Below are 111,660 nucleotides of genomic sequence, written 5' to 3' on the forward strand. Positions count from 1 at the left end.
AGAAAAAATATTAAAAGAAGGGAAGGGAAGGGAAAAGAAAAAAATATTTAAAAAGAAGGGAGAAGGGAAGGGAAGGGAAGGGAAGGGAAGGGAAGGGAAGGGAAGGGAAGGGAAGGGAAGGGAAGGGAAGGGAAGGAAGGAAGGGAAGGGAAGGGAAGGGAAGGAAGGGAAGGGAAGGGAAGGGAAGGGAAGGGAAGGGAAGGGAAGGGAAGGGAAGGGAAGGGAAGGGAAGGGAAGGGAAGGGAAGGGAAGGGAAGGGAAGGGAAGGGAAGGATAACAAGTACCAACAAAGCTTGGGGTACAAAAACAGAACACAACAAAAGGGATCCCAAAATCCCCTCTGTCAAAGAACTATCCTATTTTTCCTTTTCTTCAGATTTTAGTCCCCCGTCTGTGTAACCATCTCTGCTCGTTTTGTCAGGTATTTTTCAGCTGGGTTCAAACACTGAAGATTTGAACTAAGCAGTCAAACTAAATAATGCTTCCAGAGCAGAAATGAAAACTCCTAGAAAGAAGAGAGGCAGATTGCTGAAAATATCCAGATGATAGAGCTGATTCTGTTGAAAGGCATATGTACATACAAGTACACAGACACACACAAGTAAATAGCTCATGATTTCTCAAAGCATTTCTTTGTGTAACTCCACAGTTTGGAAAGACATCTAATCATTTTATGGACACTTGTATACTTTTAAGCTAGAGATTTTTGTATATTTTTATTTAATAAACCAGGTATAATTCATTACTGCTTTTGGGTTTGCAAAGAAATTAGTAGTGTTTCCATTTCTGTAGTCATGTGTGGCAGAGCTTCTTGCCTAGAGCTTACAGGACAAAACCATGGACAAATCACACTTCAGAAATCACTCCAAGACTCAGGAATGGAGAGAAACCCAGGCCCCCAAAGCATGTAACCAGGAAAGAGTAGGATATGCCAGCTCTTTGGGGCTGTACTTTCTTTACCTTAGAAAAGCTTTGTTGAGGAAGTCTCCAGTGGTATAAAGAGGACTGAAAGCTGCCTCAAACAGGCAGCAGAAGGTTTGGTCTTTTTTCCTGTGATGAGGATTGGCATAGTTCTAGGAGAAACAGGTTTATACCATCTGCTTCCCCCTCTGGTTCAGGAGGGAGGCAAAGGACAAGAATGCCATGCACCATTCTTGGCAGTATGATTTACTGGAGACCAATTTAAACTTCTGCCAGTAAAGCATTCACTCTGCTGGATCATCATGTCTTTTATCATGGTGTACATGGCTATGTCTGTAACCACACCAACAGAGCGGGGTAAAGTTATGTATCCAGGGGCTCACATTTTGTGTTCCAGGCCTTTCTAGTTTTTGTGGGAGTTGAATAACACCATTTTATTATTATTATTTTGGAGTTGTTTTGGGTTTGTTCTTTGAACTTCTTGTTAGCTCTCTTTAAATGCTGAAAAATTCCTCAGTTGCACTAACTCCATTGCCAAATATCACAAGTCAGCCACCAATAATCTCAACATCTTCAGCAGGTTCTTCCTTAAAGTTAGCTTCAAAGTTGGTGTGCTCTTTGAACTCCAGGAGGAGAAGTCTGGGTTTGTTTATATGTGCAGTTCTCAATCCTAGGGAGCCAGTGTGGTGTCACTAACTCAAATTCACTCAATCAGAGTTCACATCCTACAAGTCCAGAAGTCAATGGGATGAAAGGAAACAAAAAAAAAAAAAAAAAAAAAAAAAAACCGCTGTAAGTTGGACTTTTTACATCAAGAACAGGAAACCAGCTCTACATTTTGCAATTAGAGTACATCTTGCCCATACAGGTTTTTGTGAAAACTTCCACAGAGGTACTCACTAGCAGGACAAGGCGGGAGGCATTTCCTGCCCTGAGAGGATATGCATCTGCACGACACTGAGGACTGCAGCTGAGAAATGACACCTACCTGACAAAGTCATTTTGGGTGCTACCTGAATCACCTTCTTTAGCAAGCAGAAATGGAGAGGCATTGCTGAAGGGAAGGCCAAAAATCTTGAAGTCCCACTGTATGCCAAGAGGTACTGTCAGGAGAGCACAAAGCTGGTTAGGACAGGAGGCTTTCCAGGGGGGGCGGAGGACACTGTTTGAGATGCATGTTTCCTGGTACAGCAAGACTTGCCAAAGCCATACTCCTGCACCAAAACCTTGACTGTCACCCGCGAGCCAGAGCAAGAATGGACCTTCCCCCCTGGAAATATTATAGCCTTGGCAAGAGAGGACCTTGTCTGGAGGTTGGTATGAGTCAATCATGAGGGTCTTTTGTGTGTGTGCACGTGCATGTGTGTGTGCGCATTTACAGAGTGTGCTGTCAGGGACTGGTTTTCAATGATGCAAGTCTCCTCTAACTGATAACACTCTAAATAACAGGTGAGTGACTCCTGGCAAGGAGGAGATTGTCTGACCTCATTGTTTGCCTTTTTTCCCCCTCTCTTTGTTCTTCACAAATAAAGGTTTTTTAATAAACTGAAAGGTCCTCCGCTCCTGCCTGATGATAAAATGAAAGGAACCAGTGAGGTATGGTACAACGTGGCAGCAAAAAAAGAGAAGCTCATCAGAAAATAACAAAGGTGCAAGTTAAAGATAAGGCAGCTGTCAGAGATTAATCCTGCTGGCCTGATTGTTTTCTTTAATACCAAGGCCTGCAATAGCAAGCGATAAGTTTGCTGAGTAATTTGGTTTTGGGTGAGGAAATAAAATTCAGGTAGGCCTCATAATTGATTTCCTTTTCTTTAGTTTTCTAAACATTAAACAAAACAAAATAAAAAAACCCCAACCTCTCCTTTGACTACACTTTCCTTTTTTCAAATTTGCTCCATGACTGTGAGCTTTCCCCCAATCCTGGTCTGCAGGAAGACAAATGCAGTGAGGGCAAAACACCCTTTCCTTCTCCAGCATCCTCCTGGGAATATTTTTGTTTCATCCTAAGGACTAACTGCATCTCTTGGATGTGAAAAATTCTGCCCATGTTTTAGTTCATTTTACTGTGTGAAAGATGACAAAACAGGAGGTGGTGGGAAAGTGAGGCAGTGGGAAAAGGAAATTGCAAAAGAAGGTAGGTGCTGCTTGTCACCAGTGGGTTACCCGGTACCTGGACATGGTGCTGGTCACCATCTGCAGAGGGAGAAGTGCAGAAGGACTGCGTGGCACCCATTGGGCTGGGGAAAAAATCATTGCTGTCGAGCTGCGGAGGTCATCCAAGGGGCTTACTCTCCGGGGCTCACCACAGCAGCACATGGGGTCTTCTGTCTTCCTCCTCTCTGGCACTGGATGTGGAAGGAAGAAGAGTAGCCAGCAGGAGGGGTTATGTACCATGTTGTGCTGGTGAAAATCCATTCCTCACCCAAACCTTCTTCCTTCAGGGGTGCACACGGCCAGCTGTCAGGAGGCCAGACACTCCACACGCATCAGTTCTGGGAGGAAGCAAGAGAGAAGATAAATTGAGGGAGGGAAATCTCTCCAAATCAGGAGGTTTGCCACAATGAGGCAGAGCTGCTCTCAAGTGAGAAAATGACCCTGAGAGAGAGACAGCGGGAGTGTGTGCATGTGTGTGTGTGTTGGTGCACATGTGTGTGAACAGGAGGCAGCAGAGCCTTAGTTATTGTGACAAAATTAACAACCTCTGGGATGCTCATCCAACAGCTAATTTCTCATCTTATCTATTATGTGAATGAGATGGGAAAACAGTTTCCTGGTTTTCACAGATATCACTAACACGGAAGATACAGAATAAATTCCCTCGAAGGCCGTGCAACCAGATCCAGCCACAGATTCATTTGCTTCGATGGAATGAATAAATGCAGTTATGGGCAGCCAACTGATGGGAGAAAGTCCATAAAGCTTTCTGTAGAAGCAAACGTGCTGCCACCACCTCCAAAACAAACGAAGAGCTTGGCGCACATTTTCTCCTCGTCCATTGACAGCACACATGCAGATGCAGACTTTTGCAACACACAAGCACACACACCTAAACCTTGTCATTTCCCTTGCTGAAAACAGATATCTCTAGTGTTGTAATGCAGCACTGGTGCTACTGAAAAGGGAACCCATAATGAAGGACTTCTTTGCCCCTAGGGAGCTTCTAAGGGTCTTACACCAGGTGTAAGAGCAAGAAGTGATGGGTGTTCTGAGCCACCAGCCCTCAGCACACCAAGTTTAGGGTGAGAATTTTGAAAGAGTTCCTTGTTAGGGTCAATCATTGGGACCAGACCAGCTATAGTAAAGCCAGGTTGTCAGGGAAGAAGGCTGTACATCTCTTTTAAAGAACAGATTCACAGAAAAACCTCTGGGAACAACAAGCACACAAATTTTTGTGTGTGTCCGCAGGCAGTCAGTGGCTACAACTACAGCTACACAGGCCTGTGACAGAATGGAAAGTGTAATATCATACCAGCGCTTTCCAGGGCAATTCTGCCTATGTGGTGTTGATTTTCATCTCTTTACTTTTCCCAGCAGAGGGAGCACCGGGGCAAAGTGCTGAGAGGCGGCGACTTCAAAAGTTTCCTTTGTCTTGCTTTTCCTCCATCAAAGGCACAAATGGGAGTAGGGGGCATCAGGAGGACCCAGCCCCCTTGCAGACTGGGCAGCTTCTCAAAGACCAGTCCCATTCCAGACCCTGGCTGGAGGGAGAGCAGGGCTGGGCAGGAAGAATGGCTTTCGACCACATCAGGGTAGGATATGCACAGCTGCATTGCATCATGCTCAGGTGCAATGGGCCCTGATCTACACTCCCAATGTCCCACCTGCTTCCCTGCTTCTTAAATTTTAACTCCTGTCTCTCCTGCTCTTTTATTCCTGGGAGATTTCTGCATTCCCTCAGCCTCTTACCTGAAGTACATCTTCTGATCTACTGTAGCTGGGGGAAAAGGGATATGTACCTGTCCCCTGCAGTGAGATTGGGTTTTGACCCACAGCCCAAGTGAGTACCAAGCATCAGGCATCCTTGCCTGCTGCTTTTCCATTGCTAGCAGAGGATGAATCCAGATGACGAATTCAGATGGTGCCCAGCAACAGAGGCTGGATGAACAAAGAGGTGGGTAAGTAGCTCACAAAAAGAAGATAGAGAAAGAGAAGTGGGAAGTGGTGGAAGAGAAACCTGAAGAAGGTTAAAATAAATTAGAAGAGACAAGTCTGGTACTTTAGTACACTAAAAAGAGATGCTTCAGTTACACTGCAGCAAGGCATTAGAGTAGGAGAAATGAAAATAAATTCAGCCTACAGTCCTAATGAAGTAAATTCCAGAGTGGGCTGAGACCTTAACGGATATAAATGAGGATCATTATCTTCACTCTGCTATCCTGTTCAACATAGGGCAAGGAGTGCAGAGACAGGAGGGGACAACCAAGTACAGCCCTGCTGCTGTCCTGTAATGAGGAGCCTCACGCAAGGGGCCAAGGGCAGCACTCTCTGTGAACTGTGCAGGCCATCTGCAAGCTTCAGCCATCTTGTGGTTTAACTCCAGCTCTTGGTCCACTCAGGAGAAGGGCTCCTGGATGCCGGGCTGGCAGAAGGAGTGTTGGGTCTCTGGAGGGATGGGTTGTGAGCAGCTCTGTGTTGTTCCCATGTGTGTCCTGACAGGACATTGGCAATATCAGCCACCAGTGAGAGAGGCTTCTCTGGTTTCAGCTGTCTTTCTCTGCCTGGCAATGCCCACTCGGCTGTTGGGGTCAGTCCTGGTGCTCTGGGGACTGGGTTGAGCACTGTGAGATAAGAAACAGCAGGCACAAAACAAAGTGCTTTTGACCTGCCCATGATTACTCTTTGTGCCCAGGGTGAGTGAGGTGGGCACAGTTTTCATGCTTCCTGCTGTTATTTTTAAAAACAAACAAACAAAAAACCCACAACAGCCACAAAAAAACAAAAACAAACAAACAAAAACCCAGCTATACAGTGGTGCGAAGTGCGAAGCAGAGCAGCGCATCTGCTCAGTAAAGCAGGTCCCTGGGAACAAACTTCTGCCCCCATCCTGCTAGTGGGATGCAGATCCTCGGTGCAACCAGAGGTTTCAGCTGCCTGCTGTGGCTCCCAGGCTCACCTGGGAGCCCACCTCTCCCACCAGCCATCCATCTCCTCCTGACAGCAGCACATGGCCGCTCTTCCACAGAGCCGTGATTTATGTGGTGTGGAACTCACCGCCCTCAGAAACTGAAATGACCCCAAGATTTGCCACATCCACCATTAAACCTAGAACCTTGCTGCCCTATCTCCTAACCTTGTCTTCTTCTGACCTCTCCTTCAGCTCTTTCCTCTCAGAAGGAGCAATGAAATCTACACAGAAATACAGCAGAAGCTTTCTCTTGGTACTCTCCATCACCATATTTACATGTTAATATTTCATATCATGTTTAATATTGACCTAATAAATCCCTCTTGGCTTGGCTCAGTCAGGTATGACATGTAAGTAAGCAGTGACTTAGTTTCTGAGTACTTACCCCTAATGAAAAGAGCTACAGCCCAGATAGGTTTGGGAAAATAAATGTACATTAGGATAAATCCATTGTGGCATTAAATCAAACTCTTAACAGGATGTTTCATTTAACATTTCTCTGGGATCCAGGCAAAACCATCTCACCCAGAATCAATGGAAACATTGACCTTACATAACTGTCTTTGCTGCAGGTGTAGGGTAGTGGCAACAGAATGTAAGAGTGAAATCCTAATACAAAACTGAAGCCTTTACCCAATTTAATCTGTAGCAATGATCTCGATAGAAGTCTCATTAAAAAGATATTGGAATTAAATAAAAATTAGTTAGGTGCTTTCAATCCAGAACATGGTGGCATTTTGAAGTCAGGTTTTTGAGTTTTTAAATGATATTTGAGAATCTAATGTCAAAATGTTTTTAGGTGGTTTACTTTGGGGGTTGTACTATTTGTATTTCTTATCAGGATAGTTCTGATAACTGACATCAAGGAACACCATAAAATTGTAATAATTAGCTTCCAAATTAAATAAATGACCAAGTGATCTACTTCTGAAATGCTATGAGGCAAATTTCCAAAAGTGAAATTTCAGAGAAAATATTTAAACAAACATATTTCTGGTTCAAATAGAGTAAGGAAAAACAGACCCAGTGAACTGAAAACTCAGTCTCGGCCATCTGTGTTGGAGGCTTGCATCTGAGCACTGCTCCCAAGCAGGTAGGCAGCGTTCTTGCTTCTTTGAGGATGCAGGCTAGCATGCACTGGGCTAGGAGGTCCTCTGCCTGACCTCTCCCAGCTTGGTATGTGGGGCTGTAGGAGAGGGAAGGGGATGCAGGAAGATAGATAAGAGCTCTACCAATCCCTTTGTTAAAACAATCCCACTTCAGTGTGCAGGACAGCAGCATGCATAGTGTGGCTTTTTGCATGCTAGAAAACCAATCCAGATGCTCATTTTCACCACCATCTTACAGCAAATGAGTCATCTTCAATCTAAGCCAGACCTGGAGACAGGGATTGGACCAGAATTCACATGAGATTTTGTTTATCTTCATTTTTCTCAGGCTGGACCACGGAGGGTTGGAGTTGGGTCGCAGGTTTGATTTTTTACATTGTTACATTTGTGTAGTAGCAATGTGGTTTCCTCGATTGCTTCACAGTTGGGTTAGCGACATTTAGACAAGCACAGCGAAATGTAAACTCAAGCTACTACATCAAACAAATTCATTTTGCCCTGAAAAACCTTTCTTCTTTGTCGTTCTCCAGGGAGAAGCCATTCACAATATCGTGGTGGAGGTGTATGATCCAAAGGGTTATGATAAAGGTGCCAAACCCTTCACAAGCGAAGTACGCCTTATGTCAGGTCCACAAGTGTCACAGGTGAGGTGACATCCCTTCCTTTTCCAAAGCAGTGGCAGCCGACTTCCCTTTCAGCGCACACATGCCTCCTCAGCACGTGCAAACTCCAGGACAGGCTGTATCCAAATCACCTAAAACTACAGCTTTGAGAAAACCCTGTAAGAGCTACGTCTTTGCCTCAACTAGGGAGGAGCTGAGTTATCCACCTCTCCCGCCAAGCACTGATTTCAGCCAGTCTGGCTGCTGTGCCAAGAGCAGGCAAGAGGATGGCCGTGGCTTCCCTGGAGCTCTTTCCTAAGGAACTCATTCTACGCCACAAGCAATCCCAAAATGAGTCTTGTCTGGCAGGTGCCCCTGGAGCAGCTTCAAAGATGCCATGCCCTCAGTTCCCCTCTCCTTCGGGGAAGCAGCTGGATCTATCCTGCCTGAAGGTCTCACTCTTGATACTGAAATTCACTGCTGAGGAATTTAGCATGAACCAGGTGCCTAAACCATAAAGGTCACAGAAACAAAGATACAGACATCCCAAATATGGTCCTCATCTCCTTGAATGTGATTTTGTTCATTTAAATACAATTTTCTTTTGTTTTAAAATCTGGAACAAAGATGATTTCAACACAAAGAGTATGCCTAACCAGCACCAAAAAGAGAAGGAAAGACTGATTTTGGGAATGACTGGTTAAAACCAGAAGGACCCAGCATTGCTATTTTATTTATTACAATCTCCATGGTCTTAGGGGGGACACGGCAATTAACAAACATAAGAAGACCAGAATTCTGCCCTGAGGATCTGGTTTAGCTTAAATTAGTCAGACCAAGCACAAACAAGTTTGGGTAACGAGAACATCTAGAATTTAAATAGTAAATATTAAAAAAAAAAAAAAAAATCAACTAATGCTCGAGGCCATAAGTCATCCTTTAATTGACAGCAGTTCAAAGGAAAGTTTCCCAGGGGTGAGCCATTTCATAACCACCTGCTGTGGGATTCTCCTCTATGCCCTTGAAGGACATGGCTCCAGCAACTGCTGGCCATGGGCTTGGAGCTCAGGGCTCAGCTGAGCCACCTCTCCTGACGTCTGACCTCTCCTCTCAGGTCTGACCACGAAGGACGTGGCTCCCGAAAAGGTCTTGCCAAATGGGAGAGAAGCTGGTGGAAAAGTGCACCCAACTGCAAAATACTGAAGGAGGGGTCAGGGTGGAAAAACCTGAGCCAGTCATGACTCAGGCCCTGGACAAGGACACTGGAAATCTGGATTTCTTCCCAGCCTTGACCTTGGACCCATTCCTCTATCTCCATTTGCCTGCTTCCACTCCCAAATGTCATCTGCCTTCATTGCACTGTTTATAAAACTCTTTGGGGCAGCAACTGGCTCTTGCTATACTCTTGTGCAACACTGCTCACAACTGGATCCTAGTCCTCACTCAAGTCTGCTGTGGATCAAATGAAAAAAAATGTGAGGGGAAAAAAGGTGTAAACACTTCAAAATCTGTAAAAATATTCAAAGACAGGCAACTGCAGGGAGCTCTAATGAACCTCAACTAAAGATCCAATTTCCAGTGTTGCTACTAATTACTACAAATAAAAAAAGCCCCAAACCTGGCTTTGAATGATCAGTGAATAATATCTAGGGCACATTTTTCACCCGGGAACAATGGAGAATTTCACATTGAATACATTTTAGCTGGGGGGAAAAAAAATAAAAAAAATAAAAAAAAAAAACCACCAAGACATTTTTCAGGATTTTCCCTCCTTTTGGCAAAAATTTGCCATCATTTTAACAAAATTAGCACCAAAGTTACTGCTGAGTGGTTTTGCTGTCTGAAAAAAAAAGACTGTTTTCAGTAAATTAAATATCCCAAGAGTTATCCTGCTAACAAATTTCATTAAAGGATGCTGTGGGTTATTTCACAAGAAATAAATAAAAAAAAAAAAAAGAGTCAGTTCTAGTCCCCGCACAATGAAAATAACTTTAGAAGTTCAAAATTTGACGAAGCTGTTTTCCTGAGTTGAGGCCTGCTCTATTTTTCACGCAGTGTTGACAAGAGGAAGATGAGAAAGAAATGCAGTTTCCATCATCTATTCAATCTCTGGCCCCTCTAACGATTAGCAAAAGCGCCTGTTTCACTGGTGTTTTCTTGTTAAATAGAAACTCTTCCCATAGAAACACAACTCGAAACCATCAAATCATTTCACAACTGACAGATGGTAACAGCCATCCATGCAGCCCTCAGCTGGTTTTATCCAGAGAAGTGGAGGTAAGGACTGCTGTATCACGATCAAACCCTGTACACCTCATCCATCTCTTAGGATTTCCTCTCTGAAATAAAGGCACAAAAAAGCTGCAGCCACACAACTCACTGGTAAAGCCAGCTTACACCCATTGCTTTGCTGTGCCTTGAATTAATTTCTTAATTAGGAATTGATTTATTAAAAAAAAAAAAAATAAGGATATAGGATTCTCTCTTTCTGCTTCCCCCTCGCTGAATTACCCAGCACACAGAAAAAGGTGAGCAGCAAGATTAAAATATTCAAGGCTCAGCAAGGTTTTTGAAATCCAGATGAAGCTGTTCCCCACCACAGGAAAGATTTATCAGCATTGTCCTGTTGTTTTGTAAAATGATTTCTCCCAGAGCAAGCAAGCCAGGAAAAAGCCAAAGGGCATAGGGATGAACAAGGCTGTGCGGGAACCTACCGTTCATTGTCTCTGTGCACTGATACACTTTCAGCCTAGCAAGCTACTTACAATCGGTCATGGTCACGCAACAGCCTCTTTGGAAGCAATTCGTGACCTTGGTCTCGTGTCTGAGACAGGTAACTTCAGCTAACACCAACTCTGGCAGGCTCAAAGCTGTGTCCAAGCATCCCAAGGGATGGATCAAATGAAAATCCTGTATGCAAGGCATGAGGTTCTTCCAGAGGGGAGCAGTGCATGTGAGGGAAGCTGCCACTGCTGTTGTGCTGGCTTTGAATACAGAGGGTTTTTCCTTCCTTCCTGGGACTCCCCACCCTGCTGCTGCCCCACTCACTGAATTCACAAGAGACGGAAAAGCAGTGCACTACATACAGGTTAGCTGGCCATGAACCCTCAGCCTCGCCATTCACAGATGTCTGGCTTCCTCGGGAAAATGGCTAGAATGGACTTTGGGTGTCACTTTCAGAGGACCTGAAAGAAAAGCAAACATTTGCAGATGCTCCTCGCTAGCATTTCCAGGTCAGAAATTCAGGCAGCCGTGGAACACACATAACATTACAAAGCGCCCTTCACACCCTGCCACCATCCAGCCCCTTCTGTACCTCACTTGCACTTCCAGAACAGCCTTCACGTATGCATGCAGTGCAAAAGAAATTTGAACTGAGGAAACTCCCATGTAAACTACCCTAAAAAAATTCCTTTGAAAGCTGATGTTTTCTAGTTTCTACTACTACAGCGACTCTCATTGAGCTGTGACATTCACGGAGGATTTGTTTGCAGCATTCAGATATATCATTATCTGGATAATTTTTCTTGCAAGGCTTATTGTTTCCCCTGCATTATTGAAATGCCTGCACAGTATTCCTGCCCTTGCCCTAATTTTTGGGGCACTGACACAAAGTAAGCAAGGAAGAGTCTGTCATGATGTGGAAATAGAGGGCAGGTAGTGATAGGAAAAGGGAGAACGGTTTTAAATTAAATGAGGAAAGATTCAGGTTAGATGTCGGGAAGAAATTCTTTACTCAGAGCATGGTGAGGCACAGGAACAGGTGGATACCCCAACCCTGCAAGTGTTCAAGGTCAGGTTGAATGGGCCTCCAAGCAACCTGGTCTGATGGAAGGTGCCCCTGTCCACAGCAGAGGGGTTGGAATGAGATGATCTTTAAGGTCCCTTCCAAACCTTAAAGTTCAGTGATTCTTTGAAATAAAATATGAAAAAGAAGACATGCAAAAGGAGGGAAAAACTGAACAAAACTCAACCCGAGGTTGTACTAAAAGCTGAATAAATTGTCTTTGTGGCTGAAGGAGAAAGAAATGCATTTGTCTCAGGTGAAGGAGAACTAAATCCATTTATGTGCAAACTGCAGGATTTTAGCCATTTCACTGATACAAAATATTGCAGCATTAGTGGTTGGCAATACGGACAATACCTTCTCATCCCTAACCTACTAGCGAGCCGAAGGTCTGATCTCTTTTAGGAACAGAAAGGAAATCTTCAGGGTTTATTTTAAACGCAGCGGAGAGATAAAGACTTCGGGGGCGGCGGGGGGCGGGGGGGACGGACGGACGGACGGGACAAAACAAAACAAAACCAAAACCAAACACAAACAAACAAACTAACAAGGACAGAAAGGGGAAAGGATCCCCGCGCTCTGCCCTCCTTTTGCTTTGGGTTTGCAGCCGCCCGAGCACAGAGGCCGCCGGCTTTGGGCGTTCAGCACCACGGCCGAATTCTTGGGGAGCACTGCCCCCTGCCGGGCCCCGCGGGCACTGCGGGCGCTGCCCCGCGCGTCCCCGCCGGCCGTGGGCGCTGCCGGCCGTGGGCATCCGCAGCTCCTCTGGGCGCCCTGTGCCCGTGCACCGCCACCCCCGCAGCCGAGAATTGCTTCGTGACAGCTGATCTAGACCGACTTTAAAGCCATTGCCCCTTGCCCTATCACTGCATGCTTTTGTAAAGAGTGCCTTTCCAGCCTTCAAAGTCGCCCTCCAGCTTTCAAAATGGAGCCCAGAGAGGGTCAGCTTTTCATCACATCAGTCCTAGTCACTCACTGATTCCCTTCACCACAATACACACCTGAACACTTAGCAGGATTTGGGTTTATTAACTTAATTTACCTACGGTCAGCTTCCTCACAGTGACCCACGGATGGATGCGTGGTCATTTCCCCTGCTTCCTACTGCGCTGCTGAGACATTTTTCAGCCTAAGTGTGTACAGACAGCTTTGGTGCCTCTGTCTTCGGGCAGCGGGCTGGGAGCAGCGGTACCCCTGGAAGCACAGCCCGCTGCTCGGGACAGGCCGTGGGTGATGTCCTGCAGCAGCTGCCTGACGAGGTGGGCAAAATCCTGCCACCAGCTGTGACCAGCCCAGTCAGGCACAGGAGGCCTGGACTAGGAGCACTAAAGCAAGAGCTCTGAACAAACCGGTTTTCCTCTGAGTGTTTGTGTGTGTGTGTGTGTGTGCAATTTCCATAATAATTGTGTCTGTTGTCTGCAGACATGAATTCATTACAGCAGGAGGTAAGAGAACAGCCAGCCTCAATATACATTTCAAATTCTTTACTATAGCCTTGATTTATACGGCACAACCTGAAACACTGACTAGCTCATTGCCTCTTAGTGACCTGAATTTAGCATGATAACTGAGAGGACTGAAAAACAAATGAACAAATTTTGTTCTTCAAACACTCCACCTCTGTATTTTTCATTTTTAAGAGTTGTTAGCTGTGTCCTGTGTATCCCCCTGCTTCCCCCGCTCCACCCCCTCCTTCCTCCTGTGCATGCTCCATCGGCACTTGCATTAATCCGGCCCGAAAGTACTAAATTGATTCACAGTAACGTCGGCACCCAGGGGCAGAATATTCCAGGAACAAATGAATTAATCATCTCAGAGCCTCTGTGCTAACCCACATAAAAGCTCACTGCCCAGAGTGGTGGTGATGAGGGGCTCAACCTGGCCCCTCAGCTGACCACACAGCACCAGCTCCCACAGCAAGCATCCCCTCTGCTCTGGACTCGCACGTAGAAGCTGCCAGGCACAAGCCCGTGTGAGACAGCGCTCTTAGAAGAACTCCAGCATAGAGGAATTGGTCTAACAGAGAATCCTGCAGAAAGAGAGAGGTCTGCAGTCATTACAAATGGACCTTGATGGCAGCAACAACAGGAAACAGAAAATAATGTTTTGCAATTAGGGTCCACAGCTGTCACAGCGCCAGCGCGCCGGCTATACACAGGTGCAGCTATTACAGCACTGAACAGCACACACTAAATGTGCCATCCACATAGCAAATAACACCAGGGCTGAAAAGGTATTTCCATTTACAGCCTGATGGGAAGGAAAAAAGCAGAATAAGTAGACTGTCTCTCAGCCACCCAGGCCTCAGCCTTATCTGGAGCACCAGGTGGGCAGGTGGGCACTGGCAGAGAAGCTCTTTTCACCATCTGACTGGGAAAACAAAGTAATGTCTGAGTCAAGACCATGAGGCTTCAGCCAATTGAAAAACTGGCAATTTTTTTGCTTTCTTTGTTGTGAATAGGAAGTTTTTAGAAGTTTCTTCCCTTTCTGTTATTTAAAACACCCAAAAGGCTCTTGAGAGTACAAGAAAGTCATGAGTCTCTCTTCGGGTCTTTTTCACACAACCCTCTGGCAGTGCCACTCTGCTGACTTCAGTGGCAGGGTCTTTTAGTGGTGGGAACAAGAGACAACCAGACACAGAAAGAACTCTGTGGGACCCATTCATCAATATTTTGCCCTTTTCCCCCCGCCCCTGTCCCTGTGTCAGCCCCATGAGGAAGCAAGGGGGCCTGAACAACCTGACCTCCAGAGGTTCCCCCCAGCCTCAGCTATGCTGCTTCTGTGGCGTCCCTCTGGTGCAAAGTGGCTTCATCTTGTTTGGCTCCATCATGATCTATTGCAGCTCTCATCCACTCTCCAGTAGCATAGATCTGTGACTCCAGGGGCACAGGATGGTTATTTCTCTGCAGCCTGCTTCGACCCTCTAAATCTCAGAGACAGATCTTAGAAAGGGAGAGGGAATCACAGACTTACCAAGCAAACCAAACGTTTTCCAGACTGTTTTACCACACACGCATCCTTTCTTTCATCAGAAAGGGGAGCTGTTTCAATGACACTTTGCAGAGAGCTAAGAGAAAATCAGAATAGGGGTTATCCAGTGTAATCATGCATCCTGCCCCAGGGTGAGGGGTTTTTTCCTGATCTGTAGGCCACTCAACATTTTTCACTGGTAGTGAAGGCCTCTAAATCACAAATGTAAGGCTAACATCAGGTTTGTCTTTTCCTCATGGAGGTCTTGAAGTCACAGACCCCCGGCTTTGTGTGCAACACGTGCAGCTGTCACAGGTACAAGGGGGTCCTCATCCCCCCTCACCTCTGCCAATTCTGAGCCCATGTCCTGTTGCCACAGAGCCACATAGTTTAAAGCTAAAGTGAGTAAATAAACCCACCATGAACTGCACCCTTTTGACCTGCAGTCCAGACACAGACCTAAGCTTTTTTTTTTTTTTTTTTTAACTTTGCATAGGAAAATCAAATCACTTGTCACTTCAGCCTCACCGCTACCCACCCGCTTCAGCTGGGCTTTTTTGCAATGAGCCTGTTGAGCATGGAGACATGGGTCTGAGGCTTGGGACTGCCCTGCTGGGATTGCCTGACCCAGCTCAGCGTGGGACAAGGCTGTGACATCCAAGGCACAGCTCCATCCTCTGACCCAGGATGGAAGCTGAAGAAGGGGCCGGATGTTTTTGGACTGATAGTGCCAGGAACCCACTGAATGCAGGCAGGGGAGACAGCTACCCCCAGCACCAAAGCAAAAGCATCCTCCAGATTCCTGAACAGGTCCCAGCTCACCAAGGTAAGCAGAACCAAGTTCTTTTTATAGGCCTTAAAACTGAGGAAGGCAGTAAAATTAATTTGAAAACTTTGCAGGAAGCTGGCATAATGAAAACAAAAGTGGATTGATGCACTGGCTGGCATACCCTCGCTCTGGGAAAGAGCTCAGGCAGCCACTTCCAGAAAAGCTGGAGCCTGCTGGAAGAGAGCACAAAACAGGAAACACTGCTCAAAGGAAGCTCACAGACAAAGTGGCAATGTGGAAGAAATTATAATGATTAATACAGCGCCTGAAGTGGGCAGAGGAGCCACAAAAGACTGAGAAAAAAGACCCAGAGATTTGATTTTCCACTGCCCTTCATCAGCAGCAGTCATTTTATACCAGCACAAAGTGGAAGCGCAATCTTCACAGCACAGAACAAGTGCACTTTATGCTGCCTTTCTGTTTTCCTGCTGCAAAGCTCCCAGGGAAAGGGGCAATCAACACCATTTGTCCCTGACCACTGGGGCTTGGAGCCTAAGCTAGGACAGAAACCATAAACAACAGACAAAGGGAGAGAGAATTCACTAAGAAGAGCTACCACATTTATCTCTGGCTAGGATGGAAGAGGCAATAAGAATAAACTGTGGACAACATCCACCGACCAGCTGCAGAAAAAGCAGAGTTACATAAAAGAAAAACTTGTTCCTTCTCTTAATTTGATTGTGCTCCAGAGTTTTGCCATAATCAATCTTTTCTAATACCAAAAGCAAACAAAATTAGAGCCTTAGATAATAACATTTTAAGCCTGTAGTTCAGATTCAGTCACTTCTCTATATCCATCATATCAAGTCAACAGCAATAAATAAATAAGGATTGAAAGTCAGGCATACAAAACAGGTATGTAGTGCCACCAAGGCCAACCAGCAGCTTTTTGCCATAGCACCAGCTTTTAGCATACCAGCAGTCCACTCTTAGGGCATTTGGGGTTTGTCCTGTGAGGTGCCACCACACTTCAGATGCTATGGTTTCTCCAGAGTGAAGAGGGTTAAGATTTCACTTCTTGGTTTCTGCTCTCTGAAAAGCTGTGGCTTGAATTAAGAGGTGTCTTGCTTAGGTTTACTGTGGATGGGAATATGTTTCTGCCAGGTCTGTTTTCAGGTCCTCTCTGCAGATGAGCAGCAAATCAAACTGCTTATGAGATTTTCACTACTAGTACATTAACAAATTTAAACATACCTAGGTGACCTGTAGGTTTACAACAATGGGTAAAGAGGCGTGTTAGGTATAACTTTCCCTCAGTAAATTAAAACCACATATATTCACCAATTATTTATTCACTACATCAAGTCCAGACCATTCACTACATCAAGTCCAGACCAGATGACATTTGCATGATTTGTATTTCCACGACAGGGGAGGTATGTTCGGTCTCTCTACACTCTGGCTTTATAAGGCTTCATAAAGACATTGAGATGCATAGAAGTTGTATCCTAATTTGTACACAAGTTCTGTGATAATGTTTGGATTATGTTTCTAACAGAGAGGGGAAAAAAGAAGGGAGTAATGTTCAAAGGACTAGGTCACTTTCCCTTAAACCAAAAGCAAGCAAGCAAAACCAGAACATTCTTTGTGGCTAGATCTTTTATTTATTTTTTTTTTTTTTTTTAAACAGAGGAGAGATATTTTTTAATCTGGATATCCAGAATATTCTTCCAGCTCAAAAACTATTTATCTCCTGACTTGCACTTCCTTGCAGCAGTCTCTGAATTCCTTTGAACCATTAAAGGATTTTGTCCTCAAGTAATTCCCATGAGGGGAATATTCAGTTTAGAAACTTAGAGCCTCCTGCTCAAGGTTTGCATGTGAAATTCACAGTTAACGCCCCTCCTCACTGAGATTCAGGTCAGTGACCTATCCACTGAAGAGAGAGAGAGAGATTTAACAATTAAACAGTCCTCTAGGCTACATCCGTATGAGGCAGTCCAGGAGTGCCTCCCAGCCTAGGGGTCTACATGCCCTGACTGTTTTCACTCCATGATGGAATGGTATCACTTTGCCTCTCCTCTCACTCCCCATCCCACAGGAAGGAAAATTCTCTCCAAGGGTCAGGAAGGACACACAGTGCCCTCCTGGTCCTCAGGGCAGGCAGCTGGGGTCTCTGGCTACAGAGCCAGCCCTGCAGCTGAGCACTGCTAAACAGCTGGGCAAAAGCCCCAAAATTATCTCGTGGCGTCTAAATACCTTGTGTAAATCTGTCCACTGCTTCAGACACCCAAAAGATGGAGCAACCTGAAAGGCAGGAGGATATAAGGATATATTTTTGCCTGTTCAAAGATGACACAGTTCTGCTTGTAGAAAGTAAGATATTTTTCTATTCTCAGGCTTTTGATAGTAAGAATTAGCTATCCACTTTCCAGAAAACAGGGAATTAGTCTTTCCAGACTATGTGTTTAACAGGGAAGAAATGAATCTTCATGAGCTCAAGACATATTCCCTCTTCTTCTTTTAGCCCCTCACCCCCTGCCTCATATCTCTTCTATGCAGTTTTTCAAATAGTTTAATAATATTCACAGGGACATTAGATTAATTGGATTTTAATTCCAAATGACTGTGAAAGCAGAGAAGTGAGTCACCAGTCCATGCTAATGAGAAGATCTATTAAGGACCCTTCTCTGATAGACACATAGAGTAGGGTTATAAATATTTCATATTCAATTAATTGAATTTTGCCCCCTGTTATATGATGCTGCCCTGGAATGTTAATCAACTGGGACCAGAGAGAGAGGGAGAGAGAGGAAGAAAGAAGAGGGGAAAAAAAATCTAAAAGAGAGTCTTTAAACAACATCAGAGCCATTCGCATCCCCAAATCCTCCCAGTTCACACGGCGCCCTGCACATCAGAGCAGAGGCTTTCATACAGACTGCATCTGGTTACACACAGTGGATAAATTAATGTTAATTAATCAGACAGTCATTTTATGGAGAACTGTGCGCAAAAGGTTATTCGAGCCCTGCTGCAAATAGATTTATAGGCATAATTGCCATGTTGAATGACCCTCTGTACATGGGCTCATTAAACTGGCCATCAGTCAAGAAGTCTAATTGAGGAAGGCCCATATCGTGCCGCCGGGACCACGCGCTGGCTGCAAACAAACCTGCCCGCAGAAGCCAGCTCTCTGAAAGCCGCCAATAACGCCATTTCCCATCCTCTGGGCACTTCTGCCACTGCCACTCCTGCCAGCTGAAACTCTGGGCAGGAAGGAGAGAGGAGAGCTCCTGTGCCCATCATTGTGGCTTTACATCATTTGCAAAACACACTGGGGGACTGGGCGCAACGTGGAAATGGTTTTATTGACAGCTGCGCTTTCCAAATTCTGCTCTGGCCTTGGCAGCTGGGAACAGCTTGGAAGCACAGGCTTCAAAGGCGCAAAGATCAGAAGGCAAATATAAAGACACTAAAGATTCTTGATGACATTTCATATTTCAAGAGCATGTCTTGATTTCGTTGGAGTGGGGGGAACATGGGAGAGTCCAGACCAGGAGCTGAAATGTCCAGGACTGCCAAACAGGCACAGAAGCACAACCCAAAAGCAGGGCAGCTTGTGGAGCTGCAGTCTTTCCTTCCCTCAGTGCCACCCAGGTCCTTTGGCTAGCTGTGGCAGACAATCATTCCATGACAGGGGGGCCGTGTCCAGCCCTGTGGGTGCTGGGTCCAACATGGAGCCCTCCAAAACAGCAGACAAACTTTGCCACACTCCCTGGCAGCAGACACATGAAGCCAGAGGTTGGCACTGTGAAAACTGGCCTTTTGCTCTTTCTTGTGGCATGAGCTGCCTGCTCACAGTCAATTGTTACAACCTCTCTATGCCTCCAGTCCCCACCTGTGCAATTATTTGTTTGAGGATTACCCCATTTTTTTGCACACCCGAGGGGCCCTGCACCCTGGTTTACATGCTGAAGTCTGCAGATGCAAGAATTCTATCTCTCAAGCATGCTGCGGATCACACACATGTTCCCAGAGTGGAGACAAAGAGGAAGTACATGGCACCCCCCACTACTCCAAAGTCTCCTGGGCAGCCACTCACCAGGGCAGCCAGGGGGACCTCTGGGTGTCAGAAATTGAAGGGTTTTGTCCAAACTGGTTCCCAAGACATCTCCAAGGGAAACCGCACCATCTGCTCCACACTGGAAGGTGTCATTTAAGGGTACTTGGAGAAGAAAGAAAAAACACATCTGAGTAACAGGCAGGTAAATCAATTTGAATGTGTTCACATTATCTCTTCCAAATACTCATGTTACCCACTTCTAAGGTTGGTCGTAGTAGTGTATCAGCCTGATCAGGTATAAAATGGCCACAAAATGCCATCTTTCTCAAACACAAATTAAAAATTAAGGCAGAAAAACTAAAGCGTACTAATACAGAAGCCATCAAAGCAGGAATAAGAATGAACAAAGAGAAACCCATTTGTCTTAGAGCAGTGACAATGTCACTGTCTGAAGATGTTTCTGGTGAAGAAGGGTTTCCATCCCTGGACAAGGCAAGGGTTGCATAGCATGTCTGGGCTGTGGCAGCATTTCTCTTCATCCTGTCCCACCATGAGTGGTTTGGCCTCGATGTGTTCCGCACTTTTTTTCAAGTACTGATGGGCACAGTATTTACCTGCACAGCATCTGACAGAAGGATCAAGAAAACTGAGTGTGAGCATGTCGTGCTGCCTGCCATTGATGCCAGGGCTTCAGAGGCCAGCTGCACAGCCCCTCAGCTGGGTGCACAGAGAGCCATGCTTTAGTAGAACAGCTCCAGGCACACCTGAACTCTCACTTCCAGAGCTGTTCTATGGTTGGACAATAAATTGGGTCCCAAGGGCACTCCCCGGGCATTTCTCAGACCTGATATTCCCCCATCCTGTGCACCTCTTCTGAAGACCATATTTGAGTCAGGAGAATGAAAGTGTGCTGCAAGTTCTTAAGGCATACAAACGCCATTTCTCCTATGGACAAAGCAGCATTTCCTCCTGTAATAACAGGGTTTTCCCTCGGTTTCTCTAAGGTCTTCAATTTGTCCCATTCTCCTGCGCAGGACACCTGTGTTACCACAAACTAGAAACCCACCAGCTGCCTGGCAGTTCGGGGGTCTGGGCTGCTGCAAAACCTTTTGCCTTTGCAAAAGGCAGGGAAGAATCTTCTCTCGAGCGCTCACCCACAGAGGGCACCACTCGTAAATGTATCTGAGTAAACGCGCTGCCACTTCGCGTCTCCCCAGCGCAAACCCAATCCCTTCATGCATATCATTACTGTCATCTCCGGGAAGAAAGGGAGCAGTGGGCTGATGGCGCACAAAAGGAGACGTTTTTAAAGCGCACACTGTGCATTCGCGCTCATGCTGAGATGTCAGGCAAGGCTTCCCATTCTGTACCGCTGCGGAACGCCTCTAGCCCCCGAGAGCTGAACTGCATCTGTTCTGTGACATCAGGAAAGAGAACGGTACCTCCAAGGGTAGCTGACATTTCCATATACAACCGTGCATGCCACTTCATCTTGGGCAAGGATGAGGAGACACACATGCTCTTCCTCTGTCCACAGCAGATGGGGATTCTACCCTTAAATGTTCAAGTCAATTTTTTATTTACTTCTGCAGTCTGTAGGTAATTTTTCTGGAGTCCTCAGTCCAGGGATAAGAAGACAAAGGGTTTAAACACGAGTCACTAACCTCACTGATAGGAATTTTGCCCCTAAACTTCCTTGGGTGTTGGGATTTCAACCAGTATTTCTACAAAAAATCCGAGATCAGATTTGCAGAGCCTGCTTTTACATGTGTGGAGAGGTAAGTACAGCTTTATGCAAACACCTACCAATAGAGAAAAAGTCTACAGCTTTCTCACCCACCTACTTAATTTTAAGTGATACAAAAATCCCAGCTATGTGCAATGTATGCACACAAACCACAGCAGCCAAACAGGGAGAAGAAATATCTGCCCACCTTGTATCCCACTTCTGTACTGCCTCCATTGCTTGTCAAGCTCCAAGTGGACATGTAGTAATGTACTTAGGGCGGGGGACAGTTTACAGAACAGTAAAAATGTACACTGTGCATTCATTTCACTGAAGAAATTGCTGGGCTGTTACTTCTTTAAATACCAGACCCATAGTCACGTTGAAATGAAGTTTTACTCTTCATTCAGTTTTCTCTTCCAAGTGCTCATTCTCAACTTCTCAACTTCTCAACTTCTAGTTTAGAAAGACCAAAAAAGGCTGAAAAACAACAATTAGAATATGTCTACAGTCCAAGAGGGTAATGGTGGTGCTGTCTTTTTGGTATTCTAATATTTAAAATCAACCTTTGTCCGTCCAGTACAATCTACCTTTCTCATTTCTCTGTGATAGTCCTGTATTTTTTTTCTTACAAGCCATCAAGATTGTTGTTCTCTTCAGAATCTCTCTAGACGCTCTTGAGTTTTTTGTGGCACTAAGAACCCAGAGGGGGATTAGAAACTAATAACATGTTGGTAATCACCATCACGTATTTTAATCACTGAAGCGTACTCTCAAATTACACTATAATTAGAATTACCAGAATTCAAGTTCCTGACATCATCCTTTTCTAACCTGAATCTCTGCTTTGGCTCTTTGAGTTACACACTCCTGTGCCAAGTAGGTGCACATTACTAGCACAAGTCTCTAAACAGTAGCGGCTGTTTGCAGTCTTTCTAAGAAACAAAATATCATCCCCCTGAAGAGAAGAAAAGGAGAGGAAGGTTCAATACAACAGATTGATCAAGGTAACCTCAAAGCTAAAAGGCTGGGGTTTTTTTCCAAGGAATATTTTACAGCTATTTATATCCACTCTGTTAGCTTTGCAGGACTGCTGCATTTGGCTAGGTATGCTGCCAAATCCTCAGTAACATAGCACAGCAAAGATTTTAGGTAATTTTCTTCTTCCACCCAGCTTTAAGACGAATTAAACCACTAAGTTTCCCTGCAAATGCCATGTTTCAAAAAGCCAGTTTCAATTTTGGCTCACGTAACATAGCACATTAAATACGGTTCTTTTTCATTCCCCGGGTGCCTGTTTTCAGGGAGAGGTTCAGGCTGAGAAGGCAACATGACAGGAGAATAAGAGTTTGCTCACTAGTCCAGACTAATTCATCACTTTATAGGAGCCAAAACTACAACGTAAGTCAATGGCATTACATATAAGCAAGTTTCACTTGGGAAAACACTAGGAGAAAAACCCCACTGATCATACCTGGACTCTCTGGAATGTACACATCTCAGGGAGAACTGCAGAACTGGGCACGAGCTGCGCAGGCAGATCTCAGGGCACAGAACAGCAGGTACAGACACACAGGCCCCTTTGAGAGCACTTATTTTCCAAAGCAGGTGCTAAGGCCAACCTGCTGGGAACATTTACCTTCTGCAGTCTTGCTGAAGCCCAGAGTTGATGTGAATTTTTCTGGCTCTGCCAGAGCTCACACTGATTCTTTCATTTCTGTGAGGCAATTGCAGACTGGCTTCAGCCCACAGGATTCCAGGGCCAGCAGCACCCAGCTCCCCATCCCTTTCTGGGGATATGCCCTGGTTCCCTCCCACAGGAAACAGGAATGGCACAATCAGACCTTAAGGGAAACATTAGATATCCAAGATGCAACTGAGGCTGGTGCCACAAGGAGAACACATGCCTGAGGACAAAAAAAAGACCGGCCAAGTTAAGGGCAAAGCTGCCATGAGAACAGACATGGGTCACCTTGTCTCTTTCATCAGGAGCAGAATGGAAAGCTCAACTGCTGTGCAAAATCCAGCAGAGCTGAACATCTTCCCTCACAAGCGTGATTTCACCCACCCACTCACCCATTTTCACATAAGACATTAGTGATCAATAATACCAGGCAGTGACACAAAGCAAATTGTTTATTCAGATGAATCTTTTAATCCCATCTCGCCCTTTGAAATAAATTAGCAAATAAACTCTTCCATGAACTATGCCCTAAATCATAATGTGGTCACAGGACAAAAAATTCCCATCAGAGAAAAAAAAAAAAAATCACTTTTTTTGGAACTTATGTTGGTTTCACTGATTTGTTTCTTCTCAAAACATTAGGATTCTGCAAGATTTTAATCTGACACAAAAATCAGAATGCAGTAAACAGCAGATTCCTTCCTCAATCACACATTAGTTAAATGTCAATAAAGTAATACCAATATTTAACAAGGGAACTTCTACAAAATCCTGACAAAAACATTTCTGGAAAACACTTTTAAAAAATGTTTCAGTTGGTTTTGATGTGTGGTACCAGTCTATTTTACTGGGTTAAGTGGATTTAGGGGAAAAAAAAAAAAAAAGTAAAAAAACCTGACACAGCATTTTGCAGCAGGTTACCTCAATGCACAACAAGCGCTTAGGAATCAAGCCCCAAAACATCCCTGTAAGTCAAGGACTTTACAAGCAGGGAAACTTGCATCAACAGTTAAGTCAGATGTCAAGATCACACAAGGACTCAGTCTTGACTCTTGTGGTGATCATATCACATCACAATATTTTGTAGAGAATGATCTATTATGACTGTGATAATTACTGTTCAGGTTTTCTATTAGTGTTATCTGCTGGAATGTAACCCCTCCGTAAGATGGGATGGTTTTGAGTAGAACAGTCTGATCCACGACAGAGCTTTTTCAGATTTAACCCATAACTGCAAGTTTTAAAACAATAACCCTGCAAGGCTCCTCACTCATTTTGATACCAAAAAGGAAGTGCTGCATCACTAAGACTACAAAGTAAGGCTGATTTAGCAATGAGCACCAGCTGCATCAACAGAGAAGCACAGCTCTACAGACCACAGGCCGGTTGTCCCTTCTTTTACTCCAGATTTGAGATCCCCCTTCTGCCTTCTGTTTTTCTTTTACTTGGCTGTAAATTTTGGCTTAGCCAGTTATCAGTGCTCCCAGACACCGATTCCCAAGGGACTTGTCTTGCCCTCATCATCAGCAGGTGTCACACTGAAGGATGTGAGTACCTGTGCTGCCCAGCTCAGGCTGCAGTCTCTCCTCCGGGGTTTGCTGGGGAAAGCCCCGCTCCCCCTTCCCCCTGCTGGGGCACAAGGCAGAGCCAGCACCTTGAGCAGCCCCATGCCTGTAGTCTTCGACTTGCACCATCTCTCTCCGCAACCAAGAGATGAAAAGTTTCCTCTGACAGCTGCCCAGAGCGCCAGGCTATCAGGCAGCTGGTCTAACTCTTTACTAGATGCTTTCTGTCCCTCTCTCTAATCACAAGATTATTTGTTGATTAATAGTTGTATATTTCTGTAAAAGAGAAAAAATGCCTCTCTGTGAAAAAGTTTAAATATATAAAAACACTTCATAAAAATATTTATTATAAAAATGAAATGCCCCATGAGCCTGTAAACGTTGTCTGTAAAATCTCCATTAACAGGAATAATTTGAAATACAGTCATTCAGGCTCTTCTCTGCCCTCTCCAGTAAGATTTTAAGATAGCCAACAGAAATGCCACTTGTCTTCTACTTTGATCCTCCAGCAACCCGTTTTGCTTCTTATTTTTTGTTTACAGTACAACAGTTTGATTCCCCAATGCTGGAAGTTTTCTTTGGAGGCATCATTTGTCTTTGCTTTTAGCAGAGTTCAGCTTGGTCTGATTCTGAGCCCTTCTTACAGAGTGGTTTTGAGGTCTGACTGGTAAGAGGAGCAACACCAGGATGCTTAGAATGTGCATGTGAAAATACACAGACCTGGGAACAAAAGCAGAAAGAACATTTTACTTTTGTTGTGAATGACATGAATTCTGCAGCCCCAAAATGCAGAATTTAGTGCTAAGGGATGAATGCGGAATGTATGAACCTGACCTAGAAAACACAAAAATATACCCTTTTTTGTGAATTTCACACAGTCTCGGAATACGGTGTCTGCTGGCATGGATGAAAATGCTGCTTTGGATGATAATGTGGCAAGAAAACCATCAGCAAATCCTAGATTCCAAAGTCTGACAGCTCAGATAAGCCCATGTAATCCAACCCCAGAGTTATTCAGACCATCTCTCTTTTAATGTTAATATACACAAGGCCAAGTTATGAAGAAAAACCGTTCATGCTGCAAAAATTTTTTAAAAAGTGATAGAAAGAAAAAAATTCAAAGTGCTGAGATCTGAAACAAATCAAAAAACTCAGCTTTTAACTAGAGAAGGTCAGGTAATGATATTTAAAGAAGGGTTGTATTTTTGAAGGTAACTGCTCAGAGATTATCTATATTTGGTATGTTTCTAAACATCAAATATTTTTATTTCAAATAATTCAGTATACACAAGGTCGAAGAGAAATAAAAAATACTTAAACCAAATAGATGAGGTTCTGGCAGCTTGGGAAAGATGATGTTTGGGATCAATATTGTCCAGCTGTTAAACATAGCAATGCACATTTCTGTGGTCTCATTTATCCATAGTTCTTAATATCCTTGTAAGGTGCTTAAGACCGCTGCCTGTGGTGTGGTGTGATTTTTGTGCTCCAAAAATTCATGCCCTAGTCCAAAAGCATAACATTTCCTTGCTTATGATTCTCTAAGTTCAAATGTTAACTATAAGTTAACTAGGGCAAAAGTCACCAGGGCAAATTTATTAAGAAATGAAGCTAAGAAAGATTTGGAATAATTTTTGCTCCATGGTAAGTTTCCTGTGTTGAAATCAAACGTTTCAAGAAACAGGAATAGAAAATGTTGAAATTCAACCTCCTGCAAACAGACAGCAGCTATCTTGACTACCAGTTTTAGGTCTTTTATGCTGGAGGAGGGAATCGTCTTTCTTCTGAACCAAAAAATGTTACTCTGTATTGCCAGTAAAATGAAAGAAGAGTAAAGCTATGTAGTCTCATCTCCCTTTTCAAATTATTTTCTCAGTTTCTCTACTTAAACTTGGTTTTATTAGAGCATGTTCAATGTACTCTGCAACAGCAGTGTTTTCTTATTTTTAAGGAACCTGGAGAAGTACTCACTTTGTAAGAAACTAAGCTCACTTTCATAAAAAAAGCATCCTCATTTCAAGGAGCAATGCTCTGCCAGGAGCCCTCCATATCTCCTGTTGATCCATCACACCTCCTCTTATATGCATTCAGCAGCAGGAAGCCTGGTCTTTGCTCAGCACCTCCCTCCTACTGCCAACTCACATTACTCTTAACCTCTTCAGCCTTGTCTGCTGCTAATGGTTGAGACCCAACTGTTTTGAAAATGGAAACTGAGTACATGAAATGTCACACTAAGGACACAGAGTGAGAAGAAAGTGCTCTGCCTTGGCATTTTTATAATCTCATTACATTACAGGAGTGCGAAAGTCACCTCTTATAATTTAGTAAGCATCCTGTCTGAGCTCCTTTCAAATTTGATGAAATGCTAACTGCCTTTCAGCATGGTCTGGGTTATTTAACAAAAGCCTGTGGCACCCTGGAGAATAAAGTCAAGGGGAGAGGACTTACTTGTAAAACTTTATGGTGGGCTCCACAGCCAGCATAACGAACGGTGCGACAGTGTAGCACACAGCCAGCTGAGTGACCGCCCAGGTAACAACGTCGTAGGCTATCTTAAGAGGCACTGATGAGAGGAAGTAATGTCTGCAGTTGTTTCTTATCTGCAGGTCAGGGAAGTGTAAGCAGAAAATTACATCAATCCATTTCTTAGCCAGAGTCACACGGACGCACAGTGCATGGTAAACTCTCTGCTCACCATCGGCATTAGTATCACAGGAAGGTTTATACCCCAGTTACAAAGCACTGGGAGCAGGAATACAGATGTGTACGGACTGGCATATTCAAGATCTCACAGTCAATCAACGGCAAAGAGAGAAGTGGCCTCCAGTTTACTCTGTCATAACCACAGGTGCAGACTCTCATTCTGGGTGTCTGGCACAATACTTTTTGGGAGAGAAGCTGTTCCTCCCTCCTGGTTCTCATTTCTTACTGGTTATCAACAGTAAATCACAGTTACTTTAAATGAACAAGTAAGTGCTTATACCTACAAGTGTGTGCTGTTCCCTAGAGATTTTATGTTAGTTTCACATCCGTGAAATCCTCATAAATGAGAGGCAAAGCACAGCAACCTGCTCTAGCGATAGTGGTTAATATTGGTCACTAGTTTAATTCTCCTTTCAGATTAACCTGGTTATTTATCCATAGTCAAATTCCAAAAAACAACAGTGGTGCATCCCAGCCCTGCAAAAGCGGCTGGTTCAGCCTGAGAGATCAGCAGTGATAAATTTAACAAGAGTGAGACATGAACCCTGTTCTGTCTTTGGTGACTACACAATATAAGGCCCAAAAACACAGAGACTATTTTACTGCATCAATTGCATCCGCTCAAATTGTTCAAGTTTGGGCTAATGCTCAGCTTCTTTTGCAAGACAGGGCCCAGAGTTAATTACAAGCCATTACAAGTTAATTACAAACATACAGGCAACATGACCCAGCAGAAGTCTGGAATCCAGCATGACCTTGAATCCCAAGCTAATGTGACATAGCTGGTGGCACCCCTAACTGTACACTCTCAAGCCACATTTCCTCTGACAGCCAGTGACAGCAGTGCATCACGTCCAGAATTGGTGCCTGGTTATAACTGCTGGGTACTTTGCAATCAGCATCAATACAGAACAGAGTTTCAGCAAACATCAAGCCTCCAAACGCATGAAAGAGGGCTCACAGCAGGGAAAAGCTGCTGGACCATGTGAAGGTGCAGCTGACAGCTGGACAGTGTCTAGCATGGGCCTTAGAAGAGAACAATGAAAGGTACATACTGCTCTGGCTGCGAGTGTGATAAGGATTCCAGTAAGAAACGTAAAATAATATCCAGGATAGATACCATGCCACAGGGCCGACAGGATAAATGTTAAAGCCGTAGGGTACCAGGGAGCTCTGTCATAGCAGACACTGCAAAAATGAAAACATAACAGAAGAGGTTGAACAATGGCCACTGCCCTTGAAATCCTTCTGTTTCTAAAGTCTTACTCTGTTTTCTTAGAGGTCTTATCTTAGTTCAGTCAGAGACTAGGGCATGAGGCACTCTCCCTTCATTTAAATGGAGGTTTAGATGGAATGAGGAAGCATGTTTATACACAAATGAGTTTCCAAAGAGTGCCTGCACAAATATTTCTGGTGCTCAAAGCATTTAAATCAATAATGGAATAAAGGGCGGGCAAGACTTTGTTCCCCTTAACATCTCTATCTGGAATTGTTCATTACCCTTCCAAACTCTGATGACAGATCAAGAGCAAGTTGAAAGATAAAGAGATGTGACCCCACCCTTCACTCTAGTGAAGAGAGGTATTTTTAGGCACAGTTATCTGGCAGATGCTGGGAACAACAGGGAGTGCCGTAAACTATTGCAAAACAGGGGATTCCAGCTAACTTTAGCAGCAAAAATTTTACTCCCAAGATGAAAGGATAACAGTTCCAGAAAACAACACCCAGTCTATTTGGCTATCTGAAGTTTAAATCAAATGCTGTGCTCCACAGAAATGAGTCAAGATAATGCATTTCTTACCAGGAAACACTTGAATAATGAAAAATAGTAGACATTGACTTTTAAGATGTATAGATTTACCATCATTACAGTTACAATTACTGCAACAAATCTGTGCCTGCATTCCAGACATTACGTTGACTGTATACTGAGCTTTAATCACACCAGAAAGGGAAATGAGTAATGAGACACAGTCCAATCTACAGAATTTGGACTTACGCTAGTATTTATAATATGTGCCTTAACAGTCACAGGTTAAAATCCGATCATCTCAGTGCTATAAGTCTCTTCCCCGTATCCTAAACAAGGACTCCCTGGCAAGCATCTTAGGGTTACTCCAAACCAGACTACACTGGGGCTCTGGGCTCTGAAGATTGTGATCTTACTTCTCGCTGAATTTCTGGATCCCAATGGCACAGCAAGATTCACCTCTGTGTGAGAAATGTATCATAGCAAAGCAAAAGAGTATAGGAAAGATAAAGGAGGGAAGGAACAAAATGCTATTGCTTTCCATGATGGAAGTTTTGAACAGTTCGTTTATGACCTTTGCTGCTCATATATAAAATAGGAGCATTTTACACTTGCAGCAATAAAACTTTACAGCACCAAATACCCCTGTATTGCACCAACTATTACAGACGCAGGAAACAAAGGAAGAACAAGAGGCTATACACTTATGACAGCCACCAATCAGAGTTTTTCCAGGCCATGGAGAGCTTTTGGATCTCACAAGCATGTAACTGTCTCATTACTCTTACCGTTTCAGCCAGGCAGCTGTCTGAATATTCCAGTTTTCAATGTACATTTTGAAACTTGTTGCAGTCTAAGAAAGAAGTTCACATGAAATGTTAGCAATGAAACGTAAAAGTACTACTTGTAATTTAAATTAGTGAGGAGGTACATGGAAAATATTAATTCTAGCAGCTAACTTTTATGAAGACTGTGCCACAATCCATCATTATACTAATATGACTTGGGAGGGACATTAACTAGGCTGATGGCTCACTGCTAGTACTTGGCACTTGCTCTAAAATCTCACTTTGTTTCATATAATTAAATACAGTGTTTGGTTACTTTTCAAATAATGGGAAATCTGAGAAACTTTCTTGTTTTATATGCTTGGCCTTCCTTTCAGTTCATAAACAGCTTTATTTCTGGAAGAGATATCTTACCACCCATTATGCAATCTGGACTTCCCTACAGTACTACTAAAACAAAGCGTTATTTAAAAAAATGCATTTTTTATTATTATTATTATTATTACTACTACTATTTGGAGAAGGAAGGGGGAAGACTGAAAAATGTGGGCAGAAAAACTTAGGACTAAATTTAGAAGCCAATTCTCAGCCCACTGCTCATCTTTAGAAACCAGAGTGGACTCCAGTATCCTGAGAGAACCCATACCTCCTCCTCTGAGCTCCCCCAGCTTTAGGGGACTGCTAGACTCCATTGTTCAGCATCTGTTCCCCTACTGCTGAGCAACTTCACATCCCAACTCCACCTTGGTCCTTCGCCTACTAGCAGAAGCCTCCAAGGACACCCTGGCCAAGTACATGATTCAGTGGCACTGCAATATTTTGCCGTAGCAGCTGAAGGCAAGGGCACACTGGAAAAAATGGATTAAGGGCAAATACTTCAAAGGGGAATGGTCAGATATCTTTGCACTTCCAGGCAGAATCCTTAAAGCCAGCATTTCATCCTCTGCATTTAAAGAGTTAAAATGATTAGCAATTCCCAATGCAGCACCATCACATTTTAATTGCATTACTGTACCAAGAGAAGCCAAGAAAAACACAGTTGCTCTTCCAACTAATATTGTCACTCTCTTTTGGCCTCCTTTAAGTTCCCCTGTTACATTACCAAGAGAGGAAGTAGTTGCTGGCTGTCAAAACAAGCACACTGCCAAGGCTTTCAAGTCCCCCAAGTGCGCTTAGCCCCTGTCGTGTTTTAAGGCCCACACAACACCTTTCATGTGCTTATCTTTTCTACAGATCAGGTAGTCACATTTAGCACTCAAGTTCCCAACTCTGAGGTAATTTTACACATGCAGGTGGCTATACCTGCTGAATATATAGACTGTATCTGTATACACTGTACAATCACACTTCAATTCCCAGCATTGCTGTTGGCACACAAAGTGATGGTTTGAGACTTATCCAAAGCTATGGTCTCTGTAGCCTCTCCTTTTCTCATTGCACACATGATCAAATCAGACAGCACCCTATTTTATGCTCTTGGAAACAATTTCTGATCTCTGTTGCCCATGTGACCAGTAAAGGAAGTAAGTTTTGAGAGGCCGTCAGTTCAGTGGGTAGAGAGGAGCAAAGGCTCCTGTTTCCTTTATTTGGCTTGACTGAAGAGTACTGGCTGCATTTTACTTCCCTCCTTCAAACAGAAGTTGTCCCAGCCCATCAAAGTAAGAATCATTTCCTGCCCCAAAACTGAATCAGATAGAGATTCAAGATCTCAGAGTGGTATCTAGGGTGCTGCTGTCATCAAGAAGTGTAAAGTATTTCTGAGCTGTGTATCCTATACTCATCAAGGAGTACTCTGAGGATTAATCATGGTTAAAAAGGAAAAAGAGAAAGAATGTTGAAAAACAGGGAATGTATAATGAGACTTCAAATTTTGGCATCTTCAGTGAAGAATTACAAGGGCTCTTTCATTTTTGAGAAGATCTATTATAGCACGTTAAGTTAGTCACAGATTGTTCAGCAATAAAGCAGTCAACTTATTTTTACCTGTGATTACTTTTAAAATCACAACTAGAGAATTACAGAGGGAGGCTCCTCCTGTTCCTAAAGAAAAAGCCTTTAGAAAGCAGTCCCAAACACATAAATATTTCTACATCTCACTGGCACTCACAACATATTCTTCAGGGCAAACAGATTATATGGGCCATCTTTTGCATTAGAGACACAAACATGAATGGTTTTCAAAAGGCTAATGGATCTTAAAAGTATGCAGCAGTCACAAGGAAGGAGTGACAGATGTTTTGAGAAACAGTGTGGCTCGCAGCATGGTGTTCTAGATCAGCACCCATCTAAGCTCTGTGTGCCCCTGTCAGCTCCCACTCGGGTTTCTTGGTTTGTACCTCTTAGGTCTCCTACCCTTGCTTTTCTCCATGTACCAGAGGCAATTCAGCCCTTGCACGTGTCTGTGACACTTGTGGCAGCCTCTTTCACTACCACCACTCATCTCAACTGGGCTACAAAAGTGAAAGATTGTTAGAAGTAAATAAACAGAACACACCACAGATGGTAAAGAATCTTAGCTGTGAACAATTTCCTGACCCACTGAGCTCAGCCACAATCTACAGTAATTGACTGCTCATTTATTAAATATCTGATATAATTATTTATTAGCCCTCAATTATTAGCCTAAGCTATTTAGAAATACAACCTGAATGCAGAACATGAGGAAGCCTGTGAGACAAATGCATTTTATCTGTCCAACAGATAAAATACAAAACCTTTCAGTGCTAAAGAGGAGCAGTCTAGTAGCATAGATTTACTTTCCTTTCAGTAAAGCCTTTACCCATTCTCATCCTCATTTCTGTATAGTTATGCCAATGCAGCCACTCCTTTATCTCACCTCAATGTTCCAGATATTCAAATTGGACAACAGGTCCCAGCGGAAAGTGCCTCTCTCATCAACTCCACTGAATCCATAACCAGCTGCATTGTTGACTGCATCTGCTGCAATGTCAAAGCAAAACAGGTCAAAATCAGACTGCTGGAAGAGACATGTTTTCTTACAAGTCAGCATGGCACTAAACAAACATTCAAGCCAGCTTTGTAGGATTTAGCACCCTCTCTTTCTAGGAGAAGATTCTTCTCTGCAAAAGGGCATTACTATGAGGCCACACAAGAGTCATTTCCTCAAGAGGAAAGACTAGCTACGCCTCATGCAGAAGAAATAAAATAATGAATATAAAATAATGAATATATATCACTTTTCCTATTATTTGGCCTTCATTACTCATCTGAGACAGATATTGCCATAAAATAAATGAGCTTTCTTCTCAAAAGGGCACGTGGATGTCACAGCATTTTCCAGAATTAAAAAAAAAAACTTAATATCTCAAAGACACGCTTATTATTTCTATTAAGAGTTTCAACATGGCTATGTTAATTAAGACTGTCATTCAGAATTCTGCAGACAAAGCCTTTTGCTAATCCTGTTGCTGAGCGTCTCACTAAGGCGCCCCAACATCTCTGTGAACCAAATATTGGTAACTTCAGTTACATGCTTAGCTACTTTAAAGCAACTAAAAGCTTGGATAACAATAGGCATTACACACGGATGCACTCTTGTCAACTACCTCCCCTCTCAGAGTGCCTGGGAGTCACCTCATCGCTGGTTTCACTGACTCTGATTTTAATGTGCCCCTGCTAGAAATATCTACTTGGAGAACTAAGGAAACAGAAGGGATTATTCATTATTGTCTCTGGATCACTACTTGCTGCCAACACTGAGGATCATTGGAAGAAAAAGGGAAGTGCAAATACAGGTAAGGCTTTTCCTTCTAGGTCATTTATAAAATACGAGCCTGGTTATTCTTTAAAAAGGTCAGCATTTCTTCCCAAAGAATGAAAACTGATTTCACTTTGTAAATGCTGTGAGTACAAGTACAAGCTCGTGGAGAAGCCCTAGTGCACAAAACAAGGGAGGGAACATAACTATAAGCAACAAGACTAACAATAAATAAATAAACAAGCAACCTTCTCTAATCTGAAATTTTCTGTTTTGTTTTCCACTTTCCTAAATGAGATAGATTTTTATAGACGGAAAGAAAGCTCTCCATGTTTTTAATTTTCTCCCTGTTTAAAAAACCCTCAAACAATAAACAACAACCCTGCCTGAAGCTGGCCCACAGGGTCCTGCCCGACCTCAGAGACCAGCGGAGCGCTGGATTCGCTCCGCCTTGCTCCAAGTGTAGCAGGGACCAAATAACTCGTGTTTCTTTGCCGAAACCAAGAAACCAGGAATCGTGGGATCAGCAATAATTATATAGCAGACGGCTTGGCCTTTTGCTTCCCAGGCTGCTGTCTGCAGAGCGGGGTGTGAAGCGCAGAAAGGTCACGGCTGTGCGCCCTCAAGCTGCGCACAAACCCCCATCCCCACGAGCTCCGCACCGCTTCCTTTCCCGGCAGGCTCGAACGGCTCGGGCTGGGCGGCTTTCACAGCTCCTCGGATGGAGGCACTCGGACCCAAGTGGTTTCACTGACAGCTCGGAGCTAGGTTTGCAGCCGTGTTCCCAGGACTATCGCTAATGCAGCGAGAAGCTGATTTATTCCCCCCCCTCCCCCCCCCCCCCCCCATGGATCTGGAGGAATCCGGCGGCGCAGCTCCCACACAATGGCGTGCCTGTCCTGTCCCGAGGGCAGGAAGCATTTATCGGCCCGTTTCAGCAAGGGCTTTTGTAATGCCCTGGGCCATGCCATCGGGAGCAAAAATGGGAAAGGATAAAAAAGGATAAAGTGCCTGCTGTTCTGCTGCCTGGATTTGGGATGTGAATAGAGAAGGCCTCACCCTCCACTATGCAATGCATACTTTTCTGTGAACTTCCTCATTTGGAAGACATTTCTACTGCCTCTACAGCCTGGTCTTGTCACAAATGCGAGTTCAGTTTATCTCTTTAATAACGGACTTCCAGTTAACTCTAATGCCGGAAAAAATGGAGACAACAATTTAATATTGGATCCCACAAAAGTAAGTTTGTGAGCAAGTCATTCTTTATCTCAAAGCCTCTCCCATCCCACGCATGCCAGTCCTGGCTGCCTTCCCTGAATCTGACAGTTTTATTCCCAGCAGTTTAATCACAGCCTCGCAATGAATTTCCCTGGCTATTTCCATCCCATCTCAGTGACGCTCTGTTCAGCTTCAAGGTATATGCATTGCTTGCTGGACACCCAGGATCTCATCTGCACACAGTGTCTTGTAATACCAGCAAAAAAAAAACCCTAGATATTTTCAGCCCAGCCTAAAGGATTTGACTCCTCACACATAGATGGTGAAATGTGACTTGTAAAAGAAGATAAAAGGCAAAAAGATTATTTTGACCAACAGTATAGCTGCTCCTAAAAAAATTGCTTCCCTCTTTAGCCTCTTTACTTCTCCTCTCTCTTTTCCTTGCAGAGATTTTGGTCCTTCCCAACACTTCCTTTGCTCCCCACGGTTCTCCAATCCCTTCTCTGGACTGCTCAAAGCCAAGCTGTATACAGAACCCCACAGTGCTTTAGAGGCAAGGCCCAGCATCAGCCCTCCAACAAGCACAGGGTCCCCTGCCTAAAAAAAACACATCTCCCATGTGAGCTATAGATCTAGGGACAATTTTATTTCCCCCCTTCCCAGGTTTCAGACCTCCTCCCCAATTTAGGAATTTATTTACTCTACACAAAAGTATATAATGTAGCCAGACTTACCCAGTGTCCATGCAAAATAATACTTTGGTTTTGCTGCCTGTGTTACAACATACAGGTAACCAAGTCTTGACAAGAAGGGAGTTTTATCAAGAAATTCGTTATCAATAATATATGCCATAGGAAAGTTCTTGGTCAGCGTCAAGAATAAAATGAGAGATACTAGTGTGATACACAGCTTGTACATCACTGCTCCCTAAAAAGCACAAACAATGAAACATTCATTAGAAACATTTGCTTAAGGGGAAGATCAAGGCAATGCTCATGACATACAAAAGCAATGGGTTTCAAGAACCATTAAAGTTACTAGTGACAAAGTTGATACTAATTAATTTAGAAGAGGTGACCAAGAAAAGGCCAGAGTCACAGCTCTGGTTTAATTTGGTTTACTGAACTACCTATAGATAGGTAGGACAACTGCTAGTCAAAATCAGTGATGAACTCCATGACAGACTCCATGGCACACATCAGTGTGCAGAGACTCTAAAATGGGAAAGGAAACTATTAAACCAAGCCCTACAATGGAAAGCAGAAACCTTCTCTAAATGTACTGTCCTCTCCTGGAACTAAAGGCTGGAAGCCAAAAGCACTGATAACTCAGTGCAGCAGTAGGTCTTACTATCCAGCTACCACCCAGAAGCCTTGCTAAAAACCAGTTGTCCAAGAAGCATCATGTTCTTACAGCACACTTGTAGCCATGATACAGGGTATGTGCTCTGCCACAGCATTTTCTGTTCCAGTTCCCTAGGTTCCTACACACGACTATTGACAATCACAGCAGTAGTTCAAAGCTTGTTTGCAAATACACACCATGAGTAAACCCTTCTTGATCCAGCTGTAATTAAAAGCTAATCTGCCCCTTGGATACCATGTGAAAATTGACTCATGTTATCAAAAGATTAATAAAAATGCAATATATTATTAAAGCAACCAAATAACTATTAAAGCAACATATTTTTGACCCTTTTGATTTTTGGTCTCTTTTTATATATTCTCCAAATTAATGTGGTTTTTTATGCAGATATTAATACTCTCTCCTGACTTGCATCCTCCACAATACAGGCCTTAGTCTGACCTCAGTCAGACTAACGCAAATCAGAAGTATCACCACTAGAGTCAGTAGAAAGACAACTGTGTGCAACAGGAATCATTATACAAAAGCACATTCTCAGCTTCAGAGGAGACATTCTGCACACATTCACAAAGCTACACATTCAGTGTCACCTTAAGATAAGAGAGAGAAATCTCAACCTCATGCTGCACTATCCTGCTTTAAAAAAAATGCTATTTTATGAGAAGGTTTTAATAACATTACAAAATATAAAACAAAATTAGCACTAAAACTATGTGAAAAAATTACCTCTTGAGTCATCTTAAAGTGTGTGAGATACTCTTACAAATCACCTGGACAGGCCACAGTTTCTCATCAGCCGTGATTCATGTACTTTTAACATCTCCTGCGCTATGGGGAAGATTTGACTTTTGGGGGGTTTTTCCTGACATTTCCTCTTCTGTCTGGAGCTGAACTGCAACTTGCCATTGTCAGAACCTGCAGCCCATTCCCAACACTGCACAAAGGTCACCCATTAACAACTGACTCGTTTTGCATGCCAAAACCATTTGGCAAATTCACTAGCCCCTTCACCCCTTACCTTGTGATAAAAAACAGCAGCCACTCACAGAAAAACCTTCACTGGCAAGATAACCCAAAACTGGTTTTACTTCTTAGCTTTTAATTATGAGAATCAGGTACAAAGCTGTTCTTTCCTGCCCCCTGCAATCAATCTTTGTAATTTTAAAACTTACAGTTGGAGAAGGATCAGGAAGTCTGTCATAACCCTTCTGCTTCCAGTTCACTTCTAACAGTTTCATGTGCACATGCCTCCCTTCAATGAAGGCGATATAATCCTTGTAATTGCTGCAAGGCCCTGCTATGATGCTCATAAAATTGAGGAGATAACTTAAATACTCCAGTAAAGAAGGTCTTGACCTGTGAAAAATCAGCCACACACAACAGGATAAACGAAAAGAAAACAAACCAAGGTAAAACAGAGCAAAAGCTTTCACAAAAGTTTTTTTGTTGCACTGTCTGCCTCAGTCCTCGCCTCTCTTCTACCCCTTTCCCCCCAGCTGAAAGCTCTCTAGATCTGTTCTGGAGAAGATAAAACACAGCCTGTCATATTCTGGTGATGCCTGGTAGATGGCAGTCAGAGCAAAGGTAACATGGAAGTGCTTAAAGTACAGGTGAACTAATGCTAATGATTTGAAAAGTTGTAATCTTAGAAACTTTTTAGCTAAAAACAGTAATAAATTTGTCCATTTTGGACAGGTCAGCAGTACCAGGAGTGAGAAGATAGTACTTGGTTTTGGACACCTATCCAGGATGTCGGGGACCATACTGCCTTGTTATACAAACCAGAGGTCAGGGAGTCTGTAAAACCAGGGCTCTCAGTCCTGGGAGAAGCTCTCACCCACCCTTCAGTCCAGCCTTTCAAAAAATGGGAAGAGTCACGTGAGACATACAGGAAGAGAATGAAGAAGCACTCTCTCCTACTGTTCAAATAAAGGAAGTAATTGCCTGTATTGCATCATGAACAGGAAGAGGAGCTTGGGGAAAAAAAACCAAAAACCCAACACATGAATTGAAAGAAGGCTGAAGATGAAAGTCAATGGAAGTCTGTCATATTAATTTTTTTCCATTTTGCATGTGCATATCCCTCCAGTTCTTTCTGGGACTGTACATTTAATGTAAAATGAAGATCCACTGTCCCTGCTACAGATTAGATCAAAGAAAGATGCAAAAGCCTCTCAGCAGTAGTGTAATTTGTAAACTGTTACGCTTGGGGTTATCATGTGGCAGAAAATGCCAACATCCAAACTGTGCACTGTGTTCTGCACTGCATTAGAGTGAGTGCTCTCCACAAATGTCCTAATTGTCACCATTCAAGTAAACATGGAGCCCTCAGATGACAACACAAACTTGGGCACAGTGCTTGAGGACTCTCCTGCCCAAGACACAGATGGACACACATAACAAAAACACACTTAAAATTCTTTAAGACCAAAACAAATTTCTAGCAGAAAAACTAAGCAACAGTTAAACATTTTCTGTTGCCTACTTCTATTCTGAAGTGGAATCAGTTTGAATAAACAGTTAGATTAGCAAGGATTTTCTGCATTCACCCTACTGGTTATTGTAGATGTTAGTGACTGAATGGTATGTTCTCTGGTGAAAACATTTCACAAAAAGATGCAGCAAACAATTTGGGGTAAGGGTCATCTTTCTGTCCTGCAAAATCAGGTTTATGATGTGGGCTTCCTAGCTCAACAGTAAGATTGAAAATAAAGTCATTAGTTTCAGCTTGGATTCTGCACATGGTTGGGTGGGGAGACATGAGTAATGCACGAAGGAATGTACAGAGGATGAGTGAGAAACAAAAACAGACCAAGAACAGGAGGGAAGACAAAAGGCTGTATTACTAAAGGGATTTAAAACTCTTCAGTTATGACTTGTCTGCCACTGACACTTAAGCTATTGGCATCTTCTTTTCTATTATGAACTCATCTACTGTACAAGAAAAAAAACCCAAGCCTGTTTGGTGAGAATTCAACTAGAATTAAGGGCCAAGTGCAGTTAAAAATTATACTGTGAGCTTTAAAAATAGACACTGTGGGGTCATAGCAAAGTTATACAAGGCTACCTGCAAGATTTTTGCTTTTCAAGAAATTACTCCCTTACTTTCTGAAGTTCATAGGCAGGTTTTCTGATGGCTGAATCTGCTGCCTTGGAAATGAAGGAAATTATTTCTTTGGCCTTAAACAAATATATCATGGTGAAAAGTAGCTATGGTTCTAAGAGTAATTCTGTAACACTGGTTCTTCATTAAAAAAAAAGCCAAAACAAAAAAAACACTCCCACAGAAATTCAACTCCATGTTGCACTTGTATCAAGAAACAAGCTAGAAAAACAAGGGTACACAAAGAGGTGCTCTCTCCATATGAAAAATGAGAAGACTAGTTACATAACATGAAGAACTAGGAGTATTAACATTATGGAAGGAGACAAAAAAAAAAAAAAAAAAAAATCAGCATTCAAAAATTATGGCAAAGGAAAGCAGCACTTAATGTGTCAGACTCAAACCAAAATGGATTTTTACTATGCAGTGTATTGTTGACAGGGGAGGAGTATTTACTTGGAAAAATAGCACATCGCAGATCAGATGAAGATAACAGCCAACGAGTCTGTATAGTATAGTCTTGGCCTGAATTTAAAGGAGTTAATTTGGCAAAGACTTGTTCTGTTGCAAGTGGAGTATATATTTAAGTCATTGCCAAGTACTTCAGTGCTCTACTGACCAACACAGGGTGATAAAGGCAGAAGTTCTGAACTGAAGAAATAAGGAACATAAGGGAGAAGGTATGTTTGCGTAAGGAGGACAATGACAGTAGCATTACAAAAACAAAACTGCTCAAGCAAATAGAAAAAGCATGTAGGACTTTTGGCATCTCATGGACTGGAAAGTAAAAGGAAACATTTTCATGGCTAGGCCACTATGTTGACCCTGACGTTGCAATGGAAAAAAACAAAACAAAACAAACAACCTCAACACTCAACTTCTTCAGAAGAAATTAGACACAAATCACTCAAAGAATTACATCCTTACTTTACAGCAAGCCGATTTTGCTCAGCAGTGAGTTCCTCAGCTTGTCGTCCTATTCCTGGAAAGAAAAGTCACATGAGATATTCCCAAAAGACAAACAGTAAAAGCCTTATGCTTGCACCCCACAAATAAATTTCTCAAGTCATAATTTCAAAATTTCTTTGTCACAGGTAATTTTAATACATCTCAATCCCTAACTTCTATGTCAAGTTCCACTCTACCTCTTTACCCAGTTCCTTACCTCATTCCCCTTTCTCACCCTGGCCACACTGTCACTAAGAGCAGCCACAGCATTCCCACACACACAATGGAAGGGGCAATTGCCACCAGCTGGCAGCGACCCCCAGCAGCCTCTACAAACTGTCCCGGGCTGGAAAAAACTCTGTTGCCAGAAGCTGCTGGCTCATTTAAGCACAAGCCTCCCGCTGGCTTCTTGGTGAGAAATGGAGCATTTCACAGCAGGAGGAGTGGGCAGGGGAAGGGAAACAGGCACTCAGGAAACAGAAGCTCCACTGGTGTGAATAAGCAGCCCAGCTGCCTGCTGCTGGAGCAAACCTAAACATACACATCAGTAATAATCTGGAATTGTACAAGGTCCAGATTGGAAGGGTGACCTCCTGTTGAGTGCACAAGACCTTTGGGGCCAGAGGTAGTGCACAGACTCAATGCCCCAGGAAAACGATGGAAAAATCTTGTGTCATGGCCTGTGGTAAACAAATGCTGCTTATAGCACATACCTCAACACCTTCACCTTAAAGCTTTAGGTGCACATACTGCAGAGATTCCCACTGGCTTCAACCAAACTACGCGGGATGAGTCACAGTACTTGATGTGGAGCATGTGCACAGCTCCATGTGCACAGCCCAAAAAGATCGGAGGCTTGGCACCAATTGACACTACTGTTCTAAACATACTGGTCATAATTACCAATACACACACAGGACCCACATCCTACAACCATTGCTGATAAGCTGTTCATTTCCATTCTCTGTCCACTGTTTCAGTTTGTAAATACTGGGAGGGCCTGAATTTCAGAGAAACAATTAGTACTTAATTACTTAAAGGACTGGGTAATCTGTTTCTCTGTTTCCATTTACGGACAGCTCTGTTAAATTTTTACAAATAGAAATTTGTCACGTTAAATTTTTACAAATAGAAATTTGTCACTGATGCTTGAACTGCAAGCTGCCTGCATTTGATTAACTGCTCCATATATGGGTGTTCACAATGTAATGAGCCTTTTCTACCATCATTAATCTGTAGGATTTCTAGTCTGTTTAAAATGCTCCTGCCTCTGCTGTTGTCTTTTTCCTTTCTGTCTGTTCATTTACTTTCAACATCCTAGGTGTGTACCTCGGCTGCACATAGCTGTGGAATTGCAGCAATATCTGAGCTGACTCAAAGAAGCAGAGAAGCTGCAGCAACATGAATGCAAAAAACATGGTCAATAAGCCAAGCTTACAGCTGTACCTATTATACCCAGCTAAAAGCATTAGATTCACTTGTGCAAACCTGTCTTGCAAACAATGCCAGACCTCCGTGTGGCCATCACCTAAATCCTTGCTCACAACTCTATAGCAAGGCACTTAGTCACCCACAGCTGGCAAGGCAGTGGGCCTCAGACCATCAGAAATTTGCACTGCAACATCAGTAGGCACAAGCAATAATGCTACTGACATTTTTAGCCTTTGCACTGTACTAGACACAGGCATTCTACTGCAAAATAATAGTGTTCTTTGTCACAGCACAGCACAAGACTGAAGACAATGTTATTTTGCTTGCAACTGTGCTTGTCTCTGCACTGGGGAAAAGCTACTGAATTCTATCTCTCACAACTCATGGAGTATATTACCACTGAATATATCAATGCTAGCATATTTTTTTGCTAACTTAATGTTAATGACTGAACCTATGTATCAAACACAACCCTTGACTTCTGAGAATCAGTAACAGCTTCAGAGAACTTAATGGAGATGCATTGTACCATCTAAACAGCAGATACTGGTACCAGCTAAAATCCAAATTGGGCTCCAAGGAAATAGAATATCCAAAGAGGAAAACAGTTGTCCCTGATATTGCAAAGATAGTTTGATCCTAAAAACTGATCAAAATTTTAAGTTTTGCATTTTCTTCCACAAAGTGTTTTTCTTCCTCATTTGGAATAACTCATTGAACTACATTCATGCACTCCACAAATCAACCATAGAATGCACTGGAATAAAAAGGCTGTCTTCGGGACTTGGGAAGAGATTCCTTTTCTTACCATCATGTAGCTGGCATGCAAGTGTTGTGATCTTCTGTGTAATTATCATCAGCGGACTATAACAAAGACAGAAACAACAGTTACATGTCTTGTAATACAAATTATTCCCAACTTTCTCACTGTATGTCTTTATGCCTTTAAAAGGCATAACTGTATTAGCAACAAGTGGAAAACATCCAATTAAAGCTGAAGGAGGCACTCAGGCATAAGACAATTGCCTGGGTTCAAAACAACCCCACAGTAACTTGCACTGGAATTTTTAATTGCTAAGTGCACACAAAGCTTTATTTTGTGTCTCCCTATCATGCAGCAGTGCAAATTGTAGTTCAGAAGAAATCACACCACCAGGAAATACCAGCTTCTGCAGCCCACTGAGCTTCCTTTCAGGCAAAGACCAAACTGAAGCCTCATACAATGCAATACGAGAATACAGCAGTGCTGCTGTAAACCCAATTCTGGCTCCTCTTACTGTTACTCTTCTATTGTGTCTCCTCAGTGCCCTAAAAAAATGTTGACTCTGCAGATACAGATGCTTATTTCCCCACATGAATAGCTCTATCAATTAGGACTGTGTGCAAATACCAGAATAGCTGTCAGCACAGCAGTTTCCCACTTGCTTCTTGGCCATGCATCTGCCTTGTGAACAGCCTGTACAAGATATGCCATCCAGCTGGGAGTGTATGGGCATGTGGGATCTGGAGCCCCTGGAAACAGGAGCTGGTTGTACCTGAGCCAGCCAGCTCCTGCTGCAGCCACCCAGCAGCTTTGCTGCCAACTAAACACGCAGCATAGTTATAGCCACTATTCCCACTAGGGTCACCCATACTTCCCGTATCCACCTTTGGAGAGCTTCTTGGCACTGAAAGCAAATGTGAGCTGCTGCAGCTAAGGAATGGGGGAAAACACTAAACTCAGCTTGGTGGCATCAGGACCTGGTTCCCACAAGGAAAAAGGACACAGCCAAGAGCATTTAGAGGAAGGGAAGAGGAAAGATGGGAGGGAAACCATGGGGACAACTCAACTATTTCCTCCATTGGCTGTGGCACTCAAAACATGAAACCTGATGCTGAACATCTGCAAACTGGAAGGACCCATGGCAGGCAAAGCACCCGCTCACACTGCTTCTCCCTATCGCTCTCCCACTGGGGACACCAGCACAGGGTGCTCAGATCTCTCACAACCACAACAGGTACGAGATAGGAATGGGTGATGAGGATACACCACTATTCTAAAAGCATTAGTTGTGATGACTGTATGTAAAACCAGTCCCACAAAAGAGACCTGTCTTCGCTAAGGATTAATACAATGGGTTGTTTCTCCATTTGAGAATAAATTAACAACATTAACCAGATGGAGGTTTCTGTTTGAACATAAATGACGTCTCCAACCTGGAAATGAAAACTCGAGTTTGTGCACATTTATTTAACTATTTACCCAGTTTGACCAGTATATGGAACTTTTTTAAGAGACATAGATGACTATGCCAAATATTACTGTTCATTTTAACTATCGTAATAAATTTTCTGGAACACAATTAAAGAAAAAGGTTGATGGGGTTTATTTTAGTTCAAGCATTGTGTTTGTCCCACAGATTTCTCAAGGTAAAGAAAAAAAATGTCAGACTTGCATTCAGTGATGTCTCTGTCTAAAGTAACAGTCAAATACTTAGGTTCTACAGAGATTTTCAAGATATTCTGGATCATCCTTAACCAAAGTGACCTACTGGTTACAACCAAATGTAAACCCAGTGGCTAAGATAAACTGTTTACAACCTGATTATCCCACTAATGTAAATCGAACAGATAATTTGTAGGCTGAGCATGGTAAACACACAAATAGCGGCAAAAGACATTATTTCATTCTAAGTGATTTTTTTTTTTTTTTTTAACACTTAATATGGTTGATATTTTTCAAGAGTCCACAAGTACTTCTGTGTGGGTAATTTTCATTTTCTACCCAAAACCAGAATATGCAATATCAGCCAATTACTTAATCAGAAACCACTTTTATAATTTCAGAAGTCCCTACTTGAAATGCCAATAAAAAGAAGTTTGTACAAAAAATTCAGAATAGGCTTAAATACACACAGAACTTGAATATAACTGCAACAGAGGGGTTTGTACAGCAGCTCTTCTTGGGTCACCTAGACCACTGATAGTAGCGATGGAATGGACAAATTCAACAATGACTTTTCACCTACCAGCAATACTGTCAGTCACTCTAAACTTTATTCCAATTAATCTTTCAAGAAAAGCAATTTGTAAGCTGTTTTTTACCATTATCTTCAACATCCTGTTTCTCAAAGTAGATTATCCCAGACAAAATTTAGCTTTGCTTTCAAAAATACATAAATCCTAATCCTTTAAGCATATGAAAAGGCAGATTTTTTTAATCCTTAGGAGAGGCAGAGGCTGTCACTTAACCAAGCAGTTTTACTGCAATAAACACAAATTTTTATTTTGACAGTGTTTGACCTTTTCAGCTTTATGGGGGAACATTAACACTTGTTTCAAATTGCTTCAATTTGTTGCATATGTTTCTTATGGCAAGTACTTCACGCCAATATTGAAGTGGGTAACTCTAGACCTCCGGCTCTGAGCCAAAACCGTATGACTTCAAGTGTCTAAATTTAGACACTTGTCTTAGACAAGGCCCCTGTGGTAAACCAGAGAGAACCAAAATGCAAACAATCTGAGGGCAGCAGGAGTAAAGCCCGCACTGAAGTCATGCTACATATAAACACAGAGGAAAGAGGTTCTCCTCATCTATATTAGGAATTCATTGCCTCATTGATGGCACATCGTCAGCCAACAGAGCAAGTCAGCCTTTCCTGCACTTATATCAGAAAAGATGGACAGTCCTCCTCCCTCAAATCCCAGCTCCAGAGGAGATAAGGGAGAACAAAAGTGACGTGTCTGTCAAGGCAAGTGGGAAGGAGAACCACAAAGTTCACTAGATACCTCCTCTTCTCCCTTGTGACATCATCATATTTTATGTCATACATATTTTGCAGAGTGGCTTGAAAAGGACCCATAGGGGTGCTGGTCAACAGCTGGCTGAACACGAGCCAGCGTGTGCCCAGGTGGCCAAGAAGTCCAGTTGAATCCTGGCCTGTGTCAGCAATAGTGTGGCCAGCAGGACCAGGGCAGTGATTGTCCCCCTCTGCTCGGACTGTGGTGAGGCCACACCTCATGTCCTGCATTCAGTTCAATTCAGAAGGCATTGAGGGGCTGGAGCATGTCCAAAGAAGGGCAATGGAGCTGGGGAAGGGTCTTGAGCACAAGTCCAGGGATGAGTGAGTGAGGGAGCTGGGATTGTTTAGCCTGGAGAAAGAGGCTCAGGGGGGACCTTATTGCTCTCTACAACTGCCTGAGGGTGTAGCCAGGTGGGAGTCGGTCTCTTCACTTGAGTTGTACCAGGGGAGGTTTAGGTTAGACAACCAAGGAAATTTTTCACAGAAAGAATGATTAGACATTGGAATGGACTTCCCAGGGAGGTCCCCTGCGTGTCCCCAGAGGTGTTTAAGGAATGACTGGATGTGGCACTCAGTGCCATGGTCTAGTTGATATGGTAGTGATTGGTCATAAGTTGGACTTGACGATCTCAGAGGTCTTTTTCAACCTAAATGATTCTGCCATCTCTTCTCTACCCTACTCAGGAAAATGGAAACCTGCTGTACAGTGGCAATGGCATGACACACACTAAATCTTTCATGTGATCAGTGTCAGGTATCAGTCAACACTTCACTCAAAGGGTAAGCAATGTTTCAGGTGAACAAGGAGCATCTTCCTCCCTCCTCTCCTCCTGCCCCCCCTTCCCCACTGACTTGATCTCAGGGGGACCATGTCTTTGCCGCAGGAAAAGGCAGAGCACAACAAAATAATGACATTACCGAACCCTCCCTTAAGAGCAGGGAGGGGGGAGGGAAGAATCACAAATTCCTAAACATGTGAGTTTTGATTATTAAAGCTTTGAAATACCAGAGTATTGAATTGCTCTTTCTTTTCAGCCATTCAGGCAAGCTCTAACTTTAAACAGCAATAAAACATTGAGTAAATTAATACATTAAATGCAGCACCATATCATATAGAGTCAAGGGTTTCCAACATGATACTATTTTAACCCTTAGATTCTACTGGAAAAAGTCAATAGTGCTAAAAATAAGAAGGGAATTTCACAAAACTATAAAACTCCCCATCCCTTTTCTTACTCTCAAATTTTGTGATGCACAGGTTTTTGGAGGGGAGCAATTAGGTTGAATTTAAAAAGAAACTCTACCAACTACACTTGTACTTACAGATGAAGAACAAAGACTTATCCCTAGAAAGGAAGCATTTGAAATAAAACACATCTAGAAGCCTAAACAACTTGCAATCGATCACATTTGAACACCTACCAATTGCTTTGCAGCCACATGCTGAGTGGTGATTCCACACCGTCTCCACCTGTCCTATTAAGCACTATAGTTACAAACTACCACAGAAATACAGGATCTGATTTATGTGTGGTGTGATTTCCCTTCCCATGTTTTATATATTGGCTATGAGTGTAATCTTATGTTGTAGCTGCGCAGTACTTCCAACACACAAACCATAGTGGCCAACTTTTAATTAAAAAAAAAAAAATCAAGAAATTGACCCAGGAATAATTTATTTCTCAAGGCATCTAACGTAAGGTAAAGACAGCTTTGGGTTTTTGTTTACCTCATGTTAGATGCCTTGAAAATAACACAAGACTAAGATGCAACCCTTTACAGAGAATGCTCAATAGAGGGGTTTACTCCCCTAAATAAACCTTCTGAATGAAAACATATCGGTTTACATAATTTTTAAATACCACTTGCCCCAATGCAATAAATTTGCCAGAAGCACAGGCCAGTGGAAGTAAATGTTTTGTTTGTAGACTGCTGTGAGGGTCCTCATCGCATCACAGGCTGGCTTCTGTGCTGAGCAAGCTTTGATGCTTATGAGAGAAAAGATGTTTTCCAAGCACAGTCTGCTTGACCTTAGGTAATCCTGAGGAGAAGTCTGGCACACGCTTGCTAGAAATAGTTTCCACTGACCTGATTTCACTAAGAGAGGAGGTGGAGTCAAAAGGCTCATAGCAGACAAGACTCCAAAACTGCAAACATTTATTTCAGTGATACCTCTGCAGCACTGAAGCTACGACAAGACATTCACACAGTCACACCCTGCTGTGACAGTAACCATTGCTGACAAGGGGTTGGTCAAGCTGGCAGTGAGCTCATAATTTTGCTTTCAACAGTAAAAGGAAGAAGTACTGAAGTACATCAGAAGAAAAACACTTCACTAAACACACTTGCCACCTCCAAAGCAACTTATAGTTCCCTTCATGTGATGTGCTGCCTTTTTTTTGTGTGAGTGCGAATCAAAGCTCCCAAGCAGTATTTTTTTAAACCTTCATGGTAGGAGCATTTCACTTAACAGAGTGTTTACTTCTGGAGAAGTGTGCAGGGATATACTAGATGGATGGAGTTCTCTAGTAGGGATTGCCTGCTTGAATTCTGCCGAGTTCCCACACTGCAGTTCTTGCAGGGCTCCGTATATCTGATGGTATGTGGTCTCAGGGCTGTTTCCAGCAGACAAGCATCCAGCTGAGCAGCAAAGCGGCGAACAGGCATGGAGAACAGACTGACACCCCCGCCCTTACTCACCCTGCACCTGTGCTGCTGCTCTGCCTCTGGGGGCCAGCTGCACACCAAGGTTACCCAGTGCTGCTGGAACTCGCACTGCAGCAGTGTACTGCATGTCATACATTTAGAAGACAAGAGAATAAAAATAACCAACTGAACTTGCAGGACCAGACAACATTTCTGCTCTGTGTTTTAACACGGTAACGGAGTACATCTATCTTTGCTTTCATCAGCAAATGTGTTTCCTTTGTGAAAAATGGCTGCTGAAGTTTTATTCCTTCCTCTTGTGGTTGAAACTAAAACCTACTGAGAGAGGAAAAAAACAGCAACAAAGCACTAACCACCCAGCAAAAAATTCACTGCCGGAAGTGATACTTGTTACGGAAGCATCTGCTTATATATATGGCTTTTTGAGGGCTGTCTCAACGATCATCCCTTTCTAAGAGGTTTGCTGAGAATGGTGCTGCTGGTCTGCATTTGGGATAGGATGAACACAAAGGGGGTGTCTGGAGAGTGATGTCCACCAAAGCACTTGTGTAAGAGCTACAGGTTTGACACATGTAGGGAGGAAAACTGCTCAAGTCTCCCAGATACTTCAGCTATGGTCTCTCTACGACCAACAGAAGATTGAAAACTGTGCCAGTGTGTGTGGTGATCTTCACAAACTGAGTTTCTCTTCTGTAAGGAATGGCAGCAAGAATCATAGAATCATTAAGACTAGAAAAGGCCTCTAGGATTATTGAGTCCAACTGTTAACCCGGCCCTGCCATGTTCACCATTAAATCATGTCCCCACGTGCCATAACTGCATCTTTTTGGAACACTTCCAGGGATGATGACTCTACCACTTCCCTAGTCAGCCTGTTTGAATGCTTGGAAACGCTTTCCATGAATAAACTTTTCCTAAAATCCAATCAAAACCTCTCCTGGCCTAACATGAGGCCATTTCCTCTTGTCTCTCACTTGTTATGTGGGAGAAGTGATTTACCCCATCCTTGCTACAACCTCCTTTCAAGCAGTTGTAAAGAGTGATAAGGCCCCTCCCGTTCTCCAGGCTTAAACAACCCCAGCTCTCTCAGCCACTAGACATATATGAAAGAAACTCCCACATGCAAAATCATTCTCTGACATTTCACTGAATAACCTGCAGTATTAGGAAATTTTGCTCAGACACTGCAAGAATTCAAAGAGGAAACTAAAAAGTTCTAAGGCCCTAATCAAGCAAAGGATTGAAGCAGATGCGAGTTCCATGCTTTCTGAATTTTATGTGGATGATCATATGGAACTGGCACTTGGTCATGAAGCTTGCTAGACTGAAATCCTATATATTACTACTTTCTAAAAATCAGAATTAAGAGTCCTTATTTTAAACTAACTTTCCTTAAACCTATCATATTGCTATACTCAATCTGAGCCTGTGATACAAAGGGAAAAAACCAAAAACCGTATGATTTTATTACTGTTTTTATGAAGTCATATAGGCAGGCAACTTACCAGCATAATCCTCTTAGCATAAAGAAGAAGAAATAAGAGAAAGAGAGTGTTAGGATATAGTTTTTAGAGGTACAATGTACAAATGTCATGGCAAACCAAGCAAAATAAAACATGCATGTTTCTATGTTTCTCTCTAAGACTGATTTGAATTAAGGGGGAAGCAGAGGATTCAGGATACTGTACAATTAGTGTTCAAAAAAACCCAGGATTTCTGAGGAAGTAGTAAAGAGAAAATTCCTAAATTATATCACCACGTATTTGAGAAATAATATAAGTGAAAGAAATTTGACAAAATATACACACTTTTTTTAAAAAAAAAGTTATTAAAATTGAAGTGCACCAAACTGGAAATTGTTTTTCTTAAAATGTGGCAGTAGTTTAAAAAAAACCATGATTTTTTTCCTTAAGTACTATGCAATACATGAAAAACTCTTAAATCAAGAAAGAGCTGCAAGCAGCTTGACTACAGTTCTGACCATGGGACTGAATGACCAGACCTTCCCTTTGCAAGAGTTAAGAATTACCTAGTCACCAGCAGGTAAGAAGTCCCTTACTTCTTATTTTGTAACCTGGAAACAGCTTGATCTTTCATTTTCCAGTTTGTTTAAGATATGACTCAAAAGTTACCTTGTTCTTCCCATCTCTACCTGCATTTTACAAGCTCTGTTCTCAAAATGGGAGGGCTCCAAACAAATAGCACAACCAACTATTACTCAAAATGCACCAAAAATTTATTTGCAAGCACACTTCAAAAGGGTTTTGTGTGCAAGTTTTTAAGTGCACAAGGCAGGTCAAGAGAGCAAATTAGGGATGCTGGCTTTCAGCACTGCTGCTGGGAAACACTCAATGATCATCTGGCTCATCACTTCAGGGAACTGACGTTGGAAAGCTAATGGCAATAGAACTCGTTATGTGCCTATTTGATGTGGATTAAAACTTCCTCCTTGCAACCAGATATCACCAGACTTATGGGATACTGAAACCTCAAACACAAGTCAGCAGATGACAGGGGGGTTTTGCATCTTAAAGATTCCCCCGAATCCAGTGTCTTGCCTTCCCAGTATATATCCCCAGCCACATTCACCCAAATAGGTGGGAGGCTGGAGGGAGATGAGCACAGCTCCATGGTTTTGTCTCACTCATTTTTGAAACCATGAGGGAGAATTTTAATGCCACCCTCTCAGCCAGGCCCTGTCCTAATGATTCCCTATTACCACATGCAACAGATGAGGAACCATCAAGTATGGGAGAATGAGTAAGAGGAGGTTCAGTTGCTGCTCATACATGGTAAAACTGTGTCCAGGGAGTATATTTTGTCTCTCTGGGTCATCACATCTGTTCAGGTATGTGCAAAAGGCTGCAATGGGCACATATTTACAGCTGGAAGAAAGCAAGTTTTAAGACAGACTTATGAGGGTGATCTGGGTTTCAACACTTTGGATTGCAAGTTTTTAATTGATATTACTACAGCATTTTTATTTATTCTTAGCTTTTAAATTATAACATGAAGATTAAGTTCATATCTATAGTACATTTTCCACTTGTTTACTACTTGGTAGTTTTATTTTTGACTGACGTTTAGGAATTGGTGAGTATCTTGAAGCACAAGTCAAAATCAAACAACAGAGTAAGTTCAAGCATTATTTTTTCACAATCACCTCAAGCTCATCATTAAGTAAGAGCAGTAACTTTTTCATCAAGGGAGCAGAGAATACTACTTAGTCTATAACAAAAAATCACCATTCCTCTTCTTTCACCCCCAGTCTCAGCTGGATCTTTGTTAAATGTATTCAGAGGGAGTGAGCTAATATGCCTCACAGTGCATTTCTGAACACACTATTCAGAAAAGCATGATCTCTCACATTTCTCTCTCTGTCTCTCTTACACACACTGAGCTATAGCATTCTAATCCCATTTATTGGCTCCTTGGTATGTCATGCTCTTTGAGGACATGTTTTTGTGTATTAAAAGAACTGCAGAAAAAATGACAGAACTAAATTTCTTTAAACATATAAGTTCCCATTTCTGCAGCTTCCTTAATAAAAAAACCTCAGGAGCTTGAGAGAAACTTCCCCTCCACCACCTGAAGTTTAATTAAATGCTGAAACCCACCACCTCAAAGAGAGAGACACATGCACAAAGACGACAGTAACCTTCATTCTCCTACTCTGTGCTTGTAAGATGAAAGAGACTTGGAAGAGTCGTGTAAAACTTACTGTGAGTTTACAGAAATTTGTCATGGTATGTTACTAATTAATCTGTCTTCAGACATTCAATTAAACAAGTGGAATACAGATTAGCCCACTGGTAATTTAAATCATGCAAAAGCATACCTTCCTCTCACAAACAAAGCACACAGGGTTAGTTGTCTCTATCTTTGCAAAGCATCCTCTGCTGCTTCTCTGAGTGAAATCAGAGACTGCAGTATGTATGAAAACCATTTCACAAATAACACAGCCTACAAAAAGTTGTGCTATTTAAGCAGCAGCCACAAGCTGGCTGCATGAGAGAACCAATGCTGACAACCCAAGCTGATCTCTTGTCTCTGCCTGCGTTACTCACCCAGCTCCAACAGCAACTCAGACCTGCCCAAAGCCTGGCCTCACACCCTGGAGTGCCTGGGCTGGGAAACACCTTCCCAGCTGGGGCTTCAAGATAAATCAGAATGGGGGAAAGGAGAGACAGAGCTGACAGCTGTGCTTAGGAAGTTGGAAGGAGAGCAGCCCACCCCATCTCTCAGGGCAGACCACCAGGGAGCAGAGCACCAGCCAGGTAAGTCACTCCTACAGCTCCAGGGAGAGACTGCCCAACTTATCCTCCCAGTCTGCCCTGCAGGGAAACCTAGCTAGCTAACTAAGCTCTACCTTCTCAACTACACAGCTTCTAGTAAGAAAACAGTAGAAACAGTGAGTCAGTGAAAAAATCATACAGTGCTTATTCCTTTTTTAAAAAACAAAACCCAACCAAGCAAACAAAAAAACTCCCACCCAAAACAAAACAAACCCCAAAGATTGCAACAAAAGCCTCAGAAAAAGCTTAAGGGAAACAAAATTGCAGGTGCTCCACAGATAAAATAAAAATTATTCTCACTGAAATCAACTAATATTGATTGACACAGGAATCAGTTTTCAGACTCACTCACCCGGAAAAATCTGTAGTGAGGATACCATAATGAAATATGTATATTCGGCTTATGTGGCACAATGTGAGGTATCCCATAGCTACGACAAAGGAGTACCTAAAAACATAACACACAGGACACATAGTTACCAACACAAGTACCAACAAGAACTAGAATCACTCAAATTGAGTTGGGCTTGTTTTGATTTTTTCAAATCAGATTGTTAAAAAGTCTGAAGCTATGCTACAAGACCTGGAAGAAATTCTCAAAGGGAACTAATAGTTCTGTATACCCAGCTGAAACCTTACAGAGGTGTCTCCTCATTCTGGGGGTAGGGAAAAAATGGAAGAAGAAATAGGATCAATTCAAGTTGCACAATTCAATTTTCAAAGCTTCCATCTTCACATATTATTTTGAAATTTCTATCCAACTTAAGTATTTGAAACCAGATAATACTCTATGTCAGTTACTGAAGTTATCCACTGCGTTTTTTGTCTGTAAATGTTCTTTACTTACAACTCTTCCTCAGATCTAGCAAAGACTAAAATATTTCAAGTTTAAAGTATTCTCTCTCTTGTGATTTTATATAAGGCAGATGATGGCACATAGCCTAATTTTTTCAGCCAGAAAAATCATAGATAGATTGGAAATGACCTATGAGATCACTTATCTGACTGAAGGTCTGACTGAAGAAGCGTTCCTTAGGTAGGATGTGACAAATTCACTCCGTGTTTCAACATGATTGCACACTTCTGTTGGGCAGGGCAGCAGCATGATTCTATCTAACAGCTGAATGGTCTGAAGGCTGGAAATGTTGCAGTGCTTGCATGGACAGATGCAGTCTTTCATACAAGTAACTTCTCACTGTATTTACATGAGCAAGAAAGAGGATATTGGGGAGGAGAGAGGCAGATGGATGTTTGGAGACAGACCGATACATGAAGCAAATTACACAGTGCAATAGAGAGCTGGGACACCTGACTGAAAGGCTGTGGCAGCACATGGACAGGCCAGGATCAGGTTTACCGGTGTCCTGCATAGCATAGATTATCCATGTAGGGGAGAAGAGGCTGTCTTAGGTTGCAGTGCAAGATGTAATCAAAAGTGTGTATTCTATTACCATCTGTTAAAACCAGGTGGGGCAGGGTTCTTTATCTCTTCCGTGGCCCATCCTCCCTGCAGGGGGATCTCTTCTGTTAATGGGCCATTGAGTCTCACTACGTGACTGATACAATTACATCATCCCATTGGGAGATGCTCCACACAGGGGGAGAAGCCAAGCATCCCTACCTGGATAAAAATCTGAGAGTCAGAACACCAAGGCACCCTGTTTTCCACTGGATTCCCAGAGGAAGACTGGAGCCATCTCACCACCCATGGACCTTCAGAGGAAAACTACACCCTTCTACAGGATCGTCTCTACTCCAACAGAACCACATCTGTCACTCCAGGAGGACTTGATTGGACTGCTCCCAATACCCTGACCAACAGGGTGTCAGGTTGTATTCTGACTCTGTCAGTGGTTTTTTTTTGTTGTTGTTTGGTTGGGGTTTTTTTTTGTATTACTACCTATTTATTTTAATTTTCCTAGTAAAGAACTGTTATTTCTATTCCCATATCTTTGCCTGAGAGCCCCTTAATTTCAAAATTACAATAATTCAGAGGGAGGAGGTCTACTTTCTCCATTTCAAGGGAGGTTCCTGCCTTCTTTAGAAGACACCTGTCTTTCCAAACCGGGACAGAGGCAAAGACCATCAGACTACAGAAGGAGATGGCATATCCTGGTAGGCCTGAGCCTCGAAAGGCTGGTAAACACACATTGCCAAGAAGGGTTCCCCTCCCAGATTCATGAGAGCATCCACCACAGGAGAGAACTAAAGGTGAAATCAGACAAGAGGATCAGTCAGCAGACAACTGAAAAAGAGCCAGGCCTTTGTCAAATTATGACTGGTTTTAAAAGAAATGAGTTTTTCCTCCCCAGGGGCTAATAAACTGCTGTGTGAGTGACAGTGATGGATCACAAGGCAACCTGCGGGTCATGTGGCCCAAAGCAAACAGCTGGATGAAATGCAGACTGAATGGATGTGATAGATTCTTCAGGAGATTCAGAGTAGAATTTATCATCTTTTATCTGGGTCAGGCATCCAGTCCTGCCTCAGCAAGGTCCTTGGATTTCCCTTTCATCATCAGAGAATGGCAAGCATCCATACAAAGGCAAGTCACCCAGCTCAGACATGTAACAGTGAGAGACAGGATGAAGGATCTAAAATAAGCCTCCATGCTGAGGTATAAAGCACTTAGATTGAAATGGGGGCAAGCAGGGAGAGACACACTGAACTGCTGCTGCAGCTGGGAGCATTTCTGCTGCTGGATTAATTTGTCCATTTATAGGCCTTGAAGGCTAGCGGCTTCACCAGAGAGCAAACTAGCAAAAAATAACCAGGGAAAAGAGTATGAAAGTTAAATTATGCAGTTTATTTAATTTGTTCTCTTCCACTGTGTTTTTCTGGGGGAATAAAGAACCAAGCCTTGAAGCCCCACTCTGAAGGATCTGTTCCCCTCTATGAACAGTTCCAGACCTTAAAGTGGCATTGTTCAAGCTTATCCTCTCAACTTGTTTGAATACATTATTATTTTGCCAAAATTAACAATGTGAATGCACTTTGAGTCACACTGCTGTGGCTAGTAGAATAGGATAGAAAAGTCCTAACCCAATCCTCCCTCAGAACTCCTGAGGTTTTCCAGCACATTGGATTGCCATTTCACATTAACTGAAATCAACATATGACTGTCTTGCAGCAGTGGGTGACATTATATGAACTGGCTTGATTTGTGTTTCAGTATAAAGCTATTTTGCTATTAGCCGCTGTGGCTAATTGGCTAAAGAGGAAGAGTGAGGAGGTTTCCTGTTCATGCTGTGTCCTTTTCCTTGTCACCACCCCAATTTGTCTAGGAAGATGTAAGCAACTATTGGATGATTCCTTTTTAGACTTGGTTCCTCTGATCTACAGTCACTAACTCCTGCATTTCCCACAAGTGACAGGCAGGGACAATGACCAGGAAACCATAATACAGTTCTTTTAACATCTCTTTATTTTGGTCTCTGGATGGCATTTCTTTAACAAACATTGTCCAATTGCCTTTTTTTTTTTTTTTTTTTTTTTTTTTTTTTTTTTTTTTTTTTATGACATTATTAATTACTTCTAGACTTCTGGGCTTTGCACTCTGTGAGAGGGTGGAAAAAATACCTCCTTAATACCCTGTCTTGCTGGTGCAAAATGTTAGTAGCTGCTGTAGACAGGATTTTTTTACAGCTCACACTTCTAAATAATATTAGAAAAATCATAAGAAGTGTTCCCATTTAGATATTAGAGAGGGGTCTCTTCAGGAAAAGAAGGAAAGCAAGAGGATTATCTGACCACCAGATTCTCAGACACCCCTGGGCTTGAAGGCACATGAAAAAACGGTTTCTGTTCCCCAGTCCAGATTTATGTGGATTCTGACCATTCAGCAGCAGCTACAGAAACAACCAGACAGTGCAGAGACAGAAAACACCTGTCACACACCCAAACCATAAGCTTCTACTTTAAGCAATAACAGTTCCAGTATTTTCTACTTCTTCACAAAGCCCAGTACCAAAAGCAAGACCTCATTTTGTGGATCACTAAGCTAAGCTGCCTCAGTGACCTTATTTGAACAACCTAACTCAAGAATAAGTGGAAAACACATAAAGGCCAAACAGCAATGGGAAAACACATTAAAAAGGATTATTAAATGCAATCTGAAAGAGTACAAGACCAAGGAGAACATGACTTCATTATGTTTAAGATGTCAAAGGTTTCTCCATAAATTATTGTGCCTGAAAATGTCAAAGTTTGAGGCCAGGAAATTCACAGGAAAATGCAATACATCAACCGAAAAAAACCTACAAATTGAGATTACAGCTGCTTCTGAAACTCCATGAACAAAGCTCCTGCAAGTAACTGGGAAAGAAAAGGAGGAAAGAAGAGAAAATGGTTCTAAAAATGCTTCATGATTCTCCCTATAAGCAGAGAAGTTATCAGAGGGGCAGCTGCAGACTTGCAGCCACATCAGCTCACCTGTGGATGTTGGGAACACTTGCCATATTCATAATACCATAGTTCATCATCACCAGGACAAAAAGATGAATGGAATACCTTGAAGACAACAAAGTGAGTATTTAGATAATTTCTATGTTACCTGGAAGTGCTGGCAGGTCAGAACAAAAGAATATTTTTCTGTGCAAATGACATGAGTGTGACATCATATCAGGGTACCAGTAAACCTGGATTACCACATGGCATCTTTATAGCCTGACTATCCAACACAGAGTGATACTTATTAAAAAGATATTATCCTTATGTTTAACTGAAAGAGTAACCTGGCTCAAAGTGCATATTCAAGTTGGATACATCTTTTCCAGAAAAGGTAATCTTCACAGCAGACTGGTGTGGCCTTAACTTCCAGAACAAACATCACAAATTAAATTAAAGACTTCACTTAAAAATACTTTCATGAATCATTTCACTTTGAGGGTTTGGAATGGTTAAGACATATATTTTTAAGGTAGCATTAAGAGCCTTCAGATTAAAAATATGTAATCCAGAAAAGCTGATATGAAGTTTAAAATTATTTTTTAACACCAGGCCTTGTCTATATGGTGACTAAATACTCACCACCCAAAGCAGAAGACAGCAAAGTATATTCCAAAGAGGGTGGCAAATGCATGGCGAACAGCGGAGCTGGCATGACTGGGACTCAAGTAAATACGAAACCAAAATGCAGCCAAAAGTGCAAACAGTTGACAGGCTACAAAATTGATCTGTAAAAGACAAGCAAAACAAAAAACTGTTTTGATTCTTGGAGGAGGAGGGGAAGGATTCTCTCTGTTCTCAGAACAATTAAGAGCAGAGGTAGGAAAAGGGGGGAAATAGTGAGTTATTAATCTTTGGCTTCTCAGCATTTTCACTTGTAATCTCATGTGGTAACTTTTCTTGGCCAGTGACAGAAGAGATAAACAAGCACACAGCCACCCTGAGGCAGAGGAGGAAGCTCAGGCTCCAGCTACCCCAGGGTACAGGTGGGGCTCTGGTGGTTCTCACTCTCCTGGAAGGAAGGCTCTGCTTCGCTGCCAGCCTGGCCCAGGTGCAGGGCACATCTTTCCTCTTCTCAGTCCTCTTGGTGAGAGGCAGGGCCCAGGAAGCAGCCTGGGACTCAAATATTATCCCAATACCTGACTTTCCCCCACCCCAATACAAGGGAAAAATCAACAATCCTGATGAGACATTGTTCACTAGCAGTGAGAAGAGGGCAGCCGCCTTAGCTGAATTCCTCCACTCCACAGCATCTTCCACACAGAACTTCCAGCTCCCCTTTTCTTTGTCGTTTGAGTGCAAAGAAAACAACTATGCTCTACCATCAAGCAGGCACCTAAAGGAATATGCTTCTCAAATGTTCCTTGGCTACTGCATGTGAAAATCAGTCTGGCTTTGCTGCAAGGAGGTAGTGATGGCAGTGGGAGCACAAGACACGCAGAGGGCAAACAGTACAGGAACAGAGGCTACTCTCATCAGACACAAGGACAAGCAAAAACTTCAGTGTCCTCCAGAGCAAAATTGACATCATGCTGCCTTCTTCAAGTCACTTTCTCTTTGACAGCCGCAGCAAAAATCCCAGAAGCTGGAGGAAAAACAGATCAAAGTCCAAGCCCAGGTGCTGACTCTAACAGAGCAAATACACCACTGGGATACAACATACTTAGTCCAGCCTAGACCCTAGACAGATGGAGGTAAATTTTATTCAGTCACAGTGTGGCAGTCCATTTTTTTTAATCTCTCTCTCTCTCTTTTTTTTTTTTTTTTTTTTTTTTTTTTTTTTTTTTTTTTTTTTTAGATTCACCTTGAGCTCTCCAGCAGCAAGTCATCCCAGACCAAGCAAAACTGAATGGGCTTCAACATTTAAGCAATCACTTGGATTAGAGGATTATCTGAAGCTATCAGTCTAGGACAGGATAATACATCTCACTTGGAAATGCTCTGACATGCTGGCTGTCCAGGGGTGGTTGAATTCTGCCAGGATTCTTGTCAAAAACATTTACAATGTGTTTAACAAGGTACTATAGCCCCAAAGTGCTTTTATTCTGGTGGACTACATCCAACATGGTGTTAGCTGTTCATGCAAATTCTTTCATTAAATGTTTGTTGGTTTCATTGGTGCAGTTGCTTTATTTCAGCAATGCAGGCAGTAATGCAACAGAATAATTCAATAATTTAAATACTTATGTGTTCTTTGGAGCAGAGACAATATCAATTCATTTCTTGCTCATGCAAGCAACCAGCATTTATAACAAATAGTATCACAGAATTATAACCAACGCAAGTAATCCTCATTTTTAGTACAAGATCTATAGAGTAAAATAACAAAATTGCACTGGTCTCACAGAACCCAGATGCTATAGTAGAAGTCCTCAACTTGTTTGTTACCATAGAGTTACATTCAAAACGCTAACACTTTGTTCCCACCCTTCCAGAGCCAGAGGTGCAGCAGAAACAGCTGAAGCCCCTACAGGGCTGCTCTGGTTGCATCCTTTCCAAGCAAGTTCCCAAGACTGATGGTTGCTAATTCATCAGTGACAATTCAGTGAACTTTAATCCCCCCAGTCCTGCTCCAGCTTAGGGTCGCACTGGCACATGCAGTGCAGCTCGACTCTGTGGCATGCAGAGCTTCTCTGATCTGGTGTAAAGAAGGAAAGGGCAAAGACTCACAGAAACTGTGGTGGCTGATTGTTTGAAAGACAATACCTGCCTCTGTGCAGCACCACTCAAAGAAGCTTCACACCAGTAAAAGCCATCACAACAAGCAGGCATTTGGTTTTTACTTTCATCCGGCTCTTATGTGCCTAGTTCGAGATGTTAGGGATGCTGGAATCCCAGAGGTTCACACACACGACAAAAGGAAAGTGCAAGATCCCAGAGCAGACACACTTGTAACACTATTTAAACAGCTAAGGCAGGGAATGACAGCGGCAGCAGCAGCAAAAAAGCAGCAGTGACTTCATCACAAGCTAACATCCAGCGAAGGACAGCTCAGCAGCCTCGCATATGTACATGTGCTGTTGCCTTTGAGCTACCAACCATGCTATCGCACCTTCATTTTGCTGTGCAAATTAACCAAGACAATTAACCAAGACTCTGCGCTCTTTTTACAAGGATCGGTGCAAAGCCTCGTACCAGGTCAAAACAACACCTTAAGTTTCAGTCACTTTTTGGTTTAAAAGGGTTTGGTTGCAGAGCATCCAAACATCACAAACCTGGTGCACTCAGCAAGCAGTAATCTGGCAATAGAGCAGATTTGTTCTGTTCTACACACAGGAATAGAAGGACACAGTAGATCTGCATAAAACCACCTCTGTGTAGTTATTTCTATGTACCATTTTAAGCACATGCATGGTTCACATGCATACACACAAAGGCTGACAGTTCATCTGACAGTGACTTTACTGCATTCCATTTCACATTAGTATTATTCTTCATTCTACATACATAAGGCATCCAAGTAAACAGATTCTAAGAATTTAAGAAATGTTGTGCTGCATCACAAGTGAACTAAGTCACACTTTCCTTCCTTTCCAAAGAGAAAAGGATTCATACTATTCCCTTTTGGTTATTTCCACTGTTGCTAAAAACACTTTATAAACAGAAAATTCAGGGCTTCTGAACACTGGTGAATGGTGTCCAGGCAGAAATAACATGGAAATAAAAATTATATGCAAATTGACCTTTTTTCAGCATTGCAAGTCATTTGACCTGTGTTTTTAACTAGTCACATCTGTTTGGTATTGCCACCAAAATTTTGCACATCTGGTTTCAACTTTGCTAGTAGAAAGGAAACACCTTTGCTCTTTACAGTCACTTTCTTCCATGCTCTAGAGAATAAGATGTAATAAAATTAGGAATCGGCGCACATGATATGCTGCCAAAAGAAGACAGTATGTTCCTTTCATTTTCCATGATTAAACACTGGAAGACAGAAAGGCAGTCTCATCACAGTATTCTGCAACGACATCTGGAAGATTTGTATCTGAGTCACAGCCAGCTGGAGACAGCCTTGCAATACAGAAACAAGATATCCACACTTTTGGAGAGAGAGAAAATTTGGAACAGCTCCAGCGCAACCAAGTCGATCGTTATTGTTGTCTGGTTAATGAATCCTTTAATTCTTTATTAGTCTCATCTTTAAAAGGCTGGATGGATCCAGAGCAAGTATGAACAACAAAGGAAAAAAATAACCTGTAGTTCCTCCCTTTATTTTTTCAAATTCTGTAGTAGCAATAACTCATCAGTGATGTTTAGATTGCAAATCTGAGTTTTACACAAAGTTAGCAACCAGGCCAAACCAGCCCACCAAGCACCCATGATATTGCTGCAAGAACAACCACAGTGGTTTCAAGATCCCCCTATTGGATTATGCTATAATCCAAGCCCTCAAAGTACATAAAAGGTCAGTTCCATTTGTCTTGAGCCTCTGAATGTTCTCCCATTCTTAACAGGGTGAAACTTGGCAAACATTGGACCGGTACTGTACGAAGGGGAAGCACTAATGCCTAGGGGTTTGGAACCACCTTTTCAGTCATCTCCATCAACGGGCAGGGCCTTTTACATAGGAAAGTCACCTCTTCAGCTTCCTAACCACTCTCACAGGAAATCCATAAATTTTTTTGCTCAGTATATAATTTGATCCAATTAACCATCTGCAAGTGGGCACTCCTAAGGGCAAATGCCAGATGGCAAATCACAAAATAAAGGTCCCAAATACCTGGAGTTAAATAGGTGCATCTAAAAATCTCACCCTTTGGAGGACATGAGCCTGATGTCAATAACACCAAATAGCAACAATTATCACGTTCTGGGAGCAAACTGGCTCCATGGTGAAGGCTGGGGAAGAAGAAAGAAAAGAAAAGAAAACAAAAGAAAAGAAAAGAACAGAAAACAAAAGAAAACAAAAGAAAAGAAAAGAAAAGAAAAGAAAAGAAAAGAAAAGAAAAGAAAAGAAAAGAAAAGAAAAAAGAAAAGAAAAAGGAAAGAAAAAGAAAAGAAAAAGAAAAGATAAGAAAAGAAAAGAAAAGAAAAGAAAAGAAAAAGAAAGAAAAAGAAAAGAAAAGAAAAGAAAAGAAAAGAAAAGAAAATAACAAGAAAAGAAAATAAAAGTAAAATAAACGAAAAGAAAAGAAAAGAAAAGAAAAGAAAAGAAAAGAAAAGAAAAAGAAAAAAAAGAAAAAAAGGAAAAAAAAAAAAAAAAAGCAGTAACTTGTCAAATCCCTATAACAGGAAAGCCATGGAGCCATAGAGGATTTGCAAAGAGAGGGGTGAATGTGTTGCTTGGTGCACTGAAATATTACTAAAAGGAACCCTCAAAAATCTTAAAAGGAGAAGAGACAAAGTGCTTTTCCTAGCAAGAAATTCTTGAGATGGGAAACAGAAAATATGAGAGGAGACAAAACCTGTCTATACACCTTTAAACCAAATCATTACAAAGAGTCTTGGTCACTGCTTTTTCTAGTTGAAGGTGAAGTTTCATTTCTGCTCACCCTATAAACCTTGTATCTGCAAATCTTTCTGTTTAAAAAAGTGGCAATATACATTTGAGAGTTACTAGATCACACTCGAGGAAGACATAGTTAAGTACAAACACATAGCCTCTTATTTTAGTGGTTTTAACCTTTTCCTTACAGTTAAGTATTGGAAGGAAACATCCCACATTCTGTTTTGACCACAAAAGTACTTTGTTTTTCCTCTACAACATTTTTCCTCCCTTAGACTTGCAGAAAATCTGATCTCACTTTTCAAAAATCTAGGAGGATATAACAAATTGACCACACAGTTCTCTCCGAACTCTAAATGGCAATTAAGTCCATTACCAATCCAGATTGTCCTCTGTAAGTGAACTTCCTATTAATGCTGTTAACTGACAATCACTACAAGCAGTCACACTGCTAACTTGCCCCTTGTTGGATGACAAGGTGCTGGTGTATCCTCAAGAGCACACAATCTTCGTACAAAAACCAGGCATGTTGCACATTCACATACATTCATTGAGGTACAAGTATGTTTGAGCACATCCAGGCTGTCAGAATATTCCCAGCCAGGATATCCATATCCATATCAACATGTAGCAGATGACGCAGTCAGGTTATAGATATGGCAGAAGATACCTCTACTTTTATTCCAGGCCTTGGACTTTCCAGCCAAATGAGAGAATAAAGCTTTAAAACCGCATTTCATCTGCTGAACAGAAGTGCAAGAGCAAAGGCCTCTCATGGTGGGTCATTATAAACGTGAAGTTACAGCTCATGGTCAAGATACTCTGTATTTGTTGCCATGTACCAATGAGCTTCTGAGCACTGCTTTAGGAGACTGCTACAAGGTTTTTATCTGGTAATTAGACTTTTCTCCTCTATCCACAGGCTTACCATGGATGACCAAAGAGCTGTTTTCAGTATTTGGAAAAGCATAAAGAACCTTGCTAGCAGAAACTACTAACAGCATTAGCAACTCCTCAGTTCAAACCACTGTCTGTGGAGTAGAACAGTGCTTGGGTAGTATTTTGGAAAGGGGATACCATAATAAAGCATTCCACTCTGCCAGAGATCAGTCCCATCTTGCAGGGTGATGCCTTTCTCACAAAGAATAAAGCAAGAACTACAGAAATGCAGTAATTTGTTTTCCCTGTTTAAAAGATTATTTTGCACATATAACCAAAGACACCTGGCAAACAGCATGTTTAAGTTCAGTTTGCTGGAGACATTTCTACTTTGATGTTGAAAAACAGACCTGCTGTTCTTACAGCATTTTGTAACATCAAAAGTGTGATATTTAGAAAGGGGCGTGTTAAGAATGAGAGATGGAATAGTCTTTAATCAGATCTCAAAGATATCTGATACTTGCTGAAGTTTCTCAAAATATTTTGATTTTCCAGACTATTTTTATGAACTATAAGGACAAATATTCTCTACAGAGATCACTTAGCTCTACACAGGGAGGGGACAAGCACCTCCAAAAAGAAGGGCAGTACCACAGAGATCACGTCAAGTTTCCCACTGCTAGAATTCTGACTTAGGCTTCCATGAAAGAAAAGGATTTGTGTTACATCATCCATGCAGTTCCCCTTACTGCCCACAGTGGAATCGCTTCACTCAGAACTCAGTGCACAGAGAGCCAGCGCAAAGAGACATTTGTAAAGGAAGCAGACCTGACTGTCACCTGCAGGATCCTGCATTTTCTGTTCATAGCCAGGCACTGTGGACTGCAATCAGCACGGATCAGAGAGGGAAATACTGATTCCACTGCTGACATGTCACATCTCCAGTACTATACAGAAAAAACTTATTTCTCTGGCTTTGTGTTGTAGGAGTCCTAAGGAAGATTTTGAGGGGACAGAAGCAAAGTCTTGAAAGTAGAATTTCTCTCATGGGAGAGACAGGGAGAGAAAAGCGTATATGCATGACTAATTTAAGATTATTGTCCTCTTCAGAAGCTGCACTAAGTTGTCACAGCTTTGGCATTTTGTGTGTAGTTGCATGCAGAAAATGGAGTTGGTGAGGTAGAATATATAAAACTGACAGTATTTTGGCTTGTTGTGCTGTTTTCCTGGGTAAATTCTGTTTTCCCTACTTACAGGGTCAAATATCCTTCCATGATTTAGACTGTAAAATTGAAACAGATGTTCTTTCTGGATTACCTCTATGAAACCACTAGCAGAATAATCACTAGTAGGGCACAAAATATAGTTAAAGACTAAACCCTGAGTCATCAAAAATTTTAAAAGAAAAACTTTTAAGTTGAAAGAAACATGAGAAGTCAAATCTGCATCATAATGCTAAGTCACATTCCCATACACTTACCTTTAACAAATTTAATATGTGGACCTGATCTAATACCAGCTTTAGCTCACTGTCAACAGCTCTCACATTGAGCTGTAATGACTCTGTATGTTGAACAGATGTTTAAGCAATGATCATTTATGTGCAGCAATGTTCTGCCACTACCTGTACCTCATTAATTACTGCTCACTCTGAGAGTGATGCCAAATGACGAAATTCCCTTGTATCTAAATAGTAGGCTCTAATTCTTACCTGTAATAGGAACAGGAGCAAAATCAAAAAATCTGGAGCCTTTAGTCATTCTGGTGGTTCTTTTAAACCAGAATGCCTTTAGGTTATTAGAAGATCGGTCTTGTTCCTTCAGACTGTTCAGCAGTGAGGCAGCACGCTAATTACAGTACCTTTAACTCCAAAAAATACTTAAAAAGCATAATTTGACATACCTCTGTGCAGGTGGAGTATTGCACAATATTACATGTCAGACATGTCTAAAAGCAGAACCACAGCCAGCAGGTCAGAGCATAGAGGGTATTTTAATGAGAAAAAGGAAAAGAGGAGTGTTATCATGCAAAAAAGAATTTTGACACACCAAGAAAAAAATCCCAATAAAATTAACAAGCAAAAAAACCCAATACCAGAACTACCAGCTTTGCTTCCTCACAAAGAGTCACTTGGATCAAGTAATTCTGGTAAGAAAGATGGCATCTTGTACCATCTACCCTCCTTGGTTGTGCATAGATTCCTTCTCTATAGAAAAATATCAGTGCTCTTTAAAAATACAAACCTATACAAACAGAGCAGTTTTGTTCTCATAATCCCAGTGATATTCCAGTAAGTGCATGCAACAGAAAGAAACAAATATCAGTAAGGGGGAAAAAGAGCCTACTTGACAGGTTATTCTAAGCCAAAAGAAAGTTGTTTTTTTCCCCCACTGTAGAAACTGTCAGCACTGTGCTAAATTTAAACACATTATCCTTGGAATTAGTGGTTTGATCAAAGACTAAACTTTTCAGACATCGCAACGGTATTATGTAACACTTTATTAGGCCCTTAAACAGAGAAAATCTGGAACATCCTGTATTTAAATTCTCAGTCATGTTCATAGTAACTTAAAACAAGGGCACTGTGAAAATTAATATATTGGGACATGCTTAAAAAGTTTATGCATGGACTTTGCTAGAGAAAAGGATAGATTTTATCTGTCCTAATGCTCAACTCGATACCAGAGCTAGCCTATCTAAATTTCTTTTCATTTCAATGGGGAAAAAAAGGAAATTCTAGGTTGCAATTCATCAAATCCTGAAACATAACTCTAAAACAGGTACTTTTACTATAAAAGTACTCTAGATAAGTAAGTTTAGATGAAGAAATGCACAGTGCAGACTTATAAACAGTATTTATACTACACGCACTAACTTTACCAGAAGCAAAAAGAAATCCCTGGATTGTGAAACTGGATTTCCTTTAGAAATGAAATTTTCAAAAATGACCTGTAGATGCTCATGCTTCAATTTTTGGTTTAACCCTTAAAGACATCATTTGTCTTTACACAAAAGATATTGTGTTCCAGAAGCTACTATTCTATACTAATTTCAAGAGCCTGTAACAGAACTGGGATAAAACAAAGCAAAATGAAACACAAACCTAAAACCAAACAACCAAACAAAAAAAATGGTGCCAGTCGGGAGAAAGGCAAATTAACACATCTACTGCTAGATATGTGTGGAAGAGTTTTATGGTAACAATGCTCCCACACAATGGGTGTAGTCACACACACTCGGTTTCCTGCTTCCCCCAGCAGGTGCTACAAATCTCACTTCTTCCTGTCCCCTTCCTTGTCGAAGCAGTTTTTCTGTCTTGGAAATACACAGGAACAGCACTTGCAGACAGAATGAAGAACAAAGCAAATGCCTTCAGACAAGCCTAAAAACATAATATCAGGGTACATCAGCATGGAAGGGTGAAGATCTATGTTGCTGTCTTATAGTCCAGCCTAGCAAAATAAAGGGAGACCATACCCTCTCCAATAATGCAGTCAACAGAATTTGGGGAAAGAGGTACAGAAAGTATTCCCAGCTACCTTTCATGGGCAGAACAAACAAAACCTTTGGGAAGCCAGCAGTAAGGGCCAGGGAAGATGCTCAGTGAATCTGCAGAATTTTTTTCTCTTTAGAATTAGTTTTCATCAGCTCCACCAGATGCACAATAGAGAGGTTTTTCACAGGGGAAAATAAAGAAGCATGGCACGAGGGTAGGAAATATATGCACAACCACATTTTTTGGCAGTAAACTTTAGTCAGAGCTATTTAATTGGGAAAATCAGTTTATATTTAGACAATTATATTTGCAAACATAAGAGATAGTAAAACTCCCTCTTTTTGCTTCCAAAAACAATGAAAACTTTATATTTTCCAGCAGCTTGCTGACTCACACATTTTCCCCAAGGCACTTGATTCTGCTGGCCAGCAGATTTTCTAGATAGCTATTTTCTTCATTTTTAGCCGACTTCCAAAGAGCTGTGTATGTGCTGCATTTTTGGTGCTTTTTTTCTTTTTTCAACTCAAGCACAGTTATCTTAATTTAATTCCTTTGCTATTACAGTGACCATGTAGAATCAGCAAACCTCTGTTAACTGCCAGCTCCAAATACTCACTTTCACAACCACAAAATAGTAGTCCTTCTTATTGTTCTACAGTTTAAAAGGAAAATTATTGCTCTGTGCTTTTCAATATATGACATGCTTATCTAACCTTCATTTACGTTGGCTTCAGACATATTTTTAATCCCTTCAGAACTGTGTCAAGAAGAGAAGACAGCAACAAAATGTGTACAGTGACAATATCCTGTGGTGGCTTCTTTTCTCCTTCCTTATTTCTGCTGAGAATTTGCAGCATACTTGCTTCATGATCATTTGTTTTGGATCATGAACCATGCAAAAAGAGAAGAACATAACCCCAGCTGTTTAGTTATGCCTGTTATAAGCACCTTACATCTACAGCAAGTATCTCTGAAAGCTGAACCTTGGAGCATGTCTAATTTTAGGCACTCAGCTTCAGATACTATTGAAAACAAGTAACTTGGAGATGACAAGTGCTCAGGACTTGGCACAAGCCAAACATCTCAACCACTACTAAACTAACATATTTGGAAATCATCGGTACCTTTCAAAAAAGTCATGCTCTAAAAGAATTTGAGGGGTTGCCCCCTCAAATTAAACAAACAAATAACAAAACCCAAAAAAGCCTACATTTCCTAGTTTTCAAACTTAGCAACCAAATCAAAACAAAAACTAACAGGAAAACACACAGCATGAACAAGCGTCAGTTGGTGAATAAAGAAATGGAAACAAACAAACAAAAAAGAGATTTGGCTTTTGCTATAAATTAATTTTATTTACACTATACTATATTTGAGGAAAAAATATTTCATTTCCTCACCTCAATAAAGCCTTCTTTACATATCCCCCACTGGAACTCTGTAGTTCTATTTGCATGCAGTTCAGCAGAACCTTGGTTTATAACACTGATAAGATAATTTCCAAAGATAATTGCGATATGAGGAGGAAAAAACTCACTCACCTTTGCTTAATCATGGTACTTTTGTATTCTTGCCATGCTTATGAGTCAGCAATAGCAGAAACTTAACTTGTTTTTCTTAGGCAACAGGAATAGGTTTTACTTTTTCCTCTTCAAAAGTTAGGGAAAAAAGGGAAGAATGTTCTTACATTTTAAAATTATTGCAGTGATGCTCCTACTGTGCAGTGACAGGCAACTTATTACCCAAGAAACAAAGTACAACAACAAAATTCCAAAAACTCCAAGTGAACTCTTCTCAAAATACCCTAAGTATTTGAACATAGCCAGGGGAAGGAAATTCGACAATCCTTTAAGTTGCATAAACAGTTATAATTTCCCTCTCAGGCAAATGCTTTACACATAAAGCCTAAAAAAACATGCTTTGAAAGAACTGGGACATTGCACTATCTGCCTAGCTGGCTTACAAAATGTATTTCCACCTCTCTATCGCAAGGTTATATACCACTAACATCTGGATATCTCAGAGGCACTTTGAGAAAGCATTCCAGGTTTGATTTTTAGCAAACTTTGCTACCTCAAAATGCACGTGGTGTTTTCCCCACTCTTACTGCAGCACTACAGTGCAGATTCAGATTTGGGGAGCGTTTCAGTTTCTCTGATGCTGGGAGGCACCTGAGCACAGAGTTTACATGGGACAAGGGGGAGGAGACTCGGAAGCTGGAAGTGACAGGCGACCTGGGTCCCCAAAGACCCCCTGAAGTTTTCCAGGGCACAAGCCACTACTTCCACCTGTCAGCAAATAAATGAGGCCACTGTCTCATAAACAGAAATTCTCCCAGCAATTGCAAAACCATGATCCTAGATACAGAAAACAGGCACACCTGCCATTTAGAGGCTTCTAAAACTGGACAGGTACATCATCCTTATTAGTGACTATGCTCAAAAACTGTAGTGCCACAGGAAAAGGAAAGAGACAAGACAGATACAGAATCTATTTTCTCCTGATAATCATTTAAATCCTAATTCAACTCCCCCAAAGGGGAAAAAAAAAAAAAAAAAAAAAGCTCCTAAATGAGACACCTAGGCAAGTGAGGTAATAGTGCACATAAAAATTTGTGACTGATAAACAGATAACAGACTGCAGGTCAGGATGTCAGAACCTTATCAAGGGATGAATGCAGACTTCAGCAGACACCTGCTGGCATAATCTATTCAAAGTATATATGCAGATCACAAAACTATCAAAGACAGCATTAAAGATATGCAGCATGAATGGAACAGAGGGGAAGTGCTCAGCATATCGACAAAAACCCCCCAGCAGTTAAAAATCAGAACAGAAAAGTAAGAGGATAACCCAACAGGGGAATATATTGCAAATCATATAAGGAGTAAATTATTTTTTATATAAACTAATTGTCTTGGATTATGTAACCTAAAAATGTGTGTTCTATTTCATCTGTTGAAAGCTGGTTTTTGGGAGATGCTTTATCCTGCTTACTCCAGGATGGAAGGAGAAGGATGCCTTCTGGTAACGGCCCACCCATTAAACCAGGTAGGGCAGTGTTTCTTATCTCTTTCACCACCCCTCCATCCTCCAGGGGGACATCTTCTGATAATGGGCCATTAGGGCCCACCAACAACATGACACATTCCATCATCCCATTGTGAGACGCTCCACACAGTGGGGGAGGAGCCAGCTGTTCCCAGTTAGATAAAAACTGAGACTGAAGGACACAAGGTATCCTGGTTTCCCACTGGATTCCCAGAGGAAGACTGGACCCATCTTGCCACCACTGGATTTTCTACAGGACCATCTCCACTCCACAGAACCACATCTGTCACTCCAGGAGGACTTATTTGGACTGCTTCCAACACCCTGACCAACAGGGTGCCAGGTCGTATCCCTGACTCTGTCAGGGTTTTCCAGGATTTTTGTTTGCTTCCCTGCTTGTTTTTTTGTACTACTACATTTGTATTTTCCTTTTTTTTTTTAATATTCCTAATAAAGAACTGTTACTCCTATTCCCATATCTTTGCCTGAAAGCCCCTAATTGCAAAATTGTAATGACATGGAGGGAAGGGGGTTTACATTCTCCATTCCAAGGGAGGCTCTAGCTTTCCCTGGCAGACAACTGTCTTTCAAAACCAAGACACTAATAAACAGAAGGACAGCTGGGGCTGCCTGAAAGTGGGATATCAGAGAAGTGACCTCTCCTGGGTGCTGGCTCACCTTCCCTGCAGGTATCTGGTGCTTCCTGCTTTATCACCATGTGAAGAAACACAAGTAATAAACCTAGCATGGAGTCAAGGTGTGGGAAGGGATGATGACTCTAGCAGAGCCACTCACCCATAATGGAAGAAGCCATGCTTTGCACTGTCAGCAGTGACTTGGGATCCAGAAGGCATCAGCAACACCAGAGGCAGGGTTGACAGAAACCAGTGCCTGCAGAGGGAACAAGCTCTGAGAGGAACCAGAAAAAGAACAGGTACTTCCAAAAGCTTTTTCTTTTAAGCTACACTTAGCCTAGAAACATCAATCTTTCATATAAATATCCAAGTCCACTCTGGCTCTGGCCAAGTTCTTGGCCTTAGCAGCCTCCTGTTGAAAGGGTTTTGCAGCCAGGTCTGGACTACATGAAAAACACCTTAATTTTAACCACTGTTGAATCTGCAGCCTATCACCTGTTTCTTTGAACGTGAAGAAACACTGGGAGACAGAAGGGAATAAATCCCTTTTTCAGTTGATCAGGAAGGCTGTGAACTCCCCATCCCTGAAGGTGTCCAAGGCCACCAGGGGCTTTGAGTAACATGGCCTAGTGAAAGGTTCCCTGGCATAAGGGTTGAAACTAAATGATCATTCAACACATTCTGTCACTCTAAGGGCTACATCGATTTCTTTCATGCTGCTCACATACACTTTCACCATGATCCCTCTTAAAAGTTACATTTCTAAAGCAAACCTCTCAGTTCCTTCACTTTGCTTTAGCAGATTTAAGAAAATAAGCTTACCCTGTATTTTTTTCTTTTATCTAGTTCAAATTTTCATTCTGGTTCATGGCAAAGAACTGCTACAGTCACGTTTTCATTGACAAAACCAATCACAATGGAACAGAAATACAGTTATGTCACTCTGCCCTGACCATTCTTTGTTCTAACTCTCACTTTATTTATCGATTAGCATCAGCAGAACACCTCTGAAACTTTCCTTTTCCAAACTGCTGAGCCCATTTTCCTCTCTGCAATGTTAGGTTTGCAAATTGGGAAACAACACCCTATCAGAGAAGTGCCAATAAAGGTAACACAAAATTAAAATTATATTCTCTGAACAAAAAACAAACAAGTGTTTTCTCTCTCATGAGTCTATCATATTTCACAGTGTCTCACAGCAACAGGCCTACACTTCCAACAAACTGGTACAAAGCAGGGAAAACCCACCCATACACCGAGTGCAGTGTTATTGTTGCTGTGGCAACTGCAGACCACATTTTCTTTCTCCTAGAGAATTAGCATGAACACAAACATACACACCAAGGCATAGAGAGCTGTTGGTCCTAACAGTGCCTACAACTCACTGTGGATGCCTAATGCTTCCATCAAAAACCAAATTAAATTTTTTTTAAAAAATTAACTTTAGCTTCTCAGTCTCTGTCTCCATTTGTCTACATTTTGTTTCCACCTTCAATACACCATAGTTGGCAAAATATCCTGAGAAACTCTGACACATAAGAAGTGTAAATGTCAGACTACTTAAACTCCTTGTGAGTAAACAGAGTAATTATAAAACTCTCTCTAAAATGGAAATTATTGATCTATCAGGTGGAATTTGCTGGTATAAATACTTAAAGCAAACCATAAGAGTCAGGGATTTGAACCTACCCTCTCGGTGTGAGAGCATGAGATAAATAGTCAATACTGTACTCTTTAACACTACCTCACACTGGTAAGAGGAAAAAAAAAAAACAACAAACAAACTACTTTCACCACTTTATAATGTCATTTAAGCCAGATATAAGAGTTAAAAATTAAAACTTCTCTACCCAGTGGTCCTTTAAAAAGAAAAAGTTTTACTTAAAACCAATACATGAGCATGAAAACAAGCACAGGAGTTATTCAAGAAATGTTGAAAGAGGGGGTCCTCAACTGTTCTAGTTTTTGCCTTGTCATTTTGCCTTCCCCATTCCTGCCCTATCTGCATACCAGGGCCAAATTGCACTTGAACAAGAAACCACAAATGAAGAAATTGCTCAAGTCCAATTACAGCTTTGTCACAAGACCAGAGCCTATGGAAACAGCACTCACTCAGCACAAGTCAGTCAGTATTTGAAGTCTATTTCTTGGCCTGAAATTGTTATTTATTTTTTCTAGTATTCTGCACATAATCCAAAGAAATAATTTAAAAGAGTATTTTCTTGCCTCCATTTTCCATTCTGGATGTCCCCAGCCTGACACACTCACTTGAACTTGAAGACCACAAAATATAATCGCTCACTGATCAAAAAATTTGAACTTGTTATTCCATAGGGTTGCCAGGCCTGTCTGGGATTTAGCAGCCTGATACACTCAAGTCTATTTGCTTTTTGCTTAAGTCATTTAGGTAGGCAGCTTACATGCTTCCCACCCACTACACTGCAGGGTGTGATATGAGGGGACCAGCAAAACTCCCATTATCCATCCAGCCTGTCACCAGGTAAACACCAGGTAAATGTTGAGGGTGCCCAAATCTCACAAGGACAAAGCAACCAGAAAGAGAAAAATGAAGACTTGTTCTGATATTTAGCATTTGTTTTGCCTCAGACCAGATGGCAACACTCATGCTACAGACTGATTGATTTTCTTAAAAGTTTTCAGATCAATGAGTACTATTTCCTGTTGAAGAAAAAAAGTAAAAGTAATTCCTGTCTGGAAAAGCTGTCTATTTAATACTTTGGATTTTGGTTTTAGAAATTGCCTTCTATTTGGGTATTTTACTAACACTTATAGGAACAATTTAGAACAAATTCTTTGGAAACTTGTAAATGTTTCAACATATTTTATTAAAAAATGTGCTTATAAGGGTTTTTTCCTCACATTATTAAGACATTTTTGGTTTTTTTAAGCCTGGAATTTTCTTATGAGGAAAGCCTGAAACACAAGAGAAAAAATATTTCCACTCAAGTCCATTAAGGATACAACATACTGTAAATAGACCCCATAAAAAAACTTCTAAAAAAGCCATTTATATCAGAATGAGTGCTTTTGGTTTTGTGTCTGTGCTCACCTGTGATTTTGCAATAGCTGTTTAAAATCTTTAGGCAAGGGGGAAAATAAGGACTGGTGAAAATAAATATTTCCAATCAAGGTCATAAGAAGGGAGACTGATGTAATCTTGCTCTGGGAAAGGACCACCCAAAGGGTTTCCCTTGGCAGTTTGTCTCCGTGGGCCATTCCTCTCTGTTGGCACAGGCAGGCCTGGCTGACCCAGCTGAGCCCTGTGCAGAGCGAGCTGGATTCCACCCATTCAGAAGTGACCAAACAAGCCTGACCAGTGCTGCGCTCCGAAAAAAACCTCCAGATGAAGGTCAGAGAATTCCACTATGTCCATCTTAGCAAGGGCTGAGGTGGAGCAAAAATGGGTCTCGAGCAAAGCAGCTGAGGGCGAGCTGCCTCATTCCTGTGCCTCATTGTCTGGAGGGTCCCAGCTGAGAGGAGCTGAACTCAAGTTCATCTGTGTGCCCCTCAACAGCTGAAGCACTGCAGGTCCCTGGGGAGCACCCTTTGGCCTCACATTCTCAGAAAGGAACCCTGCGTAGATGATCCAGGGCCACTTTGTGTCCAAAGTGTACCCAAAGGGGACAGCCAAGGGATTCCACCCCAAAGCACACTCCTGGCCCAAACTACATATTAACATAAACTCTCTCACCACTATTAGTAAACTAACTAGAAATTTTTGCATCAGGCTGTACTTTTAAGAGCAGGCCTGAGTTTCTGGAAGGTTTCCTTAAAGACCCTCACTAGACTATCCAAGCATCCAGGAGGTGAGGCTTGGTACCCTCAAGATTACCTGTAATCAAGTCACATAGAGAGGGATTTTTTCACTCCAAAGTAAAATGTGGCCCATTGACATGTTTTAAAAATCATGTTACTGGTTACTTGATTTTGGACAAGTACAAAAGGTTGGATTCCTGTAGTGATGCCAAGCCCAGGGCTGCAGCCTCCCCTGCCCAGGGACTAGCAGCACCACTTTGCAGTTTGGCAAGCCTGCCTCCAGCGCTGCCCATCCTTGTGAACTGTAACAGGAGCCAAGGAGCAGCCAGAGTATTAAATACCGCGCCAGGCTGGCAAACGCGCAGCAAATCCCTAAGCATCAGGGGCTCCCCCGAAAACACAGAGCCAGCTCTGTGCTCAGTGCCTAGACCCCTAGGCTGGAGCCCAAGAGTCTTCATCACTGCTTTAGATTTTCTCAAAATAGCTGCAGAGCACCACTAAATCAGTGCTGGAGTTATTAATGTGCAGAGAAGGTTTCAGGGAACTTTATGCAGCCCTTCAACGTTTATTTTTTCAGATCTTGTTTAACACAGATGAGAAGGAATCTGCTTAAAAGGGGGAAAATTCTAAGCAGCTGATTCCAGTTGCACTTTGGTCCCTTGCCAAATTAAAAACTTAATAGGACGGGCTTTGTTTTCAAGGCATGAGGGATGTGGATACATTTACAATTATAGTATCAAGACATCAGCAATAAGGTTCAAGACTACATGGCAAACACCGTGAAAACATGTTGGAAAAGGCAGCACATGTTTCCAAAGCAGAGGAGAACATGTATTTATTGCAATTGTTAGTGACAGCTGACCTGAACAGATAAAAATGCTTTGGAGACAGCCTAAGTCTTTGGAAGAAAGTACCATACCTCTGTCCCAAGACTGTTCCAAGAAGATACAGAATCCCGCGCTGTGCACAAGTGACTGAAACAAGTTAGAGACTGGATTTCCTGTAAATGTGCTATGGACTGCCCTGTTCACAAGCACCTGTGTAACTGGGGACCCAAACGAGGGTCAGCAAGATTCTTTCTCTGTTCTTTACATCATGCCTTGTCCTTCATGCCATTATAATAAAAAGCTAATGGTTTCTTTTAAGGAAAACAGTTTTACAAAATCTAGGCACTCAAAAGTCAGAAAATACCAAATTAAAGTTGGTTTTGGACATGTAAGTAATATTTCTCTATAAACGTGTTTAATTCAAATTTCATTTTTTCTTATTGCTTCTCAAATAAATAAAAATTACATGGCTTAATTTTTTTGCAGTTGAGTGTGTTAGGTAGGGAGGCATTTAATGTAACAAATACTGCTGCAATTCAAAACGGAAATGTAGAATTTTCAGTTGTAAAATGATGGCATTTGGAAATTGAAATGTAGGATAGTTCATACCAACCATGAGTTGTTGCCAGTGCTTCAGAGCAGCTTTTTTAAGTTAAAGACCTGCTACTAACCCCGCTTGAGTCTTTAATGAACTTCCATCTTCAGTTATCTCGCTTTGGTCTGTAACAAATTACCTTTCTGTCCTCAGCATTCCATTTTCTAATGTCTCTATTGACAAACATTAAAGGACCCTCAAAGTTCACAGACTCAAGTTTGTTAAGTTTCTAGAAAGCTAATTTTTTATTTGACTTTACGCTGCCCAAAAAGTGGATAAGAAAAGTCATGCAAAGAGGCTTGGGACAAACAGATCTTCTGACTAGTTAAATCAGAAAGCAGAGAAGTAAAACTTAAGTTAGGCAGAGGGGAAAAAAGAAAAGAAAGAAAAAAAAAAAAAAAAAGAAAAAAAAAAAGTCAACAAAACCATCCCTGATTTTGGGAGCAGAATACATGCTGATTTTTGTAAAAGTTTAAAAAGATACATATACTTTTTTCTTCTTTCTCCTTTTAAAACAGTTCACCAGCATGCTTTGTACAGAGAGTTATTCAAACTTAAGGAATGGTAGAAAGACATCTTTAATACTCCAGATATCCCAGGATTCAGAGGCATGTCCAGAATCCCTCCACAGTTAGTTTTTTATTTAAACTGCTGCCAAATTATAAATATGCAGATGACCTACAATGCAAGAAGTACAATGAAAAATTTTTCATTCCACCAGCAGATAAAGCCAAAATTAAGCTCAAGTTAACTTTTTTTTTTCCTCTTTGGGGAAATGTGGCTGGCCTCATCAATGAAAACATCAAAACTAACAGCCCTTTGGTATAAACATGAGAAGATGCTCACAGTTTTTTGAGGGAATTTCCTCTGAACTTATTTCCCTCAAAGTTTACAACCTTGCTGCCGTCTGACACTAGGTCAGGGTAACAAGGCCAGTTAAAATGTAAGGTTTGTTGTACAGCAGTTGACCATTTGCACTAGGGTTGCTACTTCTAAAGCAATAGGTAACCTGACATATCAAGGGGGTGACAAAATAACCTTGAGAAGTGAAACTTTTTAATCATGTGTCTTAACCCTCTAAGCACAAATTACTTCTAGAGGTGCCTAGAGCTTAAGAAGGCATGGTAAAACTAAATATGAATAAACAATGCCATTACATTTACTATTAATATAGCTTGAAATAGTACATTTATTTCTTCATAGTTTTTTTACATGCACACACTTTGTTTACACATATTGTACTATTGAGAGTTTAATGTTTAACTTCCCATATCTCACTGATTTTTGGTTGAGGACTATATATCCCGAAATTGGTATATATAACAAAAAAGTGTATACTTTGCCAAAAGTAATCGTATAATCAAACTGGAGGGATGGCATTTCAGCATCAATGATTTTGGAAATACATGATATGGAAATAAAAAAACACCCCAAAATTCTTTTGCAAATGCTTCTGAAGGTGTATCATTGACCTAGACAGATATTTTTAGAATACCAGTCAGCTAAACTTCAAAATCTGCTTTCCTGAGATATGAGAATTAATTGAACACAGAGAGTCTTTTCATCCTCTTTCAAGATCATTAATCTTGTTACCACATATAGCACTTCTTAAAAAACAATATTTCAATGCTAAATTCAAAGATCAATCATCCACTGAAGAGACATGCAAATACATGCTGACACATCAGGATTGTTTTAGCATCTAAAGCAGAAAACACCGCTATGTCCTCATGCAGTGCACTATCTCCTAAACAAAATGGGAGCACTCTGCCAGGTACACAGTGCAGATAGGAGCCCCATCCTCTGCAATTCAGGGCTGCTTTTAAATCCAAGTTGCCGTTTTTTACTTCAGAAAACCACCAATGTGAAAAATGACATTTTCATAATCACCCATGCTTCCCATAGTGAATGATACAACAGCTGCTTCTAAGATGACAAAACATTTTTCAAGTACCATTACCACAGCTTTTCTGCCCCGGCGATGAAAGGGTAATGATTACAACCTTCATTTCTCAGACCTTCAGCTCAAATTTTTTTCTGATCTTTTACACAGAGTGAAATCTGTCTCATAGCACAGTTCTCATGGAAAACCATCTCTGTAAAAGAAGGGACAAGTCCTCTGTTCATTTAACACAGACACATATGACTTTCACATACCACAGTGACCTGGAGGGTCTAAACTCCACCTTTGCCCCTCGCTCTCCAGGCACTTCCCAGCATTTTTGGAGGTTCAGGGCCAGCCACAGGGAATTGCCAGCTGCATGGACCAGAGGGAGATTGGGGCTGTCACCATCTGACAGGTTGAGCACAATGATGTGGACACAGAGTGGCAAACCAGAGAAACCACCCCTGCTGCAGCGTGGGCACCGAGCAAAAGGCACAGAGAGCCTGTCAGCACTGCAGTAAGGGGCTCATGTAAAACCAGCCCCTGCTTCACATGGGATTCAGATCTGGCAAAGCTCTTTCATATACAGAGCTCCATTCTGTGCAGGGGAGCAAGTGACTGAACTCCTCGCTTCAGCAAAACACTCTCTCATTCTTATGGGGAAGGTGAGCAATCCACCTGGCAGAAGAGCCATGAGAAAAGGTTTTTATTTTGCTTCTGAGGGCCTTAGCACTGCAGGTCAGAGTTGAGACTCACGTGATTTGAGGGAACAGTGGTGGCACAGTGCTTCCACACATACCCACAATCTGGGTACATCCTACTCCAGGACAGCAGAAATCCCTGATTCTCGGCATGGTGCAGCACACTGCAGTGGGGCAAGAGGAGTGGGGAAAATTTTTAAAACTTATTGATGGCATAATATCACAGGGACAATTAAATAGAGGGATTTTCAGGTGAGGAAAGCTCTATTTCATTGCAGCTATGCTGCAGTTCTGAGATGACCCCCCGGAGCCAGCAGGGTCACGGACAGGGACAGCACCTACGCCTGCACACACACTCGCATAGCCCAGCCACTGGGCTCTGCTGAGCCCGGAGCACGTGGCCTCTGCTTAGTGCCATGGGCTCAAGACACAAATCACCAAACACAGAGGTGCTCACCATCAGCACCCACAAGACCAGAGCCTAGGGCCAAACACAGCATGGAGCCAGACACAGTGAAGCATCCTCAGGCCCAGAAGAGCACGAGAAGAATCTTCTCCACTGACAGCACCATCTTTGAATCACCTACCTCAGCTGAATGGAAGGGCAAGATTTTGAAAGCTTAGAAAGAAAAACAGCAGTCTGTCAAGACTTCATTGTTTGGGAACCGAGTCAGCCTAACACTATACCTACACTGTGGCACCACAAACAAGTTGGAACAGTAAATGTTTGCTACTCCTGGTTTCTTTGGTGTTCCTGTATTCATCAACCATGGCATGGAATACTTCAAAAAAGAAGCTATCACTGTTCATGTGCCTTCTCCTAAACTAATAGCTCACAGATAATTACAGACCTTTATTTTTTGACTGTTTTAATGTTGAGCAAATTATCTCTCTTCTTGCATCAAAACCTGTTTTCTGTCAAAAAAAGGGAAAACTGGCATGGTTAGATGAAAGAGCTTAATGTACAAAATGACATGTTCCTTACTCAACTTTAAAAACAAACAGTAGTAAAAAATGACACATAGCACAACTCACTCTGCAAACAGAGGAAAGCAAATAAATCTCAATCTTCTGTTGATTTTTTACCAAGCACACCTCTGCTGCCCTGGTTTCTTAGAGCACAGCTTAACTTCCTAGTAGCTTGGTGGAGTCTTTTTCTGGTCAGCACAAACTTCCAGACTTAACTTCCTCGTTGCTGAAAGAATGCAGGAAGGCAGCAGGTGCACATAGGCTTGAGAGTCAGTAAAAGGCAGGGGGTGGGGGAGAACAACGTTTTTCTGCCTGTTGGGGATAAAGTTAACTAGGAGACTATAAACAATTAGAAAACACCACCACAGCCAAAAATCTATGATGCTATTAAGGATTTAATGCAAACTTGCCCTCCCAGAAGACCACTTGTGTGTGCACATCTGTGTATTCTGCCAATCTCCATATATGCACTTCGCAATTCCATCAGGCACTTGGACTAGGCTGGAAGTGACTCCTGAGCTTCCCTTCTACAGTCCTGTAGTCCTGAAAGCAGTGCCTGAAAGTAAAGATTCCCTACAGGACACCCCGCATCCCCCCACGCCCTTCCCAGAGGCGGACCAGCACCCAGGCTCCTGAAGCATTCCAAACTCTGCCGCAGTCAGCCCGGCACCGTGACTGACAGCATCCAGCAGCATCCAGCAGCGACTTCTTGCGAGAGCAGGAAACGCGCCAGGCATTGCCGGGAAAAACGAAACGCTTCCCCGGCGACAGCAGCCCGACCCCCTCCCAAACCCGCTCCTACCGCGGGCTCTCCGCGCTGCTCCCGAGGCCCTTGGGCGGACACGGCGTGACAGCGGCGGACCCGCCGCGCCTGCCGGCCAGGGATCCGCCGAGGATGCCGCCCGGGCCCGCCGCGGCTCGCAGCCTCACCTGGTCCAGCGGGATGCCCAGCAGCGCGCTCAGCGGGTGCAGCAGGGTGGAGCCGGTGGTGCGGTGCGGGGCTCCGGGTGGCTCGGCCATACCGCATCCCCCCTCCCGCCGCCGCACGGCCCCGGCGCCACCTGCGCGCACCTCCCGCCGCCGCCGCGCCCGCTCCGCGCCGAGCAGCGCCCGCTCCGCGCCGAGCAGCGCCCGCCCCGGGGCCCTCCGTGGGGCGGGGCCGCCGCCGACGGCCGGGGCGGGGCGGGACGGGCTCCGGGGGCGGGGAGCGGGGAGCCCTGGCCTTCCCCGGGGCCGCATCTGCCGCCTCCCGCCGCCCGCGGGCGCGATGCCCGAGCGCGGCTCGGCTCGGCCGGCGCGCACGGACGGCCGCTGCCGCGGCGGAGTGTCCCGGCGCCAGGTTCCTGCCGAAAGCACACGCTCGTTCGTCACTCGCAGAGCCAAGCTGCCCCAAGCAGGGGAGAGCTGGACTGTCACAGCCAAAACAGTCCCAGGAAGAAGTATTTATTTACTTATTTATTTACACAGAGACCCTTCACAGGGGGGATAAAAATGGAAAAATTAGTAGTAAGCTTTAAGTGATACGTTTATGCTGCAAGTGAAATATGGGCATTATAAAGGTGCTTCTGCCAAGCTCATCTGCAGGAGTGTTCTTAACGCTTGCCCCGGACAATGCGGTATTGTGTTGCAAGGAGAGCTCGGTCAGCGCTGCAAGCTTTCTGTTCAGCTCACAGCTGCTGGCATGCTCGGAACCTGGAATATCCCAAAGGGTCCTTGCGGGCTTGGTTACACGCTTTTCAATAGCCCGGTCGTTTTCTTTTCTTCAAGTAATTGCCAACTGTGGTAGCTGAAACTGTAACAGTGGCTTTAAATGGTATTGTGCCACATTCAAATGGCACAATTCGAACGTGGCACAATACGGGTACGCTGAGCAAGGCAGCGCTGTGCTGGAAAACCCAGGCAAGGGCTGTTTAGTGGGAAAGGAGACTTACAGGAACAACATTCTTTAGGTTTCATTTTAGTGATGCCAGTTTGAACGTATGTGAAAATATGCACATACCTACATAGCTACCTGCACACATGTATTTAGTGGAGAAAGTAAGAGGTTTGGAAGAACTGGATAGTCATGCATGAGAGTTCTTAACATTTTCCATAAGAAGTTGCTCTTTCCAGTTTAAAATTTGCCAGCGTGAAACTATCTGGATGGAACTTTCCATGGGCTGTGTCTGCCACAAGCAGGCTGCTTGTGGAGCTTTGGCTAAAAAACATTGATCTGCTTTTGGGAACAGAATAAAAGTGATTTATGACACACACAGTACAGATAATATCAAAGCTCTGTTCACTGTGGAAATCTAGTACCTCTGGGATGGTGACTTAAAGGTTAGACATTGTAGTTTTTTTGGAATCAAGGAAATGCCTTTCACTGTTTGTGAAACTGCCCAAGAGTCACCAACTGCCAGAGTTCTGGGGGGAAAGCCACACATAATCTATGTGGATACTCAGGGGCTCAGCACATAATATTTCTGAAGACCATAAGCATTCTTCTCCCCTTCATATTTCCTCTGTGTGACTGGACTGCACCTATTTCTGCCACCAGAGGAGCAGGATGGGATGTCACACAGCTCCAGGCACAGGAACTGCGTGTCCCTCTGTATTCAGTGCTCAGCCATCTGGGCTTTGTGCAGCTGATCCGGAAAACAGCTGGAAGGGGGGAAAGACAGATGGAGAAAGTCAAGCACAAGAGATCAAGAAGGAAGGAGATGGCAACTCTGAAGTGGGTTAGCACAAGAAGGCCGGTGAACGGAACTAGAGCAGAGTTGGCTACAGATACAAAGGAAGAGAGCAATCCTTTTTACCTTGTACTGTAGCCATCAGGACTTCCAAGCTGGAAATTTCATCTGGAATATCATGTTTAATAGCCACTCATAGGCCTATCTTACATTTCTAATATAATATGAATTAATTCATCTTTTTGACCTCCACAGTATCCCATGGGTTCTGCTGTTTAATTATGTGCTGCATGAAAAAGTACTTCCCTTGGTTTGTTTTAACACAGCTGCCTTGTAATTTCATTGAGGGCAGTCTTGTTCTTGTGCTCTGAGAGATAAACAAGTAATCATTGCTTAATCACCTCCCCCATGCTTTTCATAACTTCGTATATCCTGAGCTGCCTCTTGTCCTCACTGAGGACTCTAGTTAATCTCTCATAACATAGAAGTTATTGGTATCTTTGTCCTTCCTTTTCACCCTTTTCTGTTTTCTTTGAAAGGAAGAGACTGAAGTTTTGTGGCAATGAAATATGTTGTTCTTTATTCCTTTACCAAGAATCTCTAAAATTATCCCCGGTGACTTTAAAATCTATTTTCTCAGCGGTAATAGGTAATTTACAGCCTAATGTGTATGTATAACCAAGATTTGCTTTTTCCTGCCCACATTTACCAGCATTAAATGTTAACACTCTTTGAATTGCACCACATACAGCATTGTTAAATCCGTTGCAGCTCAATAACAAAGCTCTGAATGTACTGAATTACTTCATATCCTTGCTAACTTGGTCTTCTTATTTCCCTCTCCAAAAATTTAAGGTGTTCAACAGGACAGATCACTCTGAATTAACTTCCAATTCAACATTTATTCTCATCCTTTATTTATTTTCTTTTAAGCAGCTAGTAAAGCAGGGAGAAGTATTTCTTGTGATTCTGTGATTTTTTAATGTCTTGGGCTGTGAAACCTTACCCCTTCTTGTATTTGGAAATACAAACATGCATTCTTGACAGGATCATTCTTAGTGTTTAGAAAACACTAATAGATTTGTGATGCACAACTTCTGTACAATGACTATAGTTTCCCCATTATATCGTAGTTTTTTGTGTGTGTTCCATGCTTAAAAGTCTCACAGACATCAATAAGAGTAATTTTAAAGCTTACACTAAATTCTAATACAGCCCAATATTATAATTTCCTTTCATGGGAATATTAAATCCCTGCGAGTGTTACTTAACTTTTAAAATGTTTCCCCCTCTGTTTCCTTGTAAGAAAGACAGGATATATTTCTTCAGAAAAGCAAATCAGGCTGTTTGGGAATAGAGATATAATCACTTTATCATTCACTTTACAACACTGACAACATGAATTTTATACCAGGTTCCTTTTTTTTTTTTTTTTTTTTTTTTTTTTTTTTTTTTTTTTTTTTTTTTTTTTTTTTTTGGAAAACCAACTGTTAATGAGTAACAAATAATAATTCTGAGTTAAAATTATAAATTAGGTAAGAAACATACAGGTTGTCTTGCTAATAGTTTTTCCGTCTGAATTTGCTGTGTTTGATGGCTTAACTCAGTTTTACTTGATAAATACATTATTTTGTTAAATTTATCTAATATTATTAAACTTATATGCAGCTGTGAGTTTTTTAAGACTTTTTTTGTTTTGGTTTGGTTTTATTTTTTAGTAATTTGCTATTAATGAGAACTAGCATACAGATACTCCTGTGTTCTCTTTCATATCAAGGTCTGTTTGATAGTAAACCTAGTTTTGGGTGACTAATTTTACAAACCTGGCAATTTTGCAGCTGCTAGGTTCTCCCATAACTAAAACATGGAAAAATCCCAAAAAGATTTGGTAGTTTTCCTAATGCAACTCTGAAAGAAAATATGTTGACAATTCAGCTGATACTTAGTTATAAATGTAAGACTAATGGCACAGTTAAACTTGCTCAGGAGGTTTTTTAGTGTCACAATTCAGGTTAGGCCTGGATTATTGGTATGTGTATGCTGTTCAGGCAGTACTCAGTGAATGACCTGAGTTTTATCTGTTCACTGGCAATTCCTGGGAAAATTACCAAACTTCTACGTGTCTCCCTGCAGAAATTCCTAATTTCAGCAAAGCATTAAATCATAGGCTTAAATCCCATAGGACTGCAGTTTTCATTAAATTTTAACTAAGGCTTTGGTGCCTTGGCATGTCAGAGCCAAAATAAAGCTAGTTTGCGGAAGCAAATGGGTGAAAATAAGGAAAATATAATCCCTGCTCAGCTTCATCTAATGTACAGTGAAATAAACCTGTGTGCAGAATAGAACAGTATGAGTATTCTCTTTATTTGAAAATATAGGGAGAGGATTGTTGCTTGGGCATTTTGATTGATTACCCCAACTGTACATTAAAACAACCATTAGAGAATAAATGTAAATACCAAATGAAGTATCTCCAGGAAGGCTGTGTTTATTAGGTAGCTGCAATCAGAATGATTGAATGGGATGCACTCAAGGATGTTTTGTTCTGGGTGGCTGACAGCCTTCAATCTAAGTTTTAATCAAAAGAAGTGTTGTGGACATAGCAATAGACAGTGGAGCCATCTGCTCTCTGTGGATTATTCTGTGTGTGCACCTTTGTATTTATCAACTTATAGTTGTGAGTGCTGAAACTGAAGGTATTTGCTGTGTGCCCGCACACACTGCACACATAAATCATCTGCATATTAATAGTTTAATCTTCTTATAATGTTAGTGATGGGAAAATATTATTTGCCGTAGCTGAAATTTGCTATAATTACACAAGAAAATATACCTAAATCTAGTAATAACCTCATGAAAAGAGTGCTCTATCTTTTTCTGCCACGTGAACACTTTGGTGCTTTGCTGAACCAAGCTCAGTCTTCCTGAAGCCTTGAAGTAAAATGGAAATAGTGGCCTAAAACCAACTGCAAGCTACATGGATCATTAGGAAGTGGACAGGATTTGGAAAACTCAAGAAAGAAAGTACAAGTCTTTACTACCACATGTGATACTGAAACACCGAAAGGTCTTCAGTATTAACTACAGTGCAGGGAACATCTGATTTAAACAAAGGGGTTTTTTGAAGCTGTAGGCAGACTTCCAATAACCTCTGTGGTTACCAGGAATGCCTTTAAATGTTATATTTTTCTTGCTGTCACCTACACTTATGATGATACTTAGCACTAATATTTGCTGTTTTATAAATGAATCCCTGCTTTTCCCTTGTCCTCAGTGGGAACAAAATTTAATTAAAAAATAATGTTTTATTAGTTGAGAGCTTCTACTCTTTAATTCTAAACAAGTTTCAAAAATCTCTTCTTTGGAATAAACTAGAAGGAAACTAATTCTCTGTAAAATAATTCACAGTTCTGTATTTCAAGAACATGTAGTTTCATGATTACGGCTAACAGATTTTCAAAGGCACAAGTTTTATGCATACTATTTATACTATAAACTCTGATAAGTGGCAATGAATTTCAATGTATAAATCACTTCTTTACAAAAGTCTTTAAGAGTAATTTGACTGGACATTCACTTTTATGAACTGGACCCCAGCTTTTGTACCAGCACTGATGTGCAGCAGGTGAAGAAAAGTTCCTAATCCAAGTTCCCTCCATAGAAGAATTTTTCAAGCCATTTACTTTCTCCATACTCCAAAATAAGTTATGAAAAAACTTGTCTGAGGCTAAATTCCTCTCCAGAACTCCCAAGTTACAGCCTCAACACTGGTGTTTTCTGGGAGAGTGGTGCTTCTGGGAGAGTGGTGCTTCTACATTCCAGGCTTTTAGGTGTGTAAAAAAAGCACCGACTATGTCTTTAAAGCATTTGTGGTACAGCCACCAAAGCTGTGCTATGGAAGATGGAGAATTCCTCTCTGATTCAGAACTTTCCACCTACCATCAAAATCATGGTGAGGATTTCCTCCTTCTCAGAATCTCACTGCCAGCTCTTCCCCAGGAAAAGCCTTTCCTCCTTCACTGTGGGATACAGTGTATATGTATCTCTCTAGAAACATAAACTAAAAACTAAAATATATGTGTATTTCTAAGTGTGCTGGGAGGAAATGAAGATGAGGGAACCAGGCTCTTCTCCAGAGAGCACCTTCTCCCACTGAGAGTAGCACAGGCAACAGGCACGGACTATAAGACAGAGAGAGAAAAGCCCCTTTTATTTTGGTTGACATCAGATGCAGGAGCCCGGGGGTCACAGAGATTCAGCCAGGGACAAGAGATCAGTACTGGCAATGACAGAGCTAAAAAGCACTGATAAATCTCCAGAGGCAGGAATAGGCATGCCTTGGTTCCCCTTTCTCTGGGAAACATGGTTGACAAGGAATCTTTTACAGCCCAGAAGAGACACTGACACTGGTGACAGGCTGCCTCTGGCACCTCATCCCCATAGGAAATAATGTCCTTAGGAATCCATGCATTTGCAGAGATGCCCAGTGCCCCAGTGCCAAGGCACAGGACTCAATTAAGTCCCCTGGGGAGCTGCCATGGAGTTCTTACTAAACCCTGTGCAGCCATCCCTCCCTGTCCCTTGCCAGCAAGATGAACTGACTTAGACCAGGGTTGAGAGCTGGGAAAAATGGGCAGCAGAGCCTGGAACTCAACTGGGCCCCTTTCTCCTTTGGACCTTTGTGATTAGTTTCAGCCTCACCCTTCTCTTTTTCCTTGCTGAATGCCATTCCCGCTCCTCTGCCCAGGACTCGCTTCACTTCTTTTTTCTTGGCCTTTTGTTTTCTTGTGAGGAGCCTACAAAACTTTCTACCCCACAGTAGGATGAGATAGGGAAAGGTAGGATCAACTACAGTCAGCTCTTAATTTAAGTAAAGTTGCCTCCCTTTACCTTCTTTCTTCTGACAGGCTCCATGGTTCTCCTTCACATCCCAGACAGCCTAACCATAGTCTCTGAGCTGGGTGGAGACAAAATAATGGGGGCCTAAAGCAGAAGTGTTGGAGTGTAGGAGAAGGGAACACAGGTGACTTTGTCCCTCATAAGTAATACCTGTGTTAATTACCCAATACAGTCTCACCCCTGATGAGTCACAGCTATATCCAATAAAGATCAGTGTGATAAAAGGGAGTGGGTTAGCTTGTAAGAAGGGATCTTCATGGAGGATCATGAATGGGAGAGGATGAAGAAGAAGGATTCTGGGGCAAGAGAATTACTGTGGTGAGGTCAGTCTGGGTCTGCACTTGGAATCTGCAGCCATAGTCTAGCTAGGTGAAAGCCTGCAGTCAGAGTCTGCAAACTGATTTGTGTAGTCCTAGTTTGGCAGGAAATGACCAGCAGTCTGAGGCTGCAAGGAAAACCTACAGTAGGAGCTTTTTGCAGCCAGAGTCAGTGAACAGTTGGAGTCAGGATGGCTGAGCTGTAAAGAGGAATAAACCAGGACCCTTTTCATGCTGCGATAAACAAGAAGTCTGTGTCTCAGCTCATTTCTACTCTCTCACAAGAGGGCTGCTGTAATAGGAGTATGCAGGTGGCAAGGGACATCCTGGAGCAGGAGGGGCCTCTGTCCCACTCCTGTTTCTGTTCTGCAGAGGAGATCCCCCTTTGCATCAGACTTTTCTTCAAGGGCCTCCCTTGGGAACACACTGTTCACTTGCTGGGAATGTGACCCTTGGTTCATTGGGCAGCGGTGTGGGTTAGGGAGTCTGCAGTCACTCTCCAACCAAGAAAAGGTTTGCCTGCTTTATTCCACTGGGATTTTGTCTGCTTTTGTGAGACAGAGCTCTTCAGAGAGCCCTTTGCTACCGTACCACCTTCTGTGGTGGAAGACTCTGCTTTCGAAAGCTGTCTTTCTGGAGGGCTTTTGCAGGTGTTGTGGCCAATGTGCTGAAAGAAAGACAGCAGCTGCCTCAAGAAGAGGTTGGCTGCCAGTGGCTTCTCAGTCGTGCTGAGGGAACAGCAATGCAAGGTTCACCAACTCAATCCCAGAACTGGCATAGTACAGGAGGCAGCCAGCAGCTGTGTTGCACAGCTGTGCAGGTGCTCTCAGCCGGCCATCAGGGCTCCTGTGCTTGAGGAAGGAAGGAAGCCCAGCACTGCTTCCTAGCACTTGAGTCCAGCCAAGCCCACACTACAGAAGGCTTGCTGTCCATGCATTTTTCCCCAAAACACAAGTCCACCCCAGCAAAGGTGAGCTACCAAGCTCCCTTAGCAGGCAAATGAGGGACCCCTCCCAGTGCCTGCTCAGGCTGTAATCCGTGCTTATGCTTTCAGTTCCTCCAGCTGTGCCTGCTTGCTGCTCCTCTGCATGGCTGCCATGCAGTCTTTGTAGAGCTCTGTCAGGAGGAGCTCTGCCAGGAATGCTCTGCTGGAAGTCCTTCACTGGCTTCCCTGTGAGCCTTTGGAGACTCCAGGCCAGAAAGGAGCTCTTCCAGCATCAGGTCAGGAGGGCTCACCTTGAAGTCAGCCAGCAGCAGCACAGCTTTTCTTTGCCAGCATTCAGGATCTCCGTCAGATCGTGACGAGCTGTTCTACTGGCAGATCTGTGGAAGATCCCTTCTGTCACAGATCCTGTTTCTTGCAGGATGCCCAGGAGCTGGATGGGCCAGGGCAGCATGCCATCCTCCTTACAGAGGGATGCCAGGGGTTGTCAGAAGAGCTCCCTGCTGCAGCTGGAGCACACCTGGCCTGGGACCTGAGCAGCAGCCCCTGGGCTCCACCACAGAGCAAAGGCCCAGCACAGCCACTTCCTCCTCTTGCTCCTGCTGATCCCTCCTGCTGCAGAGGAGCACTCACCTTTATCAAAAAGGATCGTTACCTGTTGAAGGAGTCTTCAGAGAAAATGGGATGATGATTTTTAATATTAGTAATAATAGTGAATTAGAATCTGAATCTGTTGATGTGAAATTAAAGACAACAGAAGACAATGAATAGAGGCTTACACACACTTTTTAGTTTTGTGATTCACGCTACCAACGTGAGGCCTTCTGTGTTCAGGCTTGAGATAATTCTACAGCTTAGTTTCTTTTCCTGCTGCTTAGAGGGATATTGACTTTAATAAAACCAGTGGTCATAAGGCAGGCACACGTACCTATAGAAGGATTCTCTTTTTTCATTCACTAATGCATGGAAAAGAAGGTGGTTTACATGGGATCTTTTTGTGAGCTCTACTACTCTCCATTCCAGAATGTTTTGAGATGTAGAAGCCTGTGTGATACAACTTGAAACTAAGAAGATGGAAGGGTATTTTTTTGATGCACAAAATGAGAAACTGTAAATATTGAAGTTCAATATGAATTACTCACAGCTAGTATGAAAAAAGTTTGCATGAACCTTTGTTCATGCAAATATTTCAGGATCCAGTAACTATTGAACATGGCAGGAGATTTCAGTTCAACTACATCTCAGGAAATAAAGAGAAGGGTTTATAAAGAAAACAGAAGATGTCTAGGACTATTAAAACAATGATATTTGTATTTTTAAGGAAGGGTTTGCATAACATTTGTATAAAGGTGTGCATTAAGGTTTTTGATAATAAAATTCCCTCAAAACTCCAGTTTACTAGGAACCATTGGTGTATCCAGTATAACTCTTCTTACCTATGTCAAATGAAAACTGAACATGAAGATAGTTTGCTATAGTGTGACTTTTCATCTTCTTTAAATTATTATTCCCCGGCAGCCGGTTTTTACTTAATATCATCCCTGTCTTCACAGTGAAGGCCCCTTAGTTTTTGTTCTCTGCTACCATCTAGAGGAGAAATCGTACAGCACAGAGAAAAATGAATAGCTATTACAGAAAGTTAAATAAATAGTTTGTCACTTCCCCCCCCCCCCCCCAATTCCTTTTTGTAGTAATTATAACAGGTGGGTAAAAAAAGTTGTTGAAAACCAATCAAGACTCAGAGTTAGCAGAAAGATAATTCAGGGTTTTTTAAGCTGTGGGCATGATACTAAGGTTTTATAAAAGGAGAAAAGAAACTGGTATAATCAAACAAGCCCTTTCAAATGTAGTTAAAAGTCTCACAGAAAAGATTAAATTACATTGCAGGAATTGTTCAGTACTGGTGCACAGATTAAGAGAGCCAAGATCTACAAAGTTGCTTTGTCCACTCATGCTATCGCATAACAGTGCTCAGCAACATGTACAGCCTGAATAAGATATCTGGTAATACTAACGCTAACTGAACGCTTTGCCCCTCAGTACAAGGTTAAAGAGGTTTTAATTGTGTGCATTATTGTTCTAGTTGTGTATAGTCACTATTTTTCCAAATAATGTCCAAAGGGGAAAAAAAAAAGAAACCCGGGATAAGCATGGTTTGAAGCTGATTAATATTATTTAAGATTACCAAAATATTAATTATGTAATTATGGGAAAATTTGGGTTGTAGAGATTTTCTAACTTTTTTTTTGCCTTTTTCTTCTTTAAATTGGTACTTCATTACCCTGCTTGAGTGAATATCTGTAAAGATCTGGTTAACACCTGCTTAGCTAAAATCTCATGCACCCTCTCACTGTCTCTTTTTGTGATTACTTGAAACTTTTTTTATTCCAGCACTGGCAAATTGGACCTTGTCCTATCAGAAAGCTACTGCAAGAGTATTTTCCAAATTCACTTCTTAGAACACATCACTCTTATTTTTGCATATTCTGTTTTGCTCCTTCTCACGCTGTTCTTCCTTTTCTAGGTTCCCATTGTCTATTCATCCACCCTAAGACAAGTGTTAGCCCTTATGTTAGATTTTCAAATGACCACTCCTGGGTTTTCATCTAAACTTGTTGTTTTACAGTCAGGAGTTGACCCCAATAACCATGCAAGATTAAAATACTATCTTCTTTTTAATTACTTCTTAAAACTTTTCTTTTTCTTATTGTTTCAAGGGGGAGGGGAAAATGCTTTTCTTCTGAAAGCTTGTCAACAGAGACTTGTTATGCTGAGATCACAGCATATTCACTGATTAGTGCAGTCTTATTGTTTCCTTGGCCTTCTATGCCAGCTGGTCTATATCCAGCTTTGAGTCCTGCCTCCTACTTAGATCATTAGCCCCTTCAGCCAGAGCTGCCTGCTTTATTCTGAGCTTGTGTAACATCCAGCAAAACAGGGTCTTCCTCCATGAATGCAGCTGCTTGGCACAGTGATAATAACATAATAAACATACTACTGCTGGGATTATCATTATGCATGTAATGTTTATATGTGTGGGGAAAAGGTCTGGATTCAATGCCCAGTAAACTCCTACCAAAAAGAACATTCACAATGAGATCTTTAGGTGTGTTTTCATCACTGGCAAAGGCAGGACCCCTGCTGATCAACATTGTAAAACACTGTAAAACATTGATGGTGTTTGTTTTAAAGGCAGTCACTTAATAAGCTCTCCTGGATGGATCAGTCCTTTTTGTTGCCTCAAGCCAGGAAAATCAAAGAAAAATTGTGGATACTTTCATGAAAGAGGAACTGAGATGTTCAAAATCCCATGTCAATCACACCTGTCAACAGATATCTTACAAAGTTATCATGGATGTTGGCACACCTTCTGGCTGTCTCATAAGTGTGAGGCTACTTCTGTTTAAACAAGGAGGAACAGTTAAGGAGAACAATTTAGATTAAGTTGGCCACTGTCTGTTTTAGCAATTGCTCAGAGAGAGCACCATGCCTACAGCATTAAGTGAAAAAATTCCAGGTTTCTTAGCAGTGCAACATAAGAAGTAATAATCTCTCCTACTATAAAACTGAGCATCCAAATAACAATTTAGCTTTATACGTGGTCTAGCTAGACCAGTCTCACACCACAGCATGCATTTCCCCCCAGGCTAAGATGATGCATAGAAAACTCTATTTCCAAGTGCAGTCAGAATGGTGCAACAGAAGAGTACACAAAGATCTTTCAAATGAGGGGCTTGATGTTATATGTATAACAAGATTGCACCTACTGGAAAGATGTTTGAGTATTTCCCTCTCTGCCTCAGTCCTACTCTTTAGCTCCTCTTTCAAAAGCCACTCCTTTACCACTAGCAAGAAGCTTTCTACCTAAGCTGGCAAAAATGTGATGAGCTTGTCTTTGATGAATGTTTTTCACTACATATCTTACAACTCATCTAAGAACTGGGTTGATCAGTAGTGGTGCACTCTTCTAGGTTAAGTGAAACACTGATTTTCAGTAATTTTTGTCTTGTTCAAGTGGTGACTCTCTTAAATACTTTGGGGGATTCAAAATGTGAGAAATAAGCAATGGAAAAGGCTAATGTAGCTGAAAGCTTCACTCCTCACCTGCTGCTGGTAGAGATTTACTGGCTATAAGGCCAGAAGTGACCCTGATGGTCATGAATTCTGAACAAGCTTTATTTTAGAATGATTCATCTTTGCTTTTGTCTTCCTTCTGTAGCTTCCTTTACATTAAATCGGCTTTGGATTTCATTTGGAAAGTATGTACTATATGTAGAGATTAAGCATGAAAAATTATAGCTGTAAGTTGCTTCCCTTACATTTGAAGAGATGCTTTGGCTAATTTTTCAGTTTTCATTGCATGTTTTCCCTATGTCTGCATAGTGAGAAACTGTGGAGTTTCACCACAAAAAGCTTTTACATGATTTTGTACTATGGAAGTGGCCAAGGCATCATAGACACCTGAACTTTCAGAAACTCATCCTGCACACACGGTAATGGAGCTTGTGTCAGAAAATCAAAAGGTTTAGGCGTTAAAGACTGGGGGGGAAAATCCATCTGATATGGTAAAATCACCTTTTTGTAACAAGTATTACTTGTTCAGACCAGAGCCTAACTTTAAGAGAGGCAGATTCTCTAGCTTTTAAAATTGCAAGGGATAGAAAAGAGTTATAGTCCTATTGAAGTTGTTTTAATGGATAATTGCCCTAAGAGACAGACAGAGAGGTGAAAAGTGAATACTTATTGTAGAGGAAGGACTGATTCTCCTGTCACAAACAGTTAAAATAAAAGTTTTAACTTTGTAATATTTGTAACCACAATCATGATTATCTTTAAATCAGAAACCAGCTCTGGTATTAACTCCTATTAAGTAGGAAATTCCAAAACAAGAATGCCAATCCACAAATTAAAAAGACCTTCCAGCACCATTTTTTCACATGGACAGTATCAGGTGTTAATGGAAGGGTGCTGGAGTTGGTGATCTGTGGTGCTGGGCAAGAAGACAGCTAGTCCTGGCAGTCTTCTCTTTGGCAGGGTGCAGTCTGCTGGGTAATGATAACTCTGAGAACCTTTTCCTGTGCTTTCCTTCAGCATCATTTCTGAGGCACAATTAGACCTGCTCCAGAGCCTCAGTTGAACGCGTGCCTAACGGGGCTCTGCCATTCCCAGCTGGTTCCATAGGAATACTTTCTTTCCTCTATCCCATTGTTAGAATCTGTGGTCCAGTGCAGACTTTCTTTATATGGGGTCGTTGCTTCTGTCACTGCATGGGCAGAACAGCTTTTTCTGAAGTGGCTGACCCGATTACTGTGGTAACAGATGGGACAGTGTACAATGCACTTGCCAGCTGACTGCTTGCAAGCATGTTCTTAAACAGATATCATCGCAATTCACTGCACAGGAACTGACAAATTGCACTCCATGTGACACGGTGTGATATGGATCTGCTGTAGTGCCAGTCTCCTATACAGTTAATGAAAGGTCGCCTTTCCCATCCCATGCATAGGCAAGGCCAACAATGAGGGGGATCGCCATTGCATAGTTACTGTACTCCTGTAGTTTCCATCAGTGTCTGCAGCTTGCCTGAGTTATCCCTATAAGGAAGCATTTAGGCTCCCAATCTAACCCGAATTTATTTTCTGGAGCTAGACTGCAGATAATGTCTTACAGATTGCTGCTCAGTGCCACTATGGGCAACATATTCCAGCTTTGTGGGTTTTTCAAATGTCACTACTGATTTTAGGGGTCCCGGCTTGGATTTTTAGAGGGCTTCCTGACCTCTTGAAAACAAGCAATGTAACGATTTTCATTTCAATTCAAACCATAGAGGAGTTCAGTTTATATCTGCCATGTAAACAGAGGGTTGCAGCCATTTGTTTGTCTTGAAGAAGACAAAGAATGTTTTCAGCTCTGCTGTTCCACTGTGCCTATCAGTGGGAAGCATCTTCTCCGCACCCATGCTGTGGGACCAGGGAAAGGAAGAGGCAGTGGGGACAGTATCTGGAACACAGCAATACTCAGGACTTCTGTCCTGAGCTCCCGTGTCTGCAGGCAAAGACCTCTCCTCAGCCACCTTGAAGAAGCTTCCTCAGTGACCGTGCTGTTGTGGCCTGACTCTCTCCACAAAGCACTCTGACTCCTGAGACGTCCAGAAGAAAACAACAGAGCATAACAGAGAATTAACACTGCTGAAGGCATATTCACTCCGAGCAGTCCCTGATTCCTCAGTCCCGACACTGTAGTTTTGACTCTAAGGGTGGGAAGAAAAAGCAAGGTTGGTTGTCCTCTTTACAAATCTTCCTCCTGCAAGATTTTTCTGGTCATAGGAGTGGCAGGGCAGGTTGATAAAGCATCCCAGAGTTTTACATTAGACTTCTGGATGGTTAAAACTAACCTATGCTAGTATTTACAGTATGGTAAATTATGACCTAATGTTGCAGCTCCCATTTTAATTTGCCTCTGCCTAATTCAGCTCAGGTTGGGTGTGCAGATAATTAAGTACTGACTGCTTGCTCAAACTGTTTCTTTCATTTCTCACACATGAAATAGAAAAAAAAAATTACAAAGTCCAAATTTTGTTGTTGCAAGATCGTTGCAGATGTAGCATTCATCTTCGCTTTTGGATGTGGCAAAGAGTGCAAAACACACAGGTAGATTTAATATTCCCAAGGGACATAACAGAAAGAAAACAAAATTAAAATCACTAAGTTATTAAAATGTTTTCATGATGTCAAGATACTATGGTTTGCTAAGAATTCTAAAACAAGTTATGGATCCAAAAAAACACACTGTTCTGAAAAGTCTGGTCATTTAAGTAGGTGCTAACTCTCTGTTGTATAACATCTGCAAATTGCTGTAGTTTTGCTGTCAGAGGTATTCCCTGTAGATAAACAAACCATCCTGTACCGCTGCAACAGGTGTCTGAGGCTGTCCCATGCATCACTGAATGACTTTCCAGTTTCTGGCATCATCCTTGGGGTTCCTCAGGCTGAGTAGCCTGAGCACAAGAAAAACCCAGCTACTGTTCCATAGCTATAAGGAAAGACCAGCAATTATTTCCTAAGTATGTGACTGTAATTGAAGATCATTTTGCTTGCAGCCTATCCAGTGCAAATTTCTGTAACTTAGGAGATAGCCCCAGTTACTTAGGCCTGAGAAGTAAAAATGAACACCTTCTAGCACTGGAAGTTCATGTCGGAATTCAAGACTGTGAACAGCAAAAGCTAGAAACTATAGTGTGGAAAGTATTTATTACTCCAAGCAAACATTTCAAGGGCCTATTTAACAGCTAAAGTGGAAAGTCTCTTGTAAATAGTTAGTGCTGAATGTTGTATATTATCCATAGTCAGGGGCATAACAGTAGGAACTTCTGGGTGGTTATCAGTCTTCTCACCAAATTATTGACCAGCTGGGCTAAGAACACATAGAAACACATTTGCCATTTTAAAAAAGTTGTGCTAATTGTTTATTTTGACCCTATAATCTATGTATATGTCTTAGACCTAGGGAAACTTAAGAACCTTGAACTTCATGGAGGGCTCTGCTCCATGTTTGGTATATCAGAACACATGAGGAAAAAAAAATTAACCTCTGCTTTACTCTAGATTTACAATCACAGTCACAATCATCACAATCATGAACTGTTTCTTAGATTAGCAGGTTTTGCTTTTTAGAATTAGATGAATAGTTTATAAGAGGCAAAAATTTCTCCACAATACTGTCTGCATTTTCAAATACTATTTTCATTGCCAGATAGCTCCATTTTGACATTTTCCCCTTGTAGTTCACAGTGAAACTGGCTCAGGATTTTCACTTACTAAGGCTTTTTTAATCTTAATAAACTATCCATATCCCCAGAAATCTGCCCCAAAAATTACGATGCTGAAGCTTGAATGCCATCACTGGGCATCAGTTTTGTAGTAGCTCTTAAAATATATGCTGAATGAAGGTAAGACTTGATGATCTTGGAGGTCTTTTCCAAATTAGTGATTCTATAATTTTATTACTAATGCTTTTTACAGAAAAAAACCCCAACATATTAATGAAAAAAGGACAGTATTCAAATAAATATTTAATAAATGGTTAAGGGATGAAATTATAGCAACCCAACACAGAATAAAAATGAAATAAATGTTTAAAAATGGAAATAAAAGTCAATGAATTGCTGTGGCAGAAAGATTTTTTTTTTTCACGGCCTTGTTAGTCTGACTTTTTAATTGTATTTGTGGGTACTATTAAAATAAGAAAGAAAAATGGTTTCAAGGCTGTAAGTACTACTTCCCATAAGATCTGTGGACAACAAAGTTTTGCCTGGTTACAATAACTTGAAGGGACAGGTGCTCGTACAGAGTGGTCTGAGTCATTCTGGAATAGGCTGGACCTTTTCAAACAACTTGCCACTAAACGTGCAGTTTCACAAGGAACAGAGGCTGTGCCGGCACCACAGGAAGCTGTAGACTGGATAGAGGTGACCCTGGGAGGAACTGCAGGAAACTGTGGCTGAACAAAGCCTCCAATGAGCACAATGCTGAGGTTCAGCAAGGCTTGGAAAACAATGCAGAGAGAAAAGGTCGGAAGGAGAGAGAGTCGAGAATGAAGAGTACCAGAAATCTACACAACTGCAAACCTTATGGCAGCCTTCCAGTACAATTATCATGGGTTGCCACGATTTTGTTTTCTAGTTATAGAAAAATGTGAATTTTTTTTTTTCCCTGCCCTAACCGTGGAGTGGTTTGGGGAGGAGAGCAGGGACCTATCAAAAAGCTAGCCAGGATATTGCAGCTAAGTTAACCAATGGGAAATGTCAATGCGGCTTTGGAGGGGACATTTAAAACTAATTGCTGGTGATCGGCTCTCTCTCTCGCTTTGGGGATCTGCCATGAGGTAACAACGTGGTCGGGCCAGGCCCTGCTGCCCCTCTGGGTGGCCGGGCCGGGCCCAGCCGGGCCTCTGAGGGCCGCTGCCAGCACAGGGAGGGCCTGGGCCGGCTGAGCCCCTTTCCCCTGCTGCTGGCAGGGAAGAAATTGGCTGCAGCTCGGCAGTGCTGGCCATGGGCTCAGACCATGGCAGAAGGGGCCAAAACACGGCCCAGCTTAATCGCCGCTGGCAGCAGAGAAAGAAAACATTCAGCTCCATAACAACTCTGAGCTGAGCCACCCTGGATGAGACCGAGGGGTGGAAAAAAGGACATCTACCAGCTTCCTCCATCAGCACAGCTTTGCATTTTCTTCAGCTCCTGCAGCCTCTGTGCTTACATGTGGCTTTTTGCAGGCCCGAGAGGTTTTAACCCTTTTCTAGCAACATGGAACTTTTAAAGCACAATTCTTCCTTAAGTGAAAGAAGAAAGAAAACCAGAAAGTACATGGAAATAGACACTACATGAAGTCAGATTAGAAGTGAAAGAACTAATAGTATTGGAATAAGATTGAAGAAGTGGACATTTTTAACCGGACTTTTCTAAGGTAATTTATGGAGAAATGAACTGTTCTTTGTAGCATCTTAATGTCATTGGGTAGAATGCTATTCTAATCAGAATTAAGGACTGATGTAATTGAGATTTATTTGAGATCTTCAAAGCCCCCGCTTCTGGGTTAAAAGGAGGTCTCAGCCTTTGAGACAAAGATGATTTTAGATCAGAAGAAGTATTTGTAAATGGTACCCCAGATACTCTGAGAAGCTTTGCTGATAGAATATCACAGTCTGTGAAAACTCCGGGCGGCAGCAGATGCATGACTTTGGGAGCACTGGACTGTTTTGTCTTGTAGCAAATATCTTCATAAAAAGATCTTAGAGAGACTCTTCTCCTAAAGTAATGAGTGATTATGTCTAAATAGTGAAACTGACTGAAAATCCGAAGTTGTGTCTTTCCATGTTATTCAATAAGAAGGTTAATAGTTTGTAAGAGGAGAGAAGCGTGTTTTAAAGTATCATTCTGTTTTAGTTTCTTTTTCTCAACCTTTTTTTTTTCTCTTTTTTTTTAATATATGTTAATAAAACTATTTTTGTTCATTTTTAAGCTTAAGCCTGCTTTGTTGTTTTTTTTTTCCTCCTAATCTCTCCCTCCCACAAAAGGAAAATTAATACTAGAACCCCTACATCAATTAATGTTTCCACCCAGTTTTATTAAATTAAAACCATTACAACAATGAAGGGGCCTACAAGAGGGGAGGGACTTTTTACAAGGGATAGACAGAAATTCTTTACTGTGAGGGTGGTGAGGCATTGGCACAAGTTGCCCAGAGAAGCTGTGGAAGCCCCATCCCTGGAAGTGTTCAAGGCCGGGTTGGATGGGGCTCTGAGCAACCTGGGCTACTGGAAGCTATCCCTGCCCATGGCAGGGGGGTTTAAAATCTTTTCCAACCCAAAGGATTCTGTGATTCTATGGAAACCTCATTAGCCATCACTATTTAAAAGGATGTTGAAAATGGGTATTGATACGGAAGAGAGCAGCAGTAATTATTATAGAGATGTAGAAAATGCCTTATGGACAAAGACCTGAAAACCACAATCTGTTATAAAAATCATGTTTGATTACAATGTATAAGTATCTTCTGAAGAAAGAAGTACTGAAAAGAAAATTAAAATGACAATCAGTGACTGGAAATTGGAGCCATGTACTTCAAAACAGACTGTAAGCCCAAATGATTTGTAGAAATAAATTGTCCAAAAAGTGGGGAATGTTCCATCTCTTTTGACATTAAAATATAATTTAAATTTCTTTCCAGGAACTGAAGTGTAGTATTCTAATAAAATATGACTAATTGAATGAACTAGTAGGAGGTATCAGTCAAAATTAAGAATCCATAATATCCTCCGAAGAGAATGGCCACATTCAAGTGGGTCACTAGGAATGGTCCTGGGCCTGCAACAATTCATGAACAATGCCCAGAACTGGTTTGGGATAATGATTACTCAGGACCATAACCACACCAGCAACTATTCAAATAATTTAAAAATTAAAATAAATAAATAAATAAATAAATAAATAAATAAATTCAAAGTCCAGAAGAGTTCCCTGATGTTTTTTAAATTTCTTAGTTACACATAAGTCTCTGGACAGATTGAGACTTCACTTGAGACTTTTGCATCTAGATTTCTTAGTTTATTTCTCTCTTTCTTACACAGGGAAAGCACAAATTAGGCCATTTTATTAATTCAGGCCTAAGATGCAACACCACATGATTCAGTAGTACACAAAAATTAAGTTCTTCCTCAGCAAAACTGTAAGTTAGACAAAACCCAGGGAAAAAAGTACACAACAGAATAGTTTATGAGTATAGAACATTGAATTGACACACCCACTCATCTCATCCTACCTTCTTCAGTCCCGTCTCCAGCCAGCTGGGGAAGGGGAAGGGGAAGAAAAAAGCCCACTTCCTTTCCCAACACCCTCCAACCCTCATTTTTTAAATGAACCCTGCCCAGACAGTTAACACTGCACACTTGGTGCCAAAAGATCTCAAGACATGCTTCATCTGAACATAAATGGGTCCTGTTGAAACAAAAGATGAGGGAATATCAACATTCAGAAACAGCATGATTTTTGTTCCTTAGCCTGTGCCCCATTCCATATCTCTTAACAGCAGGGTTACTTGTGCTATTCCTCTCATTTACATCCCAATTGAAACCATTAATGCTTGTATGTCAGTTTGATGTAACCAGTTAACTCTGTATGAAGGGTCACTTCATTTTAACATTGTCTTCAGACGCCTAGGAGTGAGCAGGTGCAGTAACAGTTTTAACGTGTTATAATTTCAATGAGCCCAAGAAGATGCACTTGAAACAGACAGCCCTGGTTTAGACAAAGAGCCTCAACAGCAGGCAGAAGCAAGCTGTATTGCTCAGCATTCACATTATTAACATACTCTGCTGTCATTCCTGTGAAATCAGTATTCACAGAATTATTCACTGACCTCATACTTGTACTAGCACAGCCGATTTTGTTTAAGTCAAGGTCAGCCTAAATTGGCACCAACAAGGAAACCTAGTTCCTAAAAAAGCTTAGTTAGAACTTAGTTATTAAATTTCTAAGTACTTTTTCAGTAGCAATCCTTGCTTCCTTAAGTACACAATAGTTTAAAATTATATTCAACTGGCAGTGGGTGGAAAGGGATTCTAAGAAAGATCTGGGAAAACCTGGATATGTATCTTATTGTTTGTTGTTATTTTTGGTAGGTGAGTAGTGCTTTATAAATTGGAAGGGAACAGACAGCTGTAAGTGATCTGAGGAAATGTGTGTGAGTAAGGTTCTGACCAGTGCATGTGGAAGAAAATCAAAATCTACAATTTATTATTGGGAAGTTAATAATCAGGAGATTGTCCTTTCTGTCTCTCACGACGCTTCCATTTCAAGGACTTGATCTAGTCGAGCAACAGTTCAGCTCCAAGGAGGAGAATGACCTGCACAGCCACCACATATCCTGGCAGCCTTCTCTGCTTCTACAACCCTCTGCTAAATTAACATTAGCATCTTCTAGCATCAGCAGGTGAACTTGTAAAGAACCTGTACATAATGCTTGGCTCATTGTGCAGCAGCATGGCACCCTTTCAGAGGCTTCTGGTAGTCCTTAGGTCAGGGAAGCAATATTAAGACAGCACATTTTATAAAGTTCCTGAGGCTTTTTGTGTGTTCCAGTAGTGCTGCCCCATTGGGTAAATCAGGAGTATGTAATTATCTTGTTGTTTTTGCTGCCCTTTATCTCAAAAATGAGATTTCTTGTATCTGTGAGAGATTGCATATTTACCCGTGGTGATTCCTGGAATGCAAAGAGACATAACACTGGATACAACACTGATGAAGTGGTTGACTAGTTCATGAAGATCTCACTAATCTCAGTGCAACGGTCTCCAAAGTTTCCAGGCTCCTAAGGTTTCCCATCTGTCTCACAAGCTCAGAAATGGCATTCTGCAAAATCAGAAAAATGTGAGATCTGAAGAAATCTGTCCATTTCCCAACTGATTTGCTGCCATCTCTTCCCCAGAAAGACAAGATCTTTCCAGATGAGTCAGACATAAAACTGAATTAAGGACCAAAACAAGAATGCATTTATACCCCAGCACAGCTAACTTAACCTGCATTATGTAATTTTCTGAAATTGAAATGATAAATTGTTTATGAAAAAGAGTCCCAATTTCTATTCTGCTATGTTTAGAGTTTAAATCTGAGACAGAAATTATCTTTGTTCTCATTTAAAAAGAAAAAAAAAAAAACTTTAAAAAAAACTAAAAGAATAAAAGACCTAGAATCAGAGAAGCATTTCCCATTTGTAAACACTTATAAATAATAATATGCTTTGTAGCTATATGCTTCTTACAACAGCTGCTCTCTTTAGTCTCAGAGTATTGATGTCTGGCTAATGAGATTCTCATGGATTTGAATCTCTTTGATTTTTTTTACAGGTGTGTAGCAAGACTGATAATTTTAAGAATTGCATCCTAAATGCTTTATCCATGACCAGATTGTGCTGAAACATGGGGACACAAAGAGACCTGAAAACCTGACAAGAGGTTTTCCTTGTGGGGAAGGAGTGCATCTCAAGAGACACTGTTCCCTACTAGAAGTACAGAAAAATTTACATTAGTCTCCCATCTCACAACTGTCCATTCTATGGGTTCATCTTTTTATAAGACTTAGGCAGCCACAGCATTGCACCTCCACTTATGCATATGGGAGTTCTCCAAAGAAGTGGAGAGAGATTTGCCCACCTCTGTGATATTACTGTCTCTCCCAGCTCACCACTATCAACCACAACCTCAACAGCCAACTATTCTAATATTTATGATCCTTGTTCTTGCAATGGTAACCATGGAGTGCAATAATAGTTGGTTATAAAGAGATTATTTTTATTTTAAAAAGCCGAAGACTGGTGAGATCAAAGCAAAGTCAAGTGCAATGAACTGGTGGTAGGAAATGGCATGGTTCGGTGGGAGGAGGTTCTGAGAAAAGCCAGCCTAAGTAAATAAAAAGAAAAGTAGGCAGACAGGGCCTTGCCAGGTATAGATGTGTGTATTAAAGCTGAGAGTAAGAGACTGATCAACAGCTGCTCCTGGAGCTGGCTCTTCCAGCTGTTTCTGCAGCTGGCTCTTCCCTCAAGTTTGGGGGCAGATGGTATCACCCCTGCAGGCATTTCATGCAGAAGAGTTCTGGAGAGTGGGACAATGCAAGCTGGTCTCTACTATATCAGCTTTTATTGCCAGGTCAGAGGAAACTTGATTTTGCAGCTGCACTCAAGCAAACCAAACACAGCCCAGGGCCACAGCAGAAAGAGAATACATCAGCTCTGTTAAGATCCCTTCCACGGAGAACTGAGACTGCTGTTAGTGCAGCGTTGAGCTGCACTTGTCCAGCTGCGGCTCAGCCAAGAGGAAACCTGTGCGAGGCTGTTGTGCAGGTGGAGCAGAAGCTGCTTGCTGAGCCCGGCGGTGGCAGGTGGGGTCCCGCTGCCTGCACTTTTCTCTTTGGCCACCAGACTCCACTCTCCTGCCTGGGATACGCTCGGCTCCGCTGAGCTCGGCGCTCCCAGCGTCCCACCCGGGAAAGCAGGAGTGGTAGGCAAGCTAAGCCCAGAGGAATGGGAAGTTCTGTGAGTCACTTGTTGTGCAGAAACGGATGAGGAACGTGGCAAGACAGCAAAAATGCAACTCATTGGCCTCATTAACTGAACTCCTGCAAAGCACAATCGAGAAAAAGTCTGTAGTTTCATTAACTCTTTTAGTTGCTGTCATCTCACCTCCCTTTTTTCCAGGCACCTGAATCATCCCTGTCTCCACATTGTTTCCATCCCTGTGTTCGCACGAGAAAAATTCTCTTCAGCACTACAGTGAAACAGATCAGGAACCAATACAAGCTAAGACTGACCCAGCCCACGTAAAATTTGGCCATTACTCAGATCAGTTCCCCAGCCACAAGCAAAGGGAGGGGTAGCACGGGAACAGGAACAATTGATAAGTGAAAGGCAGGACTACTTCTGCTGTTGGCAGCGACAGCTTCTGCCTGCTCAAGTAGTGCATGTAACTACAGCCCCAGAGCAGAGGCTCTTGGGCTCAGTGCTCAAGCCTGAACTGTTGGAGCAATGTTGGATTGCTCTGCCTGTACCCCATGTTCATATGTGTCTCCAAGAGGTACCTAATTTGAACAGCTCTAGACAAAGCAAGAGGCCAGAAGTCAGAAAAACAGGGATTCCCAAATATCTTCATATGCATCGTGGCATGTTAACAGCAGGGAAGACAGAAGACAGTCCCACAGGAGTAGTCTGACCACATACAGAAACCTTGGGGTCTTGTTAACTTGGTTTCCACTGTAGGCTAAACAGAATGAGTTTCTGAAGCCCTTATGTGCTGAATAATATTGAAGCATTATTTAAAAATATTACTATTTGTTGTAAATACTTCTGATGCCTCCAAAGTGCATTTCTTGCAGCTGCACTCCTGTGATGATGAAGTTTGAGATTGTGGACAAGCTGCCAGGTATTGGAGGAGTAAGGCCATATTCCTGCAAAAGCCATACTGGCAAATCAATTCAAACCAAAGAAAAATACTAACTGATATTATATACAGGCATATAAAAGAAGAAGATAATGATGAGCATAACTTTTCTTATAGAAACACATTGTGAGGTGAAAAGTGGATTTAATTCAGAAAGAAGATTAATACCACATTAAAGAAACTCCTTTTCACAAGGCACAGAAAAATTTAACTGTGATCTCAAAGCAAACTTTACAAATATTCTTTATGCAAAAAGAGTTTTCTGAAATGTTAGGGAAGTTTGAAAGCAAAAGAGAAGGAAGGACAAAATTTCCTTCTCCAAAAAAGGTTTCAATCCCTTTTATCTACATCTATTAAACCACAGATGACACGAATTATGAAAAAATCCAGAACAAAACTTGTAATTTTGATAGCAGAGTATGCTTCAAGCAACTCTGCACCATTTTAAGAGAAATGGTTGTTGGTTTTCTGGTTAATAAATAATAAATCTAACTATTTTGCCAAAGTTTGTAAATAAAGAGTTTGTTCCAAAAGTCAGCACATTATGAGAAATAGCCTCAGTGCCTGAACGTTTTAGGCAGCTACTCAAAAAAGTAAACACAGCATGCAATTTATCTGATCTGGGTGAATGTGGAAAAGAGACTTAACAAACCTGGATTGAATTAAGACGTTCCACTAGTATAACTTTGCTACAATAAGCCCACTTATAAGTTAAAGAAGGATAAAGGAGACCTTGTGTACACAGAGATGAAAGTGTTCTGGTTACAGAAGAGACAGAGCCCTAGTAAAGTAGTTCTGCTCATGTATCCTCTAATTGGAGGTAATTTTGAGTTGGACTGACGGAGGGGATATAAATTGAGCATTGTGACGCCTATCTTGTAGGCCCTGGCTCAGGGAAGGAAACAGTCTCCCAGCTACTTGCCCACGGGTACTCTGCCTCATCCTCTGCCTGCAGCCTAAGCTCACCCCCAGCCTGGGCTCCCACCATGCAGCTGTGTGCTCGGCCAATATTCCTGGCCTCCTCCAGGAAACCTGCAGGTCTGAACCAAATGTTCAAGCTCTTCCTATTCACCGAGTGGAGAGAAACAGACACTCAAAGTTAAGAATTGGCCTTACACATGCAAAAAAACCCCAAAAAACCAACCAAACAAAAAAAAACCCAAACAAAAAAACAAACAAAAAACCAACACACAACAGCAACAAAAAACCACACAAACAACCCCAAAACAAAACTGCCAAACCAACAACAAAACACAAACCAAACCAAAACAAAAAACCTCCAACAAAATTAGAAGGAAGCTTCAGAGATGCTCTTACTCCACTTCTCTACAGTAAGTTACTGAGCAGAAATTGTCTTTTTCTCTGATTGTTTGCCCACAACAAAGGATATCAGTTGCCTGGGTTCAAATCTGTGTTCTGCTTACTTTGGAACATGGGTTTGAACATGCGTCTCTGCCCTAGGAAAGTGCACCCTCCAAGGGACTTGTTCCACTGCCAGCCAGACCATTGTCAGAGCAAATCCTCACCAAATGAGTTCAGGTAATTGGACCAAAAGCCTGGATTGAAGCCCTTGGTCTAGCGTGGAAAACTGAAGAAAGCTCTAGAAGTTTGAAACAGATGCCTAAGCAGAATGCCTAATCAGAAACTGTAAGTCACTCCAAAAGTCACTAAACAACTTGTTCTTTAAAACAAAAATATTTGATGCAAAAATACACAAAAACGAACAAATCATATATTGTCAGTATTATATATCTGATCTCAAAAACTTTTGGAAACTAGCTTTTCTCATGAAGTTCAGAGCATGAGGGGTTCAGTGCCTGCATGAGTAGCTGTCCCATAGACATTACAAACCCTAGAGGCCAAGGAGCTGAGGTGAAGCAATCCCCTCTGGGTGCAGAGTCTCTTTACAAGCAGTTGTTTAGGCTTGATTATTGCAAGGGGATTGTTTGTTCTGTTGGGAGGCAAACGGTTCAGTCACACAAAGGCTGAAACAACTAAAGATTAGATAGCTTGAGAGCAGCTTTACATTAAATTGCTTTGTGTTTTAAGTAGCACTTGATCAAGAGGAACAAGGTTTCAATTGATTACTGTGTCAGGACATGGTGCAGGAGGCTACTGCGGACACTAACTCTTTATGCGAGAGTTGGACTGAATTGATGAAAGGGATTGGAATTGCACAGAGAGGAGCAGACCCGATGTCTCTTCTCATTCCCAGTGAAACCCCCTGTGCTGGGCCATGTTCTCAATGAGCAAGAACTGTGAGGTGTGCAGTAATCTCGCAAAGGGAAAGGCAGAAAGTTGCAACAGAAGGACCAGCAGTCTAGCAAGCAGCCAATACCCCTAATCCTGCAACACACAGACACTTGCAGTCACCTTGTGATAACTAGCCTGCATAAGGTCAAGTGTATGTTCTGTCTTTCCATGATAGGGGCATAGCACCCTTCCCTCTCATCAAGCAGATGGTCAGGCTCGACATTCATCACTAAAACCCTCCCCAAAGCAGAACTATGCTGACATGCAGAATTTATAATGCACGCACCATTTTTGTTTTATTTTCATAAGCAACATTTGCTGCAAATCAAAACTATATGTTTACCAATGTATGTAGGTAATGAAGTATAGAAAAGGAAGACATAGGTAAGTTTATAGATGTATACAGGATTTTTTAAAATATAAATACATGGCTACATGCAAAGAATTGAAATTCTTTTGGAATATCAACAGTTTGTGATGACTTTGCCTAGGGTTAAAAAAAAAATCAGTAACCCTAAAAAGCAAACTCATCTGAACCAGGCAATCATTTCTTGCCATTAATTCTTTGATATTTAGTTTTAATGGATGTTACCCAGGAATAATGAAGAGATGCTACCAAATGATACTCTGTAACTGTATGTCCTTGCTCTAGTTAGGTGGTCACCTGCTTTCTCTGAAACCACTGAAATAGGAGAGACATCTCATTAATTAAAAAAAAAATTGTGTTCGTGTATAAACAATTTTATGGCAAAGTGATATTTCAAGGTTAATGCCTTTTAAAAATCCTTTAAAAATTTCCAGAAACTGTTAGGTAATGACATGCAGTAACGAGATCACATGCTGCTTGTAACAGTCATTTCGCTTCTAAATTCTTAGATCATATTCTTAGAAGAATTTACAGACTAAGGAAGTCAATTTAGTTTTAGTTTCATTTCTCTGTTTTTTAAAATTTGGTCTATATCATAGAAAATATAATAATAATACCTGTAAATTTTAGAGGTGTAGATGTGATTAATGAAATTGCTCAGATTTTTATTTATGTTTATTCTCAAAAGGTTCCCTAGAAGGGATGCCTGTATATTACTCTCTGGGAGGGTAAATGTGCCTATACTTAAGGTTATCCAACATTTCTTATTCTGGGACACAGGTTTTCAACCTTCTGTCACCTTCTAAAGGCTAAATAATTTGCTAAATTTCACAAAGAAAACACTTGAGAACCAAGGCAAAGGAAAATGAGCTGTCTTTTAAAAAATCTGACAGACTTTTCATTGAAGCAAAGCCTTGAATCTGGCCAAGAATAAATCTAATACAATTTTTCTGATTTTTTTTTTCCCCCTGAAAGTAAAACACACTAAACATCTCAGCTCACAATTGTTTAGCAGAGATTCAGAAGATGTCATCCTAGGATGGCTAAAATCAGTGGAGTGAGCAAAAAATAGCATCACAATCCAGACTGAAAGAGAACAGACTTTGGCTTTCTCAGTTATCTGACTGGAAGAGTCCCATGGGAGATTGTCCTAGATAGGAGACCAGAAGATCAGTTGCTTTTCAGGGATGACCTCCTCTACCTTTAGGATGGTCCCACCCTAATGAGCCAGAAATCAAGCAAAGCAACAAGAGGCTGGTATAGATGAACATCGAACTCCTGAAAAAACTCAAAGGAAAAATGTAAGAGGTGAAAGCAGTGACAAGTGGCCTGACAATAAAATGGAGATGCTGTCCAAGCATTCATGGAGGAGCTTAGGAAAGTGAAAGCCATTGTGAAGTTGAATCTGGAGAGGAATGTAGAAGGCAAGAAGAACTTTGCTAAGTACATCAACAGCAAAGAGAAGATGAGGGAAAACACAAACCCACGGTTCAAAGGAGAAAGGGACTTGGTGACAAAGGACATGGAACAAGATGAAGTACAAAATGCCTTCCTTGCCCCAGTCTTTACTGGCAAGATTTGCCTTCAGGAATCTCAGCTTTCTGAGACACCAATAGGAAGGTCTAGAAAAAAGAGGATTTACTCTGGGTAGAGGAGGACTAAGCTGGGGAACATCTAAACAAACTAAATATATACAGGTTTATGGGGTCTGACAGGATGTACCAACAAGTGCAGAGGGAGCTGGCCAATGTCACTGTGACGCCACTGTTGATAAACTGTGAAAGGTCATGGAGACTGGGAGAGGTTCCTGACAATGAGAAAAAAGTAATGATCAGTTCTGTCTTTCAGAAGAGCGAGAAGGATTGGGGAATTACAGGTCTGACAGCCTCACCTCAGTCCCTAAAAAGAAGGTAATGGAACAAATTATCCCAGAAACCATTTCCAAATACAGAAAGATGATTTGGAGTAGTCAGTTTGGATTTACGAAGATAAGGACAGGCTTGACCAAGATGATAGCCTTCTGCAGTAAGATGAGTTCAATGGATGAGGATGAAGCACCGTATGATATTTTTCATGGCTTCATTACGGCTTTTGACAGAGTCTCCAGTAACACCCTCGTGAAAAAATGGATGAAGTGTAGGCTGTGTTAAGTGGGCAGAGAAGAGGAATGAAAACTGACTGAACTGTGAGGACCAGAGGGTTTTCATCCAGAGCACAAGGTCCAGCTGGAGGCCAGTCATTAGTGGTGTCTGATAAGGGTAATGCTGGGGCCCATAGTGTTTAACATCTTCTTTAATGACCTGGATTATGGGATGTCACACTTTCAGTGACAGCGGGAAACACACATCCCATCAGCCTCAGTATTCCCTCCAGATGTCCCTTTGCTGTCATGCAGGTTGTGTTCCAGAGGTGTGGTATTGAGCACAATCTCATCCTTCGCTTCTCAACTCTTCCTTGCATACTTGTGAAATCAAGAACAAAAATGTAGGAAATTAATTACTTAAATATTAATGATTAGCAAACTGGGCGGGGGGGGGGCAGGGGGGGAGGCATTGTACAATGTCAGTTCTACCCCTCACATGTATGCATAATGACATGGTCTTTTATTATGTGGACTTTTTTCCTGCACAAATCTTCATTCACTATGAAGGATGGGAACATCTCATGGAGTAAGTAGCTGTTGAGCATTTACTGCCCTCATAATTATTCCATATGGAGGGTTATACATTGTTTTACTGTCTATTGCTATTACAAACTTTCTTAGAGAGGGTTTTCACTTAGGAATGTTTAGCAGTCTTCATTGTAACATTGTCCAGAATCTTCTTCATGGGAGAAGTCATATTGGAATCCAGGTCTTCAAGTCAGATTTCACCATTTTAACATCTCGGCAAAGTTTTTGGTATTGCTTCCACTGCAACAAGTCAGAATCCCAAAGAAAGCAATTCTCATTATACATTATTTTCAGGACAAATGCAGCCTTTCCCCTAAATGACACTGTGTGGGTAAAATTGCTTATCATCACACAGATAAAGACCATATTCACAAGGATAGCAGGATAGTACCATAGAACCATACTCGCAAGGAAAGATAAATTACAGCTGCACACCAGCCTTAATTATAGTATCTCCTAAGCCTTTGAGTTCTGCAGGGTATTTTCTCTGCAACAGATACCTGGATGATGACATCCCTTTAGGCAGCAATTTGTTCTTTATGGACCAACAGAAGTCTTTGGGCCTGCAATTAGGCTCCTTTATGAAGCTCTCTGTACACTTCTTACGTATGTTTTGATTTTCTACTTTCTTTAGGTTCCTTCCATTAGCTCCAGCAAGTGAATTGCACATTTAACAGGTCCCATTGCAAACTGAAATATCTGCCACAGAATTGTGTTTTAAGAAAAAAACAACATATCTCTTCTCCCACAGAGTTTTCTGCAGATCTCAGTTTATGGACAGCAAAGCTGCTGTTCAGATGAGCCCCATGTTTTTTATTTTAAGATTTTTCCACCAGCCACACCACAGTCACAGCACAACTCCACTTCCAGAAGACAAGGAACATATAACCCTCCCATTCAGATGATATGGACCCCGTCTCCTGAACATCCCATTTGGCTGGTGTGCAATTTTGGAACTAGCTTTAACATCTGGTTACAGATGTTAATCTGTGGAAAAGATTTCTTTTCTATTCTTACGTAAAAATAGATGTTGTTTTTCTGGGTTTATCGCAGTTCAGTCGAAGTGTCCGTCTGTGTGTAACAGTGCTTGCTCCTTGAAGACTTCTAACCTTTCTTATGCATTAATCCAGACCCTTTCCTTCAAAAAAAAAAAAAAAAAAAAAACAAAAAAAACAAACAAACAAACAAAAAAAACAACCAACAAACAAACAAAAAACAAAACCAAAACAAACAACAACAACAACAAAACCCAAACAAACAAACCATAGAGAAGTAAGATAGGATTTAACTGTTAATAGTTTAGCTTTACTTTATTTCAACTGCTTGACTTGCACCTTAGCAGAGTAATGAGCTACTAGAAAATTATACAATGAAAGAACCAATACATGAAAGTGAAATCTGAAGTGCACCATGCACTGTCTGTTTTACTCCCTCAGTTTGACTGTGCTTTGTTTCTGCTCCTGCGATCCTGGCTAGTCTATTATAGCTACATAGCTCTTTCTATACTCTAGTTTTTGCTCTTCTTTCTCTTTAAAGGTCTGCTCTAAGGACTCTCTATTTTTGCATTCCTCATTTTGCTGTGTTTTTTTTATTTATTGCTTTCTTTCCTTTATGCTGTAACATCATGGCCCACGTTTCTTCTCCCCATCTTGCAGGATGCTTGAAACCAATGTAGTGCTACCATTTCCATACATATTAAAAAAATTAAATCTTTACTTTAGCTCATTGACTGCCCACCTACAATTTTCTTTATATCAGGACTTTTCCCTTGCCCTTCACCTGCTGTTCTTGTTCTTCAGCCTCTTCCCTGCTTTGGCCCCTGGGTGTGCCTCAACTCTGCACGAGGCAGTGACTCCTGGCATGGGACACTTCACAGGATGGGTAGGTAGTTGGCTGACCATGGCAGAGGAAAACCACAGAAGATTCTCCAGAAGACTAGAGATGAGCTCTGCAGTAGGGAGAGGTTTGTGTTTCTCCCTGCTTCTCCTTGAGGATCCACCTCACCCAGCCAGTAAATTGCTAATACATGTGATGGGACCAGGGCATATTGAGCACAGCTTTTACCTGCTTCACCCTGGGCACAGAGCTGGACATTGCTGGCTGACTCCTTAAGAGCAGTCCCCAGTAGCAGAACTGATCATTTGGGTGACATTTTAAAGAGCGCTAAAGTTCTGCAGAAGAACATTAAATTTTCCAGGAAATGCCTGCTCTCGCCTGGGCTGGAAGGACCATAATGAAGACTTGGAAAGGCTTTTAGGTCTTGGATGCTGAGCACAAACGCAAGACTAAAATACTTGCAAAAAGAAATCTTTCTCATTTATTAAAAAGACTCCAGAACCCCTGGGTAAGCTACGGTAGGATTTCCTTACCACAAAATTCATTGATCCCCAATTGCCTAGATTAAATTTAATGTTTGTAAAGGGTTTGTTACCCTCTCTACATGAAGAAGAGCAATTTTCTGTGACTTTTTGTGTGTCAGGTCATGACTACCATGTCCTCTCCCCCTATTTTTCCCTGTGACAAAACAAAAGCCAACCTACAGAGGTTTCTTCTTCTGCAAAGGACACATTTTTCTGACCAGGTTTTGTTGCCCATTTTTCTATGGATTCTCTCCATGTGGTATCTTTCCTAAGGTGCAGTGCCCAAAATTGCATCCAGTAGGTTAATCAAGGCTTTTTCAGTACCAAACAGAGCAGAATTTCCTCCTTTGATGGAAAACATTCTGTAATGGTTTTAATTTAATAAAACTGGGTGTAAACACTAATTAATGTAGGGGGTTTAGTATTTATTCTCTTTTTGTGGGAGGGAGAGATTAGGAGAAAAAACAAAGCAGGCTTAAGCTTAAAAATGAACAAAAATAGTTTTATTAACATATACAAAAAGAATGAAAGAAAAAGAAAAGTTAAAACAGAATGACACTTTAAAACATGCTTCTCTCCTCTTACAAACTATTAACTTTCTTATTGAATAACATAGAAAGACACAACTTACGATTTTCAGTCATTTTCACTATTTAGATATAATTACTCATTACTTTTTAGGAGAAGAGTCTCTCTAAGATCTTTTTACGAAGACATTTGCCACAAGACAAAATAGTCCAGTGCTCCCAATGTCACATATCTGCTTCCGCCTGGAGTTTTCGCAGACTGATGTTCTATCAGCAAAGCTTCTCAGAGTATCTGGGGTACTATTTACGAATATTTCTTCTGATCTAAAATCATCTTTGTCTCAAAGGCTGAGACCTCCTTTTAACCGAGGAACG

The 111,660-nt window shown here is 41.8% G+C and overlaps 1 protein-coding gene and 1 long non-coding RNA gene across 3 annotated transcripts; one reads left to right on the top strand and one right to left on the bottom strand.

Moving 5' to 3' along the window:
* Window positions 1-23,170: 23,170 nt before the first annotated feature.
* On the bottom strand, window positions 23,171-79,826 carry MBOAT1 (membrane bound O-acyltransferase domain containing 1). 2 transcript variants are annotated; one of them, XM_040080726.2, is made up of 13 exons: window positions 79,727-79,826; window positions 57,118-57,263; window positions 56,521-56,598; window positions 52,442-52,537; window positions 42,154-42,209; window positions 39,894-39,948; window positions 37,036-37,219; window positions 35,233-35,425; window positions 32,399-32,502; window positions 29,563-29,627; window positions 28,080-28,212; window positions 26,770-26,921; window positions 23,171-25,041 (listed from the first exon to the last, which is right to left on the bottom strand). In XM_040080726.2, the coding sequence occupies exons 1-13, from the start codon at window positions 79,814-79,816 to the stop codon at window positions 24,909-24,911; spliced, it is 1,485 nt and encodes a 494-aa protein (XP_039936660.1). In that variant the 5' UTR covers window positions 79,817-79,826; the 3' UTR covers window positions 23,171-24,908. The 2 variants fall into 2 exon arrangements, 1 of the variants encoding a protein (XP_039936660.1); XR_009208395.1 differs by having other exon boundaries at window positions 24,902-25,041; window positions 28,145-28,212.
* A 6,793-nt stretch (window positions 79,827-86,619) lies between these two features.
* Window positions 86,620-88,649, top strand: LOC120758181 (uncharacterized). The gene is made up of 2 exons (XR_005702795.2): window positions 86,620-86,687; window positions 88,046-88,649. It is a non-coding gene; the product is annotated as an uncharacterized LOC120758181 (long non-coding RNA).
* The last annotated feature ends 23,011 nt before the right edge of the window (window positions 88,650-111,660 follow it).

This window comes from Hirundo rustica, chromosome 1 (assembly GCF_015227805.2).
Source record: "Hirundo rustica isolate bHirRus1 chromosome 1, bHirRus1.pri.v3, whole genome shotgun sequence".
Classification (NCBI taxonomy): Eukaryota; Metazoa; Chordata; class Aves; order Passeriformes; family Hirundinidae; genus Hirundo; species Hirundo rustica.

Excerpts from the sequence above, each read along its gene's own strand:
- MBOAT1 (XM_040080726.2), bottom strand. The coding sequence starts at position 79,816 with ATGGCCGAGCCACCCGGAGCCCCGCACCGCACCACCGGCTCCACCCTG. Across the intron at positions 52,538-56,520 it reads AGTGTTCCCAACATCCACAG|GTACTCCTTTGTCGTAGCTA; the intron begins GTGAGCTGATGT and ends TTATGTTTTTAG. Across the intron at positions 32,503-35,232 it reads TTATTTTGCATGGACACTGG|CAGATGCAGTCAACAATGCA; the intron begins GTAAGTCTGGCT and ends TTGACATTGCAG.